The following is a 144,179-nucleotide window of genomic DNA, read 5'->3' on the forward strand; positions in this document are numbered from 1 at the left end:
TTTGAAGCTAATACTTTTGTACTTTTACTTAAGTATATTTTTTATTCTTAACTTTTACTTGTAACAGAGTATTTATACATTGCAGCATTGATACTTTACTTAAGTTAATAACAAATGTACTTTTTTCCACCACTGCAAAGCAGGTGGCTGGGGGTTATACCGGTGTCAAAGTGACCAGTGTGTACTAGTATTTGCATGGCAAATTACTTTAACAAGCAGCAATTACCCCCCCCCCCCCCCCCCCCCCCCCAACAGTGGAGACTAATCGAGGGTGGTTGACTATCAAAATGTTTTCTTCATAAAAACACCAGCATGGGTAGAACATATAAAGTGAAAAAGCGAGAGCGGGATGAAAAAGCGAAAAGAAAAAAACTAAAGCACAACACATAAAATACAAACCAGCTGTTGAGAGAAGGAAAACAACACTGAACCGTCCCCTCTTAGGGTCCCCCCCCCTTTTAGATTTCTCTGCAGCTCCGAGCGAAGACTTTTTGGAAAAGTATAAATTATTTTTCAGAGCCATTATCAAGTCAGACGATTCGGTTTTTACAAACAAGGCTTGTGGAAGTAAATAACTGTACATGTATACTGCATGCAGCCTGGGCTGGGCTATGGGTTATGTACATACATACTACCCATAACACACTAAAGCTGTCCAGCACAACCCGTATAGCCCCTGCGCACGGGCTAGCTGATGAAAACCTCGAGATTTTCTCTGAGCTTTCTCAGCCACGGCCAAGAGAACAGACCCTGCCTTTAAGCTACGAGCGTGCAAAGAATGCACTCTCAGCTCCAAGTCAAATGACTTGGATCTGCTGTATTGTTGTTGTGCTGTGTTGCTAAAAAGTTTGTGAAAACTTCACTCTCACTCTCTCTCACTCTCTGCCTCTCTTGCAGGTCGCCTGCTGCTCCGTCACTGTGTCACTCCCCTCCTCCGGTATGGCTCTGTGGCCTTCTCTTCTCTCTCACACACACACACACACACACGCACACGCACACGCACACGCACACAGATCCAGAAGTTTCCCACTCCTCCTCCTTCAGTCCACCTTCTCACAGAAGCCTTCAGTAGGCGGCCCCGCCCACCTGCAGATAAAAAGCCTATAACTGGAGCCGTAGTTCTTCTATTCTGCTGCCTGTCCTGTCACACACACACTTCTCTGACGCCTGTGATATTTCCGACTTGCGACCACCACCACGCACACACACACACACACACACACACACACACACACACACACACACACACAAACACAGACACACCCACAAAGGCACACACCGGCGAAAGGTAAGTGGCACGTCACTCACAACACAACACTGGCAAGGTGTAAGCTGCCCTCATCAAATTGGATGATAATTCCTCTGAGGGCTGTTGATGATATGTCTGCTCTGGATTCGGGTTATGTATGTTGGGTTTTTTTGCGCACGCACTTGTAGGCGTGTTGTTGCTTTAGTGTCACAGTGTCTGTGGTGGGATCATCCACCGGGCCGGCGTCTGGACTGGAACGGCTTGTGTTTTGGAACTCTCATTCTGTTGGCAGGGGAGGAGAGTGTCTTTTGGCAGGAGACCGGTGTCTTTTGGCGTGACCCGCGGTTATTGTTTTCGAAGGGTCAACCACGCACCTGCGACTCACGCAGACACTGTGGATTGAAGAAAGAGGCAGAGGTGATTTTCCTTAATTCTCAATTGTCAATTCAAAGGGAACTACAAAACATATGTTTACATTGCCAAAGCAAAAAGTGGAACAACACAATCAAAACTAAATGTATTTACAATTGAAAGTCAGAATCTCCAATGAATCAATTTCTATGTACCGAGATCACTCGATGGAGATAGTGCAGGAATACCCACAATGATTAGTCTTTAGAGTGGTTGTGTTCCATTTGATATCCTTCTCCTATCACGGCAGCTCATGAATCGTGCTGCTGTGTTTGCACATTATTGTTGTACTTCACCCTGCAGATATGGGAGGGTCATGTTTTCAACATCTTCGTGGGTGATTGTAATCTGTGGGAAGTATGTGTCTCTGATATCTTGGTACAGTGGAAAGATGGTTAGGAAATGTATCTGTTTCCACTTCATTTTGTGTGCAGTGGGTGCATAGTTTGTCTTCTCTATAGGGAGATAGCATTGTAGTTTACTCTGCTTTTGTGTTGCTTCTTTCCAATTTCTCTCTCATTCTCTCTCTCTCTCGCTCTCTCTCCTTTTCTGTCTTGTTCTCGGAAAAGTATTGATGAAGCATGCAAGTTGTATCCACTGCTCGGGATACTGCATACAAAATCTCATCTGATTAAGATCTGACATTTGACAGTGGGCCAAAGGACATCCAGTGCAGCCCCACCTGCAAAGAATCAGTCAAAGGTTTATGCATGTAGGTAAATGCACATCATACGTGGACAATGTTTCCACCCCATTTCTTGTGATACGTTGACATTTAAAAATGCATGTAGCATTCTTTCCTGTCTATTTTCATCTGGTACTTGTGTGTGTGTGTGTGTGTGTGTGTGTGTGTGTGTGTGTGTGTGTGTGGGGGGGGGGGGGGGGGGGGGGGGAGTTTGTGCATTATTCCGTAGGACAGCAGTAGCAATGTTCCCGTGGTTTGAGGAGGACTTTATTTCCACATCAAATGACAAGTAAACAGCTGTAATTCACCACATCCTTTTATCTAACGAGCCTAGAACAAATCGGTGCTGAAAGGAAGCATCAGATTTTCGTCATGATTTCCTGGTAACAGTCTGAGTTGAAATTACTTTGCAGGAATGGAAACGTTGGTCTCGAAATTTCAGGAAATCTTCTAAATGGTACTTTAGAGAGCATGGCACAGCAACAACAAACGACAAACAACAACAAAAATATGTTGCACACACTCTCACTTAAAATATATCTTAAATGCCCCATAATATGTTAAATGTATTTGTGAAACATACATTTACACACACACACACACACACACACACACACAGTCACACAAACACGTGCATATATATATATATATATATATATATATATATATATATATATATATAGATATCATGTATGTTTTCTCTTTTTTCCCCCCCATTTTTGCAGGATGGGATGGGCTCCATTGAATAGTTGGCGATCTTTAAAGTTATGTCCTATAAAAAATCTTTTCCAAACTTGCGGTGGGGATCCCATGTGAAGTCCTTCGGATATGAACATACTGTAGGGTTTGTAGAAACTAACATTCCTGCTCGGGGTAGGCGTTTGTTGGAAAAACCATGCAGCATTTAAAAGCTACAATCCGTAACCTAACCTGGGATTCAAACCTGCAGTCTCCTTGCTTGAGATAGGCCACATTTTCAGTCAAGAGGCGATCTCTGCTCGTCCAGAGGAGAAGTTGCACTTCATGAGCTTCAGGAAGGAACCCCCAAATTGGCACTTATGTGTACAAATGGAACCAAATGGACCCATTTGTACACTCTCTGAGTTACAGAACCATGAGGGTCCATTTGGTTCCATTTGTTTCCTAACTTTCTATCATTTAGCTGGGGACCCCCTGGAACTCTCTCAAGGACCCATGGGGTCCCCGGACCCCACTTTGACAACCAATGTCCTAGCGCATACATGGGCAACTGGCAGCCCGGGGGGCGGGCCACATGCGCCCCTCACCTGTACTTAATGCAGCCCGAAGGTTAATATCGGAATAGTTATATATTGTTGCTGTTAAATTGATGATCCCGCTTTAATTAGTTTTATTATATTAGTAGCTGAATGACTATTGACTAGTATATTTTATTGTCTTTTTTATGTCCAATGTATTTGCATTTAAGTTCCCAAAGTTAACATAAGGACAACTAAATGCATTTGAAATAATTTAAAAAAATAACTTTTCCAGGATTCCAATTCAAAAATAGCAACAAAAAAAAATCATGATTTCAATTTAAAAAATGCTAAAATAGCTGATCTACAAGCTCAAATCGCTTTGCAGTGTGACTAGACTGTGGTATGTTAAATACAATATAACTTGTACAGATTCATTCAAATATGTTCCTGATTGCAGCTTTAACCTCCCAGCTTGACACATTGTAAAACACTGTGTGTGTGTGTGTGTGTGTGTGTGTGTGTGTGTGTGTGTGTGTGTGTGTGTGTGTGTGTGTGTGTGTGTGTGTGTGTGTGTGTGTGTGTGTGTGTGTGGCTTTCATGCCTGCCCCACACCATAAATCATGACTGAAATCAGTCACAAACTAAGAGTAAAATAAGACTTCGAAATTGCAATAAAGTAAAGCGTTTGCTTCACTTTAAAAATATAATTCAGACGGACAGTTTGGAGGATCATTTATATCTTGAAATATGTGACACGGGAGAAGAGAAGAAAAAGTAATGGACGAGCACTTGCACTGGGAACAAAAATGATTAGAGGATGAGACACCATCATTAATACCTTCATAAAGATACCTTCATTCATTTGTAAGTAAGTTTGAAAGTTCTGGGTCATAGGGTGTGGATAATTCCTTAATTTTTCGGCATTACCAAAAGGCCATCATTTCTCGCTCTCCCCTTTCACAGTATTATCATGCAGTCACTGCACAGAAGCTGCGGCACTCTGAGAAGAAGTAGAAAAAAAAAGAGCACGACGTAGAAGATGTGAGGAGTCAAGGTCATGGACCTCCGGGATCCTGCTGCTGGAGTGCAGCTCCGGGTTTTGTCATTCTCTGCGTAGTGTTACACTTGATGTGTGTCTGGTATAGCTCTGGAAGACACGAGATGATGACCCATCACATTTCTACAGTTTAGAAAGAGCCAGGAAGCCCTGACTTAACAGATTCCCTGTTCTCTATGCTCGTGTGTGTGTGTGTGTGTGTGTGTGTGTGTGCGTGTGTGTGTGTGTGTGTGTGTGCGTGTGTGTGTGTGTGTGTGTGTGTGTGTGTGTGTGTGTGCGTGTGTGTGTGTGTGTGTGTGTGTGTGTGTGTGCGTGTGCTCGCGGATCCAAGGCCTTGACGTGCAGCTGCATCCTCCCTTTCTCCCAGCACTATGCGGGAGAGAGGGAGTCTGGGCCTATAATAACTGGCTTGGGATCAGCTGTACCCCGCCAAGCCCTCCCCGTAACCCTGTTATCAGATGGAAATCCTGGCATCTACCTAAAAGCAACTGCATAATGATCTCCACTTGTTGGAGAACAATTACATCAGACTGGCAGCTTTGAAATCACATTTCGTACAGTATTGCTGGGCTTCCCCCAGTGGTGGAAAAAGTGCTCCAATGTTTTACTTATAAGTAAAAGTATGAATGCTGTAATTTAGAAATGTACAAAGTCCAGAATTCATTGTTTTATGCCGCTGGCGTCTCGTGCTTAAGTCAAATCGGGCTCAGTGAGGTGGATCTGAGGTGGAAGTGCAGGAATGTAACGTTTTCAGAGCTTCAATGTATCGCATCTCCCTTAGAGATAGGGTGAGACGTTTACAAGGTTTACAAGTTGTTTTATAGGCGGATAACTTAGTTTTGTTTGTTGTCTTAGTTTAGCCTTTCTTATATGGTATGACGGATTCATATGTTATCACTGCATTATATACACGTTATCAACCGTTCACAAGACCCCTGTCTCAGTAACTTCACTCATTACAGCAACGCTCGGCACGGCGACTCGCTCGGCGGTGCCTCATGTGGCTCAAGGCCACCAGAGACGGTGCGCCTCCGTCATGGTCATGGTCATCGTCACAAAAAGCAAACGCTCCCTAACGTGCCGCGTTTCCCAGTATGTGTGATTATCACATACTGGCTGTATTCCAACATCCTGATCACGCACATACTCGTGATTATAGGCTGATAACATTAGAAGCGGTTGCATGTGTAGTGTAAGAGCAAAATGACCACCACATGAATATGGTCAATGGCACACAGCTGCCATCCATCAGCGTCCTCATTGATTCACTCTTCAGCTCCTAGTAGTGATAATTGCAAACAGGCCAAATCATGGCTAGAAAAGCATGACCCTAACACTGCATTAAATCATATCGCCTGCGTCCGTTTTCTCATGTTTACGTTGACGGAGGTGTGATTTCTTTCCAGCGTCTGTGAGCGAGCGGTGGTCTCGAGAGTGTGAAGTATCACGACCCTGTCATGGTCATGAACTATAGCCGCAGGGGTGCACGCAGTGTGCTTGGCGTTAAAATATAACCAGCAACTAAAATATGCACTGCAATGTCTCAGATAGACCAGATAGGCTAAAAAGGGGTGTGACCCAAAATAAATTGCAATAGTAATCATTCAAGGTTTTTTATGATCCAAAATATTAAGAATTGTGAATTATATACATTTTGGATCATGGCAAATTCAGGGGTTGAAAGTCGGGTACCATTAACATCCTAAGGCAAACATGTCTAATTTGAATTATGCTTTAAGTTGTATTTAACGTGTCAAACGAGGGGTTATTCACGATTCTGAATCCATTCCAAGCATTCATTTTGCACGAAAAACACTAAAAATTGTCCATAATGTGCCCAAATGTGCTGACCTCATTTGTGATGATGGCTATGGCCGTTTTAAGCCCAAGGAGTGTTTTTCGTTGGTTGGTTAACCAACCTCTTAAAGATGGAGTGCCGTGATTTTTCCCTCGACCACAGCTGTGTGTTGTATGATAATGGGGGAGGGGTTAGGAGAGGGGATTATTTTTATGATGTAACGTGGTGTATTTCGATTGGGCCTTTTGACTCAAAAGTAAGAGTAATGTTAACGCCTTTGTTTATTACTACTTGTTTTATTGCCTATGCTTATGTAGAAAAAAATCTCACTGCTCAGGTCAAATAGGCCTATTGATATGCGATTAAAATGTGATTCATTGAGATTAATTAATCACAAAGCCTCCAATTAATTAAATGTTTTTTAATGGACCCATAAGTGTTTATTATTTAAGTTAGGTTTTGCCATAATCATGTCTTTTGCCATAATCAGGTAGCTTTACAACAAAGATGTATTCGGCTATTCGGTATTCGGTTTTCGGCCAACTGTTTCCTATATTCGGTATTCGGTTTCGACCAAGAATTTTCCTTTCGGTGCATCCCTACTTCTAAGCTTTTTGACCCCCCTCTGTATTTTGGATACTGTACAGTAGGCCTATATGTTGCAGTTTTTCACCTGCCAAATCTCAACAATAATTGCAGAGAGTTGGATGAAGTAGATACATTCGCAATACTACAGTATGTCTTAATTTGTCCAGGACAGGCTTCAGACGCGCCTCCTCAGGAGACTTCACTCAGATCTGAATCCATTTTATTTGACGTTGGGAACGCCCCTGGCAGGGTTCGAACCCACAACCTTCTGTATGAAAGGCAACCGCTACACTAGTGCGAATACCATGTCTTAATTACAGGTTAATAATGACAGAATAATTTTATCCCGGTATATCTTTGTCACAGTAGCACCAATTATCTATACTATAACTCGGGAGTTGCACTCCAGCACTAAAACCATCTGGACTGTTACGGAAAGGTGGCCGTATATTTCTTTCAATGGCATATTTTCTTACAGTGTCTCTGTGTAACACATTAGCCTAACCTTCCCAAGGGCAGTGATCACAGCCCATTACTATCATCGTTGTTCATAGGCGGTGGCAAAAGTACTCTTTTTAACTGGTTTGCACTTTAATCTGCTATTATGCTAGGGTTGTACTGTACTTTCAGTAGTAATGTTTTCATGTGTTTATCATTTTAATAATGCATGCTGCTTAAATCGTTAGTTCAGACTTTTGGACTTAAAGCTGTAGGAAATACTTGCTATGAATATAGTGGTTGCCAAGGAATTAATTGATTGCCTGAGTCCCGTGGTGGGAGTTCTGGTCTGGTTTTGGTGCATATTAAGTAGTTCCAGTCAGTTGTTGGGGGTCTGGGGGCCACGCATTAGAAAGAAATTAATACAAAAAACTAGCGTCACTTGTATTGTTGACCTATTCCTATCCATATATCGCAACTTTCATTCAACTTTGGCCCCTCTGTCACATGCATGGAACTATATTCTGTATCCAGTCACGACTATGCCAGCAGCAGTACAAAACCATGGAACTATATTCTGTGTCCAGTCACTACTAGGCCAGCAGCAGTACAAAACCATGCAGTTCATTGCAGAAAGCTATGCTGAAGGCTCATCTAATGTCCCATTTAGCTCATCCTGCTGTAGTTCGAATATATTCAGTTTGTAGGAGGATGCGATTCATGAAAGAAAACATAAATATAAACATACATTAATACAAGGTGTATTAATTTATGTTACAGAGAGGATACTCAAAGGCGTAACAATGCAGGACTTCTTTTTGTTTTTTTTGGTGCAACATTTCCAACAAAATTCCCAGCATACCTTCATCTCTGTAGAGGAAAGCGCTGCATACTTTAACTGGCAAGGAGCACGTGGGTTGGAAAGTCACAGTTCTGCATGCTCCCAGACAACGGCCAGAGATATACAAGTCAAAACCAAAAGCTTGGAAAAGATTGTGAAGCCCCCTTGTTCGTTTTGTTTGTTTGTCACTCACCCAGACCGTGGAACCACCACGGATGTTGTGGATACACAACGCATGTCATGTAAAATCAACGGTCGTGGGATTTTCCTAAACATATTAAAGAACAACTGCTGGCTTTCGGATGCAACAAAATCCCCAAGAAGTAGTTCAGCTCTGAGAGCTCTGAATTGCCATTGACTGTCCAAACCCCGGCCGATACAAGATACTCTGTTTTGACAGAACTCAAGGCTAATAGGAAAATAATTCTGCTCTCAGTCTGCTCTCCGCATGAAATCAAAATTGTGGTCGGAGCGCCAGTGACTTGTGGTTCTTCTCCCCCTAAATGCAGGGGAGGGGGAAGTCTGTCAGTGAGGTGGGTGAAGGGGTCAGAGTGTGTGTGTGTGTGTGTGTGTGTGTGTGTGTGTGTGTGTGTGTGTGTGTGTGTGTGTGTGTGTGTGTGTGTGTGTGTGTGCACGCTTGTATAATGCAAGTCAGTGGTTGGGAGGAGAACAGTATATGTGTATGCAAACACTGCATACACAGCGCTTGCTCCCCCCCCCCCCCCCCTCCCCTCCCTCAACATGCTTTGTGGTCAGCCTTGTAATTTGGAACAAGTGTTAAAAATGCGAGGAGGGCCACCATAAGAAAGCTCTCCTCCTCCTCCTCCTCCTCCTCTGCCTTCTACTGACCTTCACTCTGCCTCATAATCAGTGGTGGAAAGTAACTAAGTACATTTACTTAAATACTGTACTTAATCGCGACGCATTGTGAGCTTGTAGATCTGCTATTTTCAAAATATTTGTATACATTTGAACACTTGAAATGGCACATTCTGCACAGTGAGTACTTTCTACTTTTGGCACTTTAAGTACATTTTGATGCGAATACTTCTGTACTCTTACTCAACATTTTGAATTCCAGACTTTTACTTGTAACAGAGTAGTTCTGCATTGCAGTATTGATACTTTTACTTAAGTAAAACAATTGAGTACTTTTTCCACCCCCGCTCCACTCAGCCTCATAATCGATACCCACAGACCTCGCTCTGTGAAGAGATCGAGTAGGTGTGAAGGAATGTTGGACACGGAAAACACGTGCACACACACACACACACACACACGCACATTCATGCATGTGCACACACAGACACACACACACACACACACACACACACACACACACAGGTCGGGAGAGGAACTGGGTTGGGCGGAGCGGATCAGTGTAATGTTTTCTTTTGTTTTTGACATGCGAGGAGCAAACAGAACAACAACAACAATCGGTTTGCACCCTTTTTTTTGTGTCGTGTCTTGATGATGTCACTAAAGGGGTGCAGTACTTAGGGCATTGAGTAACTAGTCGACTAGTAAATCCACTAGTTGAACTTGCTGGTACTAGTTGATAAAAAAAGGTTTTTATTTTTTCCTGGTTTTGTAGGCCTCAAGATCAGGAAGATTATAGTTATAGTCACCAATGTACACAGTTTTTAAATATTATATTATATTAAATATTTATTTTACATAATAGGTGGTTAAACAACTAGTAAACTAGGCAACTAGTAAAAATGACTAGAAGTGAATGCCCTAGCAGTACTTAGTTTAGACAGTTTTTGGTTTAGACTAGTCATTGGTTAGACCAGTCATTAGTCCAACTACAACCTATCTCAAACCCTCACCCTAAACCTAACCTCCCACGAGGCAGCACACCTAAACCTAACCTAAACCTAAAAATGTATAACCAATGACTACCGGTAGTCTAAACTAAGTATGCACCCCCACTAAAGTGGTGTATTTTGATTGGGCCTTTTGACTCAAAGACTTTCAGCTTTCAGGAAGAAACCAAGAATACACAGGGAAGACATATTTGAATATTCTAACCACACCTGGGGGTCTATTATAGAGTAATGTTAACTCCATAGACACATACAAAACAGATCACTGGCTGCACTCCATCTTTATATTTAATATAATTTTTGGGGGTCGATATTTACACACTAATCTTTAAACGAACACGGAGGATTTACTGTGTAGAAATGAAGGGTCTGGGATAGTAATCACATGTTTTGCTGAATGTCATTGAGATAATTAGATAATAAGATATTAGTTAAGGATCATTTTGCATTAATTTGATGTGTTCCTGCCAAGGACACCGCGTTGTCTGAGATGTGACCTTTGCCTGGTCGTATTTGGAGATGTTTGAGCCGAGTTAAATCACCTGGACACAAGCCAGATGGATGTCACAAAAAACACTGAGTCATGTCAACATGGGCCAACACAGCATTTGTTGTGCGTGCGTGAGAGTGTGCCTAAAATGAGTGATCCCTATAATCATTACACTTCCCAATCATCATTACACATCCCTCAAAAACCAAAGCAAAAATAAGAAGAATAGAAGAAAGATTGTGTGTGTGTGCATGCATGCTTTATTTATTATATTACATAATAATAGGCTGCCTTTCATCCACCCAATTTTTTTAATCAGTAGTGCACTTGAAATCTCTCGTGGGGAGTTCATGAAACCTTGCTTTTACTGTGCACACTACAGTCCGGTGTCCTGTCCATAGTACCAGTTGAGAAGGGCGAACGTCAAACCGCTCTTCGAAAAACAAAGCCCTGCAGGCCTGACCACCGGCAATTAAGACTGGCAGCCACATATCTGTAAGCAAATGACACGGTCCGTACCTCGCATGCCTCCTCTCCAAAACCCGCTTTGTTTATCGAGCTCTGGAAGTTGCCCATCTGGAACCGGTCAGGGAGGGGGAAAAAATGCACACACACTACTGAGGAGAAATGGAAATGTGATTATTTTTTCAAAGCTATGCATGGAGTGAGTGATAGAAGACTTGTGGCCCATCACCAAGCAAGCAGGGCCGTCTGTGGTTGTAAATGTTGGCAAAGACATGCGGCTGAACAGGCATCCGCTGTGGGGCGCGTATAGCCTTGGTCAAAGGAGGGGGATTATCGTCATGTAAAGCAGTGGTTCTCAACCTTTTCAGGCTGCCCCCCCCCCCCCCCCCAAAAAAAAACACGTTGTGTTGTGAGGCGTTGTCAGCTTTTAGGTCAGCTTCAAAATGTTTGCCTCTGTCTTATACTATTTGGCAATGTTATGTGGCCAATGTTTGACCAGTCTTTATAGTATATATTTGTTTCTTTAAAGTCTTTAAATTGTTGAACATGTAAAACCTGATGTAAACTGCAGCTGAAGCCACATGGTTTACGAAACCGTTTTAAGCCCAGTTGCTTTGTCGGTGTCACAAGTCTCACGACACAGTGGTGTCACACAACAAAAATCCATCGTCTGGAATTATCCCTCAAGGAGATTCTGTTGTTCTGTTTCACACAGCATGGCATGCAGTGCAGTACTGTACATGCTTACAGCATGTATAATGTAGAGTGGCCCTGCCTGTCGCCCAGAAGCTTAAAATCACCCAGACCAGGGTTTGAATCAATACGTGAAATACATTGTTTTACATTAGACTGATTTTTCTGTTTTACTAATCTCATCTGTGTAATGCATACAGATGTGCCATTTGAGAACTTCACATGTCCTGCCATTGGCATTTCAGTAGATTGTCAGTGCATTGTCAGAACATGTTATTATGTTAGTTCTAATCAGATTCCCTGAATAGATAAGAGTTCCTCTGCTGGACACTTAGTAGCAGAGCAGTAGAATCAGCGAGGCTAATCAGTGAATAAAACCTGCAGGGAAAACATGCATTTTCAGAAAACCTTCAGGAAAAGATCAGGAAAGCATGAAGAGTTGGAATGGCACATCTGTATAATGCAGATGAACCTCATTAACCGTAGCTAGCACCCCTAGCCTGATCAGGCTAATTAACCCATTCTGATCGGAACCCGTTTTGGTGTTAGCATTATGTTATGCTTTAGCTATTGAAAAATAGCAGATCTACAAGCTCATAGCGCGCCACCGAGTGGCGCGCTACGAGCTTGTAGGTCTGCTATTTTTGAAAAATCGAAGAGTCGACTGACATTTTCAGAATCTGATCTCAGGTCAGAATGGGTTGATCAGACCAGTGTGTGTCCAGTGGAAACCTCGTATGAATCTGATCTCAGGTCAGAATGGGTTAACAGACTATGGGCGCCTCTTCACCGTGAGGGGGAAACAGGAGCGCACAAAGCATAGAGCCAACAGATGACTGCAGTTTAAGTGGTAAATTAACCACATTAATGGTTGATGAGTTATTTAGTGATTCCTCTGTTTTCATATTTCTTGTCAGTGCGGGAGAGGAGATATTGTATGTTTTGGAGAAGCAGCAGCATACGTTTTGTTTTGTCGATGACATAATTATTCTGTTGATGCAAGCTTTGAGCTGAGGAGTAGCCTAATAAGATGTGCATAATGTTGATGTGCATTTTATGACAATGCCCTGTATCCATTATAACATTGCTCAGCTGTACAGTTCAGGCAAGCTGGTAAAGAGGCTATAGTACTCACAGCCAGGTTGTTGTGATGAATGATCATTGTACAGTTTTCCTCAGAGCTTTCAGTACATGTTGTGCCCATGGTCCGTCCACCTTTAAGATTAACGTCTTGCTTGTGCATCTCCCTCTCGTTTGAAAGAGTCTGTGGCATATTTTAACTTGTATTGATACAAATAGTTTTGACAGTTTCACTTCGCAGGCATCACTCTCGACCCGAGTCTCGACAATTACACAGCAACAACACCACTCCTGTATCCTGTCACTCCTTCACAATAAAGTCCCTTTGCCTCCCATTGCTGCACATTTTACCCAGGAAATAGGTGTAAGTATGTTGTAACTTAACAGCATGAGAGAGAGGCAAGGAACCGAGTGAGCGAGAGAGACGGGGCAAGAGAGGGGGCCTCCAGTGATACTAAACACTGATTCGAACCACTCGACACCACAGTGGGGGGCAGGTTTTAGAGCCAAACTAAATTTGGTTTGGCGATCGAGTCCTCCCAAACCAAACCTTTTTCGGCTCATAGTGTAGCCTGCATTGGGCTTTACAGCAATGATTGCTATCAAAATATAGAGCATTAGGTTCACCCTTCACTGCAGCTGATAACTTGCAGATAACTTATGTAAATATGAACATGAAAAGGGCATATATCAACTACTTAAGACAACGTTAACATTATCACGCACCACTGGTTATTGCCATTTTTTAATTACTCACCTTTTCATTTACACAATGGCACACTTTTTGAGTGGTGCAATGTACCACTCCAAGGAACAGCAATGTCCGTGTTCACCTATACCTATGTGTTCGTTCACCTACCTATGTACCTATGTATGTGGCCATGAGCACCAGTATATGACTATGAGTACCAGTACGGGCGCTGTTGTGCCAGAAACAGAGAGAGAGAGAGATAGTATTAGTGCTGCACTGTTGCCTGCTAATGAGAGAGAGAGAGAAAGAGAGAGGACAGGAGGGGGGAGAGAGGGGAGTTGCACCACTCAGTTCACACGGGTGTGATTTTTCCCGTTTCGGTTTACTGAAAAGTGTATGGTGAAAAATGTCGATGCAGTGATGCCTTCAGATTGACTATACTGTAGGTTCTATGTGGGGGCGGCAGTGGCTCAGGGGTAGAGTGACCGTATAGGAACCATATAAGGTTCCCAGTTCAAACCTGGGCTCCCCTAGAGTGTTGAAGTATCCTTGAGCTCTGACTCTGAACACCTAATTGCTCCCGATGTGCAGGTTCGTGCCTTGCATGGTTTCCTCTGTCATCGGTGTGTGTGTGTGTGTGTGTGTGTGTGTGTGTGTGTGTGTGTGTGTGTGTGTGTGTGTGTGTGTGTGTGTGTGTGTGTGTGTGTGAATGGGTGAATGTAATGCACAATCTCTGTAAAACGCCTTAGATAAAGGCGCTATATAAATGCAGCATTTGCCATTTATGTATTAATAACCCATAAGACCTGAGACTAGATTATACAAAATGTCTTCTAAATCCTAACAGTTTTCTGAAAAACCTATGTTTCTATGTCAGTGGTTCTTTTTCATGTCAATAAGCCCTAGATTTATATGTATTTGGTCGCCAACCTCCATCTCAAAATATTTTGTTCCAGGAACCTCCCCAGAAGCAAATATTTGAGTTAAAAACGTTCGCTGTGAAAGAATATCTACAAGTGCGAGAACACTGCCAGACGCTCTGTCCAGCTTCTTAAATGAGCTGTGTGATTCACAACGGGGTCTTGTCTGGTAAATGAAATAGGATGTGTTTTTGTCTGGTTTCTCTCAACAACCAAGCAGAAAGCCCCGATTATTATTATTTTTGGTAGGACGGCGTCTGTTGTGGACTGGAAATAGCAGATCTATAAGCACGCAACGTGCCCCTTCAGCGACACGGTGTGAGCTTGTAGATCTGCTATTTTCCATACTATGACGAGCGTAAATTCGGCATTAGGAGTCTGACGTATCCTTGGAGGACAGGACGGGAGAAAGAACACGGCAAGTATTTCAAAGAGCCGATTCAGCCTCCTTTGTTTGTCATGTCCCGGCTCGTTGCTTTTATCAAAACCGCCTGATGTCCCTGCCAAGCATGTGCTTTGATTTTTCAGTGGCGTTGTGAGAATGCGAGGGATTTCTGACTGTGGAAAAGTCCAATATTTGACTTTTGAGTATAACATTGTATGACATGGCCGTATGTCTGGTTCAGTTAATGTCAGCGCAGGTAGTGGATTATGGAGATTGGAGGGTCGGATTGATTGATAGGTTTTCATAAACGGCATTGGGCACTGGCTGTTGGGAACACAGACTCACATTTTCTTAGCTGCTTGTAATGCAGTATAGTAGGCCATACATGGGCAACTGGTGGCCCGCGGGCCACATGCGGCCCCCACCATCACTTAATGCGGCCCTCAGGTTAATATCCGATTTCAGCTGTTACATTTACAAACATGCAAACATGACCCGCATTAATTACTTGAGTCTATCTTAAAGGACCACTTCGAAGAGTTGTGGGAACTCTCTTTGAGGCGTATTCATACAACCTCTTTATGTCTTAGACATTGCCTAATTCAATTCAAAATAGTACATCGTTTGCATTTCTCGAGAGAAAAACTATCTAAAATTTATCCTGACATTGACTCTACTTGTATAAGATGTCATCTGGAGCCAGCCTCTGTTGGACATATGTTCTGGGGATGCACTTCCTTGAACCCATTTTGGAATAGTATTTTTGATGCTTTCTCAACCATCTGTCATATGCCAATTGCGCCCAACCCGATAACTGCTATATTTGGAGTTCCCAACGACGATGCACCAATTACTTCTTCCCAAGCCAATTTCATAGCTTTTGCTTCACTCATAGCGAGGAGACTTATTCTCCGCAATTGGAAATCTGATAAACCTCCAACATTTACAAGTTGGGTCAAGGATGTTCTATCCTTTATTCCATTGGAGAAGCTCAGATACAACAGGTTCAAATCTCGCCAGAAATTTGTAAAGGCTTGGTCCCCTTTCCTTGAATTCACCCTTTCACTGTCCTCCGACTCACTGTCCTTTGATGATGTGTCCTAAGTGTTTTTCCTACATGTAATTTGGTTCACTGTGTAGCCCCTTAATCTAGTAAAAGGCAAAAAAAATATTTTATTGTATTTACTTAATTTATTATTTATATCCTTTAATACCTGTTTATTTTATTATGATGGTTTTTTTTTTGTTTTTTTTTTGTGTGTGTTGTTGTTGTCTTGCTTTGTGATGGAACCGGGGAGGGTGGGGTATATGTGGGGTTGTTTGTCTACAAAAATGAAAATCTTATAAATAAAGTTATAAAAAAAAAGAATATAAAAAAAAAAAAAAAAAAAAAAAAAGGACCACTTCACCACTTTTCAACCCATCTTCATATAATAGGTCCTCACTAATAATCATGAAAAAATGGCACGATTATTTTCTACTCAGTCTGTGTCTCATAGGAGGGCTGTGGGCAGTTTAGAAAACGTCTTCCAGTGACATCATCATTAGGCAGATTTCTTTTGATACAAGATTTTTTTACAATAATGTTTAGATTTTCATTATCGTGAGAACGATGGCTTCCATTTTCGCATTGCAACTGTTCAGGACTAGAAAGCCTGCAGTTTCTATTAGCTTGTATTCCCCATCGATGATGTCACTGGAAGACGGTTTCTGAACTGCCCACAGTAGAAAAAAATTGCGCCATTTCTTCATGATTATAATTATTATAATTATATAGACCTATAATAGACCTATTATATGAAGATAGGTTGAAAAGTGGTGAAGTGGTCCTACAAAGAAGAAGTAGAAGTACATTTATGTCCAATGTATTTGTATTTAGTTCATAAAGTTAACATAAAAAGGGACTTTTCAGGATTTCAATTCAAATATAGCAAAAAAAGCTGATCTACAAGCTCAAAATGCGTCACAGTGCGACATGTTTTGAGCTTGTAGATCAGCTATTTTTGCTACCAGTAATATGCAGCTATTTTTTGCAAAGTAATATTACGCCCAATGTGGTTCTCTGGAGTGAGTGTGGAAATATAGGCCTAGTGGCCCTCTCCATTGTCAAAGTTGCCCACCCCTGTAGTAGGATATAACCTGTTTGGTTTGTAGTGACCTTGTTTTAATTAGTTTGAAGTTTGATTATCAATGCCTACATACTACAAAGTAGATAATTTCAACTGGAGCACATTGCTCTTGAATATCAGACCATTTCTATGATTTAAGCAAATGCTGTTTTGAAGTGAAGTGCCTGCATGCGCAGTTTGAAGGACAAACACTTTCCATTGTCATCGTTACAAGCCACCTGTGGCCTCCAACACAGAGACTCACTTCCAAGAAGTGTATAATAATAGGCCGTGTGTAAGATATATTTTAATGGCGGCATCTGTGAACCTTCTCGTCTACTGTTCCTAACCCCAACCTGAATCTTTTCCTATGTAAGTCGAACTCTACAAAATCTTTTTTTAAAACATAATATTCTACTCTACATTTTTGCCCTCACAAGTATAGTAATACACGTACGTACGCACACACGTACACGTGCACACACAAAACAAGTAAACGTGTGTCTTGGGAAACTGTATCAAGGCCTAGTTTGTATCTGGTTGGGGATGGCAACTCTGTGTTACAAACCCCAGCCTCCCGAGAAACGCCATGGAGCCTCACTGCCTGCCATTCAACCTGGCTTTTCTTCTTCTTTGCACAGGGACTGCTGGACAGCAGCGAACGCCTGGCTGGATCCCTAGCTGTGCCGTGTCAGAGCCCTCGCTCATGCCTCGAGCAAGTCCCGGAGGAGCAGTGACCCAACGCCAGGGGAAATAGAGGACGCCAAAACCTTGAGGCAAGCCAACACAGGGCTTGGCTCATCATCGAACTAGACTAGGGAACCGCAGAGGCCTTCAGCTTGCAGCGAGGAAAGGCCTCTAAAGGTGATTTAAGTTTCTTTTTGCTTTTTGGGAGGTAGAGCCTTGTTAATTGATGTGTCACAGTATTTGTATACAGCAATTGTATGTTTAATCTAGTCAACTTGTCGATGTGCATCGGGATCGGGTCAATATGTTTTCTTTCAACAACATTCTAGTCAGTGTATAGTCAATTTTCATTTTAATAGAATCAGCGTTCTAATTTCCAACTTGCTAGTTTCTTGCTTAGGTAGAGAATCTTCTGAATCTTCTTATATACAGTACACAGTTTCTCACCAGCTGTATAATTAGTGGGTTTGATCATACAATCAGAGAAAAACCTTCTGATGGCAACATGAATGCATGTTTGTTTACTTTATCACTAATTCAGAAAGAGAGGCAAAACAAGGCTATTGTTTGTTCTCTGGGGTTATATACTTCCAACTCTCAATCAGAATATTATATTTGATCTCTTTGACATCTTTTTTCAGTTTTTAGAGCAACAAATACCACCGCAGAGGAAAACATACATTCAACCATCAGCGTTTATTTTCACACCATGATTTTGGCAGCGGCTTCCCAGCCTCTTTAGCACCGACATGTTTAAAGGATTAAAGTCGCCCTGCGAGAGCACTCTGCGGTCTAAACCAAACGAAACGGCGGCACTCTCCGGGGCCCCTAATTGTTCATTTATGATCCGTGGCGTGCACCGAAAATAACAGATCTACAAGCTCACAATGCGTCGCGTCTGCGACACACTGTGAGCTTGTAGATCTGCTTTTTCCCCCCGGCACACGACACAGTGCAATTGTTACATCTCATTTAGCATCATGGGCTCCAATGCATAACTCCCAAGGAAATGTGACTACTGTACAGTCAAGACTGCTGTTTGGATGGATGTACAGTAGTGTGAATGAGCAATGCAGACATTCATTATTTTTTTTCTTTCTTCTGTGGGCTTGACTGCTGACGTTAAAGGAGGGGCTTGTGTGCAGTCGTGGAAAGTAACTAAGTACATTTACTTAAGTACAAATTTTGAGGTATTTGTACTGTACTTGAGTATTTCCAATTTCCAACACTTTTACTTGTAGAAGTAAAAGTGCACTACATCTCAGATCCAAATATTGTACTTTTATTTGACAGTTTTTAAATTACATTTCAGCCATTTGAAAATAGCCGATCTACAAGCTCACAATGTGTCGCTACGCATTGTGAGCTTGTAGATCGGCTATTTTCAAAAAAGCTTGTTCTGTATTTTTAATTTTGAAAACTTGTGAAATGGGACATTCTGCACAATGAGTATCATTTCCTGATAAATTCCCAACTCAAACTGGAAGTCTGGGACATGGAAGCTGCAAAATATTTTTTGTATGGCCACTGTGTGAACTACTGGTAGTTTTTTTGGGGAAACAATCCCTGAGAGATCATCATGGCTGGCTACTTTGTATGATGTGTGTGTGCCCCCTTGTGGTGGAAATATTGTGCTACAGATTTCAGCTTTTCTAGTTCTGGCTGGAAAGGCAGTGACCTCCAGTGTTGGATGGCCACAGTTGATACAGTATACCCACACCGCACATGGTGCAGATCAGAGACATGTATAGACACATTCAGAGACGGATCCCCTGGTCGCAGCCAACGTATTTCCTGTAGGTGGAGATAAGATATCGGCAGGGTACACTGTCAGCTCTTCTACTACATTGAATGGGAAAGTGTCCGCTCAGCCTCATACATTACTCTTTTACCTGCTTTTTACTAACACTAACGTTAGAAAGACGCCCAGAACATCGGGACGAACCTGTGTAGTTTATGGCTGCTCCAACAGTAGTGGCAAAATTCAACTTTGGATAGAAACGGAATGTCAAATGCGAGCGCCTGCCCCAATTTCGTTGTGCATTTAGTAGTGTAATTACGGCACCGCTGAGCTGCCTGTATTTGACTACGTTGGGCTACGTTCTGACCCAACAATGTCACCTTTTTCACACCCTGTTCAGACAGGATCCGGATTTCAGGATGGAGTTAACAGGTCGACTCCTTTCTCAAGGGAACGATGCAGTAACTGCACATGTTGTATATCCCTTCTTATGTAGTATGGACCAGGCTATCTCGGTGTCATTGACTGCCATACGTTTCAAAGCATATTTTCCTTGCGTTCCCCAGCTCTGAGTCTTCAGACAGATAGGCGTGTTTGTCCGTCTTCAAAACGTCTTCAAACCTTGGATCTGTGAATTTGTCCACACTCCTGTTCTGTCTTAATCCAATACGATTAGATGACTTACAACAATAATGGTCTTGTATACAGCGTATGTGTAACCGTTTATGTGAGTTGTGAAGCAAAAGGTCTAAGATTCCTATTGTATTAATTCCATATGAATAGCTTGTCCTTTCAACGTAGTTGTGATTGTTGGCCATCATTCACGACTAATCTCCCAACCTCTAATTACCAGTGTTTTTTTTGGCGCTTGCTGATATCTGCACCGCTCTCACTGAAAACAATGTATTTAAAACTGCACTCTTGAGCGCTGCATGGGTCCAGCGCTTATTTATTGATTTATTAACATCAAAAAATCTAATAGAGGGTATGCGCGTGACATCATCATCAAACCAGGAGGTTATGCAGGAACGCCTACTGAGTAGCAAAAAACTGCTGTCTAGTTTCTGGCCTTGACAGTCCATACATCCACACAGAAAAGTCCTATCTGTCCTATCTTAACAACATTAAACAATGTTAAACTCACTTTGCATGTTGCTTTGCCACTCGATGTGCCATTCACTTTAAGCATGCGCATACCCTCTATTGTGTGAATAATTACCGGTAGTATGAATAAGCGATCGTGCTGTGTAAAAATAGCGAAAAATATCTGTCATGATGTATGTGTCCTGGACAGAGGGGACACACACACACACACACACACACACACACACACACACACACACACACACACACACACACACACACAAACACACACCGATGCGCTGTGCTGCCTCCATGACCTTCTGCAAAGCTTTTTGGTTGAGGTCAGTCCAGTTCCCACAGTGATGCAACCAGCTTCAAAATGTTCTCACTTTGTCATTTTAATCACCTTTTCGACATTTCGTTTACACACAAGAATAAAATAGCAGTGCAAGCACACACACACACACACACACACACACACACACACACACACACACACACACACACACACACACACCTAAACACAACTATCTGGCCATTAAATCTACTGTGCATGATATTGTCTCATTTCAACGTGTAATTCCCTGTACTGTATATTTTCTTTATTGCTCGTGATGTGTTTGATTTATTGAATTCTTTTTTTGGCAATAATATAAACAGTATTACAGAGTACAGTCAACTCTCTGTACTGTACTTTCTGCCTAATATTTGCGGTCTTTGCGGTTTCCATTCAGGTCCTGGGTATTCTATTCATAATCATGATGACATGAAAAATAACAACAAACTTCACAAAAAATGATAAAGACATGTACATGTTGGGGGGGGGGAAGGAAGGTGCGGGGTAGTCACTTGAACTAATGGCTCCTCCATTAGGTCAAGTGACTACCCCGCACCTTCATTTCCTCTGCCTTTTACCTGCCGAAAGGTGGATTTTCAGGCCTGTTGCATGATGCCAGGCCAGCTGCCAACGTACGTCAACAACATACTGAGGGTTTGAGATTTGCCACGAGAGTGTAGTCGCTGTCGGGTGGAAATTAACCTTGTGTGTCCAAAACTTTTCAGGCAATCTGGGAACCCATTTTCAAAAAAATAAAATAAAATAATATATATATATTTTAAGCTCAAGCTGTCTTGAGAGATAACTTTTCAGGAAATTTAGAAAAGCATGAGCTCTGTAGAAAAGCGTAAGCTCTAATTCATTTCATTGGTTAAATATTTATAAAACCCCAGACAGAGTTAAACACTTTCAAAATGTTTCAAGCTCACAATATACGTCGACTTACGGCACATCATGTGTTTGCGTAACACTCTTGTACAACGAAGTAGTTTATTAATGGCAGAAAAAAAAAGAGCTTGCAACAGGAATTCAGGGGAAACAGAAATTACCTTACGGACACAGGACGTTAAACATTTGTCTTTTTAAAAGAATTACACCGTATTGTGCACTACACTTATCATCTGAATCAATATGTGAGCTTTTCTTCTAACAAAAAATGTCATGGTTTGATAACTGAGGCAATTGTGTATAATAGAAGGATTTGACGACATACGGTTATGTAGCATTTTTTTAAGATTTAAACACATAGTGGCAAACAGCTGCACACATAAATTTACATCAAATAATTACATAATATCTGCTTGCATTACATTCTTTTGCATTTTGTACCTTAGTGGGGCTTTCTGTACTTTTCATTTGCTCTGTTATAAGAGGCAGCTATGTGGCATAATAATATGTCACATAGTCAAATATAACTGCTGTCGGGCATTTTTCAGGAAATTAAGAAAACCTTATATTTTTTTAAACAAATCAATACTGCCTCATCAAAGTTGGTATTGTGACTCTATATGTTGTCAGATACTTGAATGAGAGGGGAACAGGCGGTGGCGTTGGCTACTTTAGCAGACAGTTTGAGTTTGAGGGTTCCAATGGAGATAGCTGGTTTTGTCAGATGCACTTTTTTAGAATCGACCTTGTACATTGCTATTTTTGAACATTTTTGATCAATCTGTTGTGTTGGCACAAAACATTTTCAGATCGGGGGGGCAAATGCATCTATAATTTTGGAAACCGCACTGCACTCTAGAAACTGCGGTTTGACATGTTTATTGGCAATAAAACATAAAGTATAAATAAAATGACAATTTGTCACCATTATCAAAACAAAAGGATAGATTGTGGTCCTTCCTTTCATATGTATCCTTTCATATATGAACAGGACCAATTATATATTTAGGTTGAAAAGTGGTGAAGTCTTTTAACACAACGAAAAGTGCAAAAAGTACATGATGTCACCGTAGGTGCAGGAAAATGCCCTTGTTGGAAACGTGTGGGTGTTCATTTTCAAAAGCAAGGTCAAACATTAGCAGGTTAATTATCCTGTATTTCAGCTGTGATATTGTATTTACTTAACATTGCCAGACATTTTGATTCCTCTTCCCCCTGCTGACCGTTGAAAAGTCTCACTCTACAACTTGGACAATGATTGGACAACATTTTAGAAATCCAGCTAAAGTCAATTCAAAAGTGTCTGTGCATTTTGTGACTGTATGTACTCAACACTATTATCACACAAGGAGTCTACATATTTATTCGACTAGTACTATCAGTCATTCTCTGTCAGGGACTTTCTGTAGAATAGATGTATACAATGACTTTGACAGCAGGCTGTTCAAGAGCACACTGATCCAGTAGTGTGGAGAATGTGGTTCAGACCGAATGCATTCTGCCTGCCTGTCACTAGATGGCACTGTTTGTTCAAAATGATTATATTCCTGCAGAACCTCGGAACAATTCACTGCCATGTCACAAAATATTCAATTCAGAGGGCAGGTTGAAGCTGATTCAATGACATCACATTGTCTACCCTTGAGAGCTAACCTTATTTAGGTGTGTGTGTGTGTGTGTGTGTGTGTGTGTGTGTGTGTGTGTGTGTGTGTGTGTGTGTGTGTGTGCGCGCGCGCAGGTTTTTTAGTTCAACTGTTACAAACGTAATTCTGTCAATACTGAGGCATCTGTCTGTTCAAGACACCCTTCAGTGAGCTCCTACAGTATGTGTTTGATTGATTGAAGTATTTATTAACAGTTTGCAACAACTCAAATAAATAAATATGGTAAATATATGGTAAATAATGTAAATAATAATAATGTAAACATAATTATACCACGCTGTGCACCCAGCTCTCTCTCTCTCTGTCTCTCTTCTCTCTCTCTCTTTCTGTTTTTGCACTTCGGCGTGCAATTTTTTAATGAACTATATCATTCATGCCTACATCTATGTGACCCGAACACATAATTACAGTGTTTAAATCACGCCTCAAGTCTGAAGTCTCATTTTTATACTTTGGCATTTCCAAGCACAGCATGATCTGTTTTTGATACTGAAAGTGACACTGTGTGTGTTGTATGTTTTGAATGAGGTGTGTAGTAATTAATTATTAATTGTAAAGCAGGTTGGCACAACTTTGTTGTTATATAATTAAATTTGCTATATAAATAAAGATGGTATGGTATGCAGTACAATATTCTATTATTACTATAGTAAGTAAGAGGATACTATTTCTAAGTGAAGATGCAAAATGTTGAAGTTATGACCGATATCCGATCTCCGATTATTTGAAACGTCATATCGGCCGTTATTATATTTATATTGAACTCATTGCTGGTGAAATGATTTAGCTTTTATTATTAGGAGCAGTAGATGCCATTAATACGGCACTCGGGGAGCAGTTAATTGTCTTGGCCAGACACACACCGGGTGAGCCGAGGGGCATTAGTCCGACAAAACCATCGGGCTGGTGCTCGTCAGGTCAAAACTAACCCGTGGCGGGCTAAAATTAACCCCTGGCTCCCGACATGCGTGGCAGGTTTCAACTAACCCGTGGCAGGTTTAAACTAACCTGTGGACAGACTGTTGGTACGTCGGGCCAAACACATGCACCCAGCCGAGGGATGAATCGGCCTCTAATCTGTACTACTTGATATGCCTCCCCCCTCTGATTGACTCCTCTCTCTACTCCGCAGAAACCATGAACCTCCTCCGACCTGTCCATCTGTGCATGGTGGCCTTCCAGCTGTGCACGTGGTGGTCCTCTGTCCACGGCGGGGCGTATTACGGACAGAAGCAGCCCCTCCAGCAGCACCAGCCCATGCCGCAGTACAACGACGGCTTCGCCCAGCAACAGTACCTGGGGAACGAGATGCCCGTTCAGCCTCAGTATGTCCAGGAACTGCCTCATCAACTGCCCATGCACAAGGGCAAAGAGAGGCCACTGAGTGAGCTGGGCAAAGGTGAGGGTGAACAATTATTTGCTATTTTTAAAGGTATCACCTCATTTTACATGCAGTGCATCTTAACTGTCTGTCTGGCTGTCTGTCTGTCCGTGGCTTGTGAACATACTGCATATGCCCATATACTGTATGGACCAGACATGCACAATGGCTGCATTTACAGGGGTGCATACAGTACTTAGTTTAGACGGGTCATTGGACAACATTTATTCAGAATGAGTTTTTAATTCTAAATAGCAGGATAAAAATGCTCATGTAAAGACCTCAATTGGAATAGAATATCCCATTCCGGTCTGACACAAATTAATTTTCATTCAGATTCGGAGGGGTTGTATATAACACCGTTTGAATCGGGATATATTTACCATGTAAACGCTTTATTCTGGACACTACTTCCGGAGAGTTTGCAATAAATGCATTATTGTCTGCACTTAGTAGACTAGCACATATTTGCCCTTGTCCAAAGCAGGGATGGCCATTTGGAGACATTTTATGTGCTAATTCTTTTTGCTATTTTCCCCATTTAAAAAGATGAATACACAATTTTATTTATGTATTTTTATAATAAAATGCGATATTTACATACCCGTCTGAGATTTTTAATTGCAGTGTATGGGTGAAACACGTAACCGTGTCCCAGTCCACCTGAGCGGGGGTATTGTTTTGAACCCCCCTGTTCAAAACAGTGTCGGGCATATTCTGTGTCAAATTGACGGCTGAATTAACGTGCAGTCCTCGTCAATATAGTGGTGTGTGCTAAGGCTGTACCCTAGCCCTGTTTTTAGGACTCGAACTTCGGCAGAAATGTTCGAGCGAACATCCGAATCATTCGTTTCTAATTAATTGAAAAAATAACCTTCGAGCGACAGTGCATAGTATATCAGTGAAATAAGGGTTAAGTTCACAACGCGTCCCCGGGAAGGATTTAAGCACCATTATTAATAACATCTAAATCTTATAAAAGCCTATATAAATCCAAAATAGTATTAATAATAAGACAAGATATTTCCAACAGCCTTAATGAAACAGTTAATGAACATAGTACTCTTATTATGCATATCGCATTCTCGCAAGATATATTTTCGAGTAAAATAAATAACTAATGGTTCAAGCCCATTAATTAAGATTCGAGTGCCAACCCGAACTTTCGAACCCCCGAATATTCGGGGACAGCCTTAGTGTGTGCCATCCAAGTCCAACAGTAGGTCGTAAGAGCCACACTTCACTAGCCAGTTTCGCTTTTAGCCCTCCTAACAGTTGTTAAGCAGAGGTTTCTGTTATGTATGTGTTACGCGATTCTCCCTTGCATAACTGAACTTCTCACCCTATCTCTAAGGGAGATGCCAGCCACCCGTCTGAAAAAACTCATTTAGGACACTTGTATCCGCAAGCTTTCATGACCCACACTTTATGCCCATATAGGTGAGAGTAGTAACGAAGATTGCTTGGTAGACAGAGCTCAGCAGTTCTCTGGCTGATCTCCTTCTCCATCCTCCCCTCATTCATGAACAAGACCCCGAGATACTTAAACTCCTTCACCTGTGGCAATTTCTCATTCCCTACTTGGACTGCACAATCCATCGGTTTCCTGCTGAGAACCATGGCCTCAGATTTGAAAATGCTGATCCTCAGCAGCCGCATGTACACTTGACTGTGAACCGGTCCAGTTAGAGCTGAAGATCTCAGATGGATGGTTCCATCAGGACCACATCATCTGCAAAAAGCAGTGAACCAGCAGATGCCACCAGATTTCCAAATTGTTTCCCTATCTGTCACTATGTGGTGACTGTCCTGTCATGTCACATTATGTTGGTGTTACATGTGGTCTTTAATTGAATACGTGCATGCATGCATGTGTACTCTGCATGTCTCTCTCCCTCTCTCTTTCTGTCTCTGACTAAATGTAAAACATTGGTGTTTGCTGGACAGACAGTGTGTGCCTGATTGGCATGTACGTATCCCATAACATGGATGGACAGTGAGTGTGAGATTATGAATTCACAGAAATAACAGGTGTCCGACTGTCCGTGACCGAAAATATTCAGGCCAGGGATTAAGTTCTTTGGCCTGCTGGCACCGTGCACAAGATGTTTTTTTAAGTAGTCTACAGGATTATATGCAGATGGACAGGCAGGCTGCAGATGGATGGATGAAATAAATTCTCCACCCTGCTGTTGGTGGAGATAATATTAATTAAAAAAAACATTAATATTAAGAGAAAGAGACTTGAATGATGAATAACTTTATTGAAATATTGAATACGTCATTCTAGAGTCAATCCATATCACCTTGTAGGTGAATTATGACCTTTCTCTTCTCATTTACAGGACAGACCTTCCCCAGAGGAGCTAAAGGCCCACCTCCCCCTGGTCCTGCTGGAGAGGGTCTACGAGAGGGGCCTACAGGAGTTCAGGGGCCTTCAGGGCCACAAGGCCCGCCTGGATTGCCAGGCCATGCGATGCCAGGCCCACCAGGCAAGCTAGGCCCTCCTGGCCCCCAAGGCTATCCAGGAATAGGAAAACCTGGAATTCCAGGAATGCCAGGAAAACCCGGACCGCCCGGATTGCATGGACCAAAGGGCGACCTCGGGCCTAGTGGGGGTGGAGGGCCCATAGGACTATCTGGGCCTCCAGGGCTACCAGGTCCTCCTGGTCTGCCAGGGATTGGGAAACCAGGGGGTCAGGGACTCCCAGGACAGCCTGGACCTCGAGGGGAACCTGGCCATAAGGGTCTGCATGGACTTCCCGGTCTCCCAGGGCCTAAGGGGGACAAAGGACATGGTCTGCCTGGTTTGCCAGGCATGAAAGGGCCCAGCGGCCCTCCAGGGCCACCTGGTCAAGGGGGCCTCCCTGGAATTGGTAAACCCGGTCTGAATGGACTTCCTGGGCAGCCAGGGGGACCAGGGAAACCTGGTCCTCCTGGAGATTCAGGACCGGCAGGGCCACCAGGCGAAGGTGGTGCACCAGGACCACCAGGCTTGCCAGGAATAGGAAAACCCGGATTAGGTGGTTTACCAGGACAACCTGGGCCCCCGGGGGGGAAAGGAGAACTTGGCCCACATGGTCCACCTGGGGGTCCTGGCTTGCCAGGATATGGCAAACCAGGTTTTCCAGGCCCTAAAGGCCACAAGGGACATGGCGGCTTTCCTGGACTACCAGGTCCAAAAGGTGACAAAGGTCAAGGAGGTCCTTCAGGGGTCAGTGGCCCTCAAGGACCCAGAGGAGCACCTGGTCCACCAGGTCCGATAGGGCTCCCCGGAGGTCTTGGTTTCCCAGGACCAAAAGGGGAGGCGGGGGCTGGAGGACACAAAGGGCTGCCAGGTGGTAAGGGTGAGCTAGGGCCTCCGGGACTTCCAGGTAAGCCAGGTTTACCAGGACAGGGTGGACAGCCAGGGCATAGAGGGTTGCCAGGACCCTTGGGCCCTAAAGGAGAGCCTGGTCACAAAGGTTTACCAGGGCTCCCTGGTACCCCGGGAGTACCAGGACAGAGAGCCGAGGGGGGACAACCGGGAGAGAAAGGCCCCCAGGGACCCAAGGGGATACCAGGATTTGCTGGACCAGGGGGACCGATCGGTCCTCCTGGGCATCCAGGGCCAAAAGGTGAAATCGGTCCACCTGGTAAACCTGGATATCCTGGTGAAGGGAAACCAGGACTTCCTGGGCAAGGCGGCCCTCAAGGTACGACTGGCCCCAGTGGGCCCCCTGGCTTTCCTGGACAGCCAGGCATGCCTGGACCCCCTGGCGCCCCAGGACCCTCTGCTGTGTCTCCTGACCTGGGACACATCCTCCCAGCGACGGGCCATTACAACGGCCAAAAGCAAGGCTACACAAAGCCAAAGAATGGTGGCGATCTGGGGGGAAGCGGCCTGGAGATGCCGGCGTTCACCGCCTTGCTCGCGAACCCCTTCCCTCCCGTCGGCTCTCCCATCGTCTTCGACAAGCTTCTGCACAACGGCAATCAGAACTATAATCCCCAAAGTGGCCTATTCACCTGTAGCGTGCCAGGGGTCTACTATTTTGCGTACCATGTCCACTGCAAAGGAGGGAACGTGTGGGTGGCTCTGATGAGGAACAATGAGCCAGTAATGTACACATACGACGAATGTAAAAAGGGCTCTCTGGACCAAGCGTCAGGGAGTGCTGTGCTGCCATTGCACCAAGGGGACACAGTGCACATACAGCTGCCCTCTGACCAGGCAGCGGGACTTTATGCCGGTCAGTATGTCCACTCGACGTTCTCCGGATATTTATTGTACCCACTGTAAGTGAGATGGAATAATTACCCATTATGACAACACCATGAGGCTGATGAAATGTACTACACGTCCAAATGTACCATGTAGAACCAATGCTATCCATTTGGATGGGTAGTCAGTTTGAAAGCAACTGCAAACCAATAACACTTTTACAGATCGTACAGCATCACCTCTGAAATGAATGTTACAGGAGAGGCACAAATGGGATCATTGTAGAATCTGTATATAGATATTCTGACAGATAGGTGTGCTATCACAGGCCTCTATCGAGACCTGCCGGCTGAGGAAAAAGATACTGCAAAGTTTGGAAGAATTTGTGAGATGATACGAGGATCAGTTTCACTTCACAGGAAATATGTTTTCATTAATAAATGTAATCTATGTCACAAACCGTACTATTGTTAATCTCATTTTCAGCTGCCGATGTACGTATCTCAATCGTTGTTATTTTTCATTGAGACTTCAATTGTTTGAATCGAGGATTTGTTGTTTTAAAATATCGCTGCATATCTAGATTCATATCGTTTAAGTCATACATTATTGTTTTATTCATATCAGTGCAGAATACCTTTCTGGAGATTGCCCTGAGCAATGAAAATCTGCTTGCATTAACTCTGACTACATATTTCTGGCACATAAGACCTTATTGGTGTTCACTGTACAATGCATTTACTCAGTTTATAACAATATCTGACAATATATGGTTGGCTTATATTCATTTTCTCCATCATTTCAGTAGGGGCCGTCATGTACATTATTGTTTAGGTTACAAAGCATCAGAGTGTTAACCTTTCAACTGTTAAATAAGTGTGTATTTGGATATTTTAAGTAGGTGGCCCAGAATAGACATTTATTTTAAAGTGATCCAATATACAGGTTATATACAGGTATATATGTAGGTTAGTTCTCTCATACAGATATTAAAGTCCTAAAGGTATGTGGCCTGGCTACTCTCTTGGGATGACCGCTGCTGTGAAGCTCCATCTCCTCAAACTTCACAGCATTGAGATCAAGGAGAAAACTCTCCTCATCTCGCTTCCCGTGAGACGAGGCCTAACTCATCGTTAGGCCTGTCACAATTATTACATCATCGACTAATCGCAATTATTTGAGATAATCGCAATTATCTTTTGCATAATCAATTGTTTCCATGTTGAAAAATCCATACATTATCAAACATTTTTCTAAATTTGCAGGAATAGCAGATCAGCAAGCTTACAGCTTGTAGATAAATTATTTCCGCTATTTTGTAAATTTTTTGGAAAGATTTATTTTTTTAATTAAAAATGATGTGTCAGTGATTTCTTTGTATATTTAAGTTATTTGCCATATGTGTCATTTTTGTGATTACGAAGCCTAAAAGGCAAACAGAAATTCAAATTGTAATGTTCCAATGATCAATGCAAAAAAACACTATTGTTAATCACAATTATTTGTGTGACAATCGTCAACTTAAAGTTGTAACCGTGACAGCCCTGCTCATCATTCCTCGCTCTATTTACCCTCAAACTGCTCTTTTGAGAGAATCGGCATATATGATGAACATATGAGGAGTCCTAGTAAAGTCTCCAAAGTAGAACACGTCTTGTTTTCCTCCAACACCAAAGTAGTATAATGACAAGACCGGATCCGGACAGGCATATTACCCAGGCATATCCATGATGATCACTTTCAAATTAGCTGTTTTTTCAGTTGAAAGCAGTGTTTCTCAGGGGTCCGGGGAGGCCGGGACCCCCAGGGGTCCTCGGTGAGGTTCCAGTCGGTCCCCAGCAAAATCGGTTTAACCATTTAGCCCTATTTTATATTTTAGTAGTCGATCTATCTATTCTACAGGTATGTCACGTGAGCTTGTAGTTAGGCATTTTCCAAAGGAAGGACAAAATAAGTACCACAGACGAAAAACAGTTTAAGTCCAAATTTCATTCTGACCCCTCCACGAAAAGGCCTCGTTGTCCTGAACCCGTATCTATCATTTATACATTATGGATCAATAGTGTGGACTTAGACAGTTTTTCGTCTGTGGCATTCAGTAATGTTGACACATTTTGAGAACACAAATCTTCTGGGGGTCCATGGCGCAACATATTTTCAGATGGTGGTCCGGGACCAAATTCATATTGATGATATGAGTCTCGTCAAACACGCACTGCGTTGCTTGTAGATCTGCTATTTCCCACCAAAGTTCCCCCCAAAATACGGATGCTTGGATTGAAGTGGTTAAAACCCTTTGAGCCATTTGAACATTTTGCTTCACAAATTAATGTTTTGTAACCTGAGCAATAATTGCTCCTTGTCTTATTTGTCTGTATCCTTTATGTAATTTATTTGTATGACTACTGATTACTTGGAATTATGTTGTGTTGAACAGTGAATGAGGGGTTTTATTGTAAAATGAAAAGAATATCCACTTCAAACTAAAGTTTCATAAGCACATGAATCGATCCAGAACTATATTGTTAAGAACATGAGAGCAAGTCAGTCATATTAAATACTTTTGGTTATAATGTAACCAATAATCAGTATCTGTCACTTTCAATGGTGGATATCTAACTTACTTTAAAATAAACTCCTCAAATGTAAATATTTTTTGTACTCTGGACAATGGTGCACAGCAAAGGCAAACAAGAAATGTTTTTTTTTACTTCTTCTTTATCCCTTTTCTTTTTTGTATAAAGATGAACCAATAAACGGATATTTGTCTTGTCCAGTCTGGATTAATATTAATCACCATGAATTCACCATTGACAGTTTGCAGAATTACAGTACATTTCAAGTAGGCCTAGAACTCAAAACAAAAACTTTTAACTGAGTGGACGACACCATAAAGCATTACACTTGTTTACAATAGGGCCCACCATTTTCAATTCATCAAAACATTTAGAGACTAATATACACAACTATGTCAAAAAGTAAAAAGGGAAAACATACAGTGAGTGGAAAGGGGTGGGTGGGGGATTTAGATTTTACGGGGGCCATGAGTTTCGAATTGCAGCCGTCCGTATAGGCGTAGGTGCCCTTTAGAGCAGTTTTGAAGGATTCACATTATGTCTTAATGACTGTTGTGTTGGTATAGGGCGTTACACATTTTGGTGGCATAGGAGCGAAATGAATTTAGTCCCGTTGCCAAATCTGGGTTGCACATGGTTTGTTGAACTCCCTCTGGTCTGGTGTTGTGGGTGTGGACTTGATCGTTAACATTAAGGAAGTATGTAGCGATCTGGACCAGAAGATGCTGTACTGATCTGTCGTCAACCCTAAGCCATTCCAGCCTGTCAAAGTGGGCAGGGGTTTCACCATGAAATAATATTTGATTGATTGGTTTATTAACAGTTTGCAGAATTACAGTACATTTCAACTACAACTCAATACAAAAACACTGTATTCTGTGAGTGGACGACACCATAAAGCATTACACTTGTTTACAATAATACAATTTAATGGTGCATTACACTTACAGTTGACAAGTGTGCGTGCGTGCGTGCCATAAGAGAGAGAGAGAGAGAGAGAGAGAGAGAGAGAGAGAGAGAGAGAGAGAGAGAGAGAGAGAGAGAATAATAATTTAAATAAAGTTTATCTAACAGTAACATATTCTACAGAACAACCCGTTGTGATATTGTTTACTGTAATAATTTATTCCGGGTACAGTTGTCATTGGACATACCCTCATCCAACCACAGATTGACACGTCATACTTCCTGTGTTCCTCGTGACGTCACATCCGCCGGCTGGCTGCAGGCAGGGCAGGAGCATGGTGGTGGTGGTTTGAGTTTTATCTCAAAAGGACGTTCATTAAATCACATCGGATCGCACGTAAGTGCCACAACGAACCTTTGTAACCCGTGATGTAGTTTTGTGTTGTTGAATCAAAATCCACTGCTAGCTATTAGCTCTTATCTGTTGCTCAGACACGAGCCTTTTAAACTTAGCGTTTTAGCTGCTCAGAAATGGCAGCTGGTGCCGATGCTGTTGCTGCTGCAAGTTACTTACAAGTAGTACAGTACGAATGATTTGTTTTAAATGTTTACAGACACTCAGACAGTACACAAAGTAGCAATAACGTATACCTGACTGACTAGCTCTGGTCCATAGCCTAGTGCCAGAGCTACCTACCTGGTTGACCGAGATGGCGAGATCGGTCAAATTATCAATCTGTATAGTTTAAATGTTAGCACCTTTTGCTTTGCAAAGGTGATGATTGATTGGTTGGTTGGTTGAATGGGTACATTTCAAATGAAAGCACCAGTCAATACAAAAACCTACTGTGGACGACACCATGATTAAAGCATTACACTTGTTTACAACAGGGTCCACCATTTTCAATTCATCTACACGTAGAATTTGGCTACAAGTTGGCTACAATGCACCCCCCAGTTCCCATATGTTGAATGCACTTTATTATCTTGATTAATAAGATAAATAGAAAAATGTGTCATAGCAACAACTAGCAAAATTACCAAAAAACTTGGATGCGATAATTTGTACCTTGCTTTCGGCTAAGCAGAAACACAAATACATTTAACATTTACAGTCTATCAATAAATAATAATGTATTTAACTGTGATCAACTAACCAGTCTTTTAAGCTTTAAATTGTACCTGCCTCCTGTTTATGTGGACATATTATTTGAGTGGGAGATGGGAAAAGTCTGAAATATCATTTCTTCAAAATGTCCTTTCAGATAGTTTATGAACAACCTCTAGTGGTGACCTCGACCTGCTCTGGGGCTACAAAACAACAACCACACCAGACATTTGTTTTCATGTAAACATGTGAAGGAGGACTTCCTCACCCTCCTGCAAGACCTATAGAGCGTCGCAGTCCCGCCCCCCGAGCGGCCCGGAAGAGAATTTCCCATGCATTTCCCATAGACGTTTCAGAAAGTATTTATTAAGACCTGTAAGCCTCAGACAAAGCCAACTCTGATGGTGACAAATCATGACAATAAACACAATTTTCTTGGGCTGAACAAATAATTAGAAGAAAAACAACAACAAAAAAGGGTTATACCCTGCCATTTTCTAGGGATTCACAATTCTTGTGAATAGTGATAGCCGTCCACATTTGAGCTAAATCTTCATTCTAGGCTATGGGATGGTTTCACTTTCTTAGCGTGATCAAAGTTTAGACTTTTATATGTCTCAAAGATGGCAGTTTGTCTCATTTTGAGGAGAAAAGGACTAAGTGTGTGCGCGGCCACATGTGCGTCTGTTCTGTGTGGAGGCTGTCTAACATGTGAGTAAAAGAAAAAATAACTTTTTTTAAATTGCTGGATTAAATTAATTAATTTCCCTCGTTTTGGCACAGGAGGGTTATGGAGAGAAGAACCAGGAGTGTTCTTGACTTGATACATTCGTTTAATGGCTGTTGGAGGGCGTTCCACATTTTGTTTTGCGGCATAGGAGCGAAATTAATGTAATCCCTTGTTTGAGTCGAATCTGGGTTGCTTTGTTGTTTGTTGAACTTGAGAGTGCACCTCATTTCATTTTTCCTTTCAGGGTAGAACAGAAGGAGCATCAGTCATGGCTTCGCGAGACGGCCCAAGAGCAGAGGGCACAGATGGCAGTGATTTCCAGCACCGCGAGAGGGTTGCCAAACACTACCAGATGAGGTTTGTCTTTGTTTTTACACTAATACGATATCATGATTCTCACTATTTTTTTCCGTGAAAATATTTATTGTCTTACTAATTAGTCTGTAGTTGCTGAATGTTAATACATTCAAAATGTGACACCTGGTCCTGGAGCAAATACTTTGGCTTTAAACAGACAACATCAGTGCTAACCTCTCCTAAAGTCGCTCTCTTGTAGCAAAAACACAAGAGTAACTAAAATGAATTGGACAGCCAAGTAGTGAGGATCACTGAGGTGATGTATTTTCGTTCTGAGGTATTCTATTTATAGTGACTCATAGGAATAGACTATGTGACAACCAGGTATATTCTGGTGATCACTGGAGAGACGGGTGACAGCCGGAATGTACCTGTAGACGGCACCCCGAGAGCAGTATGGGTTGGCGCCCCTGCCTGCATCCTCCGTGAGGAGGAAGCCCAAAATCCTTCGATGAGGCCTTTAGGAGGGCCATTATTTTTATAGCTATTTTGAATATTAAAAGGGCTGGCATTATAAGCTGAGGCTTCTGCCAAACACTCCCTTTTGGTCAACAAAAAAATAACCCTGAATACATTGTATAAGGTGTGTTTATTTAAAATGACCAATAAACTTTAACTTGAACTTGAAAGCCGCAAGCGGAGCCTGCAGTAACGCCGTTGCCCATGTGGAGCCTGCAAAACCATTGCGGCTCAAGAAACCACCACTCCTGAATGAAGTGTCTGGTGCTGGGAGTCTGGTGCAACGCAAAGGTCCTGGCGGTACTCCTGGTGAGAGCAGGAGTGGACTTGGTGAAACGTAGGAGGGGCCCGGACAGGAGTCAACCCACAGAGCCTAGAATTCCCAGTCCCGGCAGAGTAATTCCGGAGTGGATCCAACGGATTGTGTGGCCCTGGTCTATCCCTAGTGGGTCTGATCGAGGGTAGCTACTGGGACGTAAGTCGGGACTTGATCACCCCGGCTGGGTCACCCTAGTGAGGGGTATGATGTTCGCGAGACCTGAAACCCCGATGACCTTGGGATACATCACTGAGGATACGTCCCAGGTGCATCCAGGCGATGTGAGGTGCTGCACGATTCTTGATCAAATTTAGAAATGAGATTTCATAGATCTCAATCTTTTTTCAATTAATTGTGCAGCACTACTAAATACAGCACTAGTACCTAGAGGACACCAGATTTGACCTCCATAACGAGAATTAACGGAAATGACGAAAATTGTAATGTAATAATCAGTAGTGGAAACTGTTTTCTGACTCGTTTTCTTTTCTTTCTTTCTTTCTTTACAGTGTTGCCTTGAAGTCTGAGATCCGTAAACTTAACATTGTCCATGTCCTGATCTGGGTGCTGATGGCAGCTCAGGTAACGGCCAAACATCTGCTCTTCTGCAGCCCTTTGATTTTAAACCGTAATGTATGTTTGTAGAGAACACATTTTATTTTTATTTTTTTGTCATCTTTGGAAGTGGGTCCTATTATCTAACATACAGTTGAGAATTGAGAATAACATGTTCTATCAATTTTTTTAAATTTTTACAATATCAGACTCTCACTGTCAAATATATAGGCTATATTATAGCTATAGGCCCTCATTTATCAACTCGGCGTACGCCAAAATATGGGTGCACGCTGAAATTACCGCAATTGTCGGCATTTACCATTTCCGCCAAAGCTTGAAATCACGTCTGGTCGGGAGCTGTCGTACGCTTTGTCCTCGGCTGTTTTTCTGTCGTACACAAGCGGAGCAGCATTGTCTGAACTGCTGACACGCTGTCACAGGCATCTAAACATATGTTTTCACTCCTAAATGTTAATATAAAACTGTATGTATATACATATACAAAAAAAAGAGAGATTTCCAACTTTAAAGTAATTAAAATCGCGCAATTAAAAACAATATACAATGTAATCGTTTGTGCTTAATCAAACAGTGCTTTAATGTCCTTGTTATGCGAGCACACTTGTGAGATGAGAGACGGGGGAAACTTTTTTTCCCCTGTGTGGAAAGACCACTTTGAAGGTAACATGCTTTTTGTGCTGTCTAAAATTATATTACTTGTGCTCAGCTTGCTTTTAACCAATAACTAATTAACTATACATTTCTTAAATTAGCCTTTATATTGGCCTGAGTGTCACCTAATGGCAAGGGAAAAAATGGACAGAGGCCAAACTTACTTAATGGTCTAGACTCGCCTAGAGTTTTGTTGACAGTAGTTTGACTACCCATTGCCATGCAGTCCATGGAACATCAACTGGACAAATTATCATGATTTACATGCCTAAACTGACATTGTGATTATTGATTTGGGAAGTTCTTCTTTGTGAGATAGCTGGATGGATAGATATGTTACATCTTATTTTTTCAATGAAAGTACATGATAAACATGGCTGTCACAATCCAGATAACATTTTAGAAATCTAATCACATAGTCTGTGTGTGTGACAAGAAAGACAAGCTACTCTGGTTGAAATGTGTAAGGAGGACGTTTGGTCACCAACCAGTTCTCATTTCACATTGTCATTGCTTTGGTCCTATGATCATACTATTTCTCATTTGATGTATTACCTGCTTACTGTAATACATCAAATGCATTGACTAAGAAGAGCATCTGCTAAACATTTGTGTCCTCTGCAGGTGACGGTCAGCCAGCTGGGCCTGGTGTCCCACAAGGTGGTCGCCGCTCCGTACCAGTGGGAGTACCCGTACCTCCTGAGTGTCGTCCCGACCCTCTTCAGCTTTGCGGCGCTGCCGCGCAACAACGTCGGCTACCTGGTCGTCTCCATGGTCAGCGGCGGCCTCTTCTGCGTGGCGCCTCTCCTCTACGGCTCCATGGAGATGTTCCCCGTGGCGCAGCAGCTCTACCGCCACGGCAAGGCCTACCGCTTCATCTTCGGCTTCTCCGCCGTGTCCGTCATGTATCTGGTGATCGTCATCGCCGTGCAGGTGCACGGCTGGCAGATCTACTACAGCAAGAGGCTGCTGGGCCAGTGGTCCACCAGTGGCACCTCCACGCAGGACAAGAAAAAGAAGTAGAGGTGCTCCGATACCGATCTTGTGCGTAAGGGGAGAATGTGAATATTTCCAAAATGTTCCTGTGTATGTGGGGAAGGGGTGAATGTTTAGATCGGTCACAAAGATGCAAAACGGAATTATACTATACCTGTATATCTGAAGATCGTTTTTTCCACATCGGGTAAATTGCTGATCACCGATGGAGTCATTTTGTGACAAAATCGGCCGATCACCAATCGGAGCACCTCTAAAAGTGAGACTGTGGGGGATACTGGCTGTGTGGAAGCCAGGTCATGGACATTTGTGACTTGGTGACAAAAGGGGGAATGGTTGATAACTAGCCAGCTCAATTTCTCCTTAAAAAATTATTTGTGCTCAGAATATCTTTTATATTTGTAAAGCATGTCAACAGTGATAATCTCAGTGTTATGGTTGTTTCAGCCGGTCAGCCGTCGGACTCTTCTTTTCCCTTTGGGGGTCGCCACAGCAAAACATCTGCCTCCATCTCACCCTTTCATCTTCTCTCACATCAACTAACTTCATGTTCTCTTTTCACTACATCCATAATCTTCTCTTTGGTCTTCCTCTAGACCATTGGTTCCCAACCTTTTTGTTTTTATACTGAACCTGTACCACCTAAGAAAGTATTTGGCTCTCCAAGTACCACCATAATAATAACAACTGATGTTTAAATACAGGAGCGAATACCTGCCCTTTTTGTTCCATTCCTAAGTCAATAATGCTGCTGCGCTGACTAACACTGTCAAATCACTAATCAGCACAATTGATGATATTTCTAATATGATTAATCCGTTCTCAAATCAACTAATCAACTCAAATCAACTCAATTAACGGCTAGGTGTGCTGTCATGCTCATTTCAGCACGGCTGGAGAGCCTATTTCAACCAATTGCTTGGTCAGAAGAACTACCTGTAGTAATAAAAATATTTTATTCCATTTTGTCCTTTTCTCCTTTTTTGGGTGAATCCTTTGTACCACCAGAGGGCGGCTCAAGTACCACCAGTGGTTGGGAACCTCTGCTCTAGACCAACATTCAACATCCTTCTACTAATATACTCACTATCCCTCCTTTGTACGTGTCCAAACCATAGACTGTAAAAAATATGGACAAAGCGTTCCGCGGGTCTAACATGAACGTAAAATGAAGCCTGTCAGTCCTTGTAATGGAAGTCTCCATCTTTCTAGATCCGTTTTGGCCCAGCTGGCCCATTGGCTGGCCCAGACAACGAGGCGGAACTCCCCCCCCCCCCCTTCTTCTTCGTTGGTTTTTATTTTGACTCGAGTGGGTGGGGGATCCCGTTCATAGACTGTAACGGTAGCCACGCCCCTCAGAACATGCGCGACTTTATGGTCATTTTTTTTATAAATGGGACCATAATTTTCCAAAAAGAATGTTATGACATTAGAAATGAGACTAGTGACTGGAAGCAAAAAGTATTCATGACCATGTTTATTAAGGTAATACAGTCTAGGTGAAGTTGGGCCCAAATACATGGACTTCTATGGGGCTATGGGTTTTTCTGGGTCCAGTGACAGCACCACAACAGGCCATTATATTAACTTTCATTTCCTTAGTGGCTTCACAAAATATCTGTCTGACTGCCCCCCTGGTCCAAACCATCTCAGTCTGGCCTCTGGCTTTTTCTCCAAACATCTGACATGCGCTGTCCCTCTGATGTGCTCGTTCCTAACTAACTAAGAAGATAATTGAGGAAACAAGGCAGGTGTTTTGTATGTCTGGTTGGCAGGCATGTCGCGCGTAATTGTAGAACGCAGGGCATTCACTGTGAAGAGTGCGGGCACAGACACCACAAAACAGTTTGCAATCAAACAGCCAGTCAATATACATTATACAGCTCATGATAGACGCGCCGACCACGGCAACGACAGACAGGCTGACCACAGTGTTGCAGATGCAGTTAGTAGTGTAGCAAGCAACTCTGACAATAGTAGGCCTACAAGTGCAGACAGCTACAGCCTATTCCCACTATATGCTGAGGAATAAATGCCACTTGACAGTTTTCAAAATCAGCCTCATGGTGGCCCACAACAGGCCATGTTGCCACACACACACACACCAAACAAACATGTTTAAATTACTCCTAAACATTTTGCCAAACATCACACACTCTCTAGCCTCGATACCCAGGCTTTCATTTCGTCTGCGCGAAAGATGAAACACACTCTCCTATCCTCCTGGTGGAGATGGAGTGTACCAGCAGATGGTGCTAGATAGAAAGCTCATAACTTGTGTTGTAAATAATGAGATCCAGAACAGTTGAGAATTAAACAGTCATCCTTCCCTTTTCAAATGTTTTATGTCATCCACAGCACTTGAATGGTGTTCACAAAAATAAAAGTTTGACACAGAACATGGAAAATCCACAAAAGAAAATATACAAAAACATTAACATTTTAGTAAATGTACTTGTCCTTTATCTTTCAGTTTGTTATAAACAATTTCTTTTCTCCACAATTTTAATTAATTAAAATAAAAACAAAATCAACTTTGTACTATTGTTTTTTTTATATCCTTTTCATTATTTCAGTTCAGGGTTAGCAACTCTCATGCACCTCAGCTCTATCCTGCTACCCTAATAGACAGGGGTACATGAGCACCTGGCCGTTCATTCGTGCTCTATCTCCGACCAAGCCACACTTCCACCACACATCTCTCTATGCAAAATAAAACCTGCACACTCCCACAAAAGACATAGACTACATTGCATTCGCCAAAAATGTCTTCTTTACTGTTTAAATATTACTTTTCTGAAACACGCTATTCTTGCTCAACCTCAACAGCCTACGTCAGAATCGTCATGTTGGCGTCTACTACGCCAACTACGTTCACTTAATGGGGCCAGTCCTTCACAGTGACACACGCGTTAGATCAACCACGCGACCGGGATGGTTTCTACCCCTCAATGTCGTGCCTACTCTACACTGCCATCCGAAGGCCCCTCCCCCTTTCACTGCTCCTGTGTGTGACCTGTGAACTACTCTCTGACTGCACTGTGGCTTGATTTATATGTGCGAGGTTGAAATGTAATGCACATAAATTAATTATAGGTCCAGCAAGCAAATCATGATTGTCTGTTTGTGCTCAATAGGTCACCATCACATTCCGATTTTAGGTGTTGTGTTTTCTATGACATTTATTTGGGCCAGTAGTTTCATATCTATCCTTTTTCCGACCAACACAGAACATGCTAACGGTGTTAGCGCGTTAGCATCCATCTTGCTTTTGATTTATATGTGCGAGGTGGAAATGTAATGCACATAAATTAATTATAGGTCCAGCAAGCAAATCATGATTGTCTGTTTGTGCTCAATAGGTCACCATCACATTCCGATTTTAGGTGTTGTGTTTTGTATGACACTTTGGCCAGTAGTTTCATATCTATCCTTTTTCCTTTGACCAACACAGACCATGCTAACGGTGTTAGCGCGTTAGCATCACACAGCTTACAGCGTCAGTGTTGCATGAATACTTTCAACCATGACAATGCCGACTACTTTTGCTACACACACTTCCCAAGGATTATGGAGATGTCTTTATTTTTTTTTTAAGGTTGAGAAATGAAATAATTATGGTCGTTTCTAATCTCAGCATTTCACAAGAGAAAGACGTGGATGCCTTTCGCTGCGCTGTTGGCGTTGCCATGTCTCATAGAAACAAGTAAATAGGTCTTTAAAAATAATCCCAAAACAAGCGCATATAACAGGGGTCTGTAACCTATTTTAAATGAAGTGCCATGTTTTTATTTTCTAGATAGTGAGTCAGCCACAAGCTCACATCACAACAATAATCCATGTAATAATCACAATAACAATACTAATAATAATAATCATAATAATCCTGCTACCCTAATAGACAGGGGTACATAAGCACATGGCCGTTTATCCAACAGCTTTCTCCGACCCAACCACACTTTCACCACACATCTCTATATGCAAAATAAATTCGGCACACTCCCAGAATACATATAGGCTACATTTCATTGAAAGAAATGTCTTAATTACTGAATAAATATTACTTTTGTCAACCACGCCATTGTTGCTCAACATCACCAGCCTACGTCAGAATCGTCATGTTGGCGTCTACTACGCCAACTACGTTCACTTATTGGGGCCAGTCCTTCACAGTGACACACGCGTTAGATGAACCACGCGACCGGGATGGTTTCTACCCCTCAATGTCGTGCATTTGCTGCGCCCTTCTAATGCTGCGCCACGCCTACTCTATACTGCTCCATGCGACTCGAACAGCGTCAGCAGCAGCAGCTCCGAGCCTCCGTCAGAAAGGCTGCCCACAGCACTGCACAGCCCCACACCCAAATGAATCGAATGAATGAATAAGGCGCTTATATCGCTATTGCTCAGTGGATGGGACATTTACATTAAAAGCAATCGGATGGACGCGTGGATAACGGCATGGTTGTGTGCAATCGGAGGGAAAGCTTCCATAATCCATATAGCTTCCATGCTAGCTGCTTCAGACACAGGGGAGGGGAGGGAGAAATAGTGCGAAATAGCGCTTATGCAACAATTACCCTAAAACACAAACACCTCAACTCGATGTCATTGTGAATAAGAATTTCGAGCGAAATAATAATTTTTGGAAGGACACTTTCACCCAGTATGAAGCTAAATGTGGAAGCCGTGTGTGTCACACCAAAACGGCTGACCTATAGAATCCTGTAACCAGCCTCTCGCACTGCCTGCCAGTTGGCTCCGTCTAAGGCTCCGTCTTATGAGCAAATTTAGAACTTCCGGTCTGACAGCTAGCAGATTTAAGACATCCGGTTGCTTTCAGAATAAAATAAGATTATTTAATTCGTTAATTAAATAATTTTTACATTACATTATTAGTATTATTATTATTACATTACAGTTATTGTAAAGACACACATTATGTTTCTGTGTAAAAATAAGTAATTAAATAACATAAAAAAGTTATCTAAATGGATAAATGCTATTCACTGGAGTGCATGGACTTTATAAAGTGGACACTGGACAAAAGACGGCTCCGCCAGGCAACTATCTGGACATACCCACGCGTTTGGGAAGATGTCCTCTACCACCCCACAGTCTCCGCTAAGCGGGAGAGGTGTAAAATTCACAGCAGCAGAGCTTCTACTGGGGTCAATGCAAAAAAATGTACCGTTTCCGGACCCAGAATGGACACTGGACAAAGAGGCCTCCGCGAGGCAACTATCTGGACATACCCACGCGTCCGGGGAGATGTCCTCTACCACCCCACAGTCTCCGCTAAGCGGGAGAGGTGTAAAATTCAGAGCAGCAGACCTTCTATTGGGGTCAACACTCAAAAAAGTGCCGTTTCCAGACCCAGAATGGACACTGGACAAAGAGGCCTCCGCGAGGCAACTATCTGGACATACCCACGCGTCCGGGGAGATGTCCTCTACCACCCCACAGTCTCCGCTAAGCGAGAGAGGTGTAAAATTCAGAGCAGCAGAGCTTCTACTGGGGTCAATGCAAAATAAATTACCGTTTCCGGACCCAGACTGGACACTGGACAAAAGACGGCTCCGCGAGGCAACTATCTGGACATACCCACGCGTCCGGGGAGATGTCCTCTACCACCCCACAGTCTCCGCTAAGCGGGAGAGGTGTAAAATTCAGACCAGCAGACCTTCTATTGGGGTCAACACTCAAAAAAGTGCCGTTTCCAGACCCAGAATGGACACTGGACAAAGAGGCCTCCGCGAGGCAACTATCTGGACATACCCACGCGTCCGGGGAGATGTCCTCTACCACCCCACAGTCTCCGCTAAGCGAGTAAATGGGTGCTTATATTTCTATGTGAAATGTGGTGATGCTGGCATCACAATAGATGCCAGCATCACGCTGCCTCCGTCTAATAAGCACATTTACAACTTCCTGTTTGGAAACCGAAACAGATGCTTCTGACATTTGCCTGTGCGTGCTTAATCGTTGTACTTCTGAACACATTCCCAAATCTCAGTGATTTATCCACACATCGCTCTGTGTGTGTGTGTGTGTGTGTGTGTGTGTGTGTGTGTGTGTCGCGTCGCCCTCCAGCTGCAATTGCGAGTGTGCGCTGTGTGCAGGGCACACTACTGAGTTTAAAACCACAGCTGAAACATGAAGTGGAGTCTGTCAATTCCCGCAATTTCCTTCTTCCCATATTGCGCTGCAACGACACTAGGATTGAGCCCCCCGAAGGGGGGCGAAATTCTAGTCCTCTTTATTTGTCCTAGCTGCCCTCCCTGCACAATGACGCGACGCGAGATAATCATTGGCGGTTGCCTGACGACAAACAACCAACCGCCCACCAATCATGGCTGACCGGCGTCCTCTCAGGCTGTGGGATCATGTATAGTCTAATAGTGTGACAGCCCTCAGTAGCACCAGCAGCAGAGACCGCAGTGCATTTAGCGTGGTGCCGCTGAAACAGACGCCCTGCATCGTGCACCACGCACCCGCATCATCAGTCATCACCGCCTCCTTGACGCTCTGGACTGGAGTCTGGAGATTTGGATTTAAAGCATCCTGAACGTGCATAAGTCATAGGAATTTAAAGCATCATGAACGTGCATAGAGCCATGTGTAACATTTCCACGGTTCTTCTCATGGCCCAACGCCCTGCTGCCTAGCTATACACACACCGCACAGCACCGAGAGACGCTCCCCGGGAGAAGGGCTCTGATCGCCGCGGATTCCAACGCAGTGCGAGCCCGTGACAATGAGCTTGGGGTTCGGCCCAAGTCCAACTACGGCAGATGTCTGTTCTGTTGGCTGGCGAGGATGAACCCTAGTACGGCAGAGAGAAGAATCAACCTACCCGCAGCAGGATGCTGAGCGTGCACAGCGATGGTGAGAATTATGATTGAATTGAATGATGATGAATATGATGATGATGATGATGATGATTATGTTTATTATTGCGGCTCCATCCCCAATTGTTTAATTCCCAATCGATATACCCATGGCATCTGCTCAGATGATATAATATAATTCATAATGCCTTCTTTCCAAAATTCTGCGGGGGTGGATGTGGTGAGCTTATAATATGAGGGGTTGTTTGCGGTGAGATTCTTTGTGCCAGCCTGTCAGTGTGTCTCACAGCAGGACGCACGTCACCGCTGGGGAACCGTTGGATCAGGTTGAAACTGGGGCGTTTAGCCTAGATTTGGTATAATTGGGGTCAGTATAGCTATATGGCATTGCAAAAAGAAAGCGTGCAGGGTCAAAAAGATGGCTAGATTTGCATGATCGCATAATAAGTCTTTAATTTCCACGGGAAGCCCTGTCATAGTAGTCAGGTCAGGCAGCGACCTTGCAATTATAATTGGATTCACTACAGAGATGCTATGCTGCATTTAGACTGGTATATTTTAAGCAGCCTACATTTTTCACGTCTTCTGTTCTATCATATAGTTGGAACTTGGTGTCCTTGCAATAGCTTCATTTTAGCACAATCATCAGTGAGAGCATTACAGTATAAGTGTAGAATGGTGCATTTAATCCACTTTATGGCATGGTGAGAGACAGACATGCATAAGGGAATTGCTAAACACTCTCACTATAACCCATATGTCTGCATTACTTATGCAGCTCGACCTTAAAGCCATCTGCGAGAGGATCAGATGATTCAGAAGCAATGCTATCTAGAATAGACATAGAGGCCATGGTGTGGTGTGTGTGTTGCTTGCTTGTACAAAAACACAAACATGCATGTTGTTTTGTTTTCTTGCACTTATAGTGTTCTTTTACTGCGTTCTTTTCAGTATATATGGATCATGCCATAGTCATTAAGCTCGGCATCATAAGGGCACTTTCAGCACTTAAATGCTGAGAATGTCATGTTGCATGATTGTGCACTGTGCAGTGTTGTATTTCAGTGCACTTTATGGCCCCGATAAAGACAGGCATGTATAGATTTCTTTACAGTCCTACACATTATGTGGAGAGTGGAGAATGGATGTCAGGACCCTAACACGGAGCCCGCCAGAAGCGTAGAAAGCGTAGATTAACTTTAGTCTGGCAGCCCACCGACAGCGTAGCCTACGTTTTCTAGGCTTTATATTCTTTAATCCATGTTTTGATTGGATCGCATTGATAGCTGTCTCTCGTTAGTGTAAAGTGTGACAGTGGACGTGGCCATTTTGAAGATGCGCGATTGCGCGTGCATCCACTTGCACTCTATGGCCCCTTTTCCACCGGTTGGGAACCGGTTCAGTTCATTTTGGTTCTTAGTCCATGAGCCAGAGCTCCAAAATTGGAACATTAATTTAATTATGAATTGAGTGTGCAAAACCATACCTATATTAAATTGTTATCACCATGAAACTTGCCCAGTGCACCTTTTACTGATACATCCCAGTTGAAAATCTTCCTAGCAACTCTGTTCTCTGGCATTCTGATTAGTCGGTTCCATAAGGCCATCATGCTGCCTCTCCACCTTATCTCACACGGCTCCCATCCCATGTCTCCTGTTATTGCCAATACAGGCGCAAATTTATGCACTCCTAGAAAGTACCGTATGGCTCTATTCTGAACCATTTGTCCCTTCATATTCATGTTTGAGCCCCATATTCCCGCCATATAATCCACGACAGGGCAGACACACGTGTGAAACAGTTTGGAGTAGGCAGCATATCCCAAATCACCCAGCTGTTTAGTTTAGGCTATTATGCCACCTAGAGCCCTACCTGCATGATTTCAGAGTTATTTGGATTTCATAGAAGCCAGCACATGATTATTTCTAAATTAGAGCATTTGAAGTGGTGAAACTAGCAATATGTTTAATTAGAAGCCATAAAATCATAGTCTTGGATATTTCATATAAAAGCAAAGGTTAAAGCCTCAATCTGTGTTTTCTTAACCTGGTTGGCAGTATATAACAACATTACTAGAACATCAACATTTTACATGATTGTGTTAGGAACAGTGGTGTCATGATGTCACGTGCACATGCGCATGTGCGTGGCTGCGTGCATGTGCGTATCACAGCATGCACACAGAACAGCTAATATAGCCTATAAGCCTATTGTTAAATAGTGTATGATAGTTTGACACAAACACAAAAGTAGACTTAAAATAGTCAGACAAACATCTTTACCGCACACTAGCGAAACTAAAAAGTTTGCTTTGGACGAATGAATATGTTCTTTGATGGAGGAGGCAGGCAGTCTTCTTGTGTGCAGAACAGATCACAGCAGCAGTAGCCTACTGGAGCCATAGCCTACTGCTGTAAGTGTGCATGCTTACCGTATAGGCTACGTGCGCTCAGGTACTTGGCGTGAAAATAGGGGGTGGGGGGGGGGAGCCAGTAAACCTAGACCACTGGGTACTTTGTGTGTCTTGGAAAGTCTGGTGACACGAGGTTGATTAGGTGCGTCTTCTATTGAATCTAGGGGGACGCGTTCTAGCGTGCACGTCAAAAAATTACTGGTACCACGGCATGGTACTGCGTTCTACGAGCATGACACGGTGTCATTGACACCACTGGTTAGTGGTAGTCATTTTATAGTGGATCCATTTTATACTGCATAGCACACTGACTTAGTTAACCCAAACTTCAGGTTTTGGACAGTGCAAATAGAGTTAGTCAATAGCCAGAAGGAGCAACTGTTCTTCGCTCAGGATTACTCATGCAGAAGTCACCCTTCCGTAGCCCAGAGGTTGTCATGTGTTGGAGGAGAATCTATACGTCACGCCATGAATCCGTGACCACATGTCTACAATGTCACACATTCCGACGAAAAAAACTTCTGCAAAGAAAAGAAACATGAAGGATACACTTGATGTATCCTCGCTCCAAGCCTCCGCTCTATCACTCTCGGCTCCTCCAAAAAGCCAATTTGTGACACAAATGTTTTCCTGGTGATGAGGACAGAAGAGACAGAAACTTGAGCATTGGGATTTAGCTTATGTGTCAGAAGTGTCCCTCCCTGAGCAAGACATATTAAGTGAAATTGACCAGATTAGAAAATACTCCTGTTTCACCACAGCAGTGTATGATGTAGTGATTGACCAGAGAGAGAGAGAACAGAGTGTGTCCAGTCCACAACCTATTGCACCATTTACCTTTCACGGAAGCCAGTAGTTTTACTTCTTCACAGGTGTTACTAAAGATACTAATTAAGGTTGTGTTTCATTCAGGTTAAACAGTCAGGGTGCTGCTATTGTGCATGTTGGCACAGCGGAAAGAACTCTGCTATACTGGCACAGAGCCTGATTGGTGAACACCTGTGAAATAAGTGATAATATGCAGCTATTTATACAGTCTATGGGGCTACTGTGAAAAAGGCCTATTGTCTTTTAAGAGTCAGTGTGCCCAGACTAGGGCTGGGCGATATGACAAAATCTCATATCACGATATAGAATTTATTTTATCACGATAACGATATACTCACGATATAGCATATTTTTTACGATACCTATTTTTTTATCTTTTTTTTTTTGTTTTTTTGTTCAGGTCGAGTACTTTACTGTACTTGTGCTGTACTGCACTGTACTGTACTGTACTGTACTGTACTGTACTGTACTGTACTGTACTGTACTGTACAAGCTCTCCTCTGTCTGTGTGTTAGGCTGCACAACAGTGACACTTGGTGGTGACAATAATTATGCTATTTCCGTGCTCGGATACAGGGACACACATAGCTGTCTATAGTGGTTGCACCACTCAAAAAACAGGAAAAGAACACTTATGCTAATATCAAACTTATGCCAATTACAATAATGTAAATGTACAATATCCAGTCTAATTATATGAATATAATACTGATGCCCTGCCCATGCACAGACAGGCCCAAAGCAAGTAGCCTGCTAAAATATATATAATAATAATTAATAATTATTATTATCACAATTAAAAAGCAGAAATAAAGAAATAAGACGTTCCCATTCAGACACAGAAGTACAGGCCTGTGTCTGCATTAAATTGTCTTAAGGAAAAAATAAATACCTCATGTCACAGTTTGTCACTATAGTTGTTTCAGTTCATTTTAAGCTCTGTATAGGGAATCAAAATGTTCTGTTGTAGTTATAGTTTAGTTTGTTAAAGACGTTGGGCAGCTTAACGATGTTTAATTGACTACAGGCGATAGAGTGAGAGAGAACACGACCGCGTCGTCAACTCTCCATGCCCAGCTGTGCGTATATGGGACGAGTGGGTTTTTTTTTTATCACAACAAAGTTAGCGTCTTGGTGTTGTTGGAAGCCGTTGCTGAATTAAGGACTTTTCAAATGGAATAATTTATTTGGAACAATAAAACAAGACAGACACGCAGGAGGAGGAGGACTGCACAGGTAAGAGGAAAGGCTTGGAAGAAGTTTGCACCCGGCGACGGACAAGCTCAATTGTTCAACTGTGTAAAACATGCGTGGCTCACCAACATGAAACCTGCATTTATAACAGTGAATGGCCGGTTACTAAGGACGCGTTCGGAAATAGCGCAATGGGCGCACTGTGCAATGCAAACTGATAGATGAGTGCGCTCCGGTGTGGTTTTTCCGAACGTGCCCCTTACACCGCTCTGAATCTCGTCAGCCATCATTTATCTCCCTTCATGTAATCCAAACCACTTCCATATCCTCGGCTTGTGTTGTGGTCGTGTTGGCCTTAGAGTAGCTAGAGAAGACATCCGAAAGGTGTTGGCTCACTGTTTTCAGTGCGGTGGGCTGCTGGGCATGCCGTATATAAGCGCTGTGACGTAAAATACTGCCGTAAACACTGCCGTAAAGCGAAACGGCGATATAAACGATATTGCTTATTTTTCGTGATAGACATTTTCTATCGAAAATACGATATATATCGTCATATCGCCCAGGCCTAGCCCAGACATGCGCGACAAGATGCCGCATAGAGCAGGCATCTCTTCCGGGTTTTTAAACAGCTGGTGGATGGAGATGACGCTCGCACGCTGCTGAAACTTGAAGCGTCGTCGGGCCAGAAAACCGGATACCCTTTTCCTACAAGTTATTATTTCCATCCACCAGCTGTTTAAAAACCCAGAAGAGACGCCTGCTCTAGGCGGCATTTAGCCGCCCCTTGTCGCGTATACCTGTAGCTGCGTGTACCCACTGCCTGCTCATCCATGTTGCCATGTCTGCTTATTGAAAGCGACTTTGGGCTTGTTCTTTTGTAAAAACTTGTTTAAAGTGTAGTTGCTTATTTGGGCTTGCTGTATAATGCTATTTAAAGCAGTGGTTCTCAAACAATTCAATCAAGGACCCCCACATTATTATGTATTTTGCTACAGACCCCCATCAGAAAATAATGTGTGCCCTCCCCACCCCCCCACCCCCGTACAATATTTGTGGCGTTACAATATTTGGAAAACATTCCAAATAGGAAAATATCAGATTTGCTGTTCATCCCTGCTGTTCACACTGCTGTTCATCTACTCGGACAGACAGACAGGCAGGCAGAAGGAAGCCCCACCAGGGAGTTGGAGGGCCACGGCCTGCTGGTGATGTACCATACACACTGCTTTGTTTCCGCTAGTGGGGTCAACAGACAAGAAAACAACATATCAGGCTTGCTGATGCTGACAGTAGTCTGGCGCCCACCCACACGCTGCTGGTATTCTCTCTCTCTCTGCTGCTGCTATTTCTCTCTGTCTCTCTGCCTTTTCTGGTTGCCGTCCTATCTGTTGCCTTGTCTCTTCAAATCTCATGTGGGTCGGCGGGAATTTTCCATTTGTTGGAGCCTTCTTCGTATCGGCTGATAAGAAGTAGTACACTGACTGAGTGGGCTGTGGGCTCATCAACGTAGGCTACAGCCGAAAGGCCTTTTTTTCTTGTGCCAGTACTTCATTTTCAATGAAAGGCGAGAAGGAGGGAGGCACGGGCAATCTGACAAGTAGAAGTAGGAGCATTCCCGTTTCCTGTGAAATGGTGAAAGTGTCTCGTTCATGCTCGCGTCATGCACCTGCCCACCCGCGGCCAGAGTTGAAATGTACTTGATCTTTCTTCTGCACAGCATGTAGAAACAACGTGTCTAATCTCTTCATATGAGGAGCGCAGTGCGACTCAGCCATAATGTTGTTGCTCCCCGAAAGGCCCTGTATTGCTCGTCTCACTATCGCCTCTTATCGCCAGTAGTTGCCGGGTCCCATTGACAAATCATGCACTTCCGGAAAATTCATCTGGCTGTCGCCCACTGTTAAAACGCACTCTGTTGTGAAGTGATCGGGGGAAGTGAATCTAATTATATGGTTGCAATTTGTTGAAAACTGTAAATACTGGTAAACATAGCTAAACTTATAATTGATGCTGCAAATTGTATTTGCAGTGTGTGTTTAACTGAACTTCCAATGCTGCCAAAACGCACCTGCCACCATTAATGTTAATTGGCTGTTACCCGTCAAAATGGCTGCTATTGCTCCCAATAAGGATAAACAAAGTAACTAAATGTAAATGAGTGAAGCAACCTGATACCAGACCAGAGTAACATGTAAATCTACCCACTGTCTGGATCTCTCTCCCTCTCCCTCTCCCTCTCCCTCTCCCTCTCCCTCTCTCTCTCTCTCTCTCTCTCTCTCCTGAAGTGAGTCGCCCTTAATCGATAGACAAACGAGATACGAGAGGATTAGGTTCCACAACTCACTGCAGGCTTTAAAAAGTGCTAATTAAGGCCACTGTTGAATAAGCCAACAGACTAACCATTGGAAATGCCAGTATGTGCATTAATGTCAATACATAGGCCTATATATGATATATAATATGATATATCCATTTGCAAAGTATACTGTATATCTATGTACACATTTATGCCCCTTGTGAATACATACGTAGATTCCTTTTCCTATGTATTGGTTAGTATCATGCTAGTGTAGCCTATATTGAACCATTCATTTAGAGGTCAGGCTACAGTGCAAAACCAAATGTAAACAAAACTAGTGCAGCCTGCAGGCCTTAAGCGTGATTGACCGTGCAGTGCACGTTCGTGTCGTGTGCCAAAGATGGCAGACCTACATGCCCACAATGCACCGCCACGCGTAGATCGTCTATCCACACAAACCAAGGCATAAAGGTTGCAAAGTTATTACGTAGATTGAGATTCATAGGCTTCGATCCGTGAAATAACATGTTACTGTGTAGGCTATAAAATGGCCATCACGTGCGAAGTGAAGCTTTTTGCACACAGTTTGCATTTGCCTTTGAAAACTCTTCCACTGCTTCTTGGCTACCGTTCTGCTTGCTGATTGGCCACTAACAAGCTTGGGGGAAGAGTTGTTATTTACCGCCTGCCGAAGCAATTAAGCTGGAAGTAAATTGTGTTGATGGGGAGCACATGATAACAGTTCATCGCCCTGGAAACCCTATGAATTCCATTGATCCCTCACTGTATTGTGCTGCATTGTTATTCGATTGCTGGCAAAGAGGTTAATCCAACACGTGCCGTGTGTGTGTGTGTGTGTGTGTGTGTGTGTGTGTGTGTGTGTGTGTGTGTGTTAGTTTGTATGCAGTTCCATACATGCACACTGTGCCGGTCCTGTGTGTTTGTGTGTTATTTGTTCCCTTCTATGCGCACGCACGCACGCGAGTTCTGTTCTGTTCTCACATTCGACCTCAGTCGATATTTTTCCATCACAGCTCATCAGGCAGTCCTTAATGGTGTAAGCCGAACTGATTATATGTTGTGAGAACAGTCTGTTGGATCAAAACTAATAATTCACAAGACATTTACGGTATATAGATAAATGTCATCCATTATAATTACAGAGAGATGGCGCCAACCGTGGCGGTTATGGAATGTATGCTGTGGGAACAGTTTGGTACTTGTTTATTATATCCTCCCTGCCGGACGAGTGGTTTTGAATCCTGGTTTTTGCATGGTGTGTTCGTTCATGGCCGAAGGTGCTTCTGTCTCGTGCTGTTACCCTGTGTGATCTGGGAGGCATGCATGGATACATGCAGACAAATCCTCTATAGTCTAGACCAGGATTTGTCAAAGAGGGTGGCACCCTAGCGTGCCTTGACGCAAGTCCAGGGGTGCCTCAGAATACTTATACAATATACAATATTTGAAATGTATCGATATCACTTCAGTTTAACCACTTAGACCCTCTAGACTTTGTGAAACAGACCTGAGTTGTACTTTACTTGGTGAGTTATTTATCAATCTACACCAAATCTTTCACCAAAAATAGCAGATGTACGTGTCTTTTCAATCTGTCCTATAATGGAAATAGACATTCTCTCTGAACTAAATAATAAACAAGGAAATGGATTCATGGAGTGTACAATAAAACATACTAACAGCTGTGGCGTGGACCTCCCATTTTAAAATGTTTTGTGCGAGCTAGGGAAGAGAAGATATTTTTCCCCCAGTTTGGGAACGACTACATGGCTCAGCATAATTTCTGGCACGCCGTTCAAAAAGGGACATCATGCGTTTCATCTACCTGCCTATTCCTCGATCTCCATCTGCCTCCTCAGGCCAGGCAGGTGGTTTGCAGGCAGGACTTTTGTCACAGTTTCTCTCAAATTCCTCTTCAGGTGGTATAATTACAACTATCTCATTTCTGGATCAAAAACTGGCCTCATGGCTGTGGCTCTTTGCAATCAATCACACATTCCATCTTTCCCCCAAATGTTCAGAGAGTCTCCATCTTCACAGCATATCTCCTTCCTTCCGACCTGCTGCTCCAAGCAGGCTTGTGGTAGCATGTCTCACCAGGTCTTCCCAGACGGATAGCTTCACAGAGTTGTTGTCTAGTCAGTGGATGGCATGCGAACGAAACACTCTTATGTAACTAGGGCTGTCACCAAGTTGACAATTAAATGCCACACAAATAATTGTGATTAACGATTTCATTGTGGTTTTGGCATTGGAAATTGGAATGTTATGAATAGAAATTCCATTTTCTTTTAGGCTTAGTTCGTAATGAAAAGTCAGACCTGTCTGAAGTGAGTGGTGCTGTACTGTACTGTACTGTACTGTACTGTACTGTACTGTACTGTACTGTACTGTAGAAGCCCTCCTCCCTGGCGTGTGTGTATGTGTGTTCGGCTGTGCAACAGCGACACTTGGTGGTGAACAAACGCTATTTTCGTGCTCTGACACAGCCAGGGACAGACCCAGGCAGGTACACACAGCCACACACATAGCTGTCTATAGGAGTCGTTGCACCACTCAAAGTGCACAGGGCAGATATGACAGCTGAAATATGCCAAGATTATTATTTGTAATACATTTTATACTTGGGTAAACATAGCTGAAATATCTAATCTACATAGTTGATCTACAAGCTTACGCTATTGCAAAATTACAAACTTATTGCAATTTTCCTAAATAATTGTGTTTAGACAATTACCGTATATAATAATTGTGACAACCCTATATGTAACCCCCCCCCCACACACACACACACACACACACACTCACACTCTGACACACAGACAAAGACGGCCTGAATTACCCCTAAAACATGCATTATTAAATGTATTTGCAGCAGCTGCAAAGCCTACTATAAAAATCTGCTGTAGTTTTAAACCTGAACTGGAAAGCAAACTACAAAATCAGCCTAGGTTTACATCATCGTTGTTTATTTTTAGACACCATGTTCAATCATTTTCACCTCTAAAACTCTCACAGAAGCCATATATTGACAAATGGCACGGTAATGTTACACCTTGTGCAGGTGTTACAGTACCAATTATACTAATTAAGGCTGTTCCGTTTCAAGTAGCAGAGCATATTTCCAGTGGGCCAACAACGTTCACAACAGCGGCACCGTGACTCAGTTTGACCTGAATGGGGAAATGCAACCTTAATTAGTATCATTGAGTAACACTAACACCGGGATGTAATGGATTACTGTACAATTTATGCGAATATGGCTGCCATGTAAAAGGTCTATTGCTTGGGGAGTAGTTCACAAGTTCAGATATTTATCGCAGCATGCAGCCATGTCTGGATGCAGGCCAGCTACCACAGGTGCACTACATCATCTCATTCTCCTGGCTCATCCACCAGCTACATGATATGAGGCGGATGATTCATTCATTGAGGATAGAAATAACATCCTGAGGGCTAATTCAGACCGCTGCAATTTGTCTCTGCAATGTTATAATGCTTCATTCATGCTCTGGACAGGTGCTTTGGATAAAACATCAAGGATGGCAAGGATGACACAATAATAGACATCAACTCATCCATCATCAAAAAGCACCTGAAGGCTAAAACACACCACACCCTGGGGAAGAACATGTACATTGTACACACAAAGCATAATATTCCAGTGCGAGTATAATTTGTTTTGGGGCTTCTGTCATCGTTTTACTGATCAGCTGGTTTCGTGGCCTGTTAAGGGGAGTGGAGGACGCCGACCGTCGTGTTGGTCACTGGAGCGCAAGCGCCCACCTACGTTGCATGCATCGTATTAGCGCCGGTTGTGCCTAATCCTGGTGTTGTGTGTGTCTGGTCTCGGTCTGTGGCAGCGCGGCGGGCATACACGGATAATGAGATTGGTGGTGGATTCACCGTCTGTGTGGTCAGAGGCGAGGACAGCGGGGCCGGCAGGCGAGCTGGTCAGCAGGCAGAGAGATGGATTAATGGGAGGTCGACTCCGTTTCCGATCTCACAGGCTGCACTGCGGACAGACATTAGCATATACTGTTGACATAGTGCTTCATGCAATGTTCATAAAACAGTTTGTCAATAAGTGAATTGATGCGTCCGTGTTTGGACTCACTTAATTAGAGTGAATCGAGCCTGGTTTATACTTTGGTGTACAATGGTGTCCCCGTGGAGAAATTCTCGACCGGGCCAGTGGTGCCCGGGGGCCGTTCACTTCCAGGGGCGCTGGGCCGAAGGGCCCATTGACAATTTAATAATAATGTGGTCTATATCACAGCATACAGTACGAGTCCCCCTCCTATATCGCCTCCTACGTCTGACCAACAGCACTAACGTCTAGCCAACGGAGTTAATGTATTTCCTGTACAGTGCTCCCTAAACCCACACATGCCTTACAAACTCGTTTGTCCGTTCTGGGTAGCATGGAGTAGGGGTGCAAGGGGCCATAAAAGATTATTGGCCCCCCCAGGGGGACTCCTTGAGTCTTAATCTGTGGTTGTCCAAACACGGAACATGGCTGTGTACATGCTCGCAACGTGACATTGTGAGCTTTTTGAGGATCCTTAGAGATATATTACTCTGTTTATGCTCCAAACAAAATATTCTAAATGTAAATGATTCACTTCACCAAAGCCAAACTACCACCATGTTTTATTTATTTAGCTTCTTGAAAGGGTTATAGAAGAGATATCCGTTTTTTGTTTTGTGTGAATATACTGTAATTATTTGATTGTGTTGCCTTTGTCCACTGGATTCAGACCAACCGGGCCTGCCACACCCTTTTAGTGGCAGGCCAGGTTGATCACTTTGATTATCAAACTCTATGAATTTATTCGTATATTCTTCTTTCTATATATACTGAAGTATAGTTTGTCCATACTCTCCTCTCGGAAGTATGTCAAGAGGGGAGACAAAGGGAATCTCATGTCTTGGGCTGTGGACAAAGACCTCTATGTGAAGTGCTAATGGCATCCTCCGCAATGATAGCATTTTGCCTGAGCGGAGTAAAGCCCCTTGCACACAAAATTTGTTTTATTCACACGCACACGCACACACACACACACACACACACACACACACTCTTGCGTATTTTCGGATGCGTCTCATTAACCACTTAGACACTTAGTAAAACAGACCTACTTGCAGCGCAGCTACACCTTAGCACACATCTGGGGATAGAAGAAGCTGACGCCCGGGAATCTGTCCGTCGCGTCAGTCAGCCGCGGAGGTGGAGCTTCTTTTCCATCCACCAGCTGTCTAAAAAGCCGGAATGACGTTGGGCGTCAGCTTCTTCTGTCCGCGGCTGTGTGCTAAGGTGTAGCTGCGCTGTTGGTGTGCTCTTTTTTTTATCTACACCAAATGTCTTCGCTGAAAATAGCCTAGATCTACAAGTTCACAGTGGACTGTAATTCAACATACTATTTGACAGCAGCAGGTGTTCTAGGAGCCGTATATTAGTGAATTGAGAGGCCGTCTGGGGAAACTGGTTCGCCTCCCGGCCCCCGACTATCTGTCCAAATGTCCTTGAGCAAGACACCTGGCCGGGCTGGCCCCCAATTCCTCCTCCCCTCGACGGCTCATCATGGCCATCTGATCAGCCGTCAGCTGGGTGAAGCTGAAACAGAATTTCCCGCACGGGCATAACAAAGATCTCCCCTCCCTAATTGGCGCAAAAGCTGCCCAATATTGGCCCCAAACCACCGTCTGCATACAATGATTAATTTGGGAAATTAAAACGCCCACAATCTGTGATTCTACATTCATTGCAGCCCTTCAGCCACCTGCAGGAAGCGTTATAACGTGGAAGCGTTATGTAAGCGTTCGCTCACAATATGTGTGTCGGAGGAGGTGTGAGAAGAACCACTCATCCCTCTTCTTGGCACAAGTGGCCAGTTCTGCATGTACCACACCACCCGTGGTGGGTGTCTATCCTGCGGTGGGTGTCTCTCTAGACAAGACACACTCACTTTGTTTCAATTTTTTGCCAGATTTTGTGAGAGAAATAAGCAACCAGGTTTAAGAAAACAAGCACAAAAGAAGCGTCTAACACATTAACACAAACCTAGTACACATTGATTATTTTCAATTACATATTAATTTAGGGGTCCTTGACATGAACATTTTTGAGTACCACAGGTTGAAGAGGAGAGAACATGTTGGATTTCAGATCTGCAGAGAGAGTCTGGCAGAGTGACGTCTGGACTGTAGTGGGAAGAGCGTGCAGAGTCATTCATCAGCCATCCACTATGTGTAGTCTCTCTCTTCTGCCATGTCCCGGATGTTGTAATTTGGCCGTAGCTCTTGTGGAGGTATAGGATGTGACTTGTGTGCCATTAGACTACCGTGATGTCCCAAGTCTCTCCCTCGCGCAGACACCCACGCGCACACACTTGTGAATGCCAACGCGCACACAGCCACTTACTTGTGCATTCTCATACATGTACATGCGAGGGGCACGGTGGCACAGTTGGTAGTGCTGTCTCCTCACAGCTAGAAGGTCCTAGGTTCGATTCCCGCTCGGGACGCTGTGGGTGCTGGCGGTGTGTTTCCTCCTCCGCGTCATCAGTGCCCATACCCGAGGCGGGGTTGGCGTCCCCTAGGGTAGGTACCCTCACCCTCTAAACTGCCTCCCCCTGGCCAGCCGGGGCACCTGATGGAGAGGAAAGGAACTGGTTGGAATAATGTGTTCCTTCCACGCGCTACGTCCAACCAGGGAAACTCCCCCCTGTCAGGTGTAAAGGCGCAACTTGGACACTCAGGCATGAAGGAAGCATGAGTTCAAGTCCGTTGCTCTCCCCAGGTTGGCGGAGGGTGTGTAGAGCCCAGGATCACATTAGGTAATTGACACGGGGTGAAAAAAGGGTTACAAAATCGTGGGATAAAAAAGTTATAATAATAAAAATACATGCACAACATGGTGAAAGAAATTGCACCTGCTGCTTTGCACCTGTAAACCTTCTGAGATGTGACAATAGCGGTGATTCTGAACGTGCAGAATGCGCGTGAAAGCGGTAAATGTGTGGCACCCCCGCCGCTTGTGCAGAACCCTCACACACAGCCTATCGCATTCACGCCAAAGTCAACAATTAATTTCACGCAAGCCACATTTCCACAGCAACACCGCGGTATCGATTGGACGCATGGCACAAAGAGCAGAGGTTGGTCGTCAGGCAGGGTTAAAGAGTGGCAATCGGGTCTGATCGACCACTGATCTCACGGTGTGTCTCTTGGTACTTCTGTCCCTCTTAATGCCCGATTTATGCCCCATCATACCACATGTCACACGGCGAAAATAGCCCATCTAATCTGTGAGCTTGTAGATTGTACTACTTTTGGCCCGCAGCACTGTTGTTAAAGTGTATATCACTTATCACGCTTCTCTCCCCCTCTCCCTGTCTCTCTCTCTCGCTGACCTTGTCACATGACATGTCTGTCACATGTGAATCGATGATCATTGGACTGGGTGGATGACTGTTGGACTGGGTGGATGACTGTTGGACTGGGTGGATGACTGTTGAATGGATGATCATTGGACTGGGTGGATGACTGTTGCCAGATTCTATGGGTTTCTTAAATAATGCATCTCTGATTGTCTCCTGGCTTCAACATGCTTGGCGTGGCGGATGTGGCTTGTGTTGGGGGCCGGCGGCAGTGGCTCAGGAGGTAAAGTGGCCTTGACGTGGCTGTGTGGGGGGCCGGCGGCAGTGGCTCAGGAGGTAAAGTGGCCTTGACGTGGCTGTGTGGGGGGCCGGCGGCAGTGGCTCAGGAGGTAAAGTGGCTGGCGGCCGCTTGGGAAAGCAGAAAGGTTCCCAGTTCGATCCCGGGCTCCCCGAGAGTTGGTGTTGAAGCGACGTCCCTGAGCAAGACGCTAAAGCCCTAATTGCTCCCGATGAGCAGGTTGTTGGTGCCTTGCATTGGTTTCCTCCACCATCGGTGTATGATTGTGTGTGTGAATTGGTGAGTGTAATGCACTTTGTAAAGCCCTTTGGATAAAGGCACTATATAAATGCACCAATTACCATTTTTATTTACCATTTCATTTGAGAGAGAGAGAGAGAATCAGACTAGAATCTACTTAATAATTGGCATTTATGAAAAGGAAGCCTGCCGAGAAGGATTGTACCTCTCCACATACAATGCAGGAGGTGTTTGCCAATTTTCAGGGAGTGTTTGTTTTTCTCGAACCGGGGAGAAGGGGGGGCGAGGAAGAAGAGAGAGAGTGTGTGCGTGCGTGCGCGTACTAGGTTGCTGTCCCATCACCACCACTCCCCTGCACCAGGTGGGGACAGGACGACAGCTTGGCCTGGAGGGGGGTTGGACGAGTTAACCTGGGTTGGAGGAATGGATGAGTGGGCTGAGGCGCAGATAGGCAGGCAAGCAGGCTGGCTGGCTGGCTGGCTGGCTGGGGGAAGTGGTCTTGGTTCATTGGTGGAGGATGCACTGGTGGTTTGCGCATCAGTGAGTCACGTTTACTCATTTCTTGATAACAATTTGGCCATTGGTCACTACTGCGATGCATGCACACGTGTGCGGACTGTGCGCACACACACGCTCCTTTTTTATTTTATCCCACGATTATGCAATTTTTTTCACCCAGTGTCACCCTCTGCCAACCTGGGGGGGGGCAGCGGACTGACCCCATGCTAACTTACCAAGCTGCTTAATTTCACCTGACAGGGGAGAGTTTCACTGGCCAGATGCACACGACCTCTCTTATGTTACATTAGAACGTGTGACACATCAACAGCTGGGACATCCATGTAATTTCTCTGGTGGCTCAAAAAAAAGCCGTTTAGTTTTGCATTTCTTTTTGTTTGTTTGGTTCACCACGAAGACATGTCACATGCATAATAGTACACACAAAATGAATGTTTACCAACTTTACCATTTATATGACGTTTTATAGGTTGTGACTGGTCACTGACCTGACGTCAGAGCAAATGGCTACCGTTTAAATGACGGTCAATAGAGACCCAATCCGGGAACCCATACAGTTAAAAAACATAATTAATGCAAATTGAAAAGCGGTCATGAGAGATGAATAGAAGCCCCGACAATGGAGCTATTGAGCTATTCTTGCCACCCGTAGAACGGTCCCTCGTGATAAGCACTATTGGAGAGTTTAATGAGCTTAAAGGAGATATGAAAGGCATTAATCAACCACCAAGTTGGAAAGCAGGGATGATATTTGAGAAAGGGACGTGAATTAGCCCTCCGACACACCAGCCACCATTGTCCACTTTAGTACAATGTGTACACCGCCACCGCACACTTGGCTCGGTCCAAAGCGCTGGTGCTGCAAAAGCCTATTATTAGACCTACGAGCGGTATCACTAGTCGTGGCTTTTGGAGCGAAGCTTTTAACAGGGACGGCAGATTGAGTTACCACATGGTGCTATGGCGCACAAACACACACACTCGATGTATACGTACACACAGACATTATATGTACGTACAGAGACGCACAAGACAGACACATAGACACACAATAACTGCATAAACACAGTCACGCACGGACACACGCACACAGTCTGCCGGTTTGAATCATCAGTCCAGCTGGTCTTTTGTGCTGTGAAAGCGTATATGCGACGATCTGTTAAACATTCATAAACACATTGTCTAGTGTCTACTAAATACCTATGCAAGCATTTGGTGCACTAGATGCCTCCCTATACTTACCTATACAAACACTTGGTCTTCTACTACAGGGGTCGCCAAATTATTTTGGGGGGTCCCCAAATTATTTAAAAAAAAACGAAAAAAACAAACAGAATGGAAATGAAGCTAGTTTACATGGTACATGCATGAACTTTCCTTAATGATTATATCTGGTTTCAGTATTCATTTATGATATATTTTCTCTAATATTAAATAATACATATTATTTTTGCAGTCCGTTTGTATTTGGGGTGGGGGGTCGGGGGTCGCAAGACATGGCCAAAGCATTTCCGGGGATCCCCAGCCAAAAACGTTGATAACCCCTGTTCTACTAGATACTAGACACATGTGTACACTGTCTGTCAGAGTTACAGACTTCAATTTAGACCCCCCGAAAAGAACGCAGGGAGACCCTGGAATCCACTTTGAGAACCACTGATCCAAACACACTGAAGTGCTCAAATGAGGGCTAATGTAAGCACAACAGTGCATGCATGCAGAGACACACAATCAATCCATGTTCACACTAGAAAGCACTCCAGTTCAAATGGAGCCTCTATCTCTCTCTAGCATCTAAAGTTTAGACACAGTTTGTTGCCGGTTCTCCGTTTTAGATTCTAAATGGAGAAACGGCAACAAACTGTGTACTGTACACTGTACAGTACACGACGTCAAGGCTGATAAAAAGCCTCTCTCCATGTCTCCCTCATGTACAGTGCAGTTTGTGTGTTATCTGTGCATCTAAGTGCACATACCACACCAGCCCAGACAACATCCAGAGAACATCGACCCACGGCCCCCCAACACGGCGCAGAGTTCAGACACAGCTGGTTTAGCCTGGCATTGTTGAATGTCTGTGCACATCATATTCAAACAAACTCACTGTTTACTGTGGGCTTTTTATGGTAGGTTTGTATTGGAACTTTGGATTCAACCAATTATTAGACCATAGAACCCCATATCATAATTGGTGAACATTCCACGAAAATAGCAGAACTACTATTTGTGAGAGATTTGGTGTAGACTGAGGGGGGGGGGGGGGGGTTGCCCTTTTCAGACACAGGCAGACAGAGAGACACAGAGATCTCCATTATATGGGCACAAAAGGGACACAGACAGTCGGTTAAAACGGGTGCTATTACAACGGTTATTGCATAGTCCCAACTTTCATCGTTCCCAAGTAGGATCCTTGACATGAATCCGGGTCCTTGACATGAAACCGTTTTGAGCACCACTGATTTTTCAGAGAGCTGTTAGGATTTACAAGACATTTGTAGAATCGGTCTCAGGTCTTAATGGGTTAACCCATTTAGTCCTGACGTCGAAATAAAAACAAAAAGTGTGCTCTGAAAGAATATATTTGTGCCACATTTTCTTCTATTTTTCAATAGCTAAAGTATAACATAATGCTTAGTTAAAACACCAAAAGGGGTTCCTGTCCAGAATGGGTTTAATAAAGAGAGATTCCAGACAGTGTGCGCAAGCTCTTTTCTTTGATATTTGATATCAAAGATCCCTTTCTGAACATTTCTGTTTGTCCTACGCGCCTGGCTATCACTAACCTTTTGAGGCGTCTGCCTTCTTTTAAAAGTATTGGGTTGAATGAAATCCCTATTTGCTTTTACGCCTGGCCTAGTCTAATCCTTTGTCCCGTTCCATCTTCATGTCCATTTCTTTACTGCACCATGACCCCAAGGGATGGGATCCTTGGCTGCAGCTGGTGGAAAATGAAATGTAAAACAGTTGCTGCAGTCTTGAGCAGTGGTGGAAAGTAACTAAGTACATTTAAGCACTGTTTGTAAGTCATTGTTTTGGTATTTGTAGTTTATGTGAGTATTTGCAATTCCTTTTACTTCTACTCCACTACATCTCAGGCTCAAATATTGTACTTTTACTCCACTACAATTATTTGAAAATCTGTGGTTACTAGTTACATTTTGATAATTATTACAAAACGTGCATTACCCATTTTAGCCCTACAGTATATACATTTATGCCGTTTGAAAATTGGCAGATCTACAAGCTCACAATGTAGCCGCATTGTGAGCTTGTAGATCTGCTATTTTCAAAACATTTGTACATTTCAACAAAACAACTAGAAAATGTACACACACACACACACTCGCTGCACACACTCTAGTATCATTGGAACACGCACACACTCTTTACCTTTCGTCAGAAGCTTTTACATGGCAGCAGCGTTGCGGTACAAAGGCACAAATTAAATCTGAAATGTGGATGGCAGAAAATCCACCAAGGACGGCGATCCTAGAATCCCACTTATGTAGGTTTGAAAATCCTCCTTTCAACTGCTTTACACTGTGAATATATTCTCAATCCCATAGTTGGAACGGTGGGGCGTTGCTATAGGAACCGGACCAATGTTAAAAGCTTCCGTAGGAAGCTTTGCCTGATGAAGGTCTGACGACCGAAACGTTGCTCAATAACATCTAAACTCAAGTGAAGACAGTGTGCGGGATCCTTTTTCTCTGCATTGCAGTATTGACATTTTTACTTAATTCTTACTACTTTACTTACTGACATTTGAGTATATTGTCCACTACTGGTGTTTAGCAGCAGTTTTCCAGACGGCATCATTAAATCCGTACCTGGATGGAAGCAGTCATAAATGGCCTGCATTTACAGTCTTTAATTGTTTGTTTGTTTTATCAAGTCTTGGCAGATGGGGAGCGGTTATATAAAAGCAATGGAAAGCACTGATCTAACAATCTCAGAACATAGTGGGGTGAAATGATCTCAGGGCAATGTGTAATTACTGGTCCTACCCGTACCGCACACATCATGCACACAATAAGCGCTTGTGTGGAATAAACCCCGGGCCGACTGGTGTCTTCATCCGTGGGATTGAACCAAAATGTAGACGCAACAACCGCAGGCCAGACATTTAACACATTGAAAACCGGAAAAGTGTCATTTTAGATTTGAACCACTTTAATCATTATTTTATACTTCGGCAGATATACAAGCTCGAAGTGACGCACTAAATATGAGCTTGTAGGTCTGCTGCTATTTTCTTTTAAATCATGAACTTTTTAATGTGCAATATTTTCTTTTTTTTAATGCAAACATTTTTAGCTCATGGACATTATTTTGAGATGGTGGGGCGCTCCGGAAAAATACATAATAATGTTGCTGGTCCTTGACATGGAAAAGTTGATAAAGCAACATACTGTAGGTTTTTCAGAAAACTGTTGACGTCGCTGGGTCCAGTCTTTCTGGCGGCCGAGCCATGGTCTGATACAAGACAAATTGAGCCATGAGAGCAACACGCCGGGACGGGTCTGTTTCAACCAACCGGCTATGTTAACTAATAGAAGATCAGTTGGTCTGAGTTTCTCAGCCCGCATTACAAGATCATCAAATAATGCAAGGTGTCACGACAAGGAGAGAAAAACATTTTGACATATTGGATGCTGAACATATGCAGTCCCAGTCAGATAGTAGTACACGAACATCCAAAACAGGTGCAGCATAAAAGAATAGTACTGAGAAAGAATAAAATATCCTCACTGTTCTTCCTGCTCGCAAAGTTAATTATGTTCGCACGTTTTTCCCTGTGTGGTCTTTGTCAGAACCAGTGGTTCTCAAACTCCACGGAACCCCAGAAGCAAATATTTCATTTGAGTAAAAAATAAATCTAAATTTTCAAGATTTTAGAAAAATAGCAGATCTACAAGCTCATAGAGCGCACTATGAACTTTTATATCTGCTATTTTTTAATAGTATAAAAGGTTAAAGTGGTTAAAATGATTGTGACGCTATATTAACCTCTCTTGCTGGGGATCCCCTGGAACCTCCCCAAGGACCCCTGGGGGTCAACGGACACCACTTTGAGAACCGACGCTGTATACTCACTGTTAAACTATATACCTGATGAGGTCACACATGTAAAAGCGTTTTACGAATTACGGTAAATTAACTTTGGGAGCAGCAGGAATGTCCTCTGGACGCTGAACACGGCACGCACAAGGAATCCTGAAACGGCATTCTATCTGTTTGAGATCTACCGTAGATTGATGCTGTTCTATGCAGACTGGCTGCCATTATGTAGGTCCATATTTGACATTGCACGTCTCCTTTAAAAGAAAAAGAAAATGCTGCTGAGTTAAAGTTGTGTATTTATAGCCGTTGCTTGATTTATTCATGAGGTAAACTCATTTCTTACATTCAGCGTTCGTTCGCTCGCGGCGGCTTCTGCCGTACTCAGACTTTGACGTCAGCCGAGGACAGGAGCAGCCGAGACGTGTCTCTGCCTTTTGTGTCTGCTGCTCGCTCACTCGTGTTGTGTGCAACAAACCCTTTCCAAAACTCACCTCACCGTGACTCGCCTCGTCCAGAAGACAGCTTCTTGTAATCGAGCGAGACGGTCAGGGAAAGTTGAGTCCAGGTCACTGGTGTTGTCAGGTTGCAGAAGGGCAACCATATGGGACTATGGGACTGTCATAGATTAAAGTTTTTAGTTGCCACGGCTGATTTCATTCCATAGAAGCCAGCATGTGTTATTATATATGTCTTATGGAAGCGCACCACGCATGTGTTGTTGTGAGCTAGTAGATCGGCTATTTTCGGTTATTAGTTATTTTAAGATTAAACACCGCCAGCCATACCACATACTTTTTTTATCCCATAATATTGCAACCCATTTTGTCACGCAGTGTCAATTATCTAATGTAATCCTAGGTGCTACACTAGTACACTTCCTCTGCCAACCTAGGGAGAGCAACGGGACTGACCTCATTCTTCCTTGATATGCATGAGTAGTCCAAGCTGCTTCTTTTCACCTGACAGAGTTGGACATAGTGCATGGAAGGAACACTTTATTCCAACCAGTTCCTTTCCCCTCCGTCAGGTGCCCCAGCTGGCCAGGGGCAGGCAGTTTAGAGACCAGGCAGGAACTGCATGTTTTTGTGAGGGTACCTTGCATGCAAACTCCACACGGAAAGGCCCTTTTGCCAACCTCCCAAGTGCTTTTCATTTTGGCACTTTAAGTACATTTTGATTCCAATATTTGTAATTTTACATTTTGATTACCCAACTTATAGTTGTTTCTACATTGCAGTATTGATACTTTTACTTACAGTATAATCACTGCTCCCTCCGTAATACCTGGAGGTATCTCCTTCCTGCATACGTCTCTCTGTCTCAGCCCCCTGTCAGCTCCCCTGTGCACAAAAGGTGCATGGGGGGAGGGGGGGCTTACTCTACCCTCTGTCCTTTTTCAAAAGAGTAAAAGAAATGTCATTGTACAAATGGGTTGGCCTAGTTTGCGGCCTGGGTCGAGCTGTGTGGGTGGCCCTGACGGAACTCACTGCAGGGAAATAAAAACATAAGACAAGGGCAAGGCTCTCTGTCAGACCAAGGGTTAATGAGGTGGAAGAGAGGCGTGTGTGCTGCTGTGGATCAAACCAAGCACTCCTTATCAAACTAAGGTCAGAGCTGGGAAATCAAAACAATATATCTGCGTGATGTCTAATCCAATGCTTCACCTCTGATGATGGAGATCTCCGTCACGTGGTCTTTTCAGTGGTTTATGGTAGATGTCGCTCTTTGCCAACGTATTCATGGTTCTAGGTTGCTAACCGATACAACCTCAAATGAATCGGAAGTGATTTTGTTTTTCCTCCTGTTCAGATTTTGAAAAATGCATTTCTCTCAGATTCTTTTCCCAGATTGCATTTTTGGTCAACTGTCAAAAGAAGATGTATTCAAGTGCCCAATGATTGCGGTTACAAAATTTCAATGAACTGTATAAAAAAAAGTTCACAATGTGTCGCATCGTGAGACCTCGTAGATCAGCTATTTTCAAATGGAAAAAAAAGTATAAATAACAAATAACTAACTAAAGTTTTCAAATAATCGTAGTGGAATTTTCTGTCCTCCTTTTTTATCCTCGCATTCCGTGCTCAGCCAATCAAATCATCGCTATGGCGTTCACACAAAGCTGGGCATAGAAGGGGCTAGCACCCCTCAAAAAGTACAGTACTGTACTTGAGTAAATACTACTACACTGCTGGAAAGCAAAGTCCAGAAGTCTTCCAGAGTGTGAAGAATCTCAGTCTGTGTGTTGAAGGGCGTTCCAGGAACTTGTGCATCAAAGGAAGAATGCACTCTTACAGAGTTCAGCGCTCGCTCGAGGCACTTTTAACAACGAGGCAAACATTAGAACGAGTTATGTAGGTTCCGCTCCACAATTTCATTCAAAGTTGGGAATTAATCTATATGTAAATTAATTGTGATTTTATTCAGCACTTTATTCTTGTATATGGATTTAAATTCTTCCTTTTCATTCTTCTTTTATTCTTGTGATTTGTGAATAATGATTTTTGGGTTGGTTGGATGCTAAGAGCACTGCCGTGCCATTTGCTACATTCAGTCCCGTTTAATTCACCATACGGTATGTAGGATTTTTGTATTTTTATTGTCTTACTGCTTAGTGTCATGCTTCTGAAGAAGTCCATATGGACACTTTTCTTTTTACAGTTTACAATAAACAATGACAAAGGACAATAAACCGACATGACAGTTTGCAAACAATGATCAGGTGAATACTAAATTTACACCCACGATTCTTACAAGGCAGATTACATAATATACATCATAAAATAAAATCAAAATCATTTAGGCCTGTAACAGGAGACACATGGACCTACTTGAAGAGCTGAGATTGTCTTCTACTCCAGGCTCTAGAAACAAACTGTGCGCTCCTAAATATTTCATTATTAAATATCCACTCTAACTTCTCACCATCTTCCCAGAATAGTTCAGGATTTTGTTGTTTTGTATTGTATTGTTTTGTATTCCCTCAAATAGTGGAACCCTCAAATCATCATACAGGGAACATTAACATTAAATAAGACTAGAGGTTTGGCCCTCTTACGTGGCCCTCACACCTATCTTGAGTACCTGTCTGTCTGTGTCCCTTTTGAGCCCATATTTGGAGATCTCTTTATCTCTCCGAAGTCATTAGTATACCGTATATTGGTTTGTTCATGGTTATGTGTGACAGTTGGATGGCACTTACACCCGCCTTCTAATGAGAGCGCAAAGTCTTGGAAGAGCCACACATCGACTAATTAAGCAATATTACACAAGAGGGTGTGGTTTAACGTAATTATTGCCACGACAGATGATGATTATGTGTGACGTTTTAGGCAGTTTGTTCATGATACATCATTGTTGGCATGATAAAAGGCACCGCTCACTTCAGACAAGCGTGATTTTGAATATATAGGCTGGTTCCCAACATGAGGTCCAGGGACCACCAGGGGTCCTTGACATTAAAAAGGTTGAGAATCACACTGTTTGAAGGAGGGGTCTGTAACCTGTATATAGGTTGAAATAGGCAGAGGTTAGATGCTATCTGATGTTGCGTCACATCTTGTCACACTAGACTGTATGAGGTCTGGGTCTGATGCACTGATCTCATTGTCTCTTTCTGTGTTCCTCTCTTCTGGACTCAAATGCAAGTGTGTGTGTTGTTCTATGCAGACTGGCTGCCATTATGTAGGTCCATTATGGGGGGACAAGGATCTATATTACATTGTGAGCTATTTGCTTAGCTGTTAGACGATTCCAACAGGGAATGCAGGACGCCGCAACACTATCAATTGACCAGAAACCCAATGCACGCACACACACACACACACACACACACACACACACACACACACACAGTGCAGACGTGGGGGAGGGGGCCCTGATTGGCTCACAGACTGTTGCTATGGGGGTTTGGCCCGCTCCGTCATTGGTCAGGTTCCTGGATCCGGGGAACCAACCGACACGGCAGTCAGTCAGTCAGTCAGCATCCCTGCCATCGTCATGACAACAGACAGGAAGCAAGAGACGACGGGGGACACAGATGCGGGAAAGAGTCATTACCTCTCATTTCTCCGTCTCCTGGCCCTGCTCGCCCCCCTCTCTCTCTCTCTCTCTCTCTCTCTCTCTCTCTCTCACTCTCACTCACACATTCTCTCTCTGTGTATTTTTAGAGGATGAGCCATGGTGAACATAAAAAAACAAACTGCTGCAACATTTTTGATTTGCAGTATAAACGGCTTAACGTGAACCCCTCCTCCCCCTCCTGCCCCTGCATGCGAATACCCTCGCACGCCACACAACACAACCTCCCTCACTCTGCCGGGGCAATCAACAAACTACCGGTACTACTAATCCTCACTGGGGAATATTAATATGACGTGTGTGTGTGTGTGTGTGTGTGTGTGTGTGTGTGTGTGTGTGTGTGTGTGTGTGTGTGTGTGTGTGTGTGTGTGTGTGTGTGTGTGTGTGTGTGTGTGTGTGTGTGTGTGTGTTTATGAATCATGTGTGCAATAATGTGTGTGCTCTAGTGGTTTATGTGGGCTATTCATCACAGTACACACTGTGTGTGTGCGTGTTATGGTGCTATGCAAATCATCTGTCGGGTGGAAGCCTCCTATGTCCAAATTTAAGACATTTACTTTTCAGGATTCAAAAATATAACAAGCGTAAAACGCTGCACGAAGATCTGCTACTTTTGATGCTTTTGTGTGATTGATTGATTGATTGAAATCTTTATTAACAGTTTGCAGAATTACAGTACATTTCAAGCACAAACTCAATACAAAGACTGTTAACTGTGAGTGGACGACCCAATTAAGCCTTACACTTGTTTACAACAGGGTCCACATTGTTCAATTCATCAAAACATTTAGAGACAAACAAATAGACACTTCTATGTAGTTAAAGAACAGAACAGGAATTCATCATATAGGAAGCGAAAAGGGAAAAAAAGTATATATACAGTGAGGGGAACAGGGGGATAAAAGAAAAGAAAACGAAAGACAGAGTGTAGGGCGCCTGCACACAACACCATGCGTTGATGCCATGTGTGCATATGTGCAGGCACCCAACACCACGTCCATACAAAAACATAGTACAATCCATAGTACAAAGACAGAGTGTAGGGCGCCTGCACACAACACCATGCGTTGATGCCATGTGTGCATATGTGCAGGCACCCAACACCACGTCCATACAAAAACATAGTACAATCCAGATACAAATTCAGCTTTTACAGAGGCCAGTTTCGAATTGCAGCCATCCGTAGGTGCCCTTTGAGAGCAGTTTTGAAGGAGCCAAGGGATTCACATGTCTTAATGACTGTTGGTAGGGCGTTCCACATTTTGGTCGCATAGGAGCGAAAAGAATTTAGTCCCTTGTTTGTGCCGAATCTGGGTTGTACATGGTTTGTTGCACTCCCTCTGGTGTTGTGGGTGTGGACTTCGTTTACATTAAGGAAGTATTTAGACAGGTACATGGGTATCTTGGTGGTGTATCTAATCTTGTGGACCAGACCCATTGCAAGATGCTGTACTCTGTCGTCGACCCTAAGCCATCCCAGCCTGTCAAAGTGGGCAGGGGTGAGGTGGGTTCGGGGGGTGAGGCCAAGTAGGAGCCTGACCAGTTTGTTTTGGGAGGTCTGGAGCCTTGTTTTAAGGGCCTTTGAGGTGCTGTGGTACCAGGAGGTGGATGCATAGTCAAAGAAACCTTGTACAAGGGCTCCTGTTAAGGTCTTCAAGGTGTTTTTGTCGACCAGTGAGGAGATCCTGTAGAGGAATCTTGTTCTTTGATTGACTTTTTTGATTACGTTGGTGGCCATCTTATCACCGGAAAGATTGGCCTCCAGGATGGAACCTAGGTAGGTAATTTGATCCTTCCGTGTGATAATATCATCACCAACTCTAACCAAGAAGCCATCTGCCTTTTTGAGATTACTATTTGATCCGAAGAGAATGGATTCAGTTTTTCCCAGGTGTAAGGATAGTTTGTTATCAGCGAGCCAGGTGCAGATTCTACCGAGTTCAGAGCTGAGGGTCTTTTCAACCTGCAGTTTGTTCCTGTCCGAGACCAGCAGTGCTGAGTCGTCTGCGAACAGGAACAAGTTGCAGTCACAAGCTGAAGTCATGTCGTTTACATATATTAGGAACAGTAAAGGCCCTAGTATGCTTCCTTGTGGGACGCCACAGCTCACTGGGAGGGGGGGGGACAGTGTTCCGTTCACTTCCACCATCTGTTCTCTCCCCTCCAGGTAGGATTGCATCCAGCTCACTGATGTGCTATCAAAACCAATAGCTTTAAGCTTGTTAACCAGTATGGAGTGGTTCACGGTGTCAAAAGCCTTTTGGAGGTCCAGCATGACCATGCCGCAGTATTTTCCAGCATCCACCTCGTGTTTGATGTGGTCGCTCAAATAGAGAAGGCATGTGTCAGTGGAGTGGGATGTTCTGAAACCAGATTGGAACTCGTACAACAATTTATTAGTGGCAAGATACTTTTCAACCTGTTCATAGACTATTTTTTCCATCACTTTCGAGATGGAGCTTAGAATAGAAATAGGGCGGTAGTTGCCGGGTTCTAATTTGCTCCCTTTTTTGTACAGGGGGGTTACTTTGGCCAGTTTAAAATCTCTGGGGACCTGTCCTTGTTTGATGGAGAGGTTAACTATGTGGGTGATGACTGGAGCTATGGAAATGGCTGAGTCTCTGAGAAATTTGGAGGGAATATTGTCATGGCCAGTGGCCTTGTGGGGTTGGAGGGCACTCAGTTTCTTAAGTACCTCCTCAGTTGTTACCATTGTCATTTTAAAATCATCTTTACAAACACCTAGGTTTTTGTAGAAGCCTTTGATGTGCTCTACACCAAAACGCTGACACTGCAGTATGATCAAGTAGGGCAGTGGTTCTCAAGCAGTGGTTCTTGAGGGGGTTCCAGGGGGTCTCTCAGCTAAATGATGGAGAGTTGGTAACCAAATGGACCCTTATAGATCTGTAACTCTTGAGTGTAAAATGAAACCAAATGGGTCCATTTCCATACAGTAAAAATGTAAATGATGCATTTATAATTTATATAGCACTTACAGTAGATTGTCCATTACATTCACCCATACATCGATGCCATGGTGGAGGAAACCATTCACGGCACCAACCTGCACATCGGGAGCAATTAGGGGTTCAGTGTCTTGCTCAAGGACACTTTGACTCTAACTCTGGGGGAGCCCGGGATCGAACTGAGAACCTTGCGGTTCCCATCCGGCTGCTCTGAGCCACTGCTCTACTTTCTTTCTTTCCTTTCCTTTCTTTTCTTATTTTTAAGTAAGTAAACTTACTTATCACCACTGCAAGCAGGGCCGTATCGATTTTCCACGGCAGGAAGAGGGAGTATCTTGTTACGAGATGCAAATATGCTTTGTGAAATCTCTCCTAGTGAGATGGAGTAAGTGTGTGTCGTCTGAAGTTTCGGATTCCCTCCACATGAGATTCAGCAAACTGTTTTGGACTGTGATTTGACACCCTGTCTTGTAGCATATAGCTTCCAGGATGTTGGGGGCTTGAGGGAGGGAGCACTGGCTTTGCTCATAGTGCTCGCTGTCTTGTGGTGTTTATCTCAGACCTGCACCATCCTCCAGAGAGGTTGGCTAGGTTACATGCACGCACACATTTTAAGAATAGGTTACACACACACACACACACACACACGCACACACGTACACACCATGACGCACTGTACTATGTTGTTTTGTTACAACACCTGCCCTGTTGCTTTCTCTTGGGCAAGCGCCTCTTTTGATCCACCAGGTTATCAGATTGGGCTATTGGTCATAAACGACCAATATTAACAACCTATAACCAAATGGGTCCACTTGGGTCCCATTTGCACACTCTTGGGGTTACGTTAATGTGGCGTGTCATCTCTCTGTTCCTCTTCCTGTCTCATCCTGCTTCTTTTCAAACTTCTTGTGGCCGGCGGCTGCCCTTGTGCTTTTATGTGATTTATGTGTCTCAATCTATCGGTACTCTTCACTCACTTTCTCACAGCTTGTCTCTCATTCTCGTACACACGAGGACTTCACACGTCTGCTCCTCCCCGACACTACCTGCTTTCGTCTCTCTGTCACACTCTCATACACATTCCCACAGGACCCATCTGTGTGATAACGAATGAATCAAACTGAAGCTGACCACACTAGGGCTGCACACTGTTGGGGAAAACATGCAGTGTGCGATAACATTATTTAATCTTTCAATGATAAGCAGTATACAGTTTTTATGCATTTCTGCCTTATGTCCGCTGCTAACATAGAACCCTGCAGGGGGGTTGTGTTTGTGTGGGAGTGTGAGAGCGAGAGATGGAGGCATGAAATGAATTCTTGAATAAAACGGCAGTGACTCGTGACCTCCATACAGTAGGAGTTATGTAACCTCTCTGATCTAGAAACCTAGAAACATATAAAGACCCTGTCCCTGAAGATTCATGAATGGATGTAGAGACCCTGACCCTGAACATAGAGCAATACATGGGCAACTGGCGGCCCCACCTTCCCTTAATGCTGTCCGCAGGTTAACATCGGAATACTGATATATATTATTGATTTCAGCTGTTACAATTCCAAACATGCAGCGAGTGTGGAAATATAGTGGCCCTCTCCATCATCAAAGTTTCCCACATAGAAGAATGGAGGGAAACGGGGAAGACAAGAAAAGGAGTGGATCCGATGTGGCCCTGGAGAGGTCGGAACACAGGCAAAGTCCTCCACGCTTTGGGTTGTGTAATGCCGGTGGTGTCGAGATGGAAGCTTTTGTTCCGTCTGTGGTTTGATTCTGGGCTGGACTGGAGTGTTTTAAAGTGCAAACACTGTTGTGTTTAGGTACTGTATGCATGCACACGTCTGCCCTCACTGTGCACGAGGGGTCGAGGGAAATTGTCACGTGCAGAAAGCAACGACTTATTATTCTGTTCTTACTGTACGTTGTAAAATCCTTAGTGTTACCAAAGCAAAAGTGGAACAAAACAATCCAAACAATGTATGCGCAATAAAAAAATTAATATAAATGTGTAAACAACAGCAGAGAAAACTATCTTACGAAAATATAACAATTTAGCATAATTATCCTCTCTATCTCTCTCATTCTCTCTCCCTCTCTCTCTCTCTCTCCCTCTCTCTCTCTTGCTCTCCATACAAGTCCATTTAGCAGCTGATTCTTCACTCTTAACACAGTTTGTGCTTTGATAAATGTCCTTGGAATGGAACGTGCTCTGAATGCTTATTAATAAAGAGACGAGTTCTGTGTAGGAGAAATGGGGGGGGGTCAGGCCGGGACAGGAAGTTTTAGCTCCCATTTTTAAAACATCTGCTGTTTAACCCTTTCAGGACATGAACCCCTTTTGGGCTTTTTGGGCTATTGCTATATTAGCAAAAACCGTGTGTGTGTAATATGCAATGTACGCGCGTGTGTGTGTCTGTGTGAGAGACAGCAGACGGAGCACATTATTGGTGAGGCTTTGTTCAGTGGTTCTAGTAAAGATCATTTTTCTAGTTGCATGTCGTCTTCCCGTTTGGATTTATTTAGAACTCCTGACATAAATAAAATGAATACCTCCAGCAACAAGTGCACTTATTACGAGTGCAGTTAATTAAAAGACGAAAGCACATAAGTGTTTAATGAGCCAGCGTTTCAACCCGGGGTTCTTTGTCGGGACGTGATGATACATGTACCATGCTACAGACAGATGTCTCCATTGAAGAGACATCTGTGGCATGAATACATTGCTTTCAAATTACAACAACCATGTCACTGTTTGCCTACAGTTGTGGGTTCACTGCCCTTAGACTGACCGGTATAGCAGTCTAATAATGTGATTGACGCAAACGACTTGGCTAACAATGACCAAACAGATTGACATATTAATATAAGCAAGCTGGAAAATATTATTTTGTTTTTGATCAAATCTTTTCTTCTCATTCAGTCGATGTAGAGCACGACATGCTCTACATAAATTGATCAAAAATAAAACAATTGTGTGAACCGTATCCTGATTTTGACAAATATAGACTTTTCAACATAATGCATACTGCATGATGATTGAAAGGCAGAATGAATTATATCAGTCCATCCACGTGATGTTTCTGATTCTTCTAAAAGCTCAAACCACTGCAGCAACTCCTTGCAACTATAGTCGCAACTCTTTGCTACAAAACAGTTTTAAGGTCAACCACACCAATGCAACTGCTTGCAACTGCCATTGGAGAAAATTGTTGCAAGTAGTTGCAAGGCGGGTGCAGTACTTAGTAGTTTAGACAGTTTTTGGTTTAGACTAGTCATTGGTTAGACCAGTCATTAGTCCTACAACTACAACCTATCTCAAACCCTCACCCTAAACCTAACCTCCCACGGGGCAGCACACCTAAACCTAACCTTAACCCATGTCTAACCAATGACTAGTCTAAACTAAGTATGCACCCCTGCAAGGCGAATTATTGGTGTGGTTTGGGCTAACGAAACATATGTCTGATATGTTCAGGGATAGGTGTGCACAGAGTCCATTTGTTAACCACTTGTGGGAAAACTCTGGACTGAACCGAAGTAGTAGTGGGTATCACCACCTGGTACTCTTTTAGTAAGGAAACCGAAACTCTTGTATTGTAATGTATGAGTTTAAATGAGGTGAATCGGTCATGTCACTTCTTTACTTGGCAGCAGAAGTCAAAGCGGCCATCTGGGAATGGGAAGGCACCTGGTTTGATCCCAGCCGAGCTACTCAAGCTTTGTGTCGAGACGTCCCTATGTGCAAAACAATGAGCCTCGTCGAAAATTTCTCCCCGTGTGCCCTCCGGGGCGGGCACAGCACTTTTAATAGGAGGGGTCAAATGCTTTTAATAGCATGAGTCAAAGGCAGAGGTGTTAATTTCCCCACGGGGAGCACTACAAAATACCCTTTTTGTCTCTACCCATGCCGAAGGCATGGGGAGAGAGTATGTTTTGCCCTCCGTCCGTGTGTCCGTGTGCCCTCCGTCCGTCCGTGTGTGTGTGTGTGTGTGTGTCCGTCCGTCCGTTACCAGCCAATCTCCAGCACCGTTAACCTGGTCGATGCCAAACTTTGCACACACACTCCCTGGATGCCAACGACGAACCTCTGCCCCAAATTGACGTATAACTGCACCGATCTGAAACGTTGCATGCACACTCCCTAAAGGCCAAGGAAAAAACATTTGATCTGCATTTTTCACATCTGCCTTTTTATAGCGTCACCAAGAGCCCACATTTTTTTATATTTCTGTCCAAAAATCACACACATTGATACACAGTATCTCTATAGTCATGTGCTCAAGACGGATCTGTCTGATATTTCATATCCCATCCTAATTGGCTAACATTGGCTTCCAAAGTTTTGCAGGATTGGACAAAAAGCCTCAACTCATGAACGCAGCATGCAATTTACTTTAGCCGCCGGCCTTTTCACTTCATTTTTCATGCACTTTCCTAGTCCTACTAGGCTAAGGAATAATTCCCACCCTTTTCTGTTATAGCGCCACCAACAGGTGCATTTTTGCTAAACACATATTTGGAACAAAATGCCTCAAATCATCAAATTGCCATCAAAGAAGAAATGGCACCCTTTTCACATTGGCCTAGTATAGTGCCACCAGCAGGCCACAATAATCTGACCTGGCCTGGTGGAGACCTGTGCCCCGGGTACTTTTTTTGTTACTTTTTCTCCGCCACACTGTAATCCTCCCTCTGCAGAGTGCTGATTGCTAATGTGGTCAACATTTCTATCACCAATACCAGTAGGCCTGGCCGTAAACTGGACGCCAGGCCGACTTTTCATGTGACTGGTTTCATGTGCGTGGTTGTGCACGTTGACACAAAAATCCTTTCAAGACAACCAGTTTTCTTAACCCATTGAGACCTGTGGCCCATTCTACAAATGCCTTCTAAATCAGTAGTTCTCAAACTTTTCCGCAGCAAGGACTACCCCAAAATGATGGGGCGGATCGGGTTTTCGGGCCTAACATTGTGTTAATTAATCTGGTCGGGCCAAACCTCAGGCCGGTCCAGACAGTTAGGGGCTGGCCCTTCATTTTCAACTCTATTGTCTCTCTGCCTCGAGCTCTTTTTGAGTGTGTGTGCGTGCATGCTTGTGTCTCTCTGCGTCTCCCTCTTAGGCCCGTTCTCATTTCTTTTTGTGGTTGTGGCCGTCGCTCGCTGCCTGCTTTCTACTAACACATCGAGGTGACACACAGGCTGACAGGCAGCACAGAGCATGCAGGCAGAGCGCGCCACGGGATGGTTATATATTTTATAATACATTAGGCTACATAAACGCTGCTGCCGCCTTTCACAATTTCACACAAAGTTTTACATTCACCATCGCTGATGAGCGGCGCTTTGTAGGCGAGGAGGAAGCTGGCTTGTTCATTGTAGGAACTCCATTATATCATATGGCTCTGCATAAATTTAATAAACATATGCGTTGTGAGCCAACATGAGCCATGATGTCATATGTTTTGCAGGTTCGTCGTTTTGCCTGTTTACACGGAGACTGGTAAAAACGGCGTTCTCAAAGATTTCCACCCTGGAAGGTGGTTTCACTTTGTTGCGTTCTCAGTTTTCACCTCCCCAAAACGCTGTTCTCATCTAAAGGGACCCCAGCAAACGATACTTTATTTAGCTGTTTCCTATGAACACCGTTCTCGTAAAGATCACCTTAGTGTTTCTTTCTCTAGTCATCATGAATGGATGGAATCGGATGTCTGTAAATAATATGCCAGAAACAACCTAACGTTCTCTTTTTGTGCCCCCCTTATCTCCCTCTCCTTCTCCTCCTTTCATCCCCTCTCCTCTTACCGCTCAATCCCTCCACGCAGGTGTGTCCTCGTGGTCGGACGTCGCCCCATAGCATCCCCTAACCCCCCGTCCCCCCCCCCGTCCCCTGCCTCACCTCTCATTCTCCTATCGTCCTCCTCTCTCCTCGCCTACCATCCATCTTCCTCTGCCTCTCCTCTCCATCTGTCCTGTCCTCTCCTCCATCATCGCCCACTATGACCACCTCCACCGTGGAGATGTTGGCCCTGGCCATGTCCTCTTCTCCCACCAGCCAGGAGTTGCTGCGCGAGCGGCTGGACGGCTGCGAGGACTCGGGCCGGCGCTACGAAGTGGTGCCGTCTGTGGTGTGCTCCATGTGCTGCCTGTTTGGAGTCATCTACTGCTTCTTCGGTGAGTGTGTGATTTATTTAAAAAAAACATGCATCTTTTCCTAGTATAGCACGACGGATCACCAATCTTGCGAGCAATGACAATAATGTAACCTTTTTTTTTTATGGAGGGCAAATAATTTTATACTTTATGGATTTTGTTTTAATGCGTGCCCATTGTTTTATACCAATGTTTTAGGGAACACATTTAGGAGAGTACATTTTGCATATACCCATACTTCTCTCTCTCTCTCTCTCTCTCTCTCTCTCTCTCTCTTTCTTTCATCCTAGCCTAATTTTCTTGCTCTTGTATCATTATCTTCATTTCTCACATGTCATGTTTAAAACTTTCTCTCCCGTTCTCTCTCTTTCTCTCTGTCTCTTTCCCATCAATCATGTCACAACATCTGCTCTGCACCTCCCCTGTTCTTCCATGCACAGCGGATATCTATTCTTCCCACATTGCATGGGCTCTGTCTCACCTCTACACCGGCGTTCTGTCTGCCCTGTTGTCAACCTGTTAAACACCTTCATACGTCCATCTATCAATGTCTCTCTCTCCGCTTCTGTTGTTCTCACGCTCTTTTTCACTCGACAAACACTCCATCTTGCTGCCTTGTTGTTTTCTTGTGTCTCTCGCCTTTTTTTCCCCTCCCTTATCCCTCTTGTCCTGCTATGGCTTTCTAATGCCAAATGTATTCTCTGTTGTAACCAAGGGGATTAAAAGAGTAGTGTGTTTGTGGGTGGGGGTGTGTGGGTGTGGTAAACTACACCTTTTAATTTTCTCTAAAAAAGTAACCACCTCTCCTCTCCTGCTATATCTTAGACATTATTTTACTGTAGGTTGTGATGTATGTATGTATTCCTTGTGTGTTTCTAGGCATTTTGACAGCAATTTTTATTTAGTTTGTCATAGCCTTCTTTTAAATTAAAGGTAAAAAGAAATTCAGATGACGAACTCAACAGAATTCAGTCTACTTTTAGTCGACTAAATATCATAAGATTTTAATCTACTAAAATGTATTTTGGTGGGCCTTGATGGCGTCGTAATGCATGATTTCACACTTGCGTGCTGAAAACACACACATACACACCACTTAGTTCTACTGGATCTTTGCTCCACTAATCCCTCCATGACATTTTTGTCTAGTTTTTATTTATTGACAACATTTTCTAGTCAAAAGTTCTAGTCATCGTAGCTTAGCTTTCATTTACTTTAAGTCAGTGAAAAAAGGTAGTCGACGAACATCTTTCGTCATAGTTTAAGTTGACGAAATCAACACTGTTCCTTCCTAGAGGTTGAACAGACTGTGAAAATAAAACACCCCCTTTGGGGCCAAGAACAAAGTCTAAACTTAAGGCCTGATAAGGTGACCACTGAAACGGTGGTTTGTAAAAACAGAGATGCATGTTGTGACGTCATGTTGTAGTTTTCGGTGGTCACCTTATCACCTAAAACTGGAGTATGAATAGGCCTTACATCCAACTCATCTCTCCTCTTCTCACCCCCCCCCCCCATAGGCTACCGCTGCTTCAAGGCGGTGCTCTTCCTGACGGGCCTGATGTTCGGCTCGGTGGTCATCTTCACGCTGTGCTACAAGGAGCGCGTGCTGGATGCCCAGCTGAGCGCGGAGGCGGCGGCCGGCGTGGGCCTGGGCGTGGGCACGCTGTGCGGCCTGGTCACCATGCTGGTGCGCAGCGTGGGCCTCTTCATGGTGGGCGTGCTGCTGGGCCTGCTGTGCGCGCTCGCCTGCCTGGTGGGCATGGAGGAGCTGTCGGGCAGCCCGCCACGCTCCGTCTGGGTGCGTTATACAACACATTTAGAATGTCACAACCGTATTTATTATGGCTGGTCAATGTAGCACTTTATTACAGCACTTGCCCTATAGCTTCGACGACCTTGCAGGGGTATGCCAAGGCAAAGAAAAATACATGTTATTTAGACTAGAGTAGACGAATACTAGACTAGAATAAAAAGTATTTAAAATAATTGCTTTGATGCTCATATCTAAACGCATGAATCTTTTTACAATGTCGTTATTTTTCAGAAAGGAAGCCATTGAGGGTTAAAATGGGTTTTAATGCTTCCAACTCGAGTAGAATTATTAATGTTTTGTACAAGTGTCCATGACAAAAAAAAAATGATGTGGAAACAATAAAGACTATTATTATCATTATTATTGAAGGTGGTAACAGTCGTTTTGCTCAGTAAAATATTTCGGGGGCATATTCAGAAGGTGTGCAGGCTTGAGTATGTTGAATCTAGTTTGCATTAATGAGGATTTAATTGACACAATTAAATAAAATGGCGATAGTATCCAGTGTGGGGCAGACGGCCTGTCACAGCCAGATTTGGGAGAGCAGCGCAGCTGTAAAAAAGCGGAAAGCGGTAAAATGAGACTTTCGTGGTTGTTTTCGTCTCAGATTTAGTCCAACGGAGCGTCACAGTATAACACTCAGCTGTGTGCCCTCCAACTAAACCCGCCTCGCCGTGGTCCGCATTGGGCCACATCATGTCCCATGTATCTCCAGGTGCCCCTGGGCGTGCTGCTGGGTCTGGGCATGCTGTTCGCCGTGCTCACGCTGCAGTGGCCGCGGCTCTTCGTCACGCTGTCGACGGCGGCGTTCGGCGCGGCGGTCATCACGGTGGCACTGGACTACTTCCTGGAGCTGTTTGCGCTGGTGCTGTACATGTACGAGCGCGTGAAGGCGGCCGCCCGCCTGGCGCCCGTCTGCTGGGTGACGTGGACGCTGCTGGCCGTGTGGCCCGCGCTCACGCTGCTGGGCGTGGCCGTGCAGTGGAAGGTGACGGCCGAGGGATACTCCCACACCAAGGGTGAGTGAGAGGGTGGGGGCTATACTCCCACACCAAGGGTGAGTGAGAGGGTGGGGGCTATACTCCCACACCAAGGGTGAGTGAGAGGGTGGGGGCTATACTCCCACACCAAGGGTGAGTGAGAGGGTGGGGGCTATACTCCCACACCAAGGGTGGGGGCTATACTCCCACACCAAGGGTGAGTGAGTGGGTGGGGGCTATACTCCCACACCAAGGGTGAGTGAGAGGGTGGGGGCTATACTCCCACACCAAGGGTGAGTGAGAGGGTGGGGACTATACTCCCACACCAAGGGTGAGTGAGAGGGTGGGGGCTATACTCCCACACCAAGGGTGAGTGAGAGGGTGGGGGCTATACTCCCACACCAAGGGTGAGTGAGAGGGTGGGGGCTATACTCCCACACCAAGGGTGAGTGAGTGGGTGGGGGCTGCAGGGGGATGTGGAAGAGTGACTAAAATGAACATCTGGTTACTGTATTTCTATTGATAGCGATTATTCGAATAGTTGTTGTTGTTGTTATTATCATTATTATTAGTAGTATTTATGTTCTACTGTGTGTGATGTGTGGATTAATTACATTTTTGCGTCTTGTCATAAAGACCCATCCCTTACGGGATTGATAAGACACCACAAGCATAAATAAACAATAACACATTCACTTCCTGAACACAGAAACGGCACAGGAATTCTCAATATCGTTTAGATCACAGTAAGTGCAAATCTGCTCTTCTACTATTACTCCTCTATACCTACCAGACTCCAGGTGCAGGGGCAAGATCCCAGAATGGAGTTGCGAACATACAGATCTTTTGTCTTTTGGATAAAGCACAAACGTACTTTTCACTGGGGTGAAAAACCCGAAGGAGTGACGGATTGGACTGAGACATGACAATGGAGGAGTAGAGAGAGGACATAAAGATGGATAGATCGGTAAGAGGAAGCAACGGAGGGGAGGGGATGAATTGACGGAGGGATAAGACGAGATTGTCATCGGCAGTAAAAGGAGGAATGCAGTCAACATGACATCACGTCCATCACCAAAAGAGAAGTCCTGTCTGGGCGTCTGAGTGGATACATGTACGTGCCTGTTGGCACAGGCAGGCTCCCAAACGTTTGCACGTGCATATGCTGTGTGTGTGTGTGTTTGTGGAAACACAAACAAAGAGAGACAAAAGACATTCTATTTGGAAAGTGCTGGGAGTTGATAGAGAGTGGGACGGATGGAGGGAGGGAGGGGGGGAGGGAGGGCAGCTGTCAGGAGGTGAATTTGATCATTAATTCCAGGCTCCAATATACCGAACTACTTGTATAGGTGGTGCAAAGAATAATCCTATACTCGGCCTCTAACTCAGTGGTTCTCTCAAACGTTTTAATATCACAGACCATAACTGTGAGTGTCGTTATGTGACACATTGTGAGATTATAGGTCGGCTATTTCAGGAAAATGTACTGTCTCTCTCTTATATGCCCATTGACCAGTATAACAACAAGTCTGTTGGTAAGTAGTAGTAGTGATGTGCGTGCCGGGCCCTTTGCCCGCCGGTTCGTGTGGCGGGCGGTGCAGACCCCCCCCCCCCCCCCCCCCCCAAAAAAAGGAGGGGGAAAAAAGCATTCCGGTACCTGCTCTACTGTGTCTACCGTCTCCTCCTCCTGCTGAAACCATTAGCTTGCTCTGTTGTTCATCAATGTGTTTCTTTACTTGCTTATGAAAGGGCGCTTTAGCCCCTGCCTTTTTGACCATCCCGTTCTGAAGCTCTGAACCTGATCGTCACCAGCGCAATGAGCACCAAATCTGCACCAAATCTTTCTTGATTTAGCGCGGTGCTGTGCATGCGTGCACAGTGCGCGCACAAAGAATTATAGCAGATCTACAAAGCTCACAACGTGTTGCAGGCGATGTGTTGTGAGCTTGTAGAGCGGCTGTTTTGGGTGTGCGGTACCGCCGCGCCACGAAGTTGAAGTATACACAATCAAAACTAAAATGAGCACATGAGATTAATTCATTTAGAGCGGGGAGCTACACTGCTGCAGTGCGCACACAACCCAAACGGGTGAAGTGAGACAGATAGTAGGCTATGTCACGTATGCGTAAGTGTTATACTGTTCATTCAAATAATTTGTTACGACTCTCTCTCTCTCTCTCTCTCTCATAACGAGCGACCTGCGCTGGATTTTTCATAAAGTACCGGTAGTCCAGTGTCATTTCACAATTTTCAACCTCACAAACTTTCTGACTGACAGGAATGCAATTATGCGATCCTTATTAATAACAGCAAAGCAAGCAACTGCTCATTTTACTTTGATAACCAGTAATTTGGGCTACAGGGCAGACTGGTTGGGTCATATCCTAGCTGTCAAAGATGTAAAGATGTCTGGGTTATATCACAGAGATGAAACACACACACGCACACACGCGAGCGCAAATGTGCAAATGAAGGCAACGTTGCCCTCAACTGTCATGCCCATAAGCAAGTAACAATGTACGCCGAACTGAACACACGCACGGACAGGGAGAGCAGGTTGAGATATGGTCCCCCTGGGGTGGGGTGTGTTGTGTTGTGTAACTCGTATTGTGTTTTCATATCTGACCTTCCCCAGCCTGCGGTTCTGTCAACACATATCACACTCCTAAACAGTGGCACGCACCGGGCAAGTCAAGGACATGTCAGCCAAACAAGCTGCGAGCTGGTTCACACACTTTGTGCGCGTGCACGTGCGTGTGCGTGTAGCATTGACTAATTATGGTTCTAATGTGTTGCTAGTGTCTTACTAAACGAGCGGATCGGCATGTAGATCTTTGGTGAATTTTTCTGTCAGAATAGGGATGCTGGGGTTAAGTATGAAGTTATTTTCAGTTTATCCTATAATGGAAACTGTTTTCCTCCGTGACATACCGGTCTTAGAGTACAAAACTCTGATGCTGGCCTTCAAAGGAACCAAAGGTATGGCACCCCCATATCTTCAGTCTGATCGGACCCTACAATCCGCCTCGCACGCTCAGATCAGCCAACGCAGGGAGGCTGGCAGATCATTCACTAAGAAAGCCGGGACAATGCTCCACGCGTTCCAGACTCTTCTCCAAAACTATGGAATGAACTTCCCATTGCAATCAGAACTGCAGACTCACTCCCAATCTCCCACCGTAGTCTTAAAACTCACGTCTTCAGACTCCAGCCCTTGCACTAGCCTCGACGACCTTACAGGTGTATGCAAAGGCTAAATGTATGTCATTTAGAATTATAATTTAGCATTTCATGTAGACGTTGCACTAGCACTCTACTCTATAACGTATACTCATAGCTTCACTGTATAGATAATCTACTGTTAGACAGATATTAGTTTCTTAGCTTGCTTGTGATTGTTGATGAATATCTCTATGTATTTGTATTGCCTTGTGGTGTTCTTGCTTACTGTAAATTGCTCTGGATTGAGAGCGTCTGCTAAATTGTAGTTCTAACTCAGGGGTGCCATGGGTGAAAAGGGTATTTACAGTACCACTGTAACGGTGGTATTTATAGTAGGGTATTTACAGTACCACTGTAACGGTGGTATTTATAGTAGGGTATTTACAGTACCACTGTAACGGTGGTCGGCGTCTCTTCTCTGCTCCGTCAGTGATAATCAGTCGTCAGCAGAGGAGGATGCAGGTGATGCGCATCAGACAGAAGGAGGACCGTAGCGGACGCAAGAAGAAGAAGAAGGGGGGCGGCGCCTCCACGTCGCACCACCAGGCCAAGGCGCCGGAGCCGGCCTACCGCCGCAAGCCCAACCCCATCCGCCGCTACGACGGAGACGTGCTCTCGCCGGTGAGTGGCCATTTTGCTGCTTTCGTTTGCTCTCTCCGATTGATTTTATTTAGCGATGTTGAAAGAGCACAGTAGCACTTTCCAACATACAGGGATTAATTTACAGTCATAGCGTCACAGTGGATAAAAATCACACTTGTTTGAAGTGAGGGGCGCCCACTGTGGCTGCCACATGACATCACTGCTTAAAGCAAACATTAAAAGTACATAGACTTGGCTGCCAAACATCACCCTAGGGGGGAAAAAGTCGTTCTCAAACTTTTTAATTTCAAACACCGCCATAACTCTGAGTAAAGGTCCCTGCGCACAGAGTGCGTTTTTCTGATTTTTAGCAGCGTTTCTCCATCGGTTTTCCGAAAAACGCGTCCAGTGTGCAACCACCATAAGTGTCCATTTGTTGGATTTGGAGTCTTTCAATTACGCAACTTTGCAAACACACATTTTTCAACCTTCCCTAGCTTACCTGAAAAAACTATATTGGAATGTATAATGTCACCCTGAGACTCCGTGAATAACATCTCCATTTATAATGCTCTTATCTCTTCTAAATTAACGACACTCTCTGGGGTGAGGTATACATGGGAGAGGAAACTTGGGACGGCGCTACCCGAGGATTTGTGGAAGGAAGCGCTATCTAGAATAAACTTGTCTTGTTTATGTGTCTTATCCAATTCAAAGTGGTCCATAGGACATTAGTGACTCCTGTGCCAGGTGTCTTTACTCACCTGCAGACCATACACACACTCTTTACTCCTGCCCCAAAACTTGCTCATTTTTGGAAACCCTTTTCTCATACTCTCTCCGCAGTCTTTGGCTTTCCTGTGCCTCCGTGTCCCCTAGTTGCTATTTTCGGTGTGTCTCCTGTGGTGGGCAGATTCAGTTGCCTTCGCCTCCCTCAAAGCGAGGCACTGGAAAAATGCTAACCCTCCTGCCACGACATCCTGGCTAAAAGACCTGTCATTCTTTATTCACCTAGAAAATGTTTAATTCTCAACTATGGGCTCACTGAATAACTTCTCTAGAACCTGGGACCATTTTCTTTTATATATTAATTCCTTGAAAATAAAGAGAAGCTCCGCAGTTGTAGTTCTCAGTGAGAACTACAAGGCACCCAAAGACACCAAGTGTCCATTTAGACAAGAGAAAAACATCACAGGGAAAAACATTTTATTACTATTATTTACAAACTAAGTCAACAAAAAACAGAAAAAAACAGAAAAAAACAAAAGCCAATAATGCAATCAAATGCAAAAACATCAGGCACATAGCCACCATAAAGCAAAGAGCAAATGTAATCTTTTGTCTTTTGTCATCTGTTTATATAACAACACTCATATCGAAATCTACATTGAGACCTAAGGGTTGTAAACTTTCTAGAGTGTGGATCCAATAGAGCTCTCTCTGGCATAACCTTCTGTCGACATCATGCACCCCCTCTCTGAAGAGTAATCTGCTCTATTCCCTGGAACCTAAGGGAGGAGATAGGATGAGAGTGATTATCAAAGTGACAGGCTACGCGGTAGTTTTCATCTTTTCTTCTGATTGAACTTTTATGTTCACTGATCCTTTGTTTTAAGGGACGGATAGTTTTACCAATATAGATTTTATCACATGGGCATTTTAACAAATATATATAAAAAATTGTGTTGCATGTGATGACACCCTTTACTGGAAAGGCTTTACCTGTTCTGGGATGTCTAAAGACATTCGTTTTCAAAGTGTTGTTACACTGGGCACAGTTGCCACAGGGATAATTGCCTGGTTTAAGGGCCAGGAGAGTCTTTTTTGGTTGCGGCAAAATGTTGGCTCTAACCAATTTGTCCCGTATATTTGGTCCTCTTTTATGAACAAAAAGAGGTGGATCCTTAAAATGTTGTGTGAGAGCTGGATCTGATGTCAAAATATATTAATTCCTTAACTGCAATTGATTAATTTCCCTCTCTCTTCTTTAGCTTCTTTTATATGGTAATTTATTGCCTACAAGTTTCTTTCCTAATTATCTTTTGTAAGTATTGTTTATTAGTCTATTCTCCCCTCAGGGCTAGCGGGTGGGTGGGTATGCGTTATTGTTGGTTTTGTTTAGTCATGGATGTTGTTGTTGTTTTCTGTTGGGTTTTTTGTGTACTATCTTCCTTGTATGTATTGTATTTAAATAAAAAAAATAAAAAACCCAATAAAACATTATAAAAAATAAGAAATATAAAAAAGTGTTCATTTGGTTTGTGTGTGTGTGTGTGACACTGTGTTTGAGTTTTCCTCTAAAATATCACTCTCTCCTCCTTCCTCGCCCGCAGAGCTACATCCAGAACTTCCGCGAGCGGCAGATGGAGGAGGCTCGCCCGTACCCCAGCAGCCTGATGGGGGGTTCCCACACCATGGTGGAGGGCCCGTACCCCAGCAGCCTGATGGGGGGTTCCCACACCATGGTGGAGGTGGACTATGACTGCGGCTCGACGGCGCCCCTCACCGGCGGGGCCAACCCTGGGCCTTCACTGCGGATCTGAACCACTTTATTGTCTCTCTCTCTCACTAGAGGCCTGACGCTCTGACCATGGGTTTTACATACCTCCCCTAGACGGGGTTTAACCAGGGACGTGCAGAGAATGTTAGACAGGCAGGGGCTGAAACTCCCCAAAAGGGCACTTTTGGCACAAAAAAAAAATACCTGATCTACAACGCGCCGCGACACGTTGTGAGCTTGTAGATCAGCTATTTTTGGGGGTCGAGCCCTCACTTTGCTCAGATTTCTACACTAGAGGACAAATTATTTCGACGCAAAATGCTGCGTTCAAGTTCGGGAGAGTTTCGGGAAAAGGCACTTCTCCTGAGTGCTGCCTTCTGGTAACACATGGAAAGGAAAGAGGGTCCATTTGCATTTCTTTCACCACAGTAAAAGCTTCATTTGTGGCAGTTTTTTTTTTTTTTACAGACCGGTCAAAAGGGCAGTGGATCAAACCCCCTTTTGATGTCTGTGGGCACGTGCCTGACCTACTGGGTTTAAATGGTATAACCAGACCCACGACTAACCACACATCCCACAGCTAGGCTAGACCACAAGCTTCTGTGGGTTTTAATTACGCATCTGAAATGGATCGAAACACAACCCAAACAACCAGGTTTGTGGGTTTACATGACATTTCAGTCATGCCCACACGATTAACTGCAGGATTGGCTGCATTTCCCTAAACTGGATTTAGACAAACCTTAATTAAATGGGTTTTAAGTGGACTTAACCACACCGCGACTGGAGCTAACCGCATCCCCGTGCCTGGGGCGTCCGGTCGTACTCCCCAAATGGCAGTAGCCATGCCCCTTGACAAACATCCACTCCCCTTTTCCTGTCTACTAGATGGAGCAGCCACTGTGTGTGAAAACATGGGGGCCGAATTCCTAGACATGCTACACGCAAACGCACAAAACACATGCATGCCTGCACTTACGTGGCTCTACACTTCTTGCACTGCAAGATTCTTACTTTCTCTCTCTCTCTCCCTCCCCCGCCCACCCATTATATCACCTGTTCTGCCAAAACTCGATCAGGGATCGCATTGCGGCACGCGCCTGGCTCAGGTGTCGACAGGATCAGGTGTTAAAAGTGGGAAGACAATCTTGTGCTGTTCCACCGTGCTGCGTGCGTCTGCTGTGTGGTCGTTTCTATTGTTTTCTGTGACACTTTAGAAGATGAGGCTGAAAAATAACATTAATAATAATGTATAGGAGGAACCGAGGTGCTTTTGAAAAAAGGGGGGAAATGGGGTCTCCTTAAAGGAGATCTGGGACCTAAATCCCTGAAAGGGGTCATACGGATCCTTGAATGAAAACATTTAGGGGTCTTAAAGTGGAAATTAGGTTCCCTAAAATGGGAACTGAAGTCCCTTAAGTGGAGATTAATGTTACTTATATGGTGAAATAAGGGTTCTTAAAACGGTCTTTGAGGCCCTTACTTAGCTCTCTGTGCCATCTAGACAACCAGCGTCCGTCCCCCCCTGCCGGAGAGAGACATTCAGGGAGGGCGTTCGTTTAACGCGTTCATCATACTTGGTGCTGCACCATTCACTTCTTCACAAGACAAACTGCACTTTGAAGGGGAGGGGAGGGGAGTGGGTTTTCCGCTTATATGGGTGCCTTGCCTGCCCCTTCTTGGACTGTACCATAGTAGCAGCAGGAGGGGGCGGGGGGTTACTGGCAGACCTCCTATGAATTTGACTGTGTTTAAGATATATAGATGCTTATAATGTTTTGGAGAGGGGGCTGTGACATGCAGGGTGAAATGTTTCGCGGTCTAGCTGGCTCATTGTGTGTCCAAATGCTTGTGGAACATGTTGCATGTTGGTGTCCTGTAAAATTGCAGATCTATACTAATACTTTATTAGTAAAAAGAAAATGGAAATAGCACAGATACAGTAAAACACAAAAGGATAACACAAATAGTCCAACAAAACATCCTGGCGTGGGTACTCGTTTCCAGTGTGGTCCTATGTATTCAGTTCATCAGCAGAGCATAGGATATTATCACATGTCATCATCAAATACAAATGGATATATTAACAGAGGAGAAAATGGAAAATTGGTGGCAGTGTATGACGCCTCATTTCAAGAGGATTTAACACCTATCTCTTCTGACGGATGCTTTTTCTACAAAGCAAGCTTGCGGTATGGACTATTTTTGGTGTGACACCGACATGCAACACAGTATAAAATTAAGCATTAGAGTCATGTGCTGCGAGGCCAAGAACGAAAGCCATATTTACACCGTCACCTCCTGTGAGATTTAGCTGCTGTTGTCCTCTTCGTTCAGGTTCACCACATATCTTAATTATGGAAAATACGTTTCCCAAGCTTTTACCAATCATGACCATTTGAAACACTAAAACATGGGGATTAATGATTGAGAACATTTCTGGGTGTCCAACTCCCCAATTCATCAATCTCAAGGTGCTCTTGTCTTGAGCAAGGCACTTAACCCTTAGTTTGCCCTTCATGTCTAATTCTATTAAGTGCGAGAAACATTGAAGAATCATGTGGTTGGTGTAAATAAGACAGAATTCTTATTTAATCCCAAACCTGCATGACTGTTGAACCTTTCTGCCTCTTCTGTCCCGAAGTAGCTTTGTGTGGCTCAGTGTTGCCAGAAGGGAAATTATCATACCGTAGGCTTAAAATGTGATCGTATTTGAGAGAAAAATACCGTACACCAAAAAGAAAGGGAGAAAAGACTGGTGTAAATATGCAATTTCACAAAGAAAAAAAGAAACAACCTTGTTTGAGACTCCTACGTGACAAAAACGCATCACATATGCTGCGTGGAAGTAGGCTACATCCTGGACCTCATACGCAACTAAAAGCCTGAAACTAGATTGAAAAGACCCGAATGGTGTTTTGAATGCCTCCAAGTACAGATCTAGGGTCAAAAACTGATTTACTGACTTATTTTGAAAAGCCAAACCGGATCCAGAATCGGCAGCCTGGGAATTTAGAACATTAGCGTGCATTTGGGCACATTGTACAGAAGGTAAAGTTATCGTACAAATACGATAATTATTGTAGATCTGGCAACACTAGACTCCACCGCAGCCCCCCAGAGTTTAAGCTCCATGCCTTATTACCCCCCCCACCTCCTACAGATGTAAACCATCTTTTGTACATAAAACACTGCACTTGCTGAAATAGTTGGGTTTCTTTTTTTGCCGTTTTTCTTTAAAACTTTTGTTTTTTCCGTTGTACATTCATTAGGAATGTTTGATCTAATTTAAATGCAATGTGATCTTGCAGTGGGATGTATTTATTTGATTTATTTATTTATATAGCCATGTACACACCATGAGTGAACCTCTCATACATGTAGGGCCAGTAACTCCATGCTTTTTTAACAAAAGTATGATTCGTCTATTATTCTGCTCATTAAAGCATGTGTTTGGGCCTATACTGTATGTGGTCTTAATGTGTGCCAATGATTTATTTTCCACACAATGAATAAGACCTTTTTTTCCTGGCAGCCATATTGGCAAATAGTTATGTAATAATTAAAATCCCTTCAAACGGGTGGCAATTTAAATCGAATTTTGAATTGTGATGCAAACAGTCCAATTCTCCATGAGTAGCTGTCTGTCTGTCTGCCTGTCTATGAGTAGCTGTCTGCCTGCCTGCCAGCCAGCAAGTTGGTTAACAGAAAATAAATTGTTATGGCTGAGTAAAATAAAATACAATAAACACAATTTGCCTGAAAATAGATTACCCAGCTATGACCTTAGTAGTAGTGATATGGCTGACTGAGTAAAATAAAACAATCTACCTGAAAATAGATAGCTATAAGTGAAGAGCAATTTCCACCATTTCCGCAATTACCATTTCCGCATTTCCGCAATTTCCATTTCCACCATTTCCGCAATTTTAATTTCCGCAATTTCCATTTCCAACTATTAATGGCAGCTGGGTTTCATCATTCAAATAAAATAGAATTATGTCCGTTTAGCTATAAAATTATGTCAGGGAATAGGGATACACAGTATGTGTCTTTCATTTGCATTGCATCTCCCCCATTTATTTTCGTTCGAGTAATAGTACAACTCTAATAGTATTACTTATAATAATGTAATTAAAGATAACTTCATTCAGATTTATTTATTTTTATTTCATTTTCCAGATTTTATTTTCTTCTTTTTTTTAGATTTTTCATTGGTGGGCCAGTCATAATGGTCCCGCGTGCCTGATGTGGCCCGCGGGCCTGAGGTTGAGTATCACTGCAGTACACAGGTGCAGACGATCATGGACAGCTCACCACAGACTGCCAAAAAGAAAATGCAGGTATTCAAAGAAACACACACACACCGATCGATCGTTTTCATTTTCATTCTTTGCTTTATTGGCAAACAATTTCTTGAAAGTCAAAAGGGATAGCTGGCCGTCCTCTCAGTCACAGAGCAGTTTTAATTTTCTACCCTGTATCTCCGACATCTTTCCCCCTACCACAAACGCCTCCAATCTTGGCTCAATCTTCAGACAAAAGGGTTTTTTTTATCTCCTCTCCCATCATCCTTTGGCTCTTATCTGTCTGACTGTCCTTCCTTCTGAGAGCCTTGTTTGTGACCAACCTTGGGAAGTGAATTGAAAGTCGGTGTAACAATGACACTAGTGGTGTGACTGTGACCGAAGGCTGGTGTGTTTGTCTACTGCCATTAAGCAAGTAAACACCATTTCAATGTCATCTTCTCGAAATCATATTCAGTGTGTTGGGTCGTAAACGATAAATGCTCTAGAAAAGTGTTACTCAAACCTTTTCATTTCAATGATGCCCATGCCATAGCTTTGAGAGTATGGTCCATTTGGTTCCATTAGTATACTATATTCTCAGAGTTACAGACCCTGGGGGTCCCTGGACCACACTTTGAGAACCAGATAATGTGATTAATTACTGGCATTACAGTAGCCTACGTGTTAAGGGATTTATTTTGTGATACCCTTTCTCTTAAAACATCTAATTCGAACCTAGCATTACAAATCTGAAGGCCCTCTCTGTAGCCTGCCCTGAGCACATCTCAGTATTGATAAACATTTAACAACCTTAAAACTTCCCAAACTCATAGATATCTACCAATCACCCTACTTTCACATACAAAATGTACATTTGTTTTATTTACTCTGGTACTCATTTCAACAACATCCTCGCAGCAAGAAGAGTACATGTCCTCAAGAGTACAAGTCCCCCCCCCCCCTCCCTCTGTTTTATCACATTTTCCACAACTTATTTTTCCTCCAATCCACCAGAAGAAATTATATCGAGATTTCTTCTCTGCTTCTCCGTGATACACATATAGTTACATGATGTCTTGTTCGTGCTGTGACGACTCACCGACCACCTGCAAACGGATGCAACAAAAAAAAATCTATTGTCACAGAACGTTAACGCTTATCATGTCATGCCCGGAATCGGTAGGCTAGGGTTCATGTGGTTCCCTTTTCTTATCGAGGCCCATTATTTATTCAGCATTTGAGCCACGGACCACCATTGATGAGATTTACCATCCCAGAGCCAAAACCTTGAATATTTTGTCCACATGGACAATATTTTGTCCATATTTTGTCCATGCTGTATTGATGCTGGTACCATTAGGAGAGACAACAGGCAAACGTTGAATTGTGTAGACTTCTTGTCAATTATTAAGTAATGCAGATGTTTAACAATAATGTAACTTGAGAGAGTAAAATGAAACCGAATGGGGTTTCACTTTACACACTAGATCTACAAGGGTACATTTGATTACCGACTCTCCATCATTTAGCTGGGGACCACTTGGAGCTGCCTCAAGGACCACTGGTTGAAAACCACTGATGTAGGCCTAAGAGAATGAAGTCTGCACCCTGGGTCATGCTATAGCTTGACCCAGCTCCTCATCGGAAGAGCCGGTATAGGCTCGAAACGTCATGTCCAATGGCGTAAAAAGGAACCACAATGTTATTTTAAGCTTTGTAGCATGGCCTAGTGTGCAGACTTTATTCTTTTTGGATTTTTAGCGGAGTGGAATGGATGTGTGTTTATTTTGACTGCAAATTATGATTTAGTCTGAGCATTTTGAATAACACACGTGGACTAAATATCAAAATCTTAGACTTTTAGTCTTAGTCAACAAAATTATCACTGGTTTCTGATAACATTCTGGTTGATAAAACTGCATGATTCCATCTCTCCATGACACACAACGGGACACCTGGTGAGAGGGAGAGTCCTCTTCACGTCAAAATGACAGGCGGGCAAATCTAGATAACGGGGTTCTGTGCTTTGTTGAAACGATAATAACATGGCCTGTCATAACATGACATGGGCTGAAGCGTGCTTATCTAGGCGTGCCGGTGTACTGTATGTTGTGTCAGGCCTGTCCCGCCCCTTGTCCCCGGGGTGGGACAGGAATTTGAATGTTGCTCTGCAACGGGAACTAGTCTGTGCATGCGTGTGTTTATGACATGGGGGGGGGGGGGGGGGGGTGGATGTGGGCCATCACCGATCACGTGTAGTCAACAGAATATCTTTGCAGCCTGTCGGGCACAAACCATATCTCCGTTCTAACTTTGTGTGTGTTTTTGCCAGCTGCTTGAAAAGCGGCTGGACAACATTTTACATGTATCGCTAGTAGCGACCGTAGTGGACACTTTTTCATGACTGGCTGCCTCTAGGCTACCTCTCTAAGCCAATGGGAGACATACCCATAAAACCCATAGTCTGAACGGCATGATAAAACCCATACTCTGAACGCCGCAACGTGAAGCCGTGATGTTCATAAATGAGAGCTTGCTGCAGCTGGCAATTTATGACCGAGTCATTCTTGTTTTTCCATAAATTAACGCCCTACTTGATCATACAGTACTATAGCGTTAAGTAGCATAGCTTGTCGATCTTCTTGGAATTTTAATCCTGAATAGCAACAGTTTGGACCCATGAGGTTTCCAGCATCGACAATATTGTATGAGGAAACAAACCTACCATAGTCCATTGGCCACCCGCAGCACCTTTTCATCACATTAATTGATTGATTGATTGATTGATGTATTAACAGTTTGCAGAATTACAGTACATTTCAAGTACAACTCGATACAAAAACTGTTAACAGTGAGTGGACGACACCATAAAGCATTAGACTTGTTTACAATAGGGCCCAACATTTTCAATTCATCAAATGCTAGGACTCGGACTAGAGTAGGACACAGGAATATTCATTGCACCTGTTGTCAGTCAAATACTGGTGCTTTAGCAAGCCACGATTATGATCCTACTGTTGCACTTTATTATGTCACTCTGATGAAAGCATTAGCCAAATGACCTCAAATGTAAAAAGAGCTCTCTGGTTTATCCAGTCCTATAGTCTAACGTCACATCCTTTTAGCTGATCCCATTTTATTTTGCATTCTGTTGTGATTTTAGTCATTTGGGCTAGCTATGTGTGCTTGCCATTCTGCCTGATGGCAACGAAACATCCCTCTGCATGGTAGAGAAGAGAGTCAGAGATAGAGATGAGAATCTGATCCATTAAGTGTAAGTGTGTGTGTGTGTGTGTGTGTGTGTGTGTGTGTGTGTGTGTGTGTGTGCGTGTGTGTGCGTGCGTATGCGCGTGTGCGTGCGTGTGCGCGTGCGTTACCTCTCCGTCGCGTGTCTCAATGGTTTTAATGAGCACTGATCTCTTGGCTTGCATCTCAGAGGAGCGTAGTTGATGCTCAGGGCTGGTTTCTGTTCAAACACATATATGAGCTTGTAGAGATCTGCTATTTTCATCAGATTTTTATACATTTGAAAACTTGAAATGGGACATTCTGAAAAATGATTACTTTTACTTTTGGTACTTTATGTATTTAATGCCAATATATTTGTACTTTTACTCAAGTATTATTTAACATTTACTTAAGTAAAACAATTGGTTACTTTTTACACCACAAAATATCACAGACAAACTACCACAATGAGTACTAATGTACTGTAAAAGTAGGCTACATAATGTCACCACCTCAATACTACGTAACATATTGATTCGTTAGCATTTCTTTGTAACCATTATCATTCTAAATTCTAATAACTAGTCATTCAGCTACTATATAGACTGAAGTAATTTAAGCGGGTCATGTTTGCATGTTTTGAATTGTAACAGCTGAAATAAATACTATATCAATATTCTAATATTAACCTGCAGGCCACATTAAGTGAAGGTGGCCCCCGGCCTCCAGTTGTCCATGTATGTGGTGGTAGAGTATGTTAATACAATACAACTTATACAATTGGGGTGGTTGTATTTTGTCTCTTGAGACATTTAGATCGTTTCAAAGGTCTAAGGGTAGAAGAGGAAAGTTACAGCTACTGTATAACTATTAAGATTGCTCTTTTCATGAATATAATCAAATACAATATAACATTTAAACAAAAATTGGTTGACTACACCTTAAAGTGCATGAACGCATAATAACTCCTTGCATTTGTGTTGATTCACAGACTTGTGACTTGTGCCCTCTAGTGGCAACGAGGTGTTTGCTCTTACCTCTGAAACTCAATGTGGCGTAGGTCTGAATGGGCAAGGCAATCCTAGAGAGAGATAGTTTCATTGAGTGTTAGTGATGTGTCTCTTTCCCTTGACAGCATTATAACAGTCTTTACTGTGCCAACAAAGCTTTTTGAATTGAAGTGACCAACGGATACACGACTTTATTGTTGCAATGAGAACACTAAATTAGTAGGCTACTCTTTGCACTGCTGCCATTTCTTGATTTTAGATTGTATGTCTCTTCTGAGCATTGCTATAACTTAAGGCCAGTCCACACCAATGCAACTCCTTGCAACTGCCATTGGGGATAATGCAGTTGCAAGTAGTTGCATGTTGCAAGCACTTGCATTGGTGTGGACTGGCCTTTGCTATATGTTGACTATATGGCTGACTCCCGTAATGTATCCTAATGATGCCATCATTTGTGAGACAGGACAGACAGACAGACAGACAGACAGACAGACAGACAGACAGACAGATTTAACAGACTTAAGGAGACAGATGTAAACCGAAAGCAACAACAATAACAAATGGACATTTGACAAATGCCTTTACAGATGGACAGACACATACATAAACAGACAGAAAAAGACAGAGGGACATAAAAGACAGGCAGAGACAGACGGAATACGGAGATGAGACTTATCAGTAGACCTCTATACCTGCTCTCCTCCCCTTCCAGGAGCTTCCTGTAGGTGGCTATCTCCACGTCCAGCGCCATCTTGACATTGAGCAGGTCCTGGTACTCGCAGAGGTGCCGCGCCATCTCCTCCTTCATGTTGGCGCTCTGGGCCTCCAGCTGCGAGATGCTCTCCTGGAGACCGCCGGCCTCGCGACCATGCCTGTCCTCCATGTCCTGCATCTGACGCAGCAGAGACTCGTTCTGCACCAGCACCAGAGAGGCGAGGATGGGGGAGGCAATTGAAAGGAAGGACCGGAGGTAGGTAGTTACGGTAGTATGGAAAAGAAGGAATGCATATAAATAGTTAGGAAGCTGCCGCTAAAGGTAGGTAGGTAGGTAGCTAGGTAGGTAGGTAGGTAGGTAGGTAGGTAGATAGATAGATAGATAGATAGATGGAAATGAATAGAATCATAATACAGCGATGGAGGGAGTGGAGAGAGAAGGGGGTTGGAAAATGAGAGACAACATGAGTGAAAAGAATGATTCACTACTACTACTTATTAATAAATACAAGAACGCTCACCCCAAAACACAAACCTCATTCCTAAACTATGCCCATTGCCTAACCCAACATACAACCTTAGCCTCAGTAAAATTAATACAAGAATCACTGGGGGCGAGTGGTCCGTGGAAAAAATGTGTGTGTAGTACAGAGTGTGTATGATCGGTGTGGGTACGTACGGTGCCTTTGAGAGAGTCGATCTCACAGGTGTAGGACTGGATCTGGTGTCTGAACTCCATGGTCTCCTGACGGGACGTCTTCAGAGCCAAGTGGTTCTTACTGACCGCCTGGTTCAGGTCAGTTACCTGCAGGCCCAGGGGGCAAAGGTCACAACATAACAACGTGATATCACGCAATATTGAACAATTACAGGCTTCCTTTCTGACCCCCCCCCCCCCCCCCCCTCTCTCTCTCTCCATACCTTGGACTTGTACCAGTCCTCGGCGTCAGAGATGTTCTTGGCGGCGATGCCTTCGTACTGGGCTCTAATGTCCCTCAGGGCGGCTGTCAGGTCCGGCTTGGACATGTCCATCTGGATCTGGACCTGAGTCTCTTGCATCTCGGCCTGCAGCTCCCTGATCTCCTGCCAGGACGAGGAGGAGGAGAAAGGCCAAACGGATTTAGCTTTTAACTACACGTATGCATTGTTCTCAACTTTCATGACCAAAAAAACTACACGCTGGATGGAGGGAGAGAGCAGTGGACAGAAAGTGGAGAGAGTAAATGTGTGTGGTGTTAGATTACACCACACTACACACTAATAATATTGTCTTCTAATAGTGGGGAATACAGCTTACCGGCGGTAACCACTTTCCACTTGGCATTCCTGTTTTGGGCATGTAGTTATAGGAAGAAATCCCCCCCCTCTCCAATTTATTTTCAAAGATAGCAGATCTACAAGCTCATGACGTGTCCTGTGAGGCTGTGACACATGCCATTTGCATGCTTGCAGATACACTATTTTTGTTATTTTACTGACCCCGACCCCAACCCTAACCCTAACTTCATATTGAAGGGGTTTGACACGGAATTTAGACCCGAAAGATTAGTTCTGGCAAAGACTTCAAGCCACTTTCATCCCTGGACAAGACAGACAGAGGGACAGGGACAGACGCATGAAGACAGGTGTGTACACACTGTACAGATACCGATAGACCTTGAAGGACACTAAGACAGACCAAACACAAGGTCAGGAAAGACAAACGGACCTCTTCGTGGATCTTCTTCAGGAAGGCGATCTCCTCTTGTAGAGTCTCGATGCGTCTCTCCAGGTCTAGACGGGCCAGAGTAGCTGCGTCCACGTCCTGTTTGACGACAAACGCATGCCGTTCACAGTGATGCATTTTCATGACCCCCAAAATGATATGCCCGCGGACCTGTATCTGAAAATGTTTTGTGCCAGGGAGCGGGACCTCCAGAAGCAAAGCTTTGAGTTAGAATAATATTCAATGATTTGCACTTTAGAGTATATTTCTGCACAGGTTGATTAATTTATGTTGACTTGGTGTTAGAACAACCCCCCCCCCCCACGGAGATGCCCAGTGTGGGAAACTCACCGCTCTGAAAGCAGCCAGATTGCTCTCAGCTTCTTCCCTCTGAAGAATCTCTTCCTGTAGCCTTGAGAAAGAGAGAGAGATTGTTTTATTGAGTGTTGGTGATGTGTCCTGTCCTTGACAATAGTCTTTACTGCGCCAACAAAGCTTTTTAAATTTAAGTTTAGCTTTATTGTTGCAATGTGATGTGAGATCCAATAACATCAACATGTTAAAATGTTAGAAGCTGCAATTATTCTAAAATAAACTAACTAGAAGAGTATCTCCACCATGGAGGCTACTCCAGGTCTAATATTACTTGAGTAAAGGTTGCTCTGTCAAATTTGTATTTGAGTTAAAGTAATGGAGTGCTTGCTTTTAAAAATGACCATGAGTGTTGTTTAATGAGTATAAAGGCTCATTCATAGTCTGGATTTTCGGTGGTGAGCTGACCACCGGAGCTGAAATAATGTTGAGCGGTGGTGAGTAAAATCAGAGAGAAGGCCTGGGACGGTGGCGGTGGTTTGCTCTTCACCGCGGCTCGTGACGTCATGTTGTAGTTCGGTGGTCACCTCACCACCGAAAATCCAGACTATGTATGAGCCTTAGGCACCCATTTCGCCATTACCGTAACAGGACATGTAATGATTACATGTCCTGTGACGGTAATGTAATCCATACATAGGCTGGAGGGGCCACTGCAAATGTTACATAGTTGTCGTTAAGCAAGTTGAAAAGTATTTGTGCATGAGTACAGGTCCTTGCCCTGCTATCGGACTGCTTCTGCTTGGAGCCTGCTTTGAGCCACAGACCAACATTTGATGAGATTTAGCCTCTCGGACCCAAAACAAAATAATATGTTATTGTTCATCAATAGGTAGCAGTAACAGCACAGACATAGCGAGAGAGAGAGAGAGAGGAGGGGTGGAATCATCAGAGATTGAGATGTGCATTCATTCCTGTCCTTTTATAGAAGAGCACTTTAAACACAGCGCTGTGGAGGAGCGTTGCCCCAGGAGCAGCAAGGACTGATGGGTAGAGACAGGCCTGGCCTATGAGTGTGCAGACGGGAGATGGATGACGTGTGTGTGAGATTCTGCTGTAACTCTCTCTCTCACACACACACCCTCACACAGCATGCATGCTGTACACACAAGCACATGCACAAGCACACGCACAATATATGCCAGCAGGCTCAAAGAGAGATGAATATGAGCACATGCTTACAGACACTGTATGCACGTCGTCGTGCATGCATGTGCGCACGTGTGCGCACTGTCCATAATGTTAATGATTCAAAAATATATCATTGCTTCCCTCTACTCCTCTCAAAGTCTCTACAAGTCTCAAAGATCATGCAGATCAAGCCTCGGTAAGCTCTTCCAGTCCAGTTCTTCGGTGTGAGTTCACCATTATAAATAGATATTTTATTTTAATAGAGGCACGTTTAATTTTGTAATTGTCTCTTCAGGGTGAATCACTGTACTGTTTGTCCTGGTTCCTTTAATCACATAACCCCAGCTTCCTTATCCAGGGACAAACATTAGGCGGAATATATATAGCCGATCACAACACACATTGTGAGCTTGTGGATACTTACACTCCTACAGTACAAAGGTTGCATGGCATTGCATAAATCTAACTTGTGAAATCTCAGGGAGGTAGGGGTGCAGCTCTCTCTAAGACCAACCTGCTGTCCTGTTGAGACAATTTAGACATTCTCATTTCAATTTAAGTCGAAGTGCATGATTTAAAGGCCCAGCTTAATGGATTCAGCTACCCTGTAACTAATACTGGCTGCCTGCCATTGTTTCTTTTGACAACCTTCCAATGGACATTTCACAGTAGTGAGGTGGTAAAAAACAAGGAAGAATAAAATAGTGTTCAACCTGGCTATTTGGCAAGAACCTTGTGGTGTAGGATACAACATAAACTTGAACCTGTGATCGCTTTTGAGGTTTTCAGTTTTCTTTTTCCCCCATCCAGACAAGAATATATCCTGATTAGATTAAATGTCTCAAAATACACAAACATTGTGCAAAAATATATTTTCCCTAAAACATTCCCTTACATTCCCTAAAACATTCTCGGCCAATGTTTGAACAGTTTTTATTGCGAACGCAGTGAGCACTTACTATGAGACCTAGCAGATCATGTCTGTCTGTCTGTGTGTCTGTCTGTCTGTCCCGCTTTTGTGCCCATATATGGAGCTGAGTGATTTGTTTGTGATTGATGCAAGTGTCTGTCCCGCTGTTACGTCACCATGACTCAGCCATAACCATATAAGGAGTCCCCAAAGCAGCTATACGTCCAAAACCCAAATATGTACGAGCTGCGTTCGCTTCCCGCGTTTGCGCGTCTTACTGGTAGTATAGTTTGTTGAAGCAATGGCCTTTTTCTTTTTAGGTATTAAAAAATAACCCTTGTGAACTGAGTGGTGCAACTCTCCCCCTGCCTCTCTCTCTCTCTCTCTCACACTCACTCTCTCTCTCTCTCTCTCTCTCTCTGTAATTAGCAGGCAACAGTGCAACACTATCTCTCTCTCTCTGTTTCTGGCACAACAGCGCCTCTTTTTCCCCTACTGGTACTCTAAACATAGTCACATAGGTTAGGACATAGGTTAGGACGGACATTGCTATTCCTTGGAGTGGTTGCACCACTCAAAAAGGTCTTAAAAGTCCTTAAATTTTCACTTCACTGTCATCTGCAGGATAACCCCTAAATATCATGTGGGGACCTACTTTGGGCTCAAGACCCACACTGGCCTACTACAACCTGACAGCTGATTCACTTAAAAGCACTGTGCTTATCATCATGACGGCAAACAGTGGCCTAAAAATACCCTGTGTCGGTAACCACAGCAAACAACACAGATAACGACCTCGCCTCAATTACCGTACCACAAACAACTCTCAACAACTCTCATATTCCACTGGGTCGTCGCTCTTATATGTCTCAACCTCCGGACATGCACGGCCCTCAAAATGCCAGTGGCTTTCAGGGGGTCCCAGTGGACCTCGTATGTGATTCCTGCATCTCTTTCTTGAACGGGATCGAATACCCTGCACTTTGACCCCCGCCTTTAACTGTATCCGTTCCCCTGATCGTGTCATGCATTCCTTTGCATCTCAATACGGATGGGATTTAGCACAGTTTAGCAGCAGCATCCTTTGGCGTTGCGGGGGAACTATATCCTTCATCACGGTGGTGTAAACTAACTAACTAAGTACTCAGTTACTCAGTTTAGTATTTCCACTTTTACTTATACTACATCTCAGAGGCAAATATACTTTTACTCCACTACATTTATTTGAAAACTTTAGTTACTGTTACTTTGTAGATTTAGATTACCGGTATCATTACAAAACATGCATTGACCACTTCAGCCCTATATAAATTTCGGCCATTTGAACCCCTGTTTCCCTATGTGAGCTCATTCAAATAGAAAACCTCACTTGGAAAAGGAATCTTTGAAATGTTTCATAGTTTTAGAAATATAGTGCTTTCAAATTTACAATGGGGCTCAATGGCAGACATTGGCACGTCAAAAATTACTTTCATCTAGAAACTCCATTCACACTTTTTATTATTCCGCTTACTGTGGAGACACATCCTGGAAAGTTTTACTTTGAAATGTTTTATAGTTTCTGAGTTATTTAACTTAAACGCCCAATGCATTCTCTATGGCAATAGCACAAACTTTGGCATGCTACTAGTCCTACATACTTAAATCAGTAATCCTCCCTCTCACAACTCTATCAAACACCTTTGGAATGAAGTGGAATGCCCAATGTGAGCCGGGCCTAATCGGCCAACATGAAGTGCCCGACCTCTATAAAGGCACTGGCAGCAGCAGCGTTCCAACTCTGGAAAAGCCTGTGATTTACTTTGTACTGTAAATAGTAAAACATAGATACACATATGTATACACAAACAGTCCTGTAACAATTAAGCTGAGAGACACTTTTTTGCCCAATTCATGCAACGTGTTGCATCTCTGACACATTGTGAGCGTATAGTATATAGGTATTTTCCGCAGAGGTCGATTTGTTCATTCACACGTGCAAGCACACACACACTCGCAGGCAGCCCAGCCCAACTAGTGTTGATTTTGACAGAATATTGAATGAAATTTCAATTGGTTTTAGTCATATTTTAGTCATCTGAAATGTTATAGTGTTAGTCTAGTTTTAGAGTTGTGAGCTTGTAGACCCCCAAGTGCAACCAAAATAAAAATGCCTTGTCTTTTAGTTCTACTGGATCTCTTCTTCACTAATCCCTCCCTAACATTTAGTCTAGTTTTTATATATAGTCTTAGTTTTAGTCATCAATCATTATCATAGCTTAGTTTTTCGTTTTCATTAGTGAAAATAGGCAGTCGACGACCACTTTTCGTCATGGCTTCAGTCGACCAACCAACTCAATCAACCAACCCACCTGAGTCTGACCTTGTCGAGGTCGTCGGCCAGGTTGTCCCTTTCGACCTCGGCGCGGGACCTCTGTCCGGTGAACACCTCCACCTGGCGCCTCAGCTCGCTCATCTCCTCATCGTACAGGTGGGCGACCCGCGCTGGCTCACGGCCACGCAGCTTCTCCACCTCCACGGTCAGCGCCTGGTTCTGCTGCTCCAGGAAGCGCACCTTCTCGATGTAGCTGGCGAAGCGGTCGTTGAGGTGCTGCAGCTCCGCCTTCTCGTTTGTGCGCGTGGCCACAAACTCCTGGTTGACGGCGTCGGCCAGGTTGAAGTCCAGTGTCTCGCCGGCGAGGCCGCGGCCCGAAGCGCGCGTCGCCGCCGCCGGCCGGCCATAGGCGCGGTACGAGTAGGCCGGCACCGATGAGGTCCTCACCTCGTAGACGCGCGAGGCCACGTGGCCCCCCGCAGAGCCGCAGCTGGGGCGTCCGAAGAGGGAGTGGTTGAGGGAGGGCGACGCGTAGGCCCCCTGGCCGCCAAAGGTCCGACGGTAGGAGGACGACTGCAAGGAGGACGACTGCGAGTAGGAGGTCATGTTGGCGCTGGTTTAGGCCGGGGGGGAGAGACAGAGAGTGAGAGAGAGATGCGGTGCTGTGTGTTGTGTGAGAAGGGTCCGCCTGGTGAGAAGCAGTGCCGGAGCAGGAGTACGACGCTCACTGAAGAGCAGGACCTATAGCTGCTGCCCCTGACTATTTGTAGTCATCCCCCCTTCCAACGTTCTCTATTTTGCTTCCCCCCCCTCTCTCGCTCAGGGTGTGTAGTATTCCAGAGTTGCTTGCGTTAAAGGCATTAACATCAGATTGTTGCAGAAATCTGTCAGTCAGTTTACACTGAACCCCTTCCCCCTGTGACACCAAATATACACTGCACTATCAGCGCCCAGCCGCCAGAACCTACAGACATGACCAGAGAAAAATACACTGAACGTATTGTTCTTTCCATCACCATCCTCATCACCGTCAGTTTGACGAGTGAACCTTAATGTGATTTCCCTCCGGTATCATTTTCATGAGAATTGGGCACAATACGTTTCCATACGTGTCGGATACAACTCCCATTGAATAGACTTCTTACTTGTATCTCAATGTCATCATACAGTTTGCGTAATGCATATCACATCTGTGGCCCTTTTAACTGGAGTCAGATTTAACAGTTTGTTCATGTGGGAATTAATTATTAGATCTTTGCGCCCAAAACGACTGGTAAGCATTTTAATGGCATTGTCATAATTCTGGTCTGATAAAGCCAATCCCGCGACTACATAGCCGCTGTGCCACTTAAGAAGGTCTTTACATATGTGCATTTATCAGACTTACTCGTGTTTTTGTCTATTGTTGTATCAAATTGACTCCAAAAGCTTTGCCATTGATTCACATCTCCAGTGAACTTCTCCATTGTCAGTTTAGGCAGTTTGACGGACTGTTAGCTAAATAAATCACAGTGCAACTATACTTTGTTAACTGTATTACATCCTGGCCGACGTGGCCGTGACACATTTGCGTGGCTTTGGAAGCCTGTATAATGTCATCTCCTCTTCATAGTTCTCCCTGGAAATAAAAACGTCTGGGTTTCCGAGGCTAGTGTTATACCGTCTCTGTCCAGCAGGTAGAGGTAAAGACGAACACATGAGTGTACTGCTGCCGTGCTAAAGCGCCGAGGAAAAGCGGGGTCAAAGTTTATGTTGTGTTGTCATCATCCAAGATGTCTGGGCACGATCAGCTCGTACTGTGTCTCTGTGAATTAACCAGGTATTATTACATTATTATTCATGATAATAAATATTTAGATTATGTGTGTCTGTGTGAATTAACCGGGTATATTGCTGACATGTATTCAAAACAGTACTCATATAGAACATACAGTGTAAACAATTGCTCTAGTCTAGTCTATATTGATCCATGTTTGCATGTATTTAACTGTTAATCCCACTGGTGGAACTGAACTTGTGTGTGTGTGTGTGTGTGTGTGTGTGTGTGTGTGTGTGTGTGTGTGTGTGTGTGTGTGTGTGTGTGTGTGTGAGAGAGAGAGAGAGAGAGAGAGAGGAAAAACGTTTTTAAATTAAATGTATTTGGAACATCATGTGAAATGGTGCATTCTGCGGAATGAGCACTTTCTACTTTTGGTACTTTAAAGTATATTGATGCCAATACTTTTGTACTTTTTACTTAAAGGTCAACTTTAGTTTTTTCAACCAAGGTTCATGTTTTAGGTTGTTATTAGAGAAAGTAAAAGATGAGTGTTAATTGTTTTTCATTTGCTGCTTTCTTTCGTTTTAGGGATTTTTACAGGGGGGGCGGGGGCATTCGAACATGGGGCTAAATATGTATTTATTTACAGAATTCGATAGCGATTTTTTTATTATTATTTACTATAGTCCTACTACACCCCAAGAAATTACATCTGGCCACAAAAGATCACAGGATCTACTGAATGTGAAGGAGGCCTACTGTGGGGGAAGCCACTTTTAACCCATTCTGACCGGGCACCCGTTTTGGTGTTGGCATCATGTTATGCTTCAGCTATTGAAAAATAGCAGATCTACAAGCTCATAGCGCGCCACCGAGTGGCGCGCTACGAGCTTGTAGGTCTGCTATTTTTGAAAAATCGAAGAACGACTGACATTTTTTAGAATCTGATCTCAGGTCAGAATCGGTTCATCAGACCAGTGTGTGTCCAGTGGAAACCTCGAATGAATCTGATCTCAGGTCAGAATGGGTTAAAAACAGCGAAAATCCCTAAAACAAAAGAAAGCAGCAAATGAAAAAAGAAATACACTCACCTTTTACTTTCTCTAATAACAACCTAAAACATGAACCTTGGTTGAAAAAAACAAAAGTTGTCCTTTAGCACCGTTTCACCAGGCTTTCCACCTCTGAATATAGCATAGTCTGTGTTCCAAAATGTGTCTGGAGCGGATGGTAATTTACATCATGTTGTAGTCACTGATTTGTAGTCATCAGGAAACCACTAGCCTGGCTAATAAGCCAGACTAATATCACACAACACTGTCGCTGCATTTTTTTGCCAACGGCTGATTGGGTCTGGCTTATTAGCCAGGCTAGGAAACCACAAGGCGGAATATTCATAGTACTGATTCCGCCTTGTGGTTTGCTGCCAGATGACTGCAAATCATTGACTACAACAATAACGACGAAAGTTACCATCCGCTCCCGACCGGATCATGAACCCGAAATGGAATGCTGCCCAGGCTACTATAGTATTTACTTTCTACGTTGTAGTATTGATACTATTACTCGAGTACAACATATGCGTAACTTTTCCCACCCTGGTCACTCTCAGGTTGCTGTGGAAGTTGCTGCTGCCTCTGCTGTTCCTGTGTGTGCTACTGGTGGCCGTGTTGGTTCTGCTGGTGCTGAGCGTGCGCCTGTGGCTGCAGACCAACAGGAACGCACGGCGGACGCGGGACGGCGGCCGGCCCGCCGTGGCCTTCTTCCACCCGTACTGCAATGCGGGCGGCGGCGGGGAGAGGGTGCTGTGGTGCGCCATCAGAGCTCTGCAGAACAGGTGATGTAAACCAGGGGTGGGCAACTTTGACGATGGAGAGGGCTTCCAAACTGTCTCCAATACTTCAAAAGAATCACCTGCAAGGAATTTCTTGACAGGAATTGGCTCATAAGAAGCCTACAGTGGATTCTTATGAAACAAACACTTTGCAGATAGAAAGAGGATAATTCAAGCTTTTCGCACAGCTGCAATGTTTGTGAGTTTGACGCTGTTTAATACAATTGGATAGGACTTTTATGTTCGGATGAATGGGCTGTCAACGGGAAGTTGCACATAGTTAGCACCTTGCTGGCAACACGGTCTGAATATTGTCAATATTTCCACACTCACTCCAAAGGGCCACATTGCATATTTATGTCTTAGCAAAAAATAGCTGATCTACATGCTCAAAACGGAACTCCTTATATGGTCAGCGCACTCTATAGTCGGGATTATCACAACAACACAAAAAAAGTTTGAATTTGAATTAAAGGGGCATTTCTCCCTAATCCTTTTTTTTACAAAAGTAAGTTGATAATTATGTATATTGACCAAAAAAAAGAATATACCTTTAATTCTTAACCTCATGAAATACAAACATTGGACATAACATTTTTTGTAACTGTCAATAATACTGGTATATACATACACGTACTGTATCAGTATTCTGATATTAACCTGCCGGCCACATTAAGTGATGGTGGGGGTCGCATGTAGCCCCCGGGCCGCCAGTTGCCCATGTATGACGTAAACAGATGGGCGTAAAATATGACAAAATCTAAATGTCACCTGCTCGCGCGGCACAGGTACCCCGACGTCAACGTGGTGGTGTACACGGGGGACCACGGCGTGACAGGCGCGCAGATGACGGAGGGCGCGCGGCGGCGCTTCAGCGTGACGCTGCCGCGGCCGGTCCACTTCGTGTTCCTGAGGCACCGGATGCTGGTGGAGCCGGGTCTCTGGCCCCACTTCACCCTGCTGTGCCAGAGCGTGGGCTCCGTCTTCCTGGGCTGGGAGGCGCTGGCGCAGTACGTGCCCGACCTCTACGTGGACTCCATGGGCTACGCCTTCACGCTGCCCCTGTTTCGCTACCTGGGCGGCTGCAGCGTGGCCAGCTACGTCCACTACCCCACCATCAGCACGGACATGCTGTCCGTGGTCAGGGAGAGGAACCCTAGGTGAATACCACTTTACAGTGGTTCCCAAACTCTTTAGCTCAAGAACCAAAACAGAAATGAGAAATTATCTTTCTGTAGAATCGGCCTCAGGTCTCTTAACGTGTTTAAACACTGCCCTCTCCTGGCCAGGTTCAACAACGCGGACTACATCTCCAACAACCTGTTCCTGAGTGCGGTCAAGGTGGTGTACTACTGCCTGTTCGCCCTGCTCTACGGCATGGCGGGCTCCTGCTGCGACGTCGTCATGGTCAACTCCTCCTGGACGCTGGACCACATCCTGGCGCTGTGGCGCTCCCCCAACCGCACCAGCGTGGTCTACCCGCCCTGCGACGTCACCGCATTCCTGGACATCACCCTGGACGACGAGGAGAAGGAGGACAGGTAAGCGGTGGTGGAAAAAGTACTCAAACGTTGTAGTGTGTAGTATCAATTTACCGTATGCAGATACCACGGCCATCCTGCTATTAAGTTAATTTAGTTTGCCATTGACAGCCCATACATCCAAACTGAAAAGTCCTATCTGATTGTATTAAACAACGTCAAACTCACCAACATTGCAGCTGCACGAAAAGCTTCAATTATCCTCTATCTGCTAAGTGTTTGTTTCATAAATATCCACCTCAGACATGTTATGAGTTATGAGCTACTTTCTGTCACGGAATTCCTTGCAGGTGATTAAGTGTCCGGCTGCCTCCTGCATTATGTGCAAATTCAAAACAGGTGGTCCTTAGGACCATTGAGTGATATCCAACGAGCACTTCCAAACTTAGTAGCTCATACTGTTAACATGTCTTCTACAGTGGATTTTATTAAACAAACAAACACATGTATTTGAGTAAAACTGCAAAAGTATTGGCATCAAAATGTACTTAAAAAAGTACCAAAAGTAAAAGTACTCATTGTGCACAAGTTTTCAAATGATTAAAATGTATAAAGAAATCTTCTCCGCTACAGGAAGAGCCGGTCGGTGGTCTCCATCGGACAGTTCAGGCCAGAGAAGGACCACCGTCTGCAGATCCGGGCCTTCAAGAGGCTGGTGGAGCGCCGAGGGGAGGAGCTGGGGGGGCTCCGGCTGGTGCTGATTGGTGGATGCAGGAACCAGGAGGACGAGGATAGGGTGCTGATGCTCAGGGGGCTGTGCCAGGAGCTGGGCGTGGCCAACAGGGTGGAGTTCAAGGTCAACGTTCCCTTCGAGGAGCTGAAGAGGGAGCTGGCAGGAGCCACCATCGGCCTGCACACCATGTGGAACGAACACTTTGGCATCGGTGAGTACAAAAATAGCAGACATACAAGCTTGCAGTGCGGCATGCTACAAGCTTGTAGATCTCCTATATATTTATTTTTTATCATGAAAACTTGTGCAAATCTTTGAATATACAGCAATATATCCAGGGTTGCCTGGAACAACATTTTCAGGTTGGGTGTCGGCGGCCAATTACATACAGTATGTTTGGGGTCCTTGACATGAAATAGTTTGAGCACCATTAATATCGAAACATGTTTTTTTCCAGGTTGACAGGGAGTGTAGCGCCCAGGATTACATTAGACAATTGACACTGGGATAAAAATAAATGGGTTACAAAAAACATCTGGTCTCAAGTCTAAATGGGTTAAACAATTTTTGCTACAGTAATAGTGACATGATGTAATGTTCGTTTGGTCCCATCCCTACCTCTGGTGTCCCCTCCCAGGCGTGGTGGAGTGCATGGCCGCTGGGACCATCGTGCTGGCCCACAAGTCTGGCGGGCCCAAGCTGGACATCGTGGTGCCGTTCGAGGGCGGTCAGACGGGCTTCCTGGCCGAGGACGAGCACGGCTACGCGGACGCCATGGACAGGATCCTGGCGCTGCCCGCCGCCGCCAGACTGCAGATCAGACGCAACGCTCGCCAGTCTGTCGCGCGCTTCTCCGACCAGGAGTTCGACGCCTGCTTCCTGGCAGCCATGGAGCCGCTCATGGGAACACTGGCTCGATGAGAGAGAGAGAGAGAGAGAGTGTGTGTGTGACTGTGGCACTATGAGACCTCTGCTTAGAACACATGCATAGACCAAATCAGAACGGTTAGGCTAGCTATTTATAAGTGGAATGTCTCTGAGGACATCTACACAATAACATAAAAGTGTCCATTACATTAGCCATGTCGACTAATTTGTCAACGTGTGGATGTTTACCGTAGAACAAGAGAATGTAAGTGTCCCGATGCTACGCCTACATTATGGTTGCGCTGACGTCCTGGTGATTTGGTCAGTACTGGAGGTCACGTGAGAAGCGATATGATACTGTAATATTATAAAAATAATTGTACATAAATAAATACATATAATACACTGTTAGGAAACAGCAATGATCATCTGTTACGTTAGGTCAGGAAATCATGCTGTTGTAGCTACAGTATGTTTTACATGTCGTCACTGTCAGGTGGAAACTGTTAGTTTTCAGATAATGTTTCAACGGAGAGTTATTATATTTTGTCACAAGCTCTCATTAATACTTTTCATTAGTTCAATATTTCATAATAGGTTCAGACACACGGGTTGAGAATCTGTGCTAGAGCCGTAAAAAGGGGGTCCCTGGCATATTTTTTCAAGTGGGGGGTCCAATAATAATGAGTGCCAATTTGGGGTCCTTGACATGAAAAAGTTTGGGAACCACTGGGTTAAGTGAAGAGAATTTTACATTCTTCCAATGGTAATAAATGTCAGCACAGGAATCCAGGCTCAAATCTGGGGTAGAAGAGGAAAGTTACGTAGTGCTGCTTTTGGTGTTAGCATTATGCTATGCTTTAGCTATTGAAAAATAGCAGGTCTACAAGCTCGAGTGGCGCGCTACGAGTTTGTAGGTCTGCTATTTTTGAAAAATCGAAGAACCATTGACGGACACGTAGCTTTTTCAGAAAACTGTCAGGATGTAGTCTAAATGGGTTAAAATGCAGAGATTTCTGTCTGACAGCAACGGTATGTAAATCCTGCTCGTAAAAGTAAAGGGCGAAGAGTTTGTCCTATTTCATTTTGGAACCCAGTCAAACTGAATTCCAAAACTAAACTCCTACAATTCAAGTGTTTGTCAGGGTGGGGGTCCCCAGTTCAAATATTATTGTGGGGGCTCACAGCCTAAAAAGGCTGAGAACGACTGCTATAGACCAATAAAACATATTTTTTTGTTTTGACGATTATATTGTTTAAATAATTATGTAGTAATACATGCGGTATGACTGAGATATACTGTCGATTGTTTACATGAACCAAAAATGGACGCTCTACTGTACATACTGTACCACACCAATGTGACGTTTTGTTTTATATTATATTGATGATGAATGTAATAAATGGCAAACACTGTTCCTCACCATCTGATGATAGTTAAGAAAAATACTAACCCAACATTGGTATAGTAGATATGACTTTTTCATTTGGCTTGAAAAATGACGGCCCGGTTTAAAAAGTTAAAGAGATGACACAGAGGAATGTTCATGCCGAATTTCACGCTTGTGTCACAAAATGAACGATTGTTCCTGACTGTTAGCCGCTGTACTAGAGAAACCGCAAAAAATAGAATACCTCGCCGGCTGCTTGTTGTGGAAAAGAGGATCTGGATTATTGAGTTGCTTAAAGTTCTTAGATTGTCTCTTTGACCGTTTCAAATTGGCTTAGATGTGTTTTATAACTTTAGCAGATATCACACTACACTGCAAGTGTACTGCTTTCTTGTTGTCAGACCTGCCATACTCTTAGCCGTGTTTTTTTTTCTATTCACTTGGTCTTTAAGGTCCACAGAATGAGAGGTCTGCTCTGCCGGAAATATCACGAAAGAAGTTTCAAAATCTCATCATACTTTTAGTAGAATGTCAAACTAGGGGGTTTTCATGATTCTGAATCCATTCCAAGCATTAGTTTTGCACGGAAAACACTCCTTGGCCTAAATTCGGCCATATCCACTTGCCCAAATGTGCTGACCTTATCACATTTGTGATGACTGCTATGGCCGTATTTAGGCCAAGGAGTGTTTTTTGTGCAAAACTAATGGTTGGAATGGATTCTGACCCCAGACAGACAGTTCAGTGTCATGCAGCACTATATTTGTTCTTGGCCAGTATCCCAGTGCAGTGCAGGGGTGAAACTGGGATATCGTCGTCACTGTCGGCAGTAAACCTCCAATGTCCAAAACGGTTTATTTTCAAGAAATGTAAAAGCGATGAAAACCATGGATCCGATGCAGTTGCTATTTAGTCACAAATTCTACTTTTCATTGGTTGAATAATATTATACTATATACTACTATTTAGTGAGTTAGTGTCGAAGTGTCCTTGAGCAAGACTTGAACCCCTAATTGCTCCCGATGTGTAGTACAGGCATAATGTTAGAATTAACCCTGAAGTTTAAAAAAATATTTCATATTAAACCTTTTTTTGTGTGAAACTTTCAGCTGCAAGAAAACGTTTAGATACAACATTGCACGTGCCCTTGCAACGTTACAATGTCTATTACGTTCTGCTCTGGATTTCATCTAATCATAATTGCCAAGGATCAACAGTGTTGGCACCAAACCGAAACCAAACAGAGCTTAGGACAAAGGTTGACGGATAACGGGAGGGGTCGGGGTTTAGGACGAGGACTATTTATTTGGAAGTGAGGTGAACCAGTAAATGTAAAGTGCTTTTGCCGTGTGCTCGTCAACATGAAGAGCTGTGTCCTTCTCTTGGCCTTGCTGCAGTCTCTGTACTGCTCGGGTAAGAGCTGTGTCTTTCTCTGTCTTTCTCCTCGTTTCGAGCTTCTGTGGATCTGCTACTTTTGATGCTTTCGTGTGACGCTCTATGATGAAACAGCAGGGCGTTCATTTTACAACAAGAACACAAAAGGTTCAAATACAGTAACAATTTTGTTTCCTCAGGCCTGATAACGGGCCATAACAGTGTAGCGTGTGTTTTCCCTCAGGCCTTCCGGTGTACAACTCGGAGATGGCTGTAATGGCAGACAGGGGCCTGGGAGCAGCTCTGGGCGAGGTCAACTCTGTGTACGCTGGGACTCACCTGTACCGAGTCACTAGAGGCTCTGTCACACGGGTGAGGAGAGGACACACACACACACACACACACTACAGTACGGTTGTGCCGTTTGTGAAATCGATCTTGTAAATATCTGGAAACCCCTTAAGAGACCCTACAACTGTGCTGTTTGTAAATAAGCTATAGAGACCATAGTGTGCTATTTGTGGAACAAGGTTCCCACATTGTTGGCAAGCTACCGTGCAAGGCATAGACGCAATGTGGGGTTCAGTCAGTGTCTTGCCCAAGGACACTTTGACATGTAGACAGGAGCCGGGATTCGAACCGCCGACCCATGGCTCTACCTGATCATTGGACCTCCTTGAGCCACAGTCGCCCCTTGTAAAACTGTGATGACAATAAAGATAATTCTGATTCAAAATTCAGTACTATGTGAGATCACATCACTTATGTAGGTGTTCAACCTACCCTAGTCAAAATCTGGCGACCTCGGAACGGTCGGATCCACGTATCTCTGGCCACCAAAATATTCTCTGCCGGGATCATAACAGTAATAATCCCATATCCCAGGTCATCCCTGTTGCCATGAACCCTGCAGGACATGCTAAGTATGACCTCCTGCTGAGCTTTGGTGTCAAAGAGTCTGCGTGTTTGAAGAGTTCCAGAGAGGATCCTCAGGGATGTGCCTTCAGACCCGGTTTCTTCCTGGTAAGACAATCCTTGTCTTTCACTTTCATCAGACCTGGAACAAAAATAGCATTTGCAAATATCTGTTTGGTGTTCGTTGTCATGTTAACATAGTATCGTGTCTTAGAGTTTAACCAACTTTATTATTAAAAATGACAAGAGGTGACATTCCACTGGGAATAATTATAAACAACAATCATACATAACAATTTCTACATTACCCCAAGCATTTTTTTGGCTTTTTGCCAGGTCACAGGACCTATGAAAATCTGTGTGTATGACACACAGACACAGTGCACTGGGTTCATCTGGCATCTGTGTGGTCAGTAGGGCTGTTGACTCTGTTAACTGACTGACTGACTGACTGACTGACTGGCTGCACAAACAAACAATCCGTGGACACTAAACATATGATACGGAAAGGATGGATTAACCCCCACGAGGGCCCCGTGGCTAGTATTTGAGAGGCCCCCATAGTACGCATGCACACAACACTTTGTGTTTTTTCCGGGGTTTTTTATCATCTTTTTGACCTAAATTTAACATAATCAACAGCCAATGAAGGTCCCCAGGAGCCCTATTCTAGTTTCCACGAAGGGTCCCTGAGGGCCAAGGGTTCTTGGGCAGCGGCCCCACTGGCCCATTGTCTAATTTGGCCCTATGATACGAGCGTAACATTTATTAACTGAGCTCATTTCTACTGCATTCTATTTTCATTCTCCTTTTGCCCACAAGAACTGATCTGCAAGTTGACAACAATGTACAATGTCATATATGAATGAACCCTATACCCCTCACCTCTCATGCCTCCCTCCCTTCCGCCTCTCCAGCCCTCTTATTCCTGTGTCAGTCGTGTGCGTGTGTCTGCGCTGTCTGCCCAGGTGGTGTCGCTCCGCTGCGGCCATGGTACCAGCTCCTCTAGCTCAGAGTCCAGCGAGGAGGTGAGAGAATGAGGAGAGAAGAGATACAGTAGCACTCTGACAGAGGAGAGATACAGTACAAGCATTCTGACAGAGGAGAGATACAGTACAAGCATTCTGACAGAGGAGAGATACAGTACAAGCATTCTGACAGAGGAGAGATACAGTACAAGCATTCTGACAGAGGAGAGATACAGTACAAGCATTCTGACAGAGGAGAGATACAGTAGCACTCTGACGATACATTAGCACTCTGACAGAGGAGAGATACAGTACAACAGCAAAGTGTTTCAGGATACATCGAATTTGGGAGTAAAACTTGCGGAAAAAAACAGAAAGAAGTTGAGATATGGAGATATGGGTGGCCTCCTAAAAGGAAAATACTTTATACACTATCAACCCTATCTTAACATGTTCTTAGCATGACCTTAACATGTAGATATAACTGTTTTGTTCTCCATACCAACAGATCTTCTACAGGGGAAGGCAGCATGTCAATATCCCATCATTGGTCAACAGAGGTAATGACACATTATATTATATTATCATATTATAGTCAAGCATCAATGATCATCAGTCAGTTTTATGCAAAGAAAAATGGAAAGTTATATGAATTACACAATTCTCTTCCACCTTCAAGAATCACAGTGTTTGGTACATTTGGTAAGCAAGTTTTAGCCACCCATCCTAGACTGTCATATCAAAAATCAGTTTGTAAGAGAGGACACTAACTTTCTTCAACTCATCTTACTTTAGTTTCGCACTGTTTTAGTAACGTCTTCATGCCATTCAAACAGGTCTACAAACAGCACTGTTTGAGTGAAGTCTCCACTCCATTCAAACAGGTCTACAAACAGCACTGTTTGAGTGAAGTCTCCACTCCATTCAAACAGGTCTACAAACAGCACTGTTTGAGTGAAGTCTCCACTCCATTCAAACAGGCCTACAAACAGTCAATGACATCAATAGCATTCCTTTTTTTTGGGACTACATTGGGAGTTACGTTTAGGATTACCTGGTGGCGACTGTTCTGAGGCCGCTGGATTTGGCCCGGGGCGAGCATGATTCTGGGATAGTGTTCTTGTAATCCTATACGTATCAGTATAGTATCCGATGTGGTGGTACCGGTTCTAGTATGGCACCGGTTCTCGGTACTCAACCCTATACTGGTCATGTCGTAGGCCTGTTTGAACGTGTGGGAATATTTAAAATCCTCACGTTTGATCACGTTTGATCGTTTCTCCTAATGTCATCTTCAACCTCCAGACCCCCCAGCACCTCCTCCTCCTCCTCCTGCTGTTCCTGCCAGCCCCAACCGCTTTGCCCTCAAACAGGATGTTCCTGCCAGCCCCGACCGCTCTGTCGTCAGACCGGACGTGGAGGTCACCATGCCCAGAGGAGACGTCTTCAGCAACTACCTGGTATGAAGAGACCTTAGAGTATATATGAATTCATATATACTCTAAGGAGGAGACACGCGGAGAAAACATCTTGGCGCTGTCGGGCAGGAAACTAGCTCCCATCTTTTTTTCGTATTATTAATCTGTAGACATTAAAACATCTTAACATCCTAGTAGGATTTGTGTTTCCTTTTTGACTTGATAAAATGCATGTACAGTTCATGGTCAAACCACAAGAGGGCGACCACGGTCCACTCCCACTGTAGCTGTTTCACATTGTATTGATTGAAGTTACTTGGACTCAGAGTCTGCAGCACTGCAGCATATTTACACAGTGATCTAAACCATTTAGGACTGACGCCTAAAAGAAATCTTCTAAATCCTAAACGTTTTCTGAAAACCCTATGTTTCTATGCCAGTGTGCTAAACATTTTTCCTGTCAAGGACCCCCAGAATTATGGATGGAAACCACAAGGTTGCCAGCTCGAACCCGGGCTCCTCCAATCAGTTTCCGCCGCCATCGGTGTGTGAATGTAATGCATAATCTTAAGCGCCTTGGATAAAGGTGCTATATAAATGCATCATTTACCATTTATGGGTAGGAGCTTTCCAACTGTACAAGCAAATAAAATCACGCAATTAAAAACAAAATGACATGTGAGATGAGTTTGACCACGGGAGTGCAGCGGGACACATCAGAGACCTATAAAAACATCCCTGTAATAATATAACATTTTTATTTTGGCATAAATGGATGTGTAAGCCTTTATTTCCAAGTGACATGACACATATATAGCTTGCCTACTTGCAATGGTATATGGGTTGGGGTTTAACACTTTGTCTGTGTGTGTCACAACCATCTAGTGGTGAACACATCAACCCATTCTGGGCGGGAACCCCTTTTGGTGTTAGCGTTACGTTATGCTTTAGCTATTGAAAAATAGCAGATCTACAAGCTCATAGCGCTCCACTCGGTGGCGCGCTATGAGCTTGTAGCTTGTAGGTCTGCTATTTTTGAAAAATCAAAGAACGACTGACATAGAAACATAGCTTTTTCTCACATTCTCACATCACATTTCTATCTATAAGGACAAAGAGCAAAGAGCAAAAATTGCTCTTTTGCTATGTGAAAGAAATGCCACCGAATTCTTAATTATTTTCCTTCTCTATATGGGCAGCACTGCATGCTTTTATTGATCTGCTGTCTGATCAGCGTGCATGATCATCATGCAGTAGCTAGATGCGCGCTCCAGTGCCGAGATTTCTTCCCGTTTCGCCGACTCTTCGTCACTTTCGGTCCGAGTTCTCAGACAGAACTCGGACCGGAAAGTGACGAAGAGTCGGCGAAACGGGAAGAAATCTCGGCAAAGATGAAGAAGAGTCGGCAGGCCGAGAATTCCGGTATTCTTTTAAACTATAGTGTCTACCGTGTCTTTAACTGCGACTAAAGCCTTTACCACAAACTGCAATCAAAGGGCTTTTTGAAGGAATACCGGAATTCTCGGCCCGCCGACTCTTCTTCATCTTTGCCGAGATAAATATTCAGTAAAGTATTCTGATAAGATAGGCAGACAATATAATACCAAGAACCCCCAGTTTAAAATGCATTAGGCCACAGACCCCCATTTGATACCATTTGATCTCTGGGAGTACACTATCATCAGTGAGTGTTAATTTAACTCTGATTACCATTTCTGATCTACTTTGAACTGGCCTATTAAGTGCACATAATGTGAGCTTGTAGATCAGATGCATCATGCAGGCTCTGAGAACATTCAGAAACTTGCTGAAAGTGCCCTGAAACGTGTAGAAAACTCGGCAGAATCTGAAGAAGAGTCGTCGCGCGGCAATTCTTCTTAAGAGCCTGCCGAGTTTTCTCCACGTTTTGCCGACTTATCTTGATAAGTCGGCAAAAAGGGTAAATCTGCCGAGTATTCTTGTTACCGTTTAAAATACCCAATCGAGTACAAAAAGAGGAATATTTGGTGATGCTTGTGTAATTGCTCTGCCAGAGCTCGGGTCGGAAGTCTATTAACCAGTCCAGAGAACAAAGGTGAAACATGACCATGTAAATATTTAAAAAACAATTTGATGGTAGAGATAACCATAACATTTTCAAGTTTTCAAATAATTGTAGTGTTGTAAAAAGCACATTTGCCTCCGAGATACTAGTGGAGACAAAAGCACTGACAATTGGAAATTCTCCAGTAGCCTAAAGTAAAGAAAATACCCCAAATGATTGTAATCATCAAGTACAGTACTTGAGTAAATGCAATTGGTTACAACACGCAACACTTTATGAGCTTTTAGATCGGCTATTTTCAGCAATTGTAAAATCAGTCATTATGACGGCATCAAGGCCCGCCAAAATACATTTTGGTCGACTAAATCAACTGTAGATTTAGTCAACTAAAATCTTACGATATTTAGTCGGCTAAAACTAGACTAACACTGAAACATTCCAGGTGACTAAAATGTGACTAAAACTAAATGAAAACTATTTAAGAGACTATGATGAAAACTAAAATCAAAATTTGCCGTCTAAATCAACAGTGCCCCCGGGTCAGGGCGGTGCGTTGGACGTCCTCTGGGACGATGAGGACCAGAGGTTAAAGGTTGACGTCCTCTGGGACGATGAGGACCAGAGGTTAAAGGTTGACGTCCTCTGGGACGATGAGGACCAGAGGTTAAAGGTTGACGTCCTCTGGGACGATGAGGACCGTGGCGTCTCGGTTTCCTCTCCTCACCACCGTCTGCAACGCCGCGCCGCGCTTTACGGCGGCGCTGACATCAGTGACCGACGCCACTCGCTCGCTGTTCACGCTGACGATGACGTCACCCTTCTTTAGCCCCGCCCTAAAGAGTGGACAGGGGAGGAGGAGAGGAGAGGAGAGGCGAGGAGATGCGAGGCGGGGTGGGGAGAAGAGAGGAGAGAGATGACTTTGACTGATTGAATAGTTTACAGTGCAGTCAAACATGCACTTTCGTCCATGCTAAACCCCTTATCCCTATAAAACTACTTTGCCTTTTTAACTATTTCTAAAAAACATTTTTGAATATGTAACGGTGGATATTTAATTTTGTGGGTATTAACCGTGGAACTGTGTTTTATTTTGTAGCATTGACTGGTGATTTTATTTTCTATAATGTGTCTGTACTTTTGGGGTAAAGCTGAAAAGCGTACAATTTAATGATGATTCATTATTGAGTCAATTATATTAGGCTACTTACCTACTGTAGTGTGATTGGCAGATGTGGGGAAAGGGGTAGTTTCAGAGAACAGGACTCGGTGCGCCACCAGTGCAGGTGCGTGTGGTTTCCAATCAAGGAGAGAGAGAAGAGGCTGCGTCCGTTTGATTTGTGATCCTAAAGTTTGTAACATTTAATGTAAAATAGTATAGCTGTAGTAGCTGTCATTCTGTGTGTTTTTGCTCGACAACTACAGTGAAGCTGCAGAAATCATGTGTATCCCTTCAATTATATTAGGCCTATGTGTGTGTGTATATATTATATATATATATATATATATATATATATATATATATAATATTGGTTATTGTTACAATGGGAGTGATAAATACACACACACACACAGGCGCTGGTGTTACTATGGAATTTATGGGAGACGGGGGTGATACGCGCGCGCACGCGCGCGCGCACACACCTCGTTCTAGAATTTCTCAGAAAACTGTCGTGATTCAAGCAAGACGTAAACTGCCTCTTTGTTTGTTTGATACTACGTCACGGTTTCATGTTAAGATCTAGCTAACAACTCGTCGCGTCGCAACGCGGAGTGAGCTTGTATAAATTTCTACTACGTATGCCATTCTAACTTATTGAGTATACTGTCACGGCACGTACTGCACTGTATCGCTATGTAAAGATTCATCATAGAAGTATCCATGTCAGACGGACCATTATTTCCACCTCACACGGGATGTTGCAAATAGTGAGGAGAGATTATTTTCATTTGAGAGAGAAAAGGTTACATCATCATAACTGACCAGTCATTGTAGGGGTCCATTCATGTACTCTACTGTATACTTAACAACATAAAACAAGGTATATTTCAAGAGCAAGGGGTCGCAGTAAACATCCACCCTAAAGGCCTATTCATAGTCTGTATTTTGGACCACCGCGCACCGCTGACCACCGCGAAATAACGTTGAGCGGCGGTGAGTAAAAACAGAGAAGGGCTGGAGCGGTGGCGGTGGTTTGCTCTTCACCGCGGCTCAGTGACGTCATGTTGTAGTTCGGTGGTCACCTCACCACCGAAAATCCAGACTACCGTATGTATGAGCCTTAAATCTTCTTAAAAACAGCATCTGAAAGTTTGATGGGATGCATTTTTACACGTCAGTGCTGTGGCCACTTTTACATTGCATCTAATGAGCGATGGGTTTCTTCTGACCCCGACCTGCTGCGCGCACATACAGGTTCATCTAATGAGCGATGGGTTTCTTCTGACCCCGACCTGCGCGCACATACAGGTTCTAATGAGCGATGGGTTTCTTCTGACCCCGACCTGCGCGCACATACAGGTTCTTAACTTCTTATCAGTGTGACGTTGTCTGGAAATGTGTCAATTGTCAGTGTCTTAATTATTATGGCTAGTATCAACACTACTACTGTTTGATTTTCCTTTTTAGGCTCCCAACTCGTTTTCAGTATGTGGAACTTCTGTCAACCCTAAACCTGGACCTACCCATTCCTCAGGGAAAGCATTGGGTCTGGCTATGTAAGTTTTAATTTGTTCATGTTGTTACCTGCATCGGTACAATTATATTATGTGTCACTGTTAACCACTGAAACTGATTGCTATACTTGGTAAACTAATACTTGGTAGACTGGGGTCAGCTCTATGCCTGGTTTGCTCTTTTTCCACACTCTACACCAATTATCTCGAACAACAATAATCAATCAAAAATGATAAGCTCACAATGTGTTGCAGTGTGACACGTTGTGAGCTTGTAGATCTGCTATTTTCAGTGAGTGTCAGAATAGGGGCACTTTTTCCCCCATACTTTCTAGTAACTGTTTTCTAGTAAGAGATGCATTCTAGTGTTTCTATTCATCTTTAATAACTTGAAAAACTTTGTTTCACAGGATGCCATGCTTGATTCACTGCACAATAAATAAATAAAAAGAAAGGAAGCTACTTGTGTCTAACAATGAAATGGCACGAATAACAGGAACATTGGACTGGAAGGAAGCAACCTCGTCAGACAGAGACAGCTGAGGTTAATCCTCAGCTGTCACCATGGTAAAAAACTGTCAATCTGTTTTAGCTGAAAACTAGTGCAGAATGAACGTTGGGACCTTTATGCTGATGCATTTAAAGGTCCAACGTGTTGTATTTTTCAACAATGTTATGCAATTTACTTGAATCTGTAGAACTTGTTTGATTTATAGATTGATACAGGAGAAGATGACCGAGGCATTAAAGAACATTTGAGAGTCATGAAAGAGGAAACGGAGAAGGTCCGTCCAGACATAGAGCTCCTCAAGAAAGGTTGACACGAATCAAATTGTACCGGAGAAATGTGATGAGTCCCATGTCTCAGACTATCCAAAATAGTAAGTACAATAATGTGTCAATTGTCTCCTTATTTAATTGCATGAATTATGACTATATTTTATACATGTTTCCTCTACTTTGCCTTCTAAAGCTCACTTGGGATCTGAGATTTCGCCAACATTGATGTGGACCAACAAATCCTCAATAAGCTTGCTGCGATGGCAGAAAAAAGGTAATTGCATGAATCTAATTTGAACTGGTTAGATTTTCAAGTAACAAAAACTGACTGATGGCAGTAGCACCCTGAATTACTCACTCACTACTTGACTGACATTTGTTCTCGTGATTTTAAAGGATTATGAAAATAACATTATTATATTACATTTTTGAATTTTCTTTTTTTAAGGCCTCCAATCGGAAGCAGCAATTCTGCTCTTGCCTGCACTATTCAAGGAGAAACCAGAGTTGCTGTTTGAAGTTGAGGTGAGCCATGAACCGTTCACTAGTGTGAGAAGCACTATGTAATTGAAGCACATTTTATTATTGCATTAGTTTCATTAGTTGCATTATCATCTAGTTGTTTCAGGTTTTTTTTATATATATATATTTTTTTTTATCCCACGATTTTGTAACCAATTTTTCACCCCTGTGTCAATCATCTAATGTGATCCTGGGCTCTACACACCCTCCACCAGGGGGAGGCAGTTTAGTGACCAGGATCACTGCATGTTTTTTTTGAGGGTACCTACCCTAGGGGACACGGGGAGAACATGCAAACTCCACACAGAAAGGTTGTTTCTGTTTTTGACACAGTGGCTCTGTAGGAGACTAGCCAGAGGGTGTGTGTTTGTCTGATGGTTAATGGTATTCCCTCTCCCCAGGGCCAAGCTCAGACCAGCACTGACATGTCGACACCAAAGATGATGCTGAAAGGCTGCAGGGAGGGTCACCCCAAGAAATATGACCACATCATGCTGTCGATGGATGACCAGGTAATCACAGAGGAGAGTGTGGACATCTCAATGGCACTGGGACTCCTACTGTGCATATATTTTGTGTTCAGAATCCAGTACCCTAAAGGACTGAAAAAGACACTGACCTTTTTGGAGTTTTGGTGTTGTTCTGAAATTGAAGGATGCAGGCAAACTTCCTGTCACAGTAAAAAGAGTGTACAACTCCATCTATGAGTAGCATGTATGTAGGAGTCAGTGTTCTCTCTCTCTCTCTCTCTCTGTCTGGATGGCCACTTGAAGAGAGTCAGCTAAAAAGTAAGGACTTTGCCACTGGAGTGTACATTTTGTTTTAGAAATCCTGAAAGACTGTCAAAGTGTCAAAAACAGTCAAGTGTGTTGTTGACCATTATAATGTTGTTTCACAGAGAAGAACTTTAAAGGGATAGTTCAGATTTTTTTTAACTGTATGAAATACTTGCCATTAATATAGTGGTTGCAACTGTATTCATTGATTGCCTGATTGAGACCCCTGGTGGGAGTTCTGCTCTGGTTTTTGTGAAATATTAAGTTCCGGTCATTCCGGGGGGGGGGGGGGGGGGGGGGGGCACTGGGGCCACGCATTAAAAGTAAATTAATCCACAACATCATTTCTATTGTTCTAAAATATTAGTGCAAAATTGTTTACCCCTCTATCACACGGAACTATGTTTTTTGTGTATCACTACGCCCAAAAAAATAGTTCCATGTGATAGAGGGGTCAAAGTAAAACTAATATTTTAGAAAGGTCAACAATACAATGGAGTTAGTTTTGTGTATTGTGGATTAATTTACTTTTACTGCGTGGCTCCAGTGCCCCCCCCCCCCACAAAATGACCGGAACTACTTAATATTGACAAAAACCAGAGCAGAACTCCCACCACGGGTCTCAATCTGGCAATCAATGAATACAGTTGCAACCACTATATTAATGGCAATACTTTCTTGGATAATTTCTTATAGGATAATAATCCCATAGAAAAAATCCTATTGGACTTTTTTTATAGGATTATAATCCTATAAGAAAATATCCAATAGGATTTGTTCCAAAATCTTATAGGATTTTCTAATTGGATTTCCAATAGGATTTTTTCTATCGGAATCCTATTGGACTTTTTGACTAGGGATACGCGGACTGAATGTCCACAAGACGTTTTAAACCGTGATATGCTGCGATATTAAGTGATATTCAGTGCTTGCTAAACCAGCGAGGGCAAGTGACTTTTTTTAGCTGCAAGTCTCACTAGCTCAGAGAGAAGTTGTTGGGCTAAACAAAGTCTCTGCTGTAGGCTACGTCGGGACGACAGGAGAGATGTTTCTACACTGTAACAGTGAGATGCCTGCCTGCATGCTCTGAGGACATTCTGCTGCTGTCCTTCGTTTGGAAGTCGGGATCGGTTCCTGCTGGAGAGGAGCTCTGAACTGTTGCATCAGCATCACTTACCCACCCACCCACAGACACTCGTCACACGCTAATAAGGTACCTTTGTTTTATTTTCCTGGCTCAGTAGAGCGAAGGCCGAAGGGTCCATTCCGTTCGTACCCGCGAGCATCGATACAGGCCTGCAACGGGGTTGATTGTTTTTAATTATTGTATTGCCAGGGTGTAAACCGTGAAAGGTTGCCAGTCTATTGTTTAATTTTGAGGTTGAGCTTTGAAGTTAATTCATTTAAGTGTTTTTGGTTTATTTGAAGTAGGCTACTCTTGCAGCCACACATCATGTAAAATGATTGTTATACAAAGCAAAATGTACCTAGATCTAAAATGTAATATCATACACGTTGATGATTTGCCAATGGATAGAACCATGTGAATCATTTAGAAAATCAATTGTCTGAAGTAGCTTATTCTAGTCATTGTTTTCTAAAATGGTGGCTAGGGGTAAAATTAACCAATGTCGGGTAAATTGAGTCAATGGGAATCACTATTCATATTTTTTTTGCTACTCAAATTACTGAATGACCTTTAATCTGCATGTACATACTCATTTAAGAGAAGTTTGCAATATTGTATTAACAATATTGCAAATATATGGTTCTGAATAACAAACTTTTTTTAATTGTCTTAATATTGTTTAAATAATAAATAAACAAATAAATAAGACTATTTGCAAAAGGGAAAACTGTTATTATATTATTATCGATAAGTGAATACATTATCTATTCAAGTTTAAGCTTTTAACATTAAAATATCATGTGGTTCAACTTACCCCTCGACTTGGATCAACTTACCCCTTACCTGGGGCAAATTGAGCCACATGACCACTTTTTTTTTGAAGGTCATATTTTCATGGCCCTTTGTCATAGATGCTTATTAATTGATAGACATCCTGAAATATGGGTAGATCATTAGATTTTACCGTCATCTCATTTTGCCTTGCTTCCAGGACAACTTAAGCAAAAAGTGGTTCATCTTACCCCGGTCTCTCCTATAGGGTTACAATTAAAATAGGTTTTCATTAAAAGGATTTAAATTAGGCCTACATCTAAGAAGACTAAAATTGAGTTTAGTTCATATAATTAAAATAGGATTTTAATTTTCTAAAACAGGGTTTGGCATAGGCTAATTAAAAAAATGATAAAGTTAATTTAGCATAGGCCTAATTCAAATAGGTAGGCCTATTGTTTACACACTAATTAGAATAATAAGGGTGTTTTTCTGGTTTGTTTGAGATATAGGTTGATTGACAATTTGTATGTGTTTTGTCTAAGTAGGCTAAATGTAATTTTATTATAGCTGACTGCCCATTGGTTTCTTGGTAGCCTATTTACATAATACAAGTGTTTACTTATACTCACCTGGAAAACAGATTATTTGAAGTATACTTATACCTGCTAACCTGACGAGTTAAAATATTTACTGTACTTGATGACCTGGTATTGAAGTTAACTAATAATTACCTGTTTACTTACCTTATCTGGGAATTAAGATACTTGACGTTCTAATTACCTGGAGGAAGAAAAGAGTGTTGGTTATAATATTTACAGTAGAAAGGGGGCTGTGAATTAACTTAATTTCTAATACTTCCCAGTGTAGTCCTGAAACACAAATTAATGTAAACGTCTAATGTAAACGGTCTTGTTTCTATTCGGGTCCTGTGTATTCAATTCATAAACATGACGTGGGAAAAAATAGCTAAATTCAATATAACATCACAAAATATAAAACACTATACAGGTATGTCCAGAGTGGAAGAAAAAGAAGGGTGGGTGGTGACCACCTGTCTCGCCTCTGTCGTTTTTTACATACAGTTTGAAATTTGTTTGTAAAGTATTCGATCGATCAATCAATCAGTGTTCTGACTCACTTTTCAGCAGGTGTTCCAGAGAGAACCTCCAACACGTACACTCCAGACATCACATCCACGTCCTGAAGCTCAGCAGCTGCACTGCACGCACGCAAATACACACACGCACGCATGCACGCATGCACACACGCACACAAACACACATTTAACATCCTTATCTAGGCAGGCAGACAGGCAGACAGACAGACATGTTAACTCACGTTGGGGTCAGTGACATCATCCTCACTCCGATGTACTTCTTCTTTAGTGTGTTTTTGGCCGGAGCTGAAGGTCAAAGTTCAAATGTCAATACGACGTGTGTGTGTGTGTGTGTGTGTGTGTGTGTGTGTGTGTGTGTGTGTGTGTGTGTGTGCGCGCGTGTGTGGACTGAGAATGAGCGGGCAGGCGCAGTCGCTTGCCCGTTTGTCTTCCCGGAAAAACTGTGTGTGTAGTGCGCACGTGACATGCGTGTGTGTACTGTGCGTGTGTGTGCATGCTTGTGTGTGCGTGCATACTATGTAAGTGTTTGATCTTGTCAGCATGTGTATGTGTATAGTCTGGAAGTTCTGATCATGAGTGAAATATAAATGATTCCGTCATACAGTCTGGAACAACAGAAGTTCTGATCATGAATAAAATATAAATGCTTCCATTATACAGTCTAGAGTAACGGAAGCTCTGATCATGAGTAAAATATAAAGCAGAAGTGCACCCTCCTCCCTACATCAGTTTCGTCTTTACAATCACGTAAAGAAATTAAAAAAAACACTGCTCATCCGCCGAAAAATCTGTGCACAATCAAAATATTTGCAAGCTTCCTCTGGTCTACTGATGACCTTCGCGCAAATGTATCCTAATATAAATTATAATCATCTAAGCATATATAGCTTGCTGGTTTAAGCATATATAGCTTGGTGGAAAATAAATAAATGTAAAGATTTTTTCAAAATATACTTTTGTGAACGGAAATTGTAGCATCCTTACTTAGATTTCCTCTCAATTCTCACAAGTTCCAGACTCTATATAGCATTCAGGAGGTGTAGTGTTCCGTTCACCTCCACCATCTGTTCTCTTCCCTCCAGGTATATTGCATCCAGCTCACTGATGTGCTATCAAAACCAATTGCTTTTAGCTTGTTAACCAGTATGGAGTGGTTCATGGTGTCAAAAACCTTTTGGAGGTCCAGCATGACCATGCTGCAGTATTTGCCAGCATCCACCTCGTGTTTGATCTGGTCACTCAAATAGAGGAGGCATGTGTCAGTGGAGTGGGATGTTCTGAAGCCGGATTGAAATTCGTACATTAATTATTTTGATGCAAGATACTTTTCAACCTGTTCATAGACTATTTTTTCCATCACTTTCGAGATGGAGCTAAGAATAGAAATAGGGCGGTAGTTGCCGGGGTCTAATTTGCTCCCTTTCTTGTGCAGTGGGGTTACTTTGGCCAGTTTGAAATCTTGGGGGACCTGACTCTGTGTACTGTAGTTCCAGACTCTATATAACATTCAGGTGGTGTAGTTCAGACTCTATATATAGCATTCAGGAGGTGTAGTTCAGACTCGTATAACATTCGGAGGTGTAGTTCCAGACTCTATATAGCATTCAGGAGGTGTAGTTCAGACTCGTATAACATTCGGAGGTGTAGTTCCAGACTCGTATAACATTCAGGAGGTGTAGCTCCAGACTCTATATAGCATTCAGGAGGTGTAGCTCCAGACTCTATATAGCATTCAGGAAGTGTAGTTCCAGACTCTATGTAACATTCAGGAGGTGTAGTTCCAGACTCTATGTAACATTCAGGAGGTGTAGTTCCAGACTCTATAGCATTCAGGAGGTGTAGTTCCAGACTATATAGCATTCAGGAGGTGTAGTTCCAGAAGATATAGCATTCAGGAGGTGTAATTCCAGACTATATAGCATTCTGTAGTTCCAGACTCTATAGCATTCAGGAGGTGTAGTTCCAGACTATATAGCATTCAGGAGGTGTAGTTCCAGACTCTATAGCATTCAGGAGGTGTAGTTCCAGACTATATAGCATTCAGGAGGTGTAGTTCCAGACTATATAGCATTCAGGAGGTGTAGTTCCAGACTCTATAGCATTCAGGAGGTGTAGTTCCAGACTATATAGCATTCAGGAGGTGTAGTTCCAGACTATATAGCATTCAGGAGGTGTAGTTCCAGACTATATAGCATTCAGGAGGTGTAGTTCCAGACTATATAGCATTCAGGAAGTGTAGTTCCAGACTATATAGCATTCAGGAGGTGTAGCTCCAGACTCTATATAGCATTCTGAGAATAGAATGTGGAATAGTTGTCTGGCTACGTGAGAATAGTGTTTGTACCTTGTGTCTCAGACAGAAACTGTTTGATCTTGTCAGAAGGAATAGCGAATGAAATCCCTGCCGCCACCTTGAGAGTGTTGATACCGATGACCTCGCCGTCCTACACACACACACACACACACACACACACACACACACACACACACATGGACGCATGCACAAAGGCACACCCACACACACACACACACACACACACACACACACACACACACACACACACACACACACACACTCAGTTGAACTCAGTTGAACTCAGTTGGCTAGATCCATTTCCATAACCTGCTGGATATATCTATGATATATCATAGATATTATCAAATCATAGAGGTTAAATAAAATAAAAAAAAATAAATAATATAAATAATAAAGAATATAATATGATATGAAAATAAGAAAGCACTGACTATACAGTATGTAAAATAAGAAAAGAGAAATATATTAAATAGATATTAAATATCATAGATATCAAATAGATAGATAGAAATAATAAATATCATAGAACCTTCTTACCAGATTGACTAATGGTCCTCCTGAGTTGCCAAACTGCAAATAAACCGTTGAAAAATGAATTAATACCCATGATTGATAATCACATTGATAAATACATTAATAACATCCCATATATACCGTATATATACCAGTAAGACGCGCAAACGCGGGAAGCGCGAGACCCTGCAGATCATGTCTGTCTGTCTGTCTGTGTGTCTGTCCCGCTGTTACTGTATATGTGGACCTGGCCCCTTTTGTGCCCATATATGGAGCTGAGTGGACCTGGCCCCTTTTGTGCCCATATATGGAGCTGAGTGGACCTGGCCCCTTTTGTGCCCATATATGGAGCTGAGTGATTGCTGATGCAACACACTCCATATTTGGATAGCGGGACAGACACACAGACAGACAGACAGACACACACACACACACACACAGACAGACATGATCTGCTAGGTCTCATAGTAAGTGCTCACTGCGTTCGCAATTATTGCGACCAAATGTTGCAGTTAACTATGGAATCATGCATTTCCCGTCAGTGTGTGTGTTGGTTGGTCACCCCAGGTGAGAGAGCATGTGACATCACATGCCATCATCAGGGATGGAGCGCTTGACATCATCAGGGATGGAGATCCCTGATGTCATCAATATTGGCCAGCAACTCTTACCATCTGACCTCAAACCCTTAGATCTCCATATATGGAGCTGACATGTTCTGACATTCCATATGTTGGTCCTTCCTCTTCGATGTCTCCCTTTTGACTGATACCTGTCCATTTAAACTCAAGACGGGCCTGCCCCATCCCCCCAGGGGACGGGGGGATGGGGGGGTCAAACCCCCAAAACATGGGGTTATGGTTAGGGGTTGGGGTCAGACTAACCAGTACCAGTACCTCCACGCTACCTAAAACCCCCCGAAATGCACAGTTATTATTATTATGAATTACCTGGCTGTGATTTCTCCTCCTCCCATGTGACTCAAAACGTAAAAATGTAACCACATTATCAGCAGCTCATGGTCAAAACTCACTGTATGACCAACTGTAAGTAGCCTATTCTATATAAAATGTACAACGACATCAGTTCCTGGGCAGGGGGGGGGGGGGGGGGGCCCATCCCCCACCTATTTGCACCCCTGCATTCCATAGCGCCAGCGCTCGCCCAGCAGTCTGCTGTCACCCAGGTGGATGCATGCACGCGACCTCGCCCTTGTCGCTTCTTGCCCTCAGGCGTCTTACTAGTATATATATTTACATTAATAATAGATGTATTATGTACATTCATAATATATTATATTTACATTTATAATAGCGTCCGTCTGGATGTACTCCTGGTCAGAGAACTGAGCTCCCAGCTCCTTGCCTCCTCTCAGTGTTGTGCTGACGATGCCTGTTGTCACCGTGTTCTGGAGAGAGAAGGGACTTCCTATGGCCACCACAAACTCTCCTGTAATATGATTATAATACCTTATTAATAATCTAATATGTTCTGAAGAGAGCACTATATCTCCACGACAAACACAATCACAATTTGTGTCCTCACTTTTGTCTTCAATGTTTGTGTTTACGTATACTCAAAAACAGCCGTTCATTTTCAATGGCATTCAATGTTTGTGTTTATACACACCCTCAAAGCTGGACATAGGAGGGGCCCCTCAACAATATAATATGTTCTGAAGAGAGAAGGGACTGCCAATGACCACAACGAATTATCTTGTAATATAATACTTTATTAATATCTTTTTTATATATGTTTATTTATTTGGGCACATCAATTTACAGTATACACACACATGTGCTTGTATCATTACATTGTAGCGTCCCTTTTTATAATGTGTGTGAAGGGTGAATGTAATGCCCAATCTCTGCAAATAGCCTTGGATAAAGGCGCTATATACATATACATAATATGTATATGTATATAGCGCCATTATACATGATAATGTCCCGTTCAGTGATTAAACATGATAATGTCCATTCAGTGATTAAACATGAAAATGTCCGTTCAGTGATTAAACATGATAATGTCCATTCAGTGATTAAACATGGTAATGAGTGAACTCACCTGGTCTGATGTCTGCTGACTGACCCAGGGCCAACACTGGTAACTTCATCTGACACACACACACACACACACACACACACACACACACACACACACACACACACACACAGTTGTTGTTGTTGTTTAGGATTGTTGCACGTGTCATGTAGAGTGATGCACAGGAAGTAGGGATTGAACTCCAATCTCCCACTCGCCAGACCGACACACACAACCTGTTGTGCCAATAGGGCTGAGCTCGATTGGCAGGGCTGTTGTGGGCCGGGTCTTGGTGCTACACACATGCGCACAGACAGACAGACAATCTGACTCTCTCTCTATCTCTCTCTATCTCTATCTCTATCTCTATCTCTATCTCTATCTCTATCTCTATCTCTATCTCTATCTCTATCTCTATCTCTATCTCTATCTCTATCTCTATCTCTATCTCTATCTCTCTCTCTCTCTCTCTCTCTCTCTCTCTCTCTCTCTCTCACTCACCGGAGCATCGATCTTGAGCAAAGCGATGTCTGTTTTCTCGTCGGTGGATTTGATCTTGGCATCGAACGTTGCTCCGCTCATCAGCTCCACCTAGAGGGCGACAATACAGACTAAACTGGAAAAAGTGCACGTCTCCGCCAGGTTACGTAGGTTATCCTAGTATAACCTACCTGACCTATCTAACCCTTAGGGTTTGGTTATAGGGTTAAGGTTGGGTTATAGGGTTAGGGTTATATTTACCTTGATGCGGTGCTTGTTGGCGACAACGTGAGCGTTGGTGACGATGAGACCGTCCTCTGAAACCACGAAACCTGACGCAGTGGCCACGCCCACTTCACGCTTTGTAAACGCCATCCTGTCAGGCAGGCAGACAGACAGACAGAATCGTAAATACTCCCTACTCGATAACGTTTGGTGGTTGGTTTATATCCCCCCAAAACACCTAAAATGAACACCTGCATCAACTTTGAAGACGGTTTGGTCGATGAGACCGCCAACATAAAAAAAAGGAACGCACAACCCCCCCACTTAGCTTTAGCCGCAGTTCGATCACAGTGCTACTTTGTTTAGCTTCTTTTCATGGGTGGGAGGGAGGGAGGTTGGTGCAGGATATAATTCTGTAATCTGTGTGTGTGTGTGTGTGTGTGTGTGTGTGTGTGTGTGTGTGTGTGTGTGTGTGTGTGTGTGTGTGTGTGTGTGTGTGTGTGTGTGTGTGTGTGTGTGTGTGTGTGTGTGTGTGTGTGTGTGTGTGTGTGTGTGTGTGTGTGTGTGTGTGTGTGTGTGTGTGTGTGTGTGTGTGTGTGTGTGTGTGTGTGTGTGTACTTGCGGTACAGCTCTATGTGAACCACTGCAGGGCCGATCTTCTCCACAACGTCAGCGATGAAGTTGAACCGAAAACGATGACTTTCAGCCTGATGCTTTACTACACGTACGCAAGTGTGCACACACACACACACACACACACACACACACACACACACACAGGAGGAAATGCATAATGTTGCTCCCTATTTCAACTTTTTACGTTATGAATAAATGATTGTTTAAGACTTCAGGCTAATAGTTTGTAGATCAGCTATTTTCACTAGTTTGGGGTCCCGATAATGTCTATAATTTCTGTTTTTGGTCACGGGAGGGCTCGAAGTTCACGGTTTCGTGTACTTTGCATTGTAATCCCCATAGGGGGAATCTTAGATCGCCTCATATAAGAACTGTGTTTGAAAAAGAATCAACAAATAACAAATCATCCAGGCCGTTGAACTCATATGGATATGAAGAATCAACTGACTGAGAGAAAACGCTAATGTTGGGGTACCCGCTGTCCTAGTGGTCCAGGCGCATGCCACATAATATATAGGCTTTGGCCAGCGCGTCGCGTGTTTGAGTCTAGTTCATGACGACCTTTATGTCTCTCCCTTCTCTCTCTCCCTTTTTCTGTCAATCTCCACTTGAGATTTGAGATCAATAAAGGCAGAAAAGCCAAAAACAAATCCTAAAAAAAAAAAAAACGCTAATGTTACTGCTGCTAAATGACTTACATTTCCGCTAGGAACAGACTATCAAATATGAGTGACCGACTGGTCCTAAACGATACAGAGACACCTCCCGGACAATATCGCAGTTAGTTTATTTTTGGACCACAATTCTTATATGAGACGATGATGACCCCATGTTATTCTCCATAGAGAAAAGGTGTCCGTGAGCCAGCAGGGGATGAGCGAGTGACGTCGGCGCCCTGTAGGATCACAGTGACCTGGTCTTACCTTGGCCACAGGCACCGGCGTGCACTAGGACCACAGGGCTGCTGGTCGTCTGCGCCTCGGCGTTCAGCCTCCTCATCTCGCACACGTCGCGGTACGTCACGCCGTCGCTCCCGCACACCGCCGGACCTCCGGGACTGACACACACGCACACCCCCGAGGCCACACTCCGGGACCGCACCTTTAAGGGTTTCATGACATTCCTTTTCATGTATTTTCTTCTTGAGTGGTGCAACCACTCCAAGGAACAGCAATGTCCGTCCTAACCTACAGTATGTGACTATGAGTACCAGTAGGGGCAAAATTGGCGCTGTTGTGCCAGAAACAGAGAGAGAGAGAGGCAGGGGGGAGAGAGAGAGAGAGAGAGAGAGAGAGAGGCAGGGGGAGAGAGAGGCAGGGGAGAGGGGAGTTTCACCACTCGGTTCACACGGGTGTGACTTTTACGTTTTATGACCTCAATTACACCCACACAGCCTGAAACTGATTTTCTGTGGTCAGGGGTTTTCTCTGTGTGTTATGAAGCCTGCTGAGTTGCAATGAAAACAGGCAAAATCCCTCAACAGTGAAATCTTATGGCAAATTGTCATGTTATGTCATTGTTATAGGAAACAAGTGCTCAATGTTTTGCCTGTGATGTAACAGTCCACAGGCAAAACAGAGCACTTGTTTGAGCCAGAAAACCCCAGAAAATCTACTGTATGTTAAAGGATCAGGTTTTGTTTTGGTGAAATTGAGCTCAGAAAATTTAAAAAGAAAAGAAGACCAGACCTTTAAGAACAACGTTGGTCTATTCAGTAGGGAGATGCACCTTTAAAAGGCCACTTCCCCCCATTTGCAACCAGATCTTATTTTAATGATTTTTGGGAGACAAGAAACACTTTCCTGGGTTTTTTAGAGCAAAGTAGCAAAGTATTACTTAATACTCAATACAATGAAAATTACAATGAATGCATTAGTGCTAATAAGTCATGTTATATAGAGAGGGGTGATGTCATACTCTTCCAAATTAAGTTGGAGACTGGAGAAGACGTCACTTTTTTTGTTACGCCCACAAATCAACCATGCATTAGCAGTCCAGATTTTGGACCCAATCAGGCTCCGTGTTCCGGGCTAGTGTCGTTCACTGATTGGAGACTGATGATGACGTCACTTTTTTATTGCGTTGATTGGCTGAAGGGTTTGTCTTTCAACGCTGTACTCCCACAACCAGCGTCCAGACTCCACAAAAAATGAATGGTAATGCGAGGTCAAGTGGGAGTGGGAGAGTGGTTAAGCAGGCTACGAAAATCCCAGGAGTGGATTGTGTGGATGATATACAGTACTTTATCAATCCTATCTATAATATACAATCATATATCTGGGAGATCTAAAGGTCAGAGGCCCTTTGACCAATGACTGTGAACTTCAGTTGTTGACTGTTTCCCATGACCCTCTACCATATTGCCAAATTACAAAAACTATGTAAGTAAGTAAGTAAAGACAATTACAGTCACAGAGTGCTTTAACAACAATAAAATTAAAACAAGTCAATAGTCAATAAAACAAGTCAAGAACTAAATCAATAATAAAGTAAGACAAAATAGAAGAGTAAAAGTAGAGTAAAAATAAAGCAATCAACATTTAACCAGGCCGGCTATGGAAAGGCCTGTTTAAAAAGTTGAGTTTTCAACAGTCCTTTGAAAATGTCCACAGAATCCACAGTTCTTAGGTGGAGTGGGAGCTCATTCCATAGCCTAGGGGCAAAACCTGCAAAGGCTCGATCGCCTTTGGTTATTCGTTTTGTCTGAGGAACAACCAGCAAAGCCTGTGATGTGGATCTCAGTGACCTTCTGGGCACATACGGTTGGAGCAGGTCAGAGAGATAAGGAGGTGCCTGGCCATGGAGAGTCTTAAAATGTATTCTGTAATTAACTGGGAGCCAGTGTAGGGAGGCAAGGATATATGACAGGATCTCCTGGACCTGGTCAGCAACCTATAGCAGCTGTATTCTGAACCAGCTGTAGGCGATCTAATGCGGTTTTAGACATACAGGTAAACAGAGAATTACAATAATCAAGACGTGATGACACAAATGCATGGATAATGGTTTCTAACTCCGGGTGTGAAACAACTGATCTTAGTGTTACGAAAGTGAAAAAAGCAGGTGCACGATACAGAATTAACGTGTAATATGGGGTCTTTGCCCATTTGTGCTTGATCCCTAATAATAATAATAATACAAGGAAGTGTAACATAAATTTACCGTGGTACTGGCCTCCACGCCACCGCTCCATGTGCACCGCAGGCCGGCCGCGCACGGCTCCGGAGACCCCGGGATGCACGGCGCTCCCTCGGAGATGGCGTTGGGGGAGGAGGAGGAGGAGAGCAGGAGGAAGGTGGTCAAGCAAAGCAGGATGCACCACGAAGACATGATGAAGCAATGAACTAACCAGAACCCAAACTAAACCGAATCCAAACTAAACAGAACCCAAACTAAACCTAATCCAAACTAAACAGAACCCAAACTAAACCGAATCCAAAGTAAACGGAACCAAGAGTAGAGGAGAGGGCTGGGCTGTGATGTCACTCCAGAATGGGTGTTCTGGTCCGTTCTGTGTCTCTGTGTCTTCAGAATGGGTGTTCTGGTCCGTTCTGTGTCTCTGTGTCTTCAGAATGGGTGTTCTGGTCCGTTCTGTGACTCTGTGTCTTCAGAATGGGTGTTCTGGTCCGTTCTGTGTCTCTGTGTCTTCAGAATGTGTGTTCTGGTCCGTTCTGTGTCTCTGTCTTCAGAATGGGTGTTCTGGTCCGTTCTGTGTCTCTGTCTTCAGAATGGGTGTTCTGGTCCGTTCTGTGACTCTGTGTCTTCAGAATGGGTGTTCTGGTCCGTTCTGTGTCTCTGTGTCTTCAGAATGGGTGTTCTGGTCCGTTCTGTGTCTCTGTGTCTTCAGAATGGGTGTTCTGGTCCGTTCTGTGTCTCTGTGTCTTCAGAATGGGTGTTCTGGTCCGTTCTGTGTCTCTGTGTCTTCAGAATGGGTGTTCTGGTCCGTTCTGTGTCTCTGTGTCTTCAGAATGGGTGTTCTGGTCCGTTCTGTGTCTCTGTGTCTTCAGAATGGGTGTTGTGGTCGCTCTGTGTCTTCAGAATGGGTGTTGTGAGCCGTTCTGTGTTCGTGTGATGAAGTGACCTCACTGCAGCTTTCTGACAGAGAGCAGCTGGGGATAAACAACTTCTTTCTTTCTTTCTTTCTTTCTTTCTTTCTAGAACATTCTGTCTTTTAAGAATAAACAGTTTCGTTTATTGTTGAACATCTGCTGTTTATATATACCCCCTCGCTGGAAGAACTGATCAAGGTTTACATGAAGTAATTAATGTAAAGAAAAAGAAGATTTATACTCTAGTAAAACACAGTTTTACATGAATTAATTGCAGTAAAAAAGTTTTACTTTAAGTTTTAAAGGGGAATGCCACTCATTTTCAACATTTTACTATGTCATTAATATACCTTAGAGGTGTTGTGTGGAAATAATAAAAAGTCCCCCAATTCTGTGTTTCCTAGAACTGTAGGTCTAGATCATTAACATGGTGAATCACATCTTGATGACATCAAGATGTGATTCACCATGGTATGGTGTGTATATATAACCTAAAATACAAAATGTCCCACATTATTTCACACAGAGATCTACAAGCTCACAACGTGTCGAAAATGACGGATCTACAAGCTCACAACGTGTTGAAAATGACGGATCTACAATCTCACAACGTGTCAGGCTTGCACTGATAATGATCAGGATATTGCGTGGTGTTTGTGTTAGAGTGAACACCCTAATCGCCATGGAGACCAGGATTTGAACAGAGCTGTGGGGAATCTGAGGACCCGAGGGAGAGCAGGGCGTGTGTGTGTGTAAACTGTGTATGTGTGTGTGCGTGCATGTGTGCGTATGTGACTTTGTTCAATTGTCTCTATCCCAAATACATTTTCACATTGAATCCCACTCCAGAAACATGGTCCTCTAGCCTAAGGTATACATGGCCTGGGGCATACTGATTGATTCCAATACAATAACTATTCCAAACATGCAAACATGTGCCCGCTTTAAATACTTATATTCTATATTAGTACCTTAATGACTAGTAATAAGAACTATAACTAAATGTATTTGAAGTGAAATAAAATGTTCAGGATTCCAATGCAAAAATAGCGAAACTAGCTGATCTACAAGTTCAAAACGCGTCACTTTGAGCTTGTAGATCAGCTACTTTTGCCAGGGCAGTATGTCAATCTTCACCCCTGTTTTACGGCACTGCTTTTAGAGATCTGTAGTCCCTCAAGAGAGACTGGGCCGCTGTTTTCCAGAATATTTGCTGATGGGATTCTCAGATTGATAGATCTGTGGCTTTTTCCAATCAAGGTCCATTATTTATTCAGCATTTGAGCCACAGACCACCATTTGATGACTTTTAGCCTCTCAGACCCAAAACTAAAGAATTTGTTGTTGTAACTTGATAAGATTTTGTCCACAATTCCATGCTGTATTGATGTATTTGATTGTTTTTTTAGGAGAGATAACAGGCAAAATGTTGATCAAAATAACAATCATTCTATCATTCTCTAATTGCCTTCTTGTAAATTAAGTGACGCATACGCAGATGTTTGACAATATTGAACTCTAGCTTGAGAGCGTAAAATGAAACGCCCTGAAGATCAAATTTGGTTACCAATTCTATTATTTAGCTGGGGACCACTATACGGCAAATTATCGGAGAAACAGTGACCACACAAACGCGCACGCACGCACACACAAGATTTACTGGAAAGCAGATGTTGCAGATGTTGCATAACAGGACCCCCTCTAAAACAAGATGATAAGATGATCTCAAGGTCAAGGTCAACTTTATTGTCCACAAGGGAAAGGGGCTATCCTCTAAGGAATTATTTTCTTCAATATATAATACTTTAGATCGATCTATCATAATCAAACACACGTGCGCGCACACACATTCACTCGCACAAGCACACACACACACACACACACACACACACACACACACACACACACACACTTCCTGAGTGTATGTGTCATAAATATCTTCAGAGTTGCATCATGGTGTCTGGCTAAAACTGAGATACACAACATCGTTAAACACTGAAACTATGTCTAAACCTAACCTATTTCTAAGCATAACCTCAGTAAACCTTAGGGTGACCAGATGTTCCCCTTTGCGTGGGACAGTCCCTCATTGCCATGTCCCACATTGTGACTATAGCAGTGTTCAAATGCCCTATAGCCCTATAGTCTCCTAATAGTTGGCTTTCTTTCCTGCAAAATGTAGCCTACTATGAAGTCTGTTAAAATAACATGAGAAATATCCCCTAGGCTATGGTACCAAGTCAGCCATATGCCTATGACGAAAATTTGCATTTAAAACCAAATGTGAGATCAGAGGGGTTTAATAATAAAATGATAGGCATTATTAGTCCTATGGTCGAATATGACATAAACGCATTTGAGTAATAAGTTGCTAACACCGCCCCGTCCCCCCGGTTCCACACAAATACTTCTGTCCCTCAAATTAACAGTTTGGATTTGATTCTGGTGATCCTAAAAGGGCATCAGCAATTCATGCAGCTACAGATCAAGTTAACAACAACATGGTAAGTGCTTGTCTATGAAGTCTATGTAATAGTGGCTCTGCAGTACAGGTTTGAACTGCATGGCCAAATTGTGTCTCTTTATAGACGGAGCTTGAAACAGAACCTGTATTCTCAGTTGAAATTCTGGTTGGTTTACATTACTGGTCAGTAGTCAGGCTGCTTTCAGGTGTTAATGGCAATACCAAAATAAGTTGGAAGTCCATGACCATGAGCCAGAGCTCCAAATTTGGTCTCCTAATCTGAGCATTATATGAAAATATGCCAGAATTTGCATAACAAATTCAAAAATCAGAGTCTTAATTGCTCTGAGTTGGACACTCTGGGGGAATCCAGGATCGAACTATACTACTATAGGAACCTTGCAGTTTCCATCCGGCCTCAAAACAGACACTACCTGTGAAACCTCAGTAAAACTATGCCTAACCCTAGACTTATTTCTACCCTTATTCTCTTCTCAGTAGCCTAAAACAAATACAAGAACGTGACTTAAGGTAAAAGTAGCCTACTCAATGACCCATGCATGCTTATTGCTTACGATGTTAGGTGTATTGCCACAGGAGGGCGCCAACACACTCTCCATGTGTCTTTGGAGATGAGCTGAACCAGTCGGCGTTTATTTTGTAGAGTTGATTTTATTTCAACAAATGTAAAAGATATGTGAAATAATGTGATGCTCGCTTTAGTTTTAGCCCAGTAACCTGAGGTCGTATTTAACATTTAGCCTACTGGAGTAACAAAACAAAAAAAAGAAGAAGAAAAACACAAAAGTATTGGCAGTATTTGATTGGCATCAAAACGTTTTCAAATGTTGATTGATTTTTATTGATTTTTATTCACAGTTTGTAGAATGGGTATAGTTCAAATGAAAGTAGCCTACAGATCAATACAGAAACTGTTACTGAGAGGATAACCAGAAAAAACACCAAGACTTGTTTATATCTGGGTCCTGATCATTATAAATTAATCAGATCATTTGAAAGTAGCCTTGTCTGTTTCAAATTGCCAAATTATATCTAGGCCCTATGGTAGGTTAGGTCTGAATTTAAGTGTTAATAATAACAATAATAATCCAAACGGTGTCATTTTATTTTGATATTTCAAAGTGGAAGTGCCAGGTGTAGTTGTGGACTGTTGTGTAACTTGACGCTACAGCACTTAATCTTAGGGGTGATTTCAGCCAACACGTACCGAACAGCACAGGTTGATGCTGCGGAGGAGGAATATATATAGCCTCGGTCCCAGGCTTACTTATACGCGGAGGAACTGAACTGAACTCTGTTCGGATTGGTTCGGTTTCTGTTCGGAACTTCGGATCCAAGAAGTGGACACACACTCACAGGTCCAGGTGTGTGTGTGTGTGTGTGTGTGTGTGTGTGTGTGAGTGAGTGAGTGAGTGAGAGAGAGAGAACTTGTGTTCAGGGGTCTGCAATATTGGGTGGATTGCAAAAGACAAATGCAAACGTTTGCTAAATATCTGGAGAAGCCGTTGTTTCATTTATCCTTAGGTGGCTTAAAAAGAGAAAAAAACATCCTGTCTAGTAGTGTCAAGTAATAGTCATCAATGTGCTATCTTTTTCCCCCTCTGTGTGTTAAGCATAATGTGTAGCAGTTATATCTGGTTGGACCATATGTAACCTAATTCTGATCAGTGTCTGGGTCTATTGTATTGTGCCAATAATAATTCGTGTGTGTGTGTGTGTGTGTGTGTGTGTGTGTGTGTGTGTGTGTGTGTGTGTGTGTGTATAAAGGTGTGTTGGGTTGTGACAGAACTCAACAAACCACACATTGTTGCAAAAAGTTGTCCATGTGTTTACTTTGTAAAGTTATTCTACGTCAGACAGTATATTGTGTCCGTCCGGACCGGACCCAAGGGGGTAAATCACAGCACAGCTACCATGAAAATCTACTTTTGAATAGATTGTTTTCGTCAAAATAGGCAATTAAGTATTTTGTCTGTGATGTTTTTTGTTGACAACTTCAAAGCTTTCAAAGCAGTTATGGTCATGATTCACAAGGATCCTGGATGGCTTGAATCTTTATTTCTTTCTTTAAAATAATTGATATAAATATTTTGGGAAATCTGTATGGATCAGCCAGGGCTCATTGCCATGCTGGCTTATGGTGGACATTTTTGTCAAAATGAAATTTTTGAATCACAGACATGAGTGGGCAATATAAACACATGAAGTGTACAAATGGAACCAAATGAAATGGAACCTTTAGGCCTTTACAGGTCAATCCGTTTCCATGTGTACACTGGGAGTTAAGTGGGTCCCTGGAAATAAAACATTTTAGAACCACTAGTAGCCTACTAGTTGGACTCCTAATGTGCCATGCATAGTGTACACACCATTATAACTGTGTCCTGTACGCGCTCGTAACAAGTGCGATGGAGAAAAAAAAAGAAATAAAATATTTTTATAGTTCTTTAGTTCTTAGAATCGTAATATCTCAGATTCTTCTTTTTGGCTCAAAACGAGCTTGATTTTCACCTCCATTTCTCTAAACGATATGATCCCTGGTTTAAAAATGTATGATTTGGGTGAATTAATTAACATTGATTCGCGGGACCTGCTGTTACATAGTGCGATTATTGGCTCTCGGGTGAAGCGGCTTTATTTCTATCTCACCAGGTCAGGTGACCTGTCAGGTGACCATGCCGTACGTGGACCGCCATCGCAGAACGTGTGGTTTCCTGGACATCGAGGAGACGCGGAGCAGCGGCCGTTTCCTCCGGCGATACTTCGTGCTCGACACCGTGGAAGGACAGCTGCTGTGGTACATGGACAACCCACTGGTACAGCGTTGTGTACACGTGTGTGTGCGTGTGTGTGTGTGCGTGCGTGTTCCAGGGGGTCCTCGGTCAAAGTATAGTGAACACAGCGTCACACAATTTCATCCACTTATATGTTGGCTATTCAAAAATAGCAGATCTACAAGTTCACAGTAAGTCTAATCACAATCAACCCCTGATAACGCATACACAGTGGTGGAAAGTAAGTATGTATATGTACTGTATGTACTGAAGTGCTGTACAATTAGTTTTGTTTTTGAGTGGTGCAGCCACTCCATTGTCCATCAATGTGTGTCCCTGCCTGCCTGGGTCCCTGGGTCCGTCTGAGTGCGAAAATAGCATCACGGTAACTCAACAAATCACAGGTGATTTGTAACACGCAGCATGGGTGATTTGTAACACGCAGCACAGGTCGGACTAACGGGAGGTCTTACTTAAGGGTAGTCCCTGCTTCTACTCCACTACATCCCAGAGGCAAATGACTCCTAATTTCAGAACTTTAGTAGATTTTGATTATTACAAAACATGCATTAACCACGTCAGCCCGTATATGCTGTACATTCCGGCCATTTGAAAATAGCCGATCTACAAGCATGTAGAATCTGCCATTTTCAAAAGACGTATACATTTTCATACATTTGAAAACCTTTACTTGTAACGGAATGTTTCGACATTGCAGCATTTGCAGCATTGATGCTTTTTATCCAATCCAATCCAATCCACTTTATTTATATAGCACATTTCACAACGCAAGGTTTACAATGCTGTACAGAAAGTTAAAAGCTAAATACACTGAATAAAGCTGAAACAAAAGACACCAACAAACCACCAGTTCCAGTTAGGAGACACGCAGCAGAATTTTGGACCAGTTGTAGACGTGCCATGGAAGACTGGTTTAAACCAACATACAGTGCATTGCAGTATAGTCTCTAAACGAGTGGAGATAAAAGCGTGAATGACACGTTCAAAATCGTTGAAAGAAAGCACAGACTTGATTTTGGCAAGCAGCCTCGGGTGATAAAAGCTGGAACTAACCACAGAGTTTACCTGTTTGTCCAGTTTGAGTGCATTATCCAGTTTGACCCCAAGGTTAGAGACAACGGGTTTGGCATAAGGCTGCAGGGGACCTTCCTTCCACTGAGGAAGTTGAGAGCCACCCAGGCCTTAATGTCATTGAGACACTTAAGAAGGGGTGTCAGTCGTTGCTTCCCTTTTTTAGAGGTATATAGATTTTGGAACCATCTGTGTAGAAATGATAGGCAATGCCATGTTTCTTGAAAATGTGTCCCAGGGGGAGAAGATAAAGGGAGAACAGTATTGACCCCAGGATCGAGCCCTGGGGGACTCCGGAAGGCAGGGGGGAGGAGGAGGATTCAAAATCTCCAAATTTTACTGAGAAATGTCTATCAGAAATCTGAGAACCAATCTAGGGCAGAATCCCTGACACCAACACGGTGCTCTAGTCGAGAAATTAGAGTCTTGTGGCAAAGAGTGTCAAACGCAGAGGTTAAAAGTAACATAATTGTGCAAGTACTTTCTCCACTACTGCATATAGCACACACACACACACACACACACACACACACACACACACTCACACACACACACTCACTCACTCACTCACTCACTCACTCACTCACTCACTCACTCTCACTCTCTCTGAGGTATGTGATCATGTGACCTGACATGCCTGTTCCTGCTTGTTTTTCAGAATCTTCCTGAAGGAACAGGAAATGTTGGCTCGCTCAAACTCTGCTACATCTCTACGGTACACACACACACACACACACACATGCACATGCACACACGCATGCGCGCACACACACACACACACACACACACACACACACACACACACACACACACACACCGAAGAAACAGGACATGTTTGCTCGCTCAAACTCTGCTACATCTTGAAGGTACACACACGCACGTATGCGTGACGCATACACGCACGCACGTTTTTCAGGTACAAACAGTGGAATGTTTATGAATGGTCACTAAAAAAACCCCCAGTCATATTGGGTTTGTATGTGTAGCTGGAAAGGCCTTTTTGTTACGATGCTGAAGGCTGCACATTCTGAAAGTGTTTGTAACGGGTAGACAAGTTGGAACAATTTAAATAAAAATATGACATTCTGTCTGTCTGGCTGTCTGCCTGCCTGGCTGCCTGCCTGCCTGCCTGCCTGCCTGCCTGCCTGCCTGTCTCTCAGGTCAGTGATGCCACCAAGTTGCGTCCCAAAGCAGATTTCTGTTTCGGTGAGTCTTCGCCGTGTGTATGCATGCGTGTGTGCGTGATGGATGAGCCTTTCAGACCCAAAACTAAAGAATATGTTGTAACTTGATAACATATTCCATGCTGTATTGATGTTGGTATACCATTTGGAGAGATAACAGGCAAAACAAATTAACAATTTTTCTACATTCTGTAATTGCGTAGACTTCTTGTAAATTAAGTGATGCAAATGCAAATGCTCATACACACGTGTGTGTGTGTGTGTGTGTGTGTGTGTGTGTGTGTGTGTGTGTACACAATGTAAAAATGTCAATAAGGAAGTGACTAGTTTTTATGTCAAACATGCATTTCAGATGCACTAAGACGTTTAAGATGGAGTGTGTGTGCGTGCGTGTGAGTCAATGAGAGCCAGGTAGACCAGCTCATGAATAAACACTGTCTGTCTGTCCAGTGATAAATGCAGTTGCGAGACAGTTCTTCCTTCAGGCCAATGACCATGAGGATCAGACTGAATGGATCAATGTTCTGACCAACGCTACCAAGATTATGGTAACACGCACGCAGGCACGCCCACACACACAGTGCACGCCCACACACACAGTGCACGCGCACACACACAGTGCGCAATACATGCACAATGTGGCAACCCAGGGGAGAATTAAAGGACTACTTCACCACTTTTCAAACTATCTTCATATAATAGGTCCTCACTAATAATAAAAAAATGGCGCAATTCTTTTCTACTCTGTCTGTGTCTCATAGGAGGGCTGTTGGCAGTTCAGAAACCATCTTCCAGTGACATCATTGATGGGGAATACAACCTAATAGAAACTGCAGGCTTTCTAGTCCTGAAAAGTTGCAATGCGAAAATGGAAGCTATCGTTCTCACGATAATGGAAATCTAAAAGAAATTGCAAAAGAATCTTGTTTAAAATAAGATCTGCCTAATTATGATGTCACTGGAAGACGGTTTCTAAACTGCCCACAGCCTAGAAAAAAATTGTGCCATTTTATCATGATTATTAGTGAGGACCTATTATTTGAAGATAGGTTGAAAAGTGGTGAAGTGATCCAAATTGCAACAGAAACTCATGAACAGAAAAATGTTTTATTTTATCCCAGTGTTGGAACATATTGA

The 144,179-nt window shown here is 43.4% G+C and overlaps 9 protein-coding genes across 10 annotated transcripts in view; 7 read left to right on the forward strand and 2 right to left on the reverse strand.

Annotated features, from left to right (window-relative positions):
• Positions 1–1,144: 1,144 nt before the first annotated feature.
• LOC308311540 (uncharacterized protein) lies at positions 1,145–31,707 on the forward strand. Its single transcript, XM_080758275.1, has 4 exons — positions 1,145–1,288; positions 17,590–17,812; positions 24,481–24,747; positions 27,075–31,707. Exons 3-4 carry the CDS (start codon positions 24,486–24,488, stop codon positions 29,009–29,011), a joined length of 2,199 nt encoding a protein of 732 aa, XP_080614401.1. The 5' UTR covers positions 1,145–1,288; positions 17,590–17,812; positions 24,481–24,485; the 3' UTR covers positions 29,012–31,707.
• Positions 31,708–32,712: 1,005 nt separating this feature from the next.
• Positions 32,713–38,577, forward strand: LOC308311561 (protein jagunal homolog 1-B-like). The gene is made up of 4 exons (XM_080758295.1): positions 32,713–32,812; positions 34,498–34,610; positions 35,898–35,970; positions 37,243–38,577. The coding sequence occupies exons 2-4, from the start codon at positions 34,522–34,524 to the stop codon at positions 37,639–37,641; spliced, it is 561 nt and encodes a 186-aa protein (XP_080614421.1). The 5' UTR covers positions 32,713–32,812; positions 34,498–34,521; the 3' UTR covers positions 37,642–38,577.
• A 5,498-nt stretch (positions 38,578–44,075) lies between these two features.
• LOC308311579 (transmembrane protein 198-like) lies at positions 44,076–90,474 on the forward strand. Its single transcript, XM_080758319.1, has 6 exons — positions 44,076–44,502; positions 77,589–77,937; positions 79,437–79,717; positions 80,448–80,751; positions 84,365–84,555; positions 86,850–90,474. Exons 2-6 carry the CDS (start codon positions 77,763–77,765, stop codon positions 87,057–87,059), a joined length of 1,161 nt encoding a protein of 386 aa, XP_080614445.1. The 5' UTR covers positions 44,076–44,502; positions 77,589–77,762; the 3' UTR covers positions 87,060–90,474.
• A 1,814-nt stretch (positions 90,475–92,288) lies between these two features.
• Positions 92,289–103,355, reverse strand: LOC308311373 (desmin-like). Its single transcript, XM_080758055.1, has 9 exons — positions 102,727–103,355; positions 98,314–98,374; positions 97,966–98,061; positions 97,179–97,340; positions 96,937–97,062; positions 96,236–96,456; positions 95,571–95,614; positions 94,683–94,771; positions 92,289–92,411 (listed from the first exon to the last, which is right to left on the reverse strand). The coding sequence occupies exons 1-9, from the start codon at positions 103,293–103,295 to the stop codon at positions 92,370–92,372; spliced, it is 1,410 nt and encodes a 469-aa protein (XP_080614181.1). The 5' UTR covers positions 103,296–103,355; the 3' UTR covers positions 92,289–92,369.
• A 1,020-nt stretch (positions 103,356–104,375) lies between these two features.
• On the forward strand, positions 104,376–110,781 carry LOC308311934 (GDP-Man:Man(3)GlcNAc(2)-PP-Dol alpha-1,2-mannosyltransferase-like). Its single transcript, XM_080758742.1, has 6 exons — positions 104,376–104,508; positions 106,061–106,285; positions 107,071–107,442; positions 107,572–107,823; positions 108,397–108,707; positions 109,134–110,781. Exons 1-6 carry the CDS (start codon positions 104,462–104,464, stop codon positions 109,415–109,417), a joined length of 1,491 nt encoding a protein of 496 aa, XP_080614868.1. The 5' UTR covers positions 104,376–104,461; the 3' UTR covers positions 109,418–110,781.
• A 1,474-nt stretch (positions 110,782–112,255) lies between these two features.
• LOC308311936 (secreted phosphoprotein 24-like) lies at positions 112,256–116,784 on the forward strand. The gene is made up of 5 exons (XM_080758745.1): positions 112,256–112,500; positions 113,014–113,151; positions 113,961–114,071; positions 114,520–114,571; positions 115,317–116,784. The coding sequence occupies exons 1-5, from the start codon at positions 112,396–112,398 to the stop codon at positions 115,475–115,477; spliced, it is 567 nt and encodes a 188-aa protein (XP_080614871.1). The 5' UTR covers positions 112,256–112,395; the 3' UTR covers positions 115,478–116,784.
• A 1,261-nt stretch (positions 116,785–118,045) lies between these two features.
• On the reverse strand, positions 118,046–135,473 carry LOC308311935 (serine protease HTRA1B-like). Of its 2 annotated transcripts, XM_080758743.1 has the most exons (12): positions 134,621–135,473; positions 132,382–132,559; positions 131,441–131,540; positions 130,859–130,973; positions 130,619–130,708; positions 130,142–130,190; positions 129,378–129,523; positions 128,099–128,131; positions 127,589–127,688; positions 125,466–125,529; positions 125,266–125,346; positions 118,046–118,306 (listed from the first exon to the last, which is right to left on the reverse strand). In XM_080758743.1, exons 1-12 carry the CDS (start codon positions 134,786–134,788, stop codon positions 118,138–118,140), a joined length of 1,293 nt encoding a protein of 430 aa, XP_080614869.1. In that variant the 5' UTR covers positions 134,789–135,473; the 3' UTR covers positions 118,046–118,137. The 2 variants fall into 2 exon arrangements, with proteins under 2 accessions (XP_080614869.1, XP_080614870.1); XM_080758744.1 differs by lacking the exon at positions 125,266–125,346.
• On the forward strand, positions 119,199–125,229 carry LOC308311937 (uncharacterized protein). Its single transcript, XM_080758746.1, has 7 exons — positions 119,199–119,399; positions 120,100–120,188; positions 120,863–121,027; positions 121,120–121,200; positions 121,375–121,451; positions 121,850–121,960; positions 123,247–125,229. Exons 3-7 carry the CDS (start codon positions 120,997–120,999, stop codon positions 123,376–123,378), a joined length of 432 nt encoding a protein of 143 aa, XP_080614872.1. The 5' UTR covers positions 119,199–119,399; positions 120,100–120,188; positions 120,863–120,996; the 3' UTR covers positions 123,379–125,229.
• Positions 135,474–139,183: 3,710 nt separating the features above from the next.
• Positions 139,184–144,179, forward strand: part of LOC308311409 (pleckstrin homology domain-containing family A member 1-like) — a 14,720-nt gene continuing 9,724 nt past the window's right edge. The window contains exons 1-5 of the mRNA XM_080758098.1: positions 139,184–139,364; positions 140,645–140,808; positions 142,517–142,573; positions 143,019–143,064; positions 143,493–143,590. Coding sequence (XP_080614224.1) covers positions 140,668–140,808; positions 142,517–142,573; positions 143,019–143,064; positions 143,493–143,590 — 342 coding nt within the window. The 5' untranslated portion in view covers positions 139,184–139,364; positions 140,645–140,667. The remainder of the gene's footprint in view (positions 139,365–140,644; positions 140,809–142,516; positions 142,574–143,018; positions 143,065–143,492; positions 143,591–144,179) is intronic.

The sequence above is a fragment of the Protomyctophum bolini genome (genome assembly GCF_963924005.1).
Source record: "Protomyctophum bolini genome assembly, chromosome: 24".
Taxonomy (NCBI): domain Eukaryota; kingdom Metazoa; phylum Chordata; class Actinopteri; order Myctophiformes; family Myctophidae; genus Protomyctophum; species Protomyctophum bolini.

Bases quoted from the DNA above. Each gene is read 5' to 3' on its own strand.
- LOC308311936 (XM_080758745.1), top strand. From the start codon at position 112,396: ATGGCTGTAATGGCAGACAGGGGCCTGGGAGCAGCTCTGGGCGAGGTC. The intron at 114,072-114,519 runs GTGAGAGAATGA...CCATACCAACAG, and splicing joins GCTCAGAGTCCAGCGAGGAG to ATCTTCTACAGGGGAAGGCA. The intron at 114,572-115,316 runs GTAATGACACAT...TTCAACCTCCAG, and splicing joins CCCATCATTGGTCAACAGAG to ACCCCCCAGCACCTCCTCCT.
- LOC308311934 (XM_080758742.1), top strand. From the start codon at position 104,462: ATGTCTGGGCACGATCAGCTCGTACTGTGTCTCTGTGAATTAACCAG. The intron at 106,286-107,070 runs GTGATGTAAACC...CGCGCGGCACAG, and splicing joins ATCAGAGCTCTGCAGAACAG to GTACCCCGACGTCAACGTGG. The intron at 107,443-107,571 runs GTGAATACCACT...TCTCCTGGCCAG, and splicing joins GTCAGGGAGAGGAACCCTAG to GTTCAACAACGCGGACTACA.
- LOC308311935 (XM_080758743.1), bottom strand. From the start codon at position 134,788: ATGTCTTCGTGGTGCATCCTGCTTTGCTTGACCACCTTCCTCCTGCTC. The intron at 130,191-130,618 runs GTGAGTGAGAGA...TGTGTGTGTCAG, and splicing joins TGCTCAAGATCGATGCTCCG to ATGAAGTTACCAGTGTTGGC. The intron at 125,347-125,465 runs GTGAGTTAACAT...GCGTGCGTGCAG, and splicing joins ATGATGTCACTGACCCCAAC to TGCAGCTGCTGAGCTTCAGG.
- LOC308311561 (XM_080758295.1), top strand. From the start codon at position 34,522: ATGGCTTCGCGAGACGGCCCAAGAGCAGAGGGCACAGATGGCAGTGAT. The intron at 34,611-35,897 runs GTTTGTCTTTGT...CTTTCTTTACAG, and splicing joins GCCAAACACTACCAGATGAG to TGTTGCCTTGAAGTCTGAGA. The intron at 35,971-37,242 runs GTAACGGCCAAA...TGTCCTCTGCAG, and splicing joins GGGTGCTGATGGCAGCTCAG to GTGACGGTCAGCCAGCTGGG.
- LOC308311373 (XM_080758055.1), bottom strand. From the start codon at position 103,295: ATGACCTCCTACTCGCAGTCGTCCTCCTTGCAGTCGTCCTCCTACCGT. The intron at 98,375-102,726 runs GTGGGTTGGTTG...CTCTTTCTCAAG, and splicing joins CTCGACAAGGTCAGACTCAG to GCTACAGGAAGAGATTCTTC. The intron at 92,412-94,682 runs GTAACGCACGCG...ATCCGTTTGCAG, and splicing joins TTGAGACACGCGACGGAGAG to GTGGTCGGTGAGTCGTCACA.
- LOC308311540 (XM_080758275.1), top strand. From the start codon at position 24,486: ATGAACCTCCTCCGACCTGTCCATCTGTGCATGGTGGCCTTCCAGCTG. The intron at 24,748-27,074 runs GTGAGGGTGAAC...TCTCATTTACAG, and splicing joins ACTGAGTGAGCTGGGCAAAG to GACAGACCTTCCCCAGAGGA.
- LOC308311579 (XM_080758319.1), top strand. From the start codon at position 77,763: ATGACCACCTCCACCGTGGAGATGTTGGCCCTGGCCATGTCCTCTTCT. The intron at 77,938-79,436 runs GTGAGTGTGTGA...CCCCCCCCATAG, and splicing joins AGTCATCTACTGCTTCTTCG to GCTACCGCTGCTTCAAGGCG. The intron at 80,752-84,364 runs GTGAGTGAGAGG...CTGCTCCGTCAG, and splicing joins GGGATACTCCCACACCAAGG to TGATAATCAGTCGTCAGCAG.
- LOC308311937 (XM_080758746.1), top strand. From the start codon at position 120,997: ATGAGTCCCATGTCTCAGACTATCCAAAATA. The intron at 121,028-121,119 runs GTAAGTACAATA...TGCCTTCTAAAG, and splicing joins GTCTCAGACTATCCAAAATA to CTCACTTGGGATCTGAGATT. The intron at 121,961-123,246 runs GTAATCACAGAG...TCTCTGCTGTAG, and splicing joins TGCTGTCGATGGATGACCAG to GCTACGTCGGGACGACAGGA.